Source organism: Astatotilapia calliptera, chromosome 23 (genome assembly GCF_900246225.1).
Source record: "Astatotilapia calliptera chromosome 23, fAstCal1.2, whole genome shotgun sequence".
Taxonomy (NCBI): Eukaryota; Metazoa; Chordata; class Actinopteri; order Cichliformes; family Cichlidae; genus Astatotilapia; species Astatotilapia calliptera.
This window is the reverse complement of record NC_039323.1, coordinates 8,912,165-9,034,060: the sequence shown is the minus strand read 5'-3', so window position 1 is coordinate 9,034,060 and position 121,896 is coordinate 8,912,165. Positions and strand designations below refer to the sequence as shown.

At 40.2% G+C, this 121,896-nt stretch overlaps 6 protein-coding genes across 9 annotated transcripts; 2 read left to right on the top strand and 4 right to left on the bottom strand.

Moving 5' to 3' along the window:
- Positions 1-605: 605 nt before the first annotated feature.
- On the top strand, positions 606-9,664 carry cltrn (collectrin, amino acid transport regulator). 2 transcript variants are annotated; one of them, XM_026159969.1, is made up of 7 exons: positions 606-955; positions 1,106-1,160; positions 1,606-1,664; positions 6,168-6,253; positions 6,377-6,490; positions 8,843-9,037; positions 9,125-9,664. In XM_026159969.1, exons 1-7 carry the CDS (start codon positions 899-901, stop codon positions 9,252-9,254), a joined length of 696 nt encoding a protein of 231 aa, XP_026015754.1. In that variant the 5' UTR covers positions 606-898; the 3' UTR covers positions 9,255-9,664. The 2 variants fall into 2 exon arrangements, with proteins under 2 accessions (XP_026015754.1, XP_026015755.1); XM_026159970.1 differs by having other exon boundaries at positions 899-1,160.
- A 3,499-nt stretch (positions 9,665-13,163) lies between these two features.
- On the bottom strand, positions 13,164-37,913 carry LOC113016070 (uncharacterized). Of its 2 annotated transcripts, none has more exons than XM_026158581.1 (14): positions 37,776-37,913; positions 33,267-34,136; positions 27,877-28,171; positions 26,559-26,678; positions 26,030-26,197; positions 23,546-23,727; positions 22,626-22,882; positions 22,388-22,524; positions 22,091-22,212; positions 17,100-17,217; positions 16,636-16,953; positions 16,285-16,477; positions 15,511-15,907; positions 13,164-14,746 (listed from the first exon to the last, which is right to left on the bottom strand). In XM_026158581.1, exons 2-14 carry the CDS (start codon positions 33,933-33,935, stop codon positions 13,877-13,879), a joined length of 3,846 nt encoding a protein of 1,281 aa, XP_026014366.1. In that variant the 5' UTR covers positions 33,936-34,136; positions 37,776-37,913; the 3' UTR covers positions 13,164-13,876. The 2 variants fall into 2 exon arrangements, with proteins under 2 accessions (XP_026014366.1, XP_026014368.1); XM_026158583.1 differs by having other exon boundaries at positions 16,645-16,953.
- Positions 37,914-44,229: 6,316 nt separating this feature from the next.
- Positions 44,230-46,690, bottom strand: psmb11b (proteasome 20S subunit beta 11b). The gene has a single exon (XM_026158585.1). It carries the CDS (start codon positions 46,132-46,134, stop codon positions 44,962-44,964), a length of 1,173 nt encoding a protein of 390 aa, XP_026014370.1. The 5' UTR covers positions 46,135-46,690; the 3' UTR covers positions 44,230-44,961.
- Positions 46,691-46,741: 51 nt separating this feature from the next.
- Positions 46,742-60,797, top strand: LOC113016071 (protein sel-1 homolog 3). Its single transcript, XM_026158584.1, has 24 exons — positions 46,742-46,935; positions 47,129-47,654; positions 47,774-47,900; positions 48,389-48,510; positions 48,702-48,817; positions 49,085-49,134; positions 49,254-49,377; positions 51,507-51,645; positions 51,809-51,955; positions 52,053-52,258; positions 52,356-52,535; positions 55,430-55,552; positions 55,712-55,852; positions 55,970-56,032; positions 56,112-56,288; positions 56,378-56,505; positions 56,869-56,952; positions 57,064-57,145; positions 57,330-57,405; positions 57,493-57,614; positions 57,797-57,918; positions 59,754-59,868; positions 60,062-60,125; positions 60,326-60,797. The coding sequence occupies exons 1-24, from the start codon at positions 46,879-46,881 to the stop codon at positions 60,541-60,543; spliced, it is 3,309 nt and encodes a 1,102-aa protein (XP_026014369.1). The 5' UTR covers positions 46,742-46,878; the 3' UTR covers positions 60,544-60,797.
- A 15,004-nt stretch (positions 60,798-75,801) lies between these two features.
- On the bottom strand, positions 75,802-80,871 carry LOC113016243 (sodium-dependent phosphate transport protein 2B-like). Its single transcript, XM_026158926.1, has 13 exons — positions 80,777-80,871; positions 80,324-80,375; positions 80,097-80,231; positions 79,875-80,003; positions 79,615-79,758; positions 79,276-79,387; positions 78,991-79,186; positions 78,812-78,907; positions 78,491-78,602; positions 77,860-78,027; positions 77,491-77,607; positions 77,284-77,408; positions 75,802-76,677 (listed from the first exon to the last, which is right to left on the bottom strand). The coding sequence occupies exons 2-13, from the start codon at positions 80,367-80,369 to the stop codon at positions 76,129-76,131; spliced, it is 1,929 nt and encodes a 642-aa protein (XP_026014711.1). The 5' UTR covers positions 80,370-80,375; positions 80,777-80,871; the 3' UTR covers positions 75,802-76,128.
- A 7,216-nt stretch (positions 80,872-88,087) lies between these two features.
- On the bottom strand, positions 88,088-92,603 carry LOC113016179 (chymotrypsin-like elastase family member 3B). 2 transcript variants are annotated; one of them, XM_026158793.1, is made up of 9 exons: positions 92,574-92,603; positions 91,350-91,576; positions 91,154-91,242; positions 90,974-91,071; positions 90,693-90,821; positions 90,400-90,536; positions 89,169-89,311; positions 88,903-89,055; positions 88,088-88,754 (listed from the first exon to the last, which is right to left on the bottom strand). In XM_026158793.1, the coding sequence occupies exons 2-9, from the start codon at positions 91,390-91,392 to the stop codon at positions 88,737-88,739; spliced, it is 810 nt and encodes a 269-aa protein (XP_026014578.1). In that variant the 5' UTR covers positions 91,393-91,576; positions 92,574-92,603; the 3' UTR covers positions 88,088-88,736. The 2 variants fall into 2 exon arrangements, with proteins under 2 accessions (XP_026014578.1, XP_026014577.1); XM_026158792.1 differs by lacking the exon at positions 92,574-92,603 and having other exon boundaries at positions 91,350-91,631.
- Positions 92,604-121,896: the final 29,293 nt, after the last annotated feature.

The following is a 121,896-nucleotide window of genomic DNA, read 5'->3' as shown; positions in this document are numbered from 1 at the left end:
GGAACTGGAAAAAATGATAAGAGATCCACTTCTATTAATTAGATGCTATATTCTGTTAGGATGCCTGGGTCGTTGACCCAGGGGTTTTGAGTTTATTATATTATTTATACTTTCTAGTCTTTGGTTTCTTTGAGTTCTGTCTTATAGTTTATGTCTCTGTCTTCTCTAGCTGCTCTGTCTCCCCTGTCAGCTGTATCCCCTTGTCTAGTTCGCGTCTCTGTGTGTCCTTAGTGGCTCTATCCCCGTGTCCAGTCAGTGTTTGTGTCTGCCCTGGTCCCACGTCTCTGTTCCCTCTGTTGCAGTGCGTGCGAGTCTGTGTCTTTGTTCAGTCTGTGTTATGTGTTTCCTGTTTTACTTTGAAAGTCCATGTCTGATGTTAATGTGTCTGGTTTTGCTTCCCCTTGTCTCGTTAGGCGTGATTTGCCCCAGCTGTGTTTCCCTCCTGTTACCCATTCCCTGATTGCTCCCTCTGTGTATTTAAGCCCTGTGTTTCTCTGTGTCCGTGTCGCGATCTACCGGTTACTTTGCTGTGTGGTTTGTCAATCCGCTGGTGTTAGTTTATTTTTGAGTTTTTCCAGTTATGTTATGTTTGCGTTCAGCATTAAAGCTGTTTTGGTTTAAGTTCTGTCTCCGGAGTCTGCACCTTGGGTCCTATCCCTGTCCGCACACAGCCGACACCTAACATATTCTTTCCCAGGCTGTTTCTGTTTCTAGGGGTCACTACTTATTATACCATTTTAAGTGGCTGTAACTTGTAAGTTCACACACTGTGCTATACTAGGTAAATAGAAACAGACTGGGCCGTTCTGTTCTCCTCTGGGAGGTCTGCCTCTATCACATTAGACCTATCTGGCTCCTTTGGAAAGCATGAACAAACAGCGCCCACTTGACTGTTTCCATGCAGTGCAGCGCAGTGACAGCCATTGTTTTTTACAGAGAGGACAGATTAGTTCAGGTGTGTCTTGGCTTAACCATTAAACCCAGGCTTTATCCAGTTAAATCCTCTGCCGACCTCTTTAGATCGGTGAATGCTGGGACCTTTGCCTGAGCTTTTACAGCATTGTGCTATTCTGCTTTTTGTTTTCTGGGAAAAATGTTGGAAAAGATCTTGCTCCTGCTCAGTTTGTCACTTTCTGTGGCAGAAGGGCTCTGTAAACCAGGTAAGGCTCTTAAAATGTAACCTTTGGTCAAATATTGTGTGTTCACATTTTTTAAAAAAATACATAAATTCATTAATATGAGTAAACACAGGCTTTGTGTACAGGAGTTTTATCCCTTCTTAGCCCAGAAGTGAGTGTGGAATGCAGCTTCTAATCTATTTACTGGAACAAAGTCAGATTAGACACATAACTTAGCATTTACCTCACAACAAGGGTTTCATTCATTCCATCGTGATTGTAGACTTGAACAATGATCCTAAAATTGCTAATCTACAACCAAACTATGAGGAAATAGCTGAGAGAGACTAAATTTGACGCTGCTGCTCTTGGGATTCAGTCTATCAGCACAGGAAAGATAAACTGCAGCAGCTACACTTCTCATCTAAAGCCTAGCACAGCAATTCATGGCACGCAGAGGACATTTCAGTCTGTTTTATCTTTATAGGTGTTGGAGAAGCCTACAAAGTTCGATTCAGCATCAAAACCGCACTGGGAGATCAAGCTGTATGTATATATTTAAATATTCCTCCACATCCTCAGATCGCTCTTCTTGCCATAAACAGCTCTGACTTCATAATATTAAAAACAGGAATGCAATCCCGTTCCCTAAAAAATTTGAATGTTTTGTGAATTATAAATAAAGAAAGTAATGATTTCCAACCTATATTTACAAAGAAAATGTGGTGGAACTGAGAAATGTGATCATTCATGTCCAGCATTACAATCAGTTGAAGTTCCAGGTGCAACAATAGACCAGAAAAGTTGTGTAATGCTAAAAAAAAACAAAAAAACAAGCAATACACCCCCAAACACCTGCTTTGGACACATCTTAGTAATTAGATAAACAGGATTACGTTTAAAAAAAAAAACCATGCTAGGCAGGGTAAGTCTTTCGACACAGGGAGAATTTCAATACTCTGGCACAGATTTGTGGAACAAAGAGGAAACAGAGAGAATTTTAATCTTCTACAGTACACTGATCATAGATAATATCATTAATGTTTCAGAGAATCCAGCAAAATCTCTGTACGCAAGAGAAAAGGGCTGCAAATCACTGCTGAATGGCTGTCATGCCCTCAGAGAACACTTTAATATAAATCAGACATGAATCTAAGATAAGATAAGATAAGATAAGATAACCTTTATTAGTCCCACACGTGGGAAATTTGTTTTGTCACAGCAGGAAGTGGACAGTGCAAAAGTTATGACGCAAAAATTAGAATACAATAAGAATAAATACAGTACACAGCTGTACAGAATAGAATAAAATAATATACTATATACAGTAGAATAAAATAGAATAAAAATATACAATAAGATAAAAATAGAATACGAATGCTATATACAACTGAGTAAAAATACAACGATGCCAGAAAAGATTATTGCACTTAGTATTATTGCATATGTATGGATGTGTGTGTTTGTTCAGTTAAAGTCTTTGTTGTGGAGTCTGACAGCAGTGGGGAGGAAAGACCTGCGAAATCTCTCCGTCCCACACCGTGGGTGCCGCAGTCTCCCACTGAAGGAGCTGCTCAGTGCTGTCACAGTCTGCTGCATGGGGTGGGAGACGTTGTCCAACAGGGATGACAGCTTAGCCGCCATTCTCCTGTCACTCACCACCTCCACTGGGTCCAGAGGGCATCCTAGAACAGAGCTGGCCCTTCGGATCACCCTGTTCAGTCTCTTCCTGTCCCCAGCAGAGATGCTGCCGCCCCAGCAGACCACACCATAAAAGATAGCAGAAGCCACCACAGAGTCATAGAAGGTCTTCAGGAGTGGGCCCTCCACTCCAAACGACCTGAGTCTCCGCAGCAGGTACAGCCTGCTCTGCCCTTTCCTGTAGAGGGCGTCTGAGTTATGAGTCCAGTCCAGTCTGTTGTTCAGCTGAACACCAAGGTACCTGTAGCTGTCCACAGCCTCAATGTCCATACCCTGGATGTTCAGTGGTTGCAGTGGAGAATGCTTGTGCCTGCGGAAGTCTACCACCAGCTCCTTGGTTTTACTGGCGTTGATCTGGAGGTAGTTCAGCTGGCACCAGTCCACAAAGTCTTGAGTCAGTCCTCTGTACTCCTTGTCGTCCCCATCAGTGATGAGGCCGACTATTGCAGAGTCATCAGAGAACTTCTGCAGGAAGCACTGGGTGGAATTGTGGGAGAAGTCTGCAGTGTAGATGGTGAAGAGGAACGGAGCCAGAACCGTTCCCTGTGGGGCCCCCGTACTGCAGGCGACCCTGTCCGACACACAGCCCTGAGTCCTCACATACTGTGGTCGGTCGGTGAGGTAGTCCAAAATCCAGGTAGTGAGGTGATGGTCCACTCCAGAGTTCTCCAGCTTGTCCTTCAGAACCGAGGGAAGAATAGTGTTGAAGGCACTGGAGAAATCAAAGAACATGATTCTCACAGTGCTTCCAGCGGTCTCCAGGTGAGCGAGGGAACGATGTAGGAGGTGAATGACGGCATCATCCGCGCCAATGCCAGGCTGGTAGGCAAACTGAAGTGGGTCCAGTGATGAGCTTGTTAGGCGCCGAAGCTGAGCCAGGACCAACCGCTCCAGGGTCTTCATCAGGTGGGATGTCAGAGCCACCGGCCTGTAGCTGTTGAGGTCCTTGGGGCGTGAAGTCTTTGGCACTGGTACAACACAGGAGGTTTTCCAGAGCTGTGGGACTCTTCCCAACCTCAGGCTCAGGTTGAAGAGGTGCTCCATCACCCCACACAGTTGGTCCGCGCAGGACCTGACGACCCTCGAGCTGATGCCATCTGGGCCCGCTGCCTTCTTGCCATTAATCCTCCTCAGTTCCCTCCTAACCTGGGTGGTTGAGAGAGACAGGCTGGAGCCTTGTGTTGAGTGTGTATTGGATGCTGTTGTTGGGGGTGGGGAGGAGTGAGCAGGGTGAATAGAGGAGGTGTGAAGTGTCTGAGGTGTCAGAGGTGGAACAGCAGCAGTGGGGGTGGTCTCATGGTTGAATCAAATCTGTTGAAGAAATGATTCAGTTCATTTGCCCACCTCACATCCCTCCCAGGCAGAGAGTTCTGCTGTTTGTGGCCTGAGATGGTTCTGAGGCCTCTCCAGACTTCACCAACGTTGTTTTGCTGAAGCTGGTTCTCCATCTTCTGCCTGTAGCTGTCCTTCCCATTCCTTATCAGTCCCCTCAACTCTCTCTGCACCCTTTTCAACTCCTCTTTGTCTTTGGATTTGAAGGCCCTCCTCTTCTGCTTGAGGACAGTTTTAATTTCTGGGGTAATCCAAGGTTTGTTGTTGGAGAAACACCGTACAGTCCTGGTAGGTACGGTGTTATCCACACAGAAATTAATATAGTCAGTAATGCATGTAGTAAGGCTGTCGATGTCCTCTCCATGGTCGTCACAGATCACCTCCCACACAGTCGACTCAAAACAGTCCTTAAGAGCCTCCTCGCTCTCCTCTGACCATCTGGAGTGAACATCACCACATGGGCTCAGGAATACTTTTGAAAGTTCAAAGTGTACCATGCAAATAAAAAATACATGCAGAAACAAGATCCAGAGATGCTGCTGTCTCCGTTTATGCAGCTCATTCAAAAGAGATTGAGACAAAGAGGAAAAACCTCCTGAACAGCTTTCCTCTTTAAGATCTGTGATGGCCCTGAGTGCTTTTGTGAAGATACCATGGGCAACTTGCAAATCTTTAAAGGCACCGTTGAAACTCAATGATGCACTCACTAGCCACTTTACTAGGACCTGTTTCTATCTGCCTTAATCCTTTATCTCAACAAAGCGGCGAAAACATTTCTTCAGAGTTTTATGCAGCGACTGCAAATTTTGTACGCACATCCATTATGTGAATCTCCCTTTGCACATTCCAAAGGTGTCTGTTGGGCATTTAAATCAACTGTGTTGGATCAAGGACACATCTAAAACCTGCAGGACACCGGCCCTCAAGGCCTGGAGTTGGACACCCCTGATTTAGACCAAATTCTGACCTTATTAATCCTCATCTTTCTAATCTTCTATTGTCCAGTTTCCTGCTCTTAGCTGACAGGAGTGCTTCCCGGTGTGGTCTTCTGCTTTCTGCTTCAAGATTTGGTGTGCTATGCGTCGAGAGATCATCTTCTGTGTGGTTGTAACTAGCAGTTATGAGTTGCTTTTGCCTTCTTGTTAACTCAAAGCAGTCTGGTCATTGTTCTCTGACCCTTTGCATCAACAAGGCATTTTCACATAGAGAACTGCTGCTTACTGGATATTTTCTCTCTGTTTTCTGGACTGTTTTTTTTGTTACAGATGGTTGTGTGCGAACATCTAAGCAAATCAGAAATTCCTGAAATACCGTACTCAGAACCCGGACGTGTGGCATTAAAAGCCACTGACATGCATGCTTGCGTGTGGTTGGACAATTAGATATGTATGCTGATGAGCAGTTAAACAGATGTACCTAATAAGGTGGTCACGATTGCATACGTAGATTTTAAAATTGAAAGTCTTGCTTATTTCAGCAAGAACACATCGCACATTCGTTGGGTACTGCAGCAGATAAAATCGAGAATCGAGAGATTAAACGTCTGTTCAGACCTGTTAGGCATTATAACCGTTCTGCACATTATGAGGGAACAAATATGACAGAGGAGGCCTCAAATATCTGCAGGGACACAGCAGCAGTAAGTGTTGGGAAATTTCCAAATACTTACAGAGGGAGTAGAAATGCTACTTTTCCAATTTAAATGCAACTTGCTGATGGTATGAAGTTTAAGAGACACACACACACACACACACACACACACACACACACACACACACACACACACACACACACACACACACACCAATATTAACTAATTTCCAAATCATTAACTTCTGCTTTTATTAATATTTTACACGCCATCATTTTAGAGTCATGGTTACAATCAAGTGCTTAATATTATCCAGAATTCTCTTAAAGTGCATGTGACTGCTTAATATGAGGCCAAGGTCCATGTGGCGAACAGTTAACCTTTGCTGAAAAACAGTCCCTAATCTGATGTTGCTGATTTTGCAGTATCCCTGGAACAAAAATGAAATGTTCCTTTTCCGGGCCGCTCTGGCTTTTGCCATGAGGGATTTCACTAACGGAGAAGAATTTGGGTAAGACTGTTTTTGTGTCATCTGTTCTTAAACAGTTGTAAAAACATAATAGAACATCTCTTAACACGATAGGTGACTCACATTTTATAACTTCGCTTTCATTGTCTTGTAAAACTTCACCAGGGTTTCAGACATCCATCCGTGTAACGAGACTCAGAGAGTGTCCTTCTGGTTTGTGGTGACGAGGCCGAAAACCATGGATCTTGTTGATAAAGGAACTGTGGAGATGGCTATAAAGTAATCACATGCTACAGTTTTAGTTATTGGTACTATTATTGTTATATTTTCTTCTTAGCTGGATGTAAATAATGGATGTTAAAGTATTTTTCTTAAACATTTATTACCCATTTTATCATTTCCTAGAAAATTCTAAAATGACTAATAACTAATGGGTTTTCCAAATAAATATGAATGGGGGCGTAATTATGTTCCCAATGAATGTTTGGCTCACATATGGTGCGAAAGTGCAGCTTTCTAGATTATGTAGCGCAGGAACAGGTGTGTCGTGACATTTTTTATATTTTGCTTTAACACGTGTGCCTGTGTCATGGCTTTTGGTTACTCTCTCACACAAGATTTGCCACTGCCAGAGGTTTGTTTTCTTTTGAACAAGGCTTCAAAGCTCCAACCTAAACCATAAACCACAAACCTGATCACTAACCTTAACACTTCAAACACTTTGCTTTCAAACACCATCTATTTTATGTATGCATGCATGAGCAGGTTTACCCTGGGTTATGCAGTGTGGCCATAGAAACTAAGTCGATCCCTTTTATTTTTATGAAGTAACAGGTTATTTTTGTACTTAAGTGAACATAATTTCCCTCATGTGGGTAATGAGCATTCTCATTTAAACATTTCCATCCGTCCATCACACTTTTCTGGTCACCAGTCCATTACAGGGGAAACAGAGAGAGACGGCTGTTCATGCACAACCAGCCTCAACCAGCCATTAACATCCACTATTTTAATGGATCACAATAACTGATACAGAAAGCAGTAGAATTTATTTAAAAAGCGAACAAATATTTTTAGTAACCCCCCCAAAAAGCGCCAAACAAATCCTCTGTTTCTACTGTAAATGCATGTGTTATGTAGAGCAGCATAACTTAAGGCAGGTGCTCTTCACCATTTTTGTGTTTTTAACATTTACGGTTAGCATTTATGAAGCTCAAATTTTGTATGGGACTTTGCACTGAACCACTACTCCTTTGTACTGGGACGAGTCACTTCATAAATGTTTGGTCAACTAGCGTGTTTATTTCCAGCTGGCATCTTATCTTTGGAGGTTTTCCAGGCTCATATCTAGGAGGAGACTCACAGGCAGACTTTGGAATCACAGATTTCCCAAGATTCTGGCACAAATTCACCAGCTTGTAGAATTTATGTGGGAAGTCAGGGTATTTTGAAGCTTTTTTTTCCTGTACAGGAACGATAAGGTCAGCTAATTAAAAAAAAAAGTTTTAAAATTGTAGTTTGAATTCAAACTACAGCCAATGTTTTTATACAGTTTAATACCTGTAAGAATGCATTGATTACTATTTCTGATCCTCGGCAGCCTTGGCCCACTTCAGTAGCTTCTGTGTCCAGCTTGTACAGCAGGTCCTGCAGAGGAACTGGCCAACTGCAAACTAACTTAATGGGTTCGCAGTGTGTATACCACTCACTGTTGAGGCACTGCTGTGTTAACTTGGCATACTTTCACCACCTCCTCTTGTCTGCCTCCTTAATGCATTCGTTTCAGGGGATGCTAAGTTCTAAGACGACAAACTGGTTTCAAAGCTTCCAAAAAACAGTTCCAGCCCCAGGTCAACCTAAAAGTTAAAAACAGTTTTATCACTCATGATAAAAAATGCTTTTGTGTGTGACTCATCAGTTTTAAGAAGTACTTAGAGATCCCCTGGAGGATGTACTGTACTGAGAAATGACCCTGACCGGAGGAAAGAGTTTAAAATCGGCTACATTTAAGCATTACTGAAACACTATTGCATGAACACGTGGAGCAAAAGTGTGACTTTAACGTCCGCATACTTGTGTTTTTGACACAAAGTTGCAAATCTTTAAGTATTTGGCCAATGAAACACTTTGTGATTTTTGTCTCTGCCACCACTTCAGTGGATTTTATCTGGATATGATAAAAATGCAGCTTTAATTAAAGCTGCATTAACCTCAATTGCAGCCACTTTTATGTATTTTCAGAGAAATTGGACAACTGACTGTCAAGTAGTTGAGAAATAACTTGCATTTTGTGGCCTTAATGCTCAACATGACGTCCAAATAAATCCATCAGGGAGAGATTCATTAAAAAGAATGAATGCACAGACCAGCTCAGCAACACTAAAAGACCCTAAAGACCACAGAAGATAACTGATGAAGTGCATGATAACAGAATTGTTTCTAAAGTTAAGAAAATGTTTGGACAACCAGAACGATGGGAAGAGAAAAGTATTTCTAGATCTACTGGATTTAATCAACTTAGGTGGTGTAAAGAGGCAAAACTGTAAAAACTGTGTTGCTGTCCAGAGTCAGTGCAGTTTTGCCTTTTCCAGAATAATCCCCTTAAATGAAATCTTTTCTTTTGTCCAATAGAAAATCGAGAAATCGAATCAACGGTGCTTTTCTGCTAACAGATAAAACTCTGGAGTTCGATGGCATCTATCCCACTCTGGCAGCACCGGTCTCCCCTGACACCCCTCCGTGGCTCATTGTCTTCGGGGTGGTCATGGGTGCAGTTAGCGTCGGCATCATCGCCCTGCTTGTGTATCCTCTGGTCCAAAGAAAACTGTGAGCAGATGACTGTGGATGTATTTAATTTAGCTTTTTGAAAATATGATAACTGAGCTTCATTTGATCTGCTCATTCTTTTTGTAGGAAGAAAAACATGGATGCAGATGACGAGGACAGCGACGAAGAGACAGGGGTGAAAACGGCTGAAAACGGTGCAAATGACGGTATTTATAACTCGACGTTCTCGGACGATGAGCGATTCACGCAGATGTAAAGTGCTCTTATAAAAAAACTGCCGTGCCACAGTGTGAAAAATTATGTGATTTTCTTTAAAGTTTCTAATGTAATTCATTTCAGTTTTGACATGTTAATTTGCTGGGCCTTTCAATACAATAATCACAGGCTGCCTTAAACAAATCCAGTGTTTCACACTATTTAACTGCCGTTTTACAAATAAATGTGTTTTTTCCCCTCAACCAAAGTGTTGAAGGATGATTTATCAAAGATCTCTGTATGACGGGTTGTGTTAAGATATTTTGCCAAAGTGGGGTCTATATACTAACCATTTACAACCAGTCAAATGGTCCCATTTATGAAGAAGGCTCATTCCTACCTTTGTAAGTCTAGGAGGCCTGGCTTTATGATTACCTTTGAAGGAATTCAATAAAATCCTCTGTTAAACCACTCATGGTTCCTTATCTGCACTCTGTGTTGGTACAAAGTTTCAAGCTTATGTGTGAACAGGTGTTTAAACTGCAATGTTTGACTTGCTGTATTCTGCCTCCCTGCAGGGCATTTCCCTCAAATGATTTAACACCGGTGACCTTTCACAGGTAGTAAACTGTTACCAGTAATTCTGGTAAAGAGTCTGGTAATATTACTGGTATTTCCGAGTACCGTAACATAAAAGACATTATTAAAGACGATGTGACACTCTATAGATTTTTCTTCAGAGTTCTGTAAAGATGTTGAATATCCCACCCCTCTCACCAAAGAGCCAATCAACAGCTAAACCTAGAAACATACGAGCCAATCACGATGCAGCATTGACTCAGTAGCGCTTGACAGCTCTGTGCTGGCAGGTAAATCCACTTGTTAATGAAATTGTAGCTTGTATGCAGCTGCATTCGTTCGGTGCTCTCATGGGATCAGCAGAGATGATGAATTTGTTGGCACTTACTGGATTAAGACTAATAAAGTCTTAATGCTGATGGTGGAAAAAAGAGCTTTATAGCTTATCTGGTGCAAATTCACCAAACATTTGAACATTTTTAAAAATCACATTTGATATTTGGTTTCATAAATGCAGTTTTGATGCCACAGTGGTAACATTTATGGATGTCTATCTTTAGAGAGGGGCAATAACACCACTAAATAGGCACTTCTAAGTTAACATGTGGTAAAAAGTAAATGACCTGGTTCTTATATAGAGCTGTTCTACTCTGCTTGAGCACTCAAAGCACTTTGTTCAACTTGCCTCATTCATCCATTCACAAAAACACTTTTTTTCATGCCCAAGTGGTTTCTATCTAATATTCACACTCAAATGAACTCTTTGAGAGCAACTTGGTGTTCAGTAACTTGCCCAAGGAGACTTAGTGACTAACTCAGAAATAATTCCAGTTGATGGTATTCTAATTTACAGAATAATTACAGCTTATTAAACATTCATATGGCTCTAAGGGTTGTGGTAACTTTTCCAAATCTGTTTTTGACTTTGAATAAAATTATACAGATAAATAATCTGACTAAACGGAAGATATTTCTATTTATATGTATGCAGGCTGACTTTCTAGAAACTTAAGTTAACTTTCCAGACACACTGGACCCATTTGTTAATCAATAATGTGACCAAAGGGATGTTTGCAGATTTTTTTTTAGGAGGACCCATAGCAGCAATGCTGTGGCCATTGTTCTGGAGGAAACATGCTATATGCTATATGTAAAAGGGCAAACTGTTTTTTAAAAAAAAGCAAATACAGAACTTTATATGCAGCCATGACAGTGATGAAAATTTCTGATTCCTCATTTTATTGACCTGGCCTTTTCACTTTCTCTGTTTGGTATTCTTACTCTTAAAATCCATGTCAAGCTATGCACTAAGGTTATAGGTGCCATCCTTAAAACACAAAAGGTTTTCTCTTTGTTTTTGACCCTTAGCATCCCTCATATATTGAGTTCCAGATGGTTCCACTGGGGTAAAGGATTACTCTTCCTAAAAATAAAAAAAAAGCTTTTTGTAAAAATTGTTTTTTTCCCCATGATTCAAGGGAACAGTTTTTAGGGTGTTTACAAGCATTAAGGTTTTTCTGTGCTAAAAGGTCACCGCGTGAGCCATTATGAGAACAGTTTGAGTGGTTTGAGTTTGATGGGTGCTGTATTTATTCAAACTGGTTTGCACAGATGAGCAGCTATATCATACTTAACACAGAGGACGGAGGCTCAGGCAACACGGCCATCGTAAGAGACCACATCTCGAGAAATGTTCTTGAGATATCCCTCCCAAGACAATACTTAAAACCAGACTTGGAAAATGGACATAACCCCGAGGGACCTGAATGAAATAATCAGAAGATGCCCGGCAACCTCAAAACATTAAATAAACAAACAAACCAGAAAACTAGCCACATTTCACTGGTTTCTCCAGTATCAGCTAAGAGCTGGCTTTTTAGTCCCCCCCAAAAAAATCATAGAAGAAATAATCACATCGACCTAAATTTACAGTTTTCAACCAGAATTTAACGCAACTACAAGGAAAGTGGCGCCATCTCGCGGTGCCATTTAGCAATTGCAGCATACAAGGTATTTATGAATTTTCAATGAAGCATAAGTTACCGACACATACTTTTATCCGGGCCTAGTTGCTATGGTAAAATTAACCTTTATGACCGGAAGTATGACATAGTTACCTTTCTTTTTTTAATAAGCTTTTCTATTTTATTAGAAAATATAATCTAAGTGTGGGAGGATAAAAAAATTAAACAGCTTTAAGTCTCTTTCGTTTCTGATCCCCTTGCTGAATAATTTTCACACTGCCCGATTTGTATCTAGTTGAAGTGTGTTTTGAATTTTATGAATTTTTAGCTCTAAAAAACAAGAGAACTGTCATTTTCTTCTTCTTAATTATCAGTAACTATTTCCAGCTTTTCCTTTGTAATTTTCCAGCTGCAGTCCTTATGTTTTAACTTCAGGTGGCACCATTGTACTGTCAGATATTATTTCCTGGCCCAACGCTGGGGTCTTATTCTTCACAGCACTTTTCTCAGCATCCCTTAAAGTGTGCATAAATGTACCTTTAAAGCATTTGAATTTCAAACATATTTTAATTTACTGTTATTTTATTTTTGTCTGACTACTTTTGAAGTGATAGCACAGCTCGACTTTCTCATTCTAACTTGTGTCTATATTTAGTTGATTATTAGATTCAGTGCGTTCTTGTGATCTGGGAGGAAACGTGTCATTGCTACAGCAATATCTGGCAGTACCATGCCAGACGATGCGCAGCATCCTGATAATATGCTGTGTGGTGATGGCGATTTATCATCTGGCCCGTTCCTTTTATTCTGCATTTCATTGTCTTGCCTCTTTTTTTTTCCTTGTCAGAAAGCCAAAGGTTTTCTGTCAAATTTAATTCGAGAAGCAATCCAATCTTATTAAAACTGAGGCTGATTAAGACCTAAATTCCCACTACAGAGGAAGCCAGGACAGGGGAAAAACTGAAGAAAGTAAAAATTGCTTTACGATGTTATAGAAAATAATGTTATTTTAATAACTCATTCTGATACCCCCTGAATAATAAATTAGGTTTGAAATAGCTATAGAAATGAGTCATTGTCAGAATGACAAACTGCCTGAATAACATTACCAAATCTCAAAGTAAATGATTATTTTTCTGTTGCCTGTGTTCTGGGCTCATCACAAGAACAATGGCTGTGTGTACTGTGTCGCATAATGGCTTTTGCCTAATTTTGTCTCTTTAAAAGGTGGGAGATAAATAAGCCTCTGGAGATAATTCTAGACGGCCAAACACAATGGTGAATTATAAATAATCTTGCGTGGGAGAAATTACGGGGAATTGTATAGTGTAAGCTCGTGTCTGCAACAGTTTAACTGAAAATCAGTCCTTTGCATTTCCCGTGAGGCGATTCCAGTAAATATCCAGCAATAATCACTGAAGTCGAGGTTGATGTTTATCTACATATGAACATTTTTTACTGTACTTTCACAACAACACACAAGTCTGACAGTGACAGTCTAATTATTTCTAATTGTGAGCAAATTGCATAGTGAGCAGGTTTTACTATAATGGTGACTACTTGCAGGAGTCTCTCTGCAGAGCTACATGATACAACTCGACTCATTGGAGAGGCTCTGTAAACATGCGGCAGTGTGTGTCACGGCATGTTTAAAATTCTCGTGTTTTAAAATTCTCCAATTCCAACCAAATGCTTATAAATTTCAGGGATTATCTAGAGCGTGTGCCCCTATTAAACGATCAATATTAAATGTCACAATTCTAGTCAATATTTGATGAGGCCTATTTTCTAACAATGCAGCTTTCAGGGCTTAGAATCAATATTTTACATAAAAGTAAATTTTTCATAATGTTAGCTTTGAAAGCCCAAGTGCATTATTAATATCAGTTACAAGAGAAGTGTGAAAAGTGACAGGTTCCATATGCATTTGCTAAAATTCAGTGGAGGTGAAAACTATATGCTGTGCACTGATTGCGCCACAAATCTTCACTGTACTGTCAGCCTCCTGGATCCCTCCTGGCAGGGGGCAAACAACAAGACGATCTCTGTCAGAGGCTGTGTATTTTGCCACCCCTGCTGTGTTTAAAATCCATCACTGCCAACATAGTTCTCTTCTCTGAAACTTTTCTTTTATTGGAGTCTAGAAATCCCATCTCTGTAGTTTAGCTCCTTTGTCCTCACTTTGTTTATGAGTCTCACTGAGAGTGGTCTCTGCTGTCTTGCCTCGCTCTGGCGCTGGCGTTTCTCCTTCTCCTTCCTTTTCCCTCTTCCTCTCTCGGATAATCTCCACCAGCCTCTGAAACTTCTGGTTTAGCTCCTCTATCCCTCCCACCACACTCCCCTCATCCTTTTCTCCATCGCTCTCCAGCGAACTCAGCGACTCGGCCCTTGAATCACGGCCCTCAAACTCGTAAGTCTGCAGTGAGTCATATGGTGGCTGTGACAGGTCAAAGGTGACCTGGTCCAGACGAATATTCAAGAGCTCCTCCATCCTGAGAGGCTGCGGGTTGGTCGTTTCTGTTCTCGCCGGCTCCGCCCCACTTGCCCAGCCTCTGCTGTTGCCAAACATCCCCTCAGGTAAGGGCAAAGACTGTGGGGTCAAATCCTTTCCCTGGAGTCCACACATGTTCAGTAGCTGCACTCCCGCTGGGTGCAGCCCACTGCTGTTAGTCCCATTCATACACGTCCCTCGGCTGTTTGGGTTCAGCGAGCCCACAATGCTGTATGTGTCTCCTTTCAGGTACACAGGAGTGTTTACAGAGCTCATTTGACTGCTGTTTGAATAATTTTGCTCGGAAATGGAGGGAATAGAAGAATCAGTATCAATGTCATCTACGGTGCAGCTCGTGGCTCCAGTGCTGATTTGAGTCTGGGATGACCCCGGTCGCCCCTCTTGTTGGTTTGATGAGAAGCTGGTGTGACTTTGGCATGAAGACTCATTTGGGTCACAGTAGGTCGAATTTGCAACAATGCTGGTGATCGGTGTCGACTCTGGTTCTGTTGATTTTGTCTGGAAAAACAAGGAGATGATTTAAAAAGACACGAAGAGAGAAACGTATGGAATCAAAGGAGTGACTTTTTCAACTTTCTTCCAGTAAACACCACTAAATATTTAATTCTGGACTTGAAACACCCCTGAATTGATTGTTCTGACATCAGTTCATCTATGTGCAGTATGTGGTTTTGAGACGTTTGATCTGAGCAGTATCTTGAAAGACTGGTTGCGTGACTCTAAAAACTTTAAAAATGTTAGTTTCCAAAGGTTTTACTTATTTTTATTTTGAACAGGCTGTGCAGTCTCAGACTCGCACGCCAAAAATAAGGTCTTTCTGATATAATCATAAAGGGACACTTAAACATCACATAATCATTCACTGATTCACAGTTTAAAATAATTCTTAAATGTATCCACTAGTCTTTTACTGGGCCCTCAGATTACCCACTCTTTTAAACTCTTTAGCCAGTTTTCTTCTGATTGGCTACCCTTTGCAAACAGAATATCAACATATTAGGGCATTCTCTTTCTCTGCTATCATACAAAGTCAAGAACAGATAAAATTGTCTAAAACTGAGCATTAGATCAGTTTAAAGCATCAGCCTTATAATGTTTATATTTAATATGAGCGTCACACAGCAGAATGGGTCCCCTACAAGTGTATAATTTCACAGTTAGCTATTAACTTTCATTTAAGTTGGTAATCCCTTATTTGAATCCATATAACTGTTACAACCATTGTTAAATTTCATGTTTTTTTTTCAGCACTCTTGTCTGACCTTAGCTGGGTCCTGATTCTCCTTTGTGCCAGCTGCGATTGCTTCACTGCCTTCATTTCGCTCTGTAATTTTGCTTTTCACCATGCCTTCTGCTTCGAAACTACTGGTGCTCATCTCAGGAGAGTGCAGCACAGGCTCAAAGGTGTTCTGGTTCTGGATGATGAGGGAATTGCTGAAATGACCTCTGGTGAGCCCGTGGGTCAGCTGAGTTAGCTGCAGACCTGCCTCCAGTGGCCCGGCTGGATAATCTCTGAGAACAGGCAGCGTGTGGAGGCCGTAGCAGAAGCGCCCGTAGAGCGGAGCGGAGCCCGGACGTTGTTGAGAGTCCAGGCCTGGGCATGGGTGACGACTCCAGCTGTACGTCCTGGCCCTTGGCAGATTTTGCTGGGTGTACCATCTGCACCAAGAGATAAATGTCAGAGAAGCACACAGTCAAAGACACACACACACACACACACACACACACACACACACACACACACACACACACACACACACACACACACACACACACACACACTCGTTTTCATATCTTAGTAAGGACATCTAATTGAAGAAATGCTTTCCTTAGCCGCTTACCCTGACCCTAACCATCAAAAATGAACGCCTAACCCTAAAACTAAACATAACCAAACTGTAGCTTAAGACATCCTCACAAAGATGTCTAAACATGTACACCCCCCCCCCCCCCCCCCCCCCACACACACACACACACACACACACACTTCCTACAAGCCAGGATAAACTTTTATTTTATTTCTGGGATCAGCTCACATGGTTCGGTTGTTGTGCATGTGCTGTATTCTGTGCATGCTCTGCAGCGCTGTAATGTCAAAAGCTGCAGTATCTGCTTCCCCTCCCCCCTCATCGTCATACGATATGATGTTCTCCCTGACATCATCCTCCTCGAAGGTTGAGTGGGAGTCTCGTTTCTGATGGCGCAATGACAGCGAGAGTGCACACACCACTAACGGGCAAAAAAAAAAAAAAAAAAAAAAAGAGACACATGACCATATACTCTTTGGACATTACAGAAGCAACCTGACACAACTGCTCAACGTCTTTAAAAAAAGTGACAAACAACACACAATGTTTAAAGTAGTTCAGAGACTTCAGAGAACTGACCAACCGTACCCAGAAGAGTTGTGACACAGGCCAGCATGGCCAGTAATGTCACCAAACTGAATATAAGAGACGGAGAGGCGGACGGCACGGGAAGACAAACCATGTGTCTCTCCCATCTCCTGTCCCTCTGTCTGCCCCTGTCCTCAGTCTGCATGCCCCCCCGCAAACAGGGACAAATAGTCACGGTGACTGTGCCAGTGTTGGTTAGACCCGAGGCCCCGTCGCGCAGCACGACTGGCACGTAAAGGGTGAGTAAAGATGAGGAGAAGCCAGGCAGGGGCTCTAAGGCTGTCTGCAGCACCAGGCTGGCTGTCACACCTGATAAAGTGGCAGAAAAAAATTAAAAAAAACAAAACACACACACATCATACACGGTCACTGCACAACAAACATGCACCACTTTTGGCTGGTGTCAGTTTTCTGGGTTTTGCATGGAAAATAAAAATAGGGCCAATGTTTTCAACCTCCGCTTTCTCTGATGGAGAGGTTGAGGGCAGAGCTGGACTCTGGAGGGATGCTGAAGTGAACCAAAGCGTCCTGTCCTCCTTGATCTCTGTCGATGGCTCGTAAAACCTGAACCACCTGAAGAAATCACAGATGAAAATTCATTGTTTTAATAATACAAAGGAGGTTAGAATTCTCTAAGAAGAAACAAAATAAATCAAAGGATGATTAAAGGTTGAAAAAGCATTTCTGTCTTTCACAAAAACATCTAAATTTGTTCAAATGAAACAATCAAATAAAAATTTCTTATTCAAACGTGTACTTCTAGTTTTATAAGTTTTCTTGTTTTCATTATTGCAGCAAAAACCATTCAATTTAGATTCTGAAATTACCTCCACAGATGTTTTTATTGTTTATAGTGTTTGTCTGACACAGGGGGTTTACAGGAATTAACGATGCGTATGATCCAACATTACTGTTTTTAATTTTAGTGCTGTTCGTTAATGTTCACTGTATAGTGCTGTATTGAATTATCATATTAAATCTCTCTATTATTTTTACATCCCTGATTTTATTTGCAGGCAGTGCTACAGGAGTTAGCAGCGTCAAACTGTAACCCGAAGGCTCTGGATCAAACGTGCTCCTGTGTGTGTTTTCTCTACACACATGTCAGGATAACTGGTGACTGTGGAACTCATGGAACATGAGTCTGACTCTAGTCCAGCCTCTACAACCTCCGGATGCACATTTTCCCCCTGTTTGCACTTTTACATAGAAACTTTCTCACACTTAAATGGTAGCGGGGAATAAAGCTCTCCATCTGAATTGCCATTTCATATCTGCACTCTGTGCATGTTCTGAAAAGTTCTTCATGCTTTATCTTTCAGTTGCAATGAACTGTGTAAAATTTACACATTTTACACATTTTACACAGAAAAGAAAAGAAAAATCTGAATGCAATGATTTGCAAACCTCACAAACTCCCAGTTTATTCACAAAAAACGTAAAAACGTATAAAATGTTTAAAAAAACAACAAATGGTAAATGGCCTGCATTTGTATAGCGCTTTTCTAGTCCATAGGACCCCAAAGCGCTTTACACTACATTCAGTCATCCACCCATTCACACACACATTCACACACTGGCGATAGCAAGCTACATTGTAGCCACAGCTGCCCTGGGGCGCACTGACAGAGGCGAGCCTGCCGGACACTGGCGCCACCGGGCCCTCTGACCACCACCAGTAGGCAAACACGGGGTTAGTATCTTGCCCAAGGATATTTGGCATGCAGCCAGGATGCAGCCTGGGATCGAACCACCGACCTTCTGATTAGTGGCTGACCTGCTCTGCCACCTGAGCTACAGCCAACAAGAACGCAAAAACAAAAAGAAAGCATTTTAAGAAGAAAAAAGACAATTTTGAATTTTACAGCAGCATAAAATGTTTACCACTGTGTAGCATCCCCTCTTCTAGCAACAGTCTGTAAACGTCTGGGAAATGAGGAGACGAGCTGCTGGACTTTGCTGATAGAGGATTTTAGCTGCTCAACAGTCCTGGGTTTTCTTTTGTTTCATGATGCAAAAAATATTTTCAGTTGGCAAAAGATCTGGACTGCAGGCAGCCCAGTTCAACACCCAGATTCTTCCACTACAAAGCCATGCTGCTCTGCATGCAATATATGATTTAGCATTTTCTTTCTGGCATCTTTTTCTGGTCTTTTTTTGAGGCCTTCCCTGAAAAAGACGTCATCTGAATTTGAGCAGATGTTGCTCTAAAACCATCATCAGCATCAATGGTGTCTTTCCAGATGTGCAAGCTGCACTTGCATACCATCAGAGACTCAGGCCTTTGAAATGAGCATTGGTAACAGGCAGGTTGGTCTCTTTCCTTTTTAGTTACAACGTAATTTTTATTTAGAAAAAAATAGAAATTTGTTAATTTGTTTGGAGAACTTTAGCTAAATCAGTGAAACAGAATAGACACATATGTATATTAAAGAGTGATGGCCGTGATCTGATTGTGGTATAAATTGCTGAAGGTACACATTACAGTTTCCTGGTTCTATGAAGGAGTATTTGGTGCCTCACTGTGTTACCCTCTGATGTACTGGCTACTTGTCCAGGGCACGCTCAACATCTTGCCCAAAGTCAGCAGAGATAGGCTTCAACTGCCCTGCAACCCCAATTGGATTAGAAAATGAATGGATGGATGAGTGATTTTATTTAGCCTATTGTTTTAAATGTGCGCTTCATCCATGAAAAGCACTTTATAAGATTGTTTTGTAACTGCCCAATAAATCAGGTTTATTATTTGTCTTATTATAAAAGCAACCAGCCAGGCAAACACGAGGGAGGCCTTTAATTATGAAGCAGTCACGGGAAACAAAAACTGACCGCTCATTTATTTCTTATAACAGCGAATCAGTTTAAAAAATGTTCAGAATTAAATTAGATCAGAGCTGCAATTGTTACTGACTGACCTTTGTTTATTAAAACACACTGCTGCACTAGCTGTCAAATCAACCAACCAAGAATTACAGCTTTAAAGTCGCACTAATGCTTTGCTTTTTCAAGTTTCCTAATTCCGTGCAACAGAATTAGCATGAAGGTCCACTTTGAAGGAATACCAGTCATCCATATTAAAATTAGGAATCGGTTATTATAATATTTGGAAATGCACTCAGCTACTCGAACGTTTGAGGGTGAGTTTCATCTGAGCTTGTCTTTTTTAATCACAGTGATTTTACTCGTACATAATATTTAATTAGCTTCCTGTTAAATTTCACATTTACTTTACAAAAGCTCCTCTTCCAAACAACCTCCTGGATAATCAGGCCCCATCATAGCTTAAATACTTAATAGTACCATATTATCCTAATAAAGCGCTTTACTCTCAGACTGGAAGCTTAATTGTTGCTTTTTGAATTTCTAAAATTAGAATGGGATGCAGAGCAATCAGCTACCAGAAATGTTCCCGTGGAACCAGCTCCCAGTTTGGAGTCAGACACTCTCTATACTTTTAAGATTTAAACACTCCTTTTTGATATAGCTTATCTCTTAGCTATGCTGCTACAGGTTCAGGCTGCTGGGGGATTTCCCATGATGCACTGACCACTCCTACACTTCCCTCTTTTCAATCCTGATTTGTAACTTCTTTTTCTCTTCAGATAGTTTTTGTTTTGTCTTGTCTGTTGTTTATGCTCTCTCTATGTTATCCTTGTCTCCCATCTTCTTCCCCCTAACTTCGGGATGCCTTTGGTTTTCTCACTAGTTCTTTCTCTGACACTGTTAGGAATCTGGGTGTCTTATTTGACAGCTCATTTACATTTGATAAACAAGTGTCTGCTGTTGTCAGATCCAGTTTTTACCAGCTTCGCCTTATTTCTAAGGCCAGGCACTATATCCCGTATAAAGACCTTGAAAAGCTCATCCACGCCTTTGTAACGTCAAGGCTAGATTACTGTAATTCACTTTATTGTGGTCTCCACTCTTCCCTTTTACATAGATTACAGACAGTTCAGAATGCTGCAGCACGCATTCTAACTAAAACCAAGAAGTTTGCCCACATTACTCCTGTCCTTGCTGATCTGCACTGGTTGCCTGTCAAATATCGTATTCAATTAAAAATTTTGTTGTTTACTTTTAAAATTACCAATAACACTGCACCAAGCTATCTTAAGGAACTTTTAAACCCATATGCTCCTGCTAGGGCTTTAAGGTCATCCTCACAGTTACTGCTGGTTCAGCCCAGATCTCGACTGAAATCTAGAGGTGATCGATCGTTTGCTCTAGTTGCACCGGAGCTGTGGAACAATCTCCCGATTGGCATCCGGGCGTCTGATTCTATTCATTCTTTTAAATCACAGCTAAAAACATATCTTTTTAAACTTGCCTTTTCTACCAGTTAAATGCTGGCTTGCTTGCAGTGACCTATTGACCTATTGTATTAAATTCTCTGCTATCTTTCCATTATTGGTGTCTTTTATCATGGTGGTACAGTCTTACCTTGCTATAACCTATGTGCTGCAGTTTACTCTTATTGGTGGCTTTTATCTGTGAACATAATTCGTTACCTTTATGTATTTGATGTTAATGTGTGAACTGTTTTATTTTTTATTGTTTTATGTAAAGCACTTTGGTATGCCCAAGGCTTTTAAATGTGCTCTATAAATAAAGATTGTTGTTGTTGTTGTTGTTAACACCCCCAGCTGGTCTCAGCACACCACAGCCCCTTTACTGACCCTGGTTCTGCTGGAGATCCCTGTTAAAAGAATGTTCTTCCTTTCCGTGTCACCGACTGCTGCTCATAGACCATCCCCGTGATATTGTAAGGTACTTTACCTTTCTACATAGAGAACCTTGAAGACTGTTGTGAATGTGTGCTATCTAAACACTGATAAGATATGTTGTAAATGACGATCATAATTAGTGGAATAATTCATCATACTAATAATAATGTCATTGCAATCGCAAAGTTCCACTGTCAGCAACCATCAAAGGCATATTTTGTTGCCTAATGCAAGCCTATCATGTTTAAAGGCTAATTGATTATGCTAGCATTTCTTAGAACAAAATCCCCTGAGGAGTCCAGAGACAGGCTGGTTCTCCACACACTGGACTAGCCAAAATCTACTTCTTTCCAGCTGTGCAACCATGATCAGCACATGATGGTTGCTGAAAAATGGGCCTCTGCACGCCTACAGAGATGCGCCGTGAAAAATCCTAAAGGATTTATGATGAATTATTTCATTAATCCTGAATTTAATTTACAATATCTCTAATCACTTTTTGTTCTATTGGATTTAAAAAGACAAATGTGCTTTGCTTTCTAAGGGATCCCAAACATCTGAGAGGTAAAAGGTGATCTGGTCTCTACTTCTGTAAGTGGGACAGAAAGTTGCTCAGGCTTTGAAAAACAATCACTTGCGGGAGTTTGAGACAGAATGAACAAAAACAAGAGCACAGTCTGAAGTTAAATGAAATAACAGGCAAAAACAAAACAAGAACGGACCTGACCGGGGGCACTGGAGTCACATACTGACGTTGTGTACTGCCTGTCCAACTCCGGCGCATTGTCATTCTGGTCTAGTGTCTCTATGGCAACCACAACCCTTGACACAAGATTTGGGTTGTCTAAAAAAAAAAGAAAAAAACAAGAGACTGACACTAATGTTAAAAAATTTGCACAGACTTTCTATCATTTTTACTACACACTTTGTATTCCCTACTGCAGGCAGCGCTTTCAGTGAAAGATTACTTTGGTGAGCTCTGCTGCTCTGAGCGCCCGAGGGCAGAAGGTCTGACATACCCCTCTGTGTGGCGATGACAGTGATATTATGCCACTGCTCCTGCTCACGGTCCAGCTCCATCACAGTGTTGATAAAGCCAGTGTCAGAGGCGATGCGGAACAGAGCCTCGGGGTCTGACTGGGGATCGATGGAGTACCTGAGATAAAGTAATAGGCACCATCAAGAATAGGAAGGGCAAAGAGAGCCCTGAGTGAGCGAGCAGGTGACTAAATGAGAGAGTGTCGGTGTGATAATTACCTAATGTTGGTGCTTTGTCCTGTATCTGGGTCCACGGCGTAGACCCGACCGACAGAGCAGACAGGGGGGCAGTTCTCAGAAACATCCAGATGGTACAGAGCCTGGGAGAATCGCGGTGGCTCATCAGCATTAAGGACCATGACCCGGACTGTTGCCTGGTCCTTAAAGGGACCTTTTCTTATGTATCGGGGATCCACTATAGGGTTTGTAACTTCCACTGAGAAAGTATACGAATTACGTGTTTCATAATCCAGGATCTGTTGAACAAAGAATAAAGCAGTTACTCTTTATTCAAGAGCTCTCATATATGGTTAAAATATGGATCTGCTGTTTATTACTGCCCACATGCAAAACCTCATTATTCATTTATCTCTGAGTGTAATATACGACTTCCATTTTAGACTTTCATTTTTTATCTGGCTTTCATACATTTCTTGGAAATTAATCATCATCCTCTTGTCTTACTACATTCTTTGCAACCTCTTAATCTAAGATTCCAAAGTGCAATAATTATGTTTGAATGTCCAACGCTTTTAAAACGCTTAAAAGTAAAAAGACAACTTCACACTGGCTGCTTTTAACACTTCAAGTGAGCTACAGTTGATTACTCGTTCACTGTTACTCATTAATTGCTCATAGCAGAGCCCGGGGAGTCTGAACCTATCAGCAACAGTGGGAGTTTGAGTGGGGTGCTGAAGTGTTTATCTGCTTATAACAAATTAATTTGCAAATACCTGACCAAAGCACATTTTTTAATCACCGCAAATGTTGCAAATTGGAGATGTTTTTCTCATTATGTGGCTATTTAAGCATAAACACCTACATACGGCTTCAAATAGTAAGCTATTATGAAAATTGGTATAGGCAATAAAGTAAAGCTGCTTTGCACACCTCTGCTGCAGCTGCGTCCAGCCACTCACCTTGTTCAGCACAATGACAGCCTCTTTATTTCTTCCAGTTACGTTGAATATTTCAGCCTCCTCAGTGTCCAGGATGGTAAACTCCAGCTGTGCATTTTCTCCCAAATCAGGATCAGTGGCAGTGAGACGGCCCACCTCCACACCTGGAGCCGCCAGCTCTGATACAGAGAAGGACCACGCACCTGCAGGGAGGAAAACAGAGAGTTTAACAGTTTCAGTGCTGCAACTGAATGCTGATGACGATGGCTCAATTTGATATCAAAGCATGCACTTCTACACACATTTCACGACCAGATTTAAAGGTGCGCTGACATTATTTTCAGAAAGTATAAGTACCGGCTGCTGTAATCAATGAACGGATCCAGATTGCCTACTTATGCAATTCCAGAGTAAGAACTGGGCCACGACAGTCATAGTTCTCAGTGGAAAAATGAATTTCAAGACTCAACTAAAGCTCGTATCACATCCAATAAGGTGAATATCTTCAAAGCGACTGGAAATTTAGTGTGGAATTTTCTCTTTGAGGCAATCTACATTTTCACCTTGCTGAGCCGAGCTGTAGAAAAGGTGACACAGGAGAAACTTTACACCAAAGTGCCTGTACTTCTACTCAAACAAAAATATGAAACTATCCTGAGTTCCCTTCTTTAGTACAGGCTAGTCCAGGCTAATTTAAAAATAGAATTAAAAAACAATGAAAAACACACAATCAGTACGAGGAGCTTTGTTCCACAGCTTTTGGGGCTAAACAAGTGAATGCATCATCCCCTTTTAACAGTAACAGTTAATGAGTCTCTGATCTTAAAGGTTCAGGGGGTTCTGGGTGACATAAGGTATTAGGAGTATTATGTAGCATGTAGTAATTTCAAAGTAATCAGTAAAATCTGAAATCAGAATCTGTAGTGAATCAGAACCAGAGTAATTTTGGACCTCAAGTGTTTGTGCTGTGTTTTGTACAAACTGTAGATTGATGTGTTCCCCATTTTAAAAACCATTCAAGTATCGGAAATATGTCAACGCAGCTAGCACGGTCTTTTGCTATCAACGCTGATACGGACGTTCAAATTAGGCTCGGCAATTTAGACATTTTCTCTTTTCTGACCGATTTTTAAAAATGGTTCGAATGACTTCATTAGGCAAAAACTTTAAACATTTGATGACTCAAACTACTCGAATGCAAAGTTTATTTCCTATCTAAAGAATATCTTAGATCTTTGAACTGATGCACAATTAAGAACCATCCCAGAGCCATCAGTAACATTTTACTGACTGACATTTTTAAACTACAACACAATTGATACTGAAAGCAGTTTAACAGCCCCGGTGCTACACTTGTCTAATAAATCCCATCAGTAATGAAGACAGTAAAAAGACTCTAAAGCCTCAAATTCACTGAGAGTTATTTCCCACTTTGCTATGAATGAGCTGTATTTATTAAAAAGAGAATTACAGAGTTAATTTGTTTTTCTGTTATGTTTAGTTAGGATTAGAGCGCGTCTCTTTAGCAGGCATGAAAGCAGGCACAGCGATCTGAGGCAGGTCTCTTTTACTTGGTGACTTGCACATATCTCGTAATGCTGCGTGGCACATTTAGGGAAATGCTTTCGTTTTAATCAAAGCAGATCTACCTTGCTGATTGTTAATCATTCAATTCCTCCGCATAATGACGAAGATTTAAATATTCCACTCTTGCATTCAAAAACTAAATGAGCCATTTGCGTAAACTGTGGCATTATTGTCAAACTGAAAATAACGACTTGCAGTAAGGGGGGAAAAGATGTAGTCAGATATCAGTAAATAAATAACAGGCTGCTGACATTTGGAAATATTAAATAGCTTCTATAAAACATTGTATTGCAGAACAATTTATCAACGTGAGGAGAAGGGGCTTTAAACATTAAGATGAATAGCGGTAAGCATAGACAGTCTGCGAGATGAAGAAGACGAAAAAGCCAGCAAAGATGAAGTAGTATACGGGGAAAATGCAGTATGTGTCTCAAAGTGTTAGACACATTCTGCAGTGATTTTACTGTCTATTGAAGCAGAAAGCACTGAACTTTAAGATGAAATATTAATATCATGGAACAGGGAAAAGCTTGGATAAGAAAAGTGGACATGATCTTTCACTCTTCTACGTCAAGCCAGAATCCATTTAAACCTCAGGGACCAAATGGGAGTGTTTATATCAACGTTAATAGTAGTCTTGGCAAAGGTTATGTGATTACAATTGATGCTAAAAACAATGATTAGGAAGAGTGCACAAAACAGAGAGGAGTGGACTGACAAGCTATTTAGCTCGTTTAGGACTTTAGGTCTTATCTTGAATCTGTCAAAGTGACTTGGACCCAGAGGAGGCTAAAATATCAAACTGCTGTCACAAATGCCACGACAAGATGTTTCATCCTTAGATATCTCACACACACACTTACATCCTAGAGCGACAGATATTGAAAGTAGCCAACAGTTAAATGTTGATCTGCTTACTCCTTCTAAAGTGAGGGGGATTGTCGTTGACATCGCTCAGCCTCACTGTGACGGTCGTAGTTCCCGATAATCCACCAAGATGGCCCCCCATGTCTTTGGCCTGGAGGACGACCAGATACTCATCCTGAGTCTCTCTGTCCATGTCAGGTACCGCCGTCCGCAAAATGCCTGGTGGAGAGAGGAGAGCAGGACATGCAGCAACAAAATCAAAACAGCAACAGATTTCACAGTGACACCGCGCCTCTTTGAATTACCATCAGCGCGAGTCAGATGCACATATTTTAGAATTAGGAAGCTGCACGCATGTAACTTCAGGCCACTTCTGTTTTTGAATAGATCACAGAAGATGCAGGAACACGCAAATGTTCTTATCCATACTGGACATAAGGTGGAAAGGGATACGGCGCACAATATATACAGTGAGAGCAGTGCCAGGATTAGCTATGTGTATTGTAAACATCAGCAGAAGAGTCAGGTTATGAAACAGCTTTTAAAAAGGTTGAGCCGCACTTTGGAAGATATCACAGACCTGTCTGAGGGTCCACAGAGAAAAAGTCCTGGCCGTGAGTAATGGCATACACCAGCCGAGCGCTGTTTCCATATGTTGGATCATCAGCATCTCTGGCTGTGACCTGGATTATTGACGTGCCTGTAGAAGAGGGGAAGCATGATACAGATGACAGGTCAATGGACTCTTGCATATTAAGAACGTTAAAACAGGTGGCTGCTTAATGAGCCATGTAGCAGGAATACTTCACCCAAAAACTGAGCAAATATAACAAATATAATCCAACTCTCTGCTGTCTCACAACACACACAAACACACAAACACACACACGCACGCACGCACGCACGCACGCACGCACGCACGCACACACACACACACACACACACACACACACACACACACACACACACACACAAAGTTCCAAAATACATATGCTGTTTGAATAAATACAGATACATTCCCAGTTACAATATTGCTCAATTTCTCTTCTTGAAATGGTGCCAGTAGAAGTGCATTCAGCCACATCCACATTTTGGCAAAAACACGATTGTTTGCAGAGTACTCAGAGAATGAATAGACAGCTGGCGAGGTGATCGAGAAGCAGAAATATTTTTCAAGTATTCATTCTTTCTAGCCTTGATAGCAGGAAGCATAATCTGTATATAAAAGATGGACTGACAAGTCAAATATCCAAATATCTACTTTGAGCATTTTTAAAAAGTTCAAATTTTATAACAGTTTGTGAATGTGGATAATTCATAAAGGTATGAGTAATGGGCAGTGTGTTTCCAACAACAGGATAGCATTAGCTTTTCAACTAAAGGTGCAAAAAAGAATCCTATAACATAGCAACTGTTGATATTTTGGCCAGCTAAGCTGTGCTAAGCAAGCTTATTGTTTTATATGACTTTGTAGCTAACTAGACATTGGATGCTAACTTAATTCCTCTAAAATTGTAAAATTCGATTGTAATGTTAGCCAGCTACAGGCAATTTTCCTTTTAAGCCATTGGCTGGGCTAGCTTTGGTGTTGTGTGATATATTTTTTGGTCAGATCCATATAACTCATTATGTTATTACATTGACTGATATAATTTCCCACAGTTGACTAACAGGTAACAGATAACTTCCGCAAAAGTCTTTCACAGATGCAAAAATTACAATTGCGTTTCTCGACACCTGTTAGTGATGTCTGAGATTTTCCCCTGGCTACAGAGTGAAAAAGACTGTGTCTGTTTTGTTTTTCAGAACAAAGCCTTTGTTGGGTAAAACACTGCTAACATTTGATCACCTCTCAGGAGATTTTGTGTGGTTGCACTGCAATGTTGTTTGCTGCATACCTATGTTGGCCATCTCCGGCACCATGGCAACATAAGGTTCATTGGGGAAGACAGGTGGGTTGTCGTTGATGTCCTGAACTCTGATGATGAACTCAGAGGACGGCTCCAGGGCTCGGCCGGTCTCACGGTCTGTAGCAGTCGCGACGAGACGATACTCATCTTTCTCCTCTCGGTCCAGAGACTTGGTGACATGTATGTTGCCCGTCTTGCTGTCGATCACAAACACAGAGCCCACTCCCTCTCCCTCCAACATGTATTTAGTGCTTCCGTCTCCTTTGTCCATATCCGTGTGCAGCTGGAAAAACAAATACGTACAGACTAAATGGCTGTAACACCTTCATGCAACATTACCTACAGATGCTGATGCAGGTATCACTCTTTAACACTTGCATTTGTTTAGCAGATACCACAAACCTGACTATGTGAAATGAGTGATTTATGCTAAGGCAGGATGGGCTCACTGAATCTAAAATGAATGGCACCAGGTGTGGAAGATACATATGGGACGGGGATGAGTACTGATGCATACAGCTAATTAACTCAATGGACCAAGCATGCCATCGGGGGTTTGTTGAGGGCAAATCCACATCAGTGTGGACAGTGGCGCTGCAAATGTCATATATGTATGCTCACAGATGCATTCTGCTAACTCAAGCACTATCCATCTGTAAATCTTTCTGTCTCTTCTATCCATCTGTCTCTTTCCTCCCCTTCTTGTAAATCCATCTGCCTGACTTGCCTTTACCTTATAAACCACTTCGTTTTCCAGTCCTTGTTTTTCTCCATTTTCATCAACTTACCTCGCTTACTCAGAATGCCCATCTGCTCGCAATTCTCCTTCTTTCTCGCTCTCTCCCTCTGTCTGGCTGTTTTGCTCCGTGGTGCAGAATAGTGGTTTGGTATTTAATGGCAGCGAGGATATTAGTGTGAGCTTGATAGGTAAAAGGCCAAACACACAAAAATAGAAAGCTAAAGAGATTACTCAGCCTTCATCACACTGAGCTTTCTGACCGAGAACCTTCACATTTCTCTATCCTCAAGGCCCATCTGCACATGTTCATAATCCACAAGGCTTATTCACAATCTTTGCAGTGGACCTTAGATACTCATGAGAGCCTTGACTTTCAATTGAAGCTGCAACATTGTCTGTTTACAAATGTGCAGAGCAATTGCACACGATTGTTGCCAGGCTTATTCATTTTGTGGCACAAAAAATTGTATGTGCAACACAAAAATAGACAAGTTTAATTGCCTACATAATGATTAACATAGAGTCATTTGTGTGGTTAAGACAGCTGCCCACCTTAAAGTGAGAACATGTGATGGAAAATATTGCACATAAATGCATTTAAAGTGCAGATTTGCACACTATTGTCTGCCCCACAGCACAGCATTCAAGCAGAGATCAAGGAAAAATATAAGATTAGTGTATATTGTGTGTGTATATGTGATGTGCATGTGTTGGAAGGATGAAGTTGGGATTATACATACTCACGATAGCATACCCTACAAATTGCTAGATAAGGGATTCAGGTTTTTTTTTATTCATCTCTTACCCACCCCCTTCTCCCTCCTTTCTTCTTTAAAGCTAGCTTTGATTTTGATCCCACACTTCACCACGAGAGACATCTTTGTCAGAGTCTGTGCCCACCTCGCTCCCCTGCCCCCCCTTGCTTCCCACTTTCTATCCAGACCTCCTCTCCTCACTGTCTAATTGCTGGCTCAGTCCTGCTGCGCTTCAGTCAGCATGGAAAAACACTCTCACTGTGGGGAAGAAATTTATCCACCCCGTACAAGCAAAGCAAGAAAAAGAGGGAACTGTCTCTTCCAATCCCTTTGTCACTTTCTCTCTCACTCTGTAATCTCAATTTTCCCCTCCTCTCACTCATGCAGTACATACACCTCTGGGTTTATATCTGCTTCACACTGCTTTCCTTGCAAGAGAAATTCTTTCTTCTTTCGCACGGGTGGTGGCACCTGTGATTTGAACTGTTGATAGCTCACCTCAAACCTTGCACCGACAGTGGCTTTGACATGATCATCTCTCTATTTCTGGCAAACAAAATGAGCTACCTCTGAGAGAAAACACTGTGCTTCCGATATCCTCGCAATGGAAGCATGCTTTATTACATGAATATCAACATCAAGACTTTACTTGCAGAGAAATAAACAGTCCCGCGTGTCTATTGATTGCTTTAACACCCCTCCCTGACTGTACCAATAACAACCACAGTGGAAGATTAAACATTTATGAGGTGTATACCGCACTGGTAAGAATCCAATCTAGACTGTCACTATAAAGTATACTGCGAGCTACAAAGTGGTTGGCAGAATTCCCTGTTAGCGTTACAGTTGATATAATCCAACTCTGAGTATGCCGTAGCTGCCAGCAGCTGCATTAGCGTGGAGCTTCTAACTGTGAAGTGCTACAAGTAAACCCCTGGGATTGAATGGTTCAGGTGTGCAGTGGATTAAATCATCTCAGACACTCTTCATGTTGCGACACAGACAGCAGTTGAGGCTTGCTGGTGTGCTGATGGTAAAAACTCAAGTATGTGACTTGACAAGTGGGGATGGTGACGCATAAAGAGTGCGATCTGATCTGTGCCTCACTCTCAAGCATGCAATGGAACATTTTTAACATTGCAAATATGTTTTTTGTTTGTTTTGCAAGCACATGAATTGTAAATTGAGAGAAATTTTTGTAATGCTAAGAAGATAAATATACTTCATTGGGTGAACTTTGTTAGTAATTGGTTGCACCCCCTTTTACCTTTTGAACTGCGTGAATTCTATTTGGTATAGATTCAACAAGGTGCTGGAAACATTTTTCAGACACTTTTGGACCCTATTGACACGATAGCATTGGATGTCATTTGCAGCTGACTTGTCGACTGCACATCCACGATGGGAATTTTGTCACATCCCATCCTACATCTCGATTGGATTGAGATCTGATGACTGTGGAGGCCGTTTAAGTTTAAGATTATATGAGCTTGTGATGCCGTGTCTTATCCTGCTAGAAGTAACTGGGTACACGGTCAGGATATGACATCAAGGATATGACATAAAGGTCATGAATGGACATGGTCAGCAACAATACTCAGGTGGAAAACGGCTTTTAAACAATGTTCAGTTGGTACTAAGAGGCACAAAGTCTGCCAAGAAAATAGCCCCCACACCATTACACCACCACTATCAGCCCGAAGTGTGATACAAGGCAAGATGGAAATTGGGACGCAACGTTTTTCCAATCTTCTTCTTGACAACTTTGGTGAGTCGGTGTGAATTTCCTATTATTCTATATAGCAGTGGCACCTGGTGTAGTCTTTTGCTGCTGTAGCCCATCTGCTTTAAGGTTCAATGTGTGGCACATTTAAAGATGCTCTTCTGCATACATTGGTTGCAATGAGCGCTTATTTGAATTACACTTGCCCTCCTATTAGCTCAAAGCAGTCCAGCCTGTCTTCTCTGACCTACAGTCTCAACAAGACATTTGACCACGTCTACGTGTCTGAATGTACTGAATTGCTATCATATCAACCTAATAAAGTGGCAGAGGACTGTAGATTGTTCACTTTTGTTTTCTTTTTTTGGGGGGGAGGGGCTGGGTGTATTTTCTTAATATACATGGTACCAATATCGAGACATTGTTTTCCTTGTAATATCTTTGTGAATAACATGAGGCAAAATTTGCCATTTTTATAATTAATGTTTTATATGACAGATTTTCCTGCAACTGAATCGCTAGTACTTCAGTATTCATTGGTGACATGCATCCATTAAGAATTGCCAAATGTCAACATAGGCATACACGTAATTAGTTGATGGTACTGGTTATAAACTTAATTTTATACATTTCTGTCTGTACTTCATTAAGCTTGCAAGATATGTCTTTTTGAAAGCTCACTAATTTAAATTCTGAGAAATAAATGCCCAGACAATTGATGCATGTACCAACAAAGGGAGCTTTAGCCAATAGTAGTCTAACAGGCCCAACTTCTGATAAAGTGAATCTCTGAACTGGACCTCGCCACTGTTTATGGTGTTTTTAATGGATTTATATAATCAATAACATGACCTGCTGTGTGAAGTCACTCAAGAAATTTCCGAGGATACTGTAATACATTTTTGGTCCGTTACTTAGCACTAATTAAAAGATATGTGTGGGTGTGCATTGAGTCCATACATTTTATAGATGCAGCTTTGTGTAAGCTGATAACTTAGCACGCCATCTTCTCATCCAAATAACTTCTGGCTCAAAAACTCCAACATTGGCCAGCCTTACTCCTGTGATCAAAATGTGTCCAAAACCATATACGCAGTTTAACATTATCTTTTATTATTTTTAGTTTCCTGTTTTGACTAATAAGTCAGTTAGCAGTGCAATAATTCATAGGTTTTTTATATATACCAAAATCGCTGGCCAAATTTCCTGACAATCTGCTCAGGTGGAGAATTATCCGTTCGCTAAGCTCAACCAAATGTTAGTGGTTGTTTCATTTAGAAAAACAAAACATGTAATAAGAGAGGATGAAATGATAAATGATGAATAAAAGACAGACTAGAAAGAAAAAGAAGAAAATAGGTGGAGGACTGATAGCCAGCCATTGGACAAAAGCCATAAGTGGGAAAGTGATAACACACAGCAAGCATGACAGGCCATCAATTTTATGTTTAATATATTTGGCCAGTCCAAATTAATAGCTTTCAACATTGTTTTCTTTTAAACCCTTTTCTTTTATTAATAGTGGCTAGTTAAACATGTTTTTATGTCGATCTTGTTATTTCTGTACACACACACACACACACACACACACATACACACACACACACACACACATATATATATATATATATATATATATATATATATATATATATATATATATATATATATATATATAGTCTCGGGCATTTCTACTTTGTAGAGCGTAAATAATTACAGGTAGGAAAATTTTAATGAATCCCTGCTTTGTGTGTAGTATGTTTGTGTGCAGGTTTTAAGCACCGATTTGTGTGTATGAACAGTGAATGAGACTCAAACAGGAGCTTGGGGACACACAGAGCAGAGGATGAGAGAGGTAATAAATGAAGCAGAGTGGAAAGGTTGTCATTGGGAAATTATTTGGACAAAGAAAAACATGTAAATAAATGAATGCACTGCGAACAGAAAAGATTTATGTAAATACATGTATTGAGCACAGGAGAGATTTCTGTTTGCTCCAATTAAACCCTTTGCGTGGCAATAACTTATCTATAAAAATGATTGCGCTTGCAAAAATATTTGTTGGTTCTCAAAAATAAGGCGCAATTTACATTTATGTTGTAATACAGTGAGATTCAGGTGATTCGCATGTGCATGCTGACTGGTTGTGCCGACAGCTTACCCGTCCAATGAGCACAGGCTCAGGCCCTCTGTACTCCTCAATCACAAAGAACTGGTTCCAGAGCCAGCTCCTACGGCGGCGAGAGTGAGGCAGCAGGTAAGGCTCTGACTGACTATGTTCAGACTCTGTGACCCATTTAGAGAGGCCCCGTAGCCTCTCAGGCTGAACGTCACCGACACCTGTCTCCAAATAGAGTTGAGGCTGGAGAGCGTACTCCTCCTCTGAGCTTGGCACTAGACTGTGATCATTAATTACACCTTCAACCTCTCCATTAGTCAAATTGTTCCTTTTCTCACGGTTCACACTGAGTTCAGAGCTATGTTTAGGTATAAGAGGTTTGGCAGAAGAATCTGGAGGTTTAAGTCTCATGTCGATTTGCTTTCCTGCATTGCTCTTAAAGTCAGAATCATTAGGTTTGCCGTCATTTAGTTGAAAAACCACATTTGGCAGAGTTCTTGCATCACTCTCTGAAGCCTGTACATGGCTTTCCAATTCTTTGATTCCAATAAAAATTTTGTCCAGGGACTTTGGATGATGTAAAACTTGTTGCTTTTTGTCTGATATTACTTGAGAATCCGGATCCTCCTCTGAAAGGCCGACAGCCTCTGAGATGCCGTGTCTTTCCCATTTGCAGAATAAAAGAAAAAGAAGCACAACATGTGCTGCCATTGCTGAGGTTCACCGATCACTTTGTCTTGTGAAGTGGCTGACAAAGGGCTGATCAGCTGCCGGTTTTTATGATGGTTTATTTCCAGCATGCCTTCGTCCTGCCCCTGCTTCGGTTCTTCCGCCCCTCTCCCTGGTGTTTGTCTTCATTTCGGCTTCTTTACTCAAATATTCCCATGCAGTGCACATGCTGCAGAGGATCACCTGAGAGAAGACATAATTAGTGCGATCTTGACTATATTCATTATTATGAGAAACAAGTGCTTTAAGATACAGAAGTGAAAAGACACAAAAAAGTCTGCCATCACACTCATTATATGAAGACGACATTTATTTCAGGACATATTTAAAGATAAATGTTTGTTCTGCCGTTTGCTCAACAGCTTTGTTTGCTAATCTGAGCCTTCTGCCAGCTGCTGTGCAAATAACTGTGAGTTTTGAACAGAAACTATGATAATTACGTCTCATAAGAAGTTACCTGAAAAGGACAATTCGCTTTGTACCTGATACTGTTGATGATATTCCTCTCATTGGCGTTTTGTGTGATTCTGGTTATTGATCTCATTCTCAGAAAGGTAAGTGCGGTCCTAAAAAATTTCAATTAATTCAGAGCCTGAAGGTACGGCGATGAGGTGGAGCTCAGGTACTTTACTGCTCCTTGTCACACACAATTGCCTGGACAGCAGGTGATTGATGCCATCCCTAAAGATGGGCTACCCATGCTTCAGTGCCCAGTTCTGAAACAAGTTCCCCTTAAGAGATTAATTAGGCTCATAAATAATTTAATCAATGACTTGTCCTCATTTCCCTAAAGTTTAATGATCTGCTTTTTGTCAGTATTTGAGTCAGATCTCTGGCCATTGATCTTTGAAACTTGATGCAGTGCAAAGTGTCAGCAACTTAACAAGATCCAAAACTATACGACAGTGCATCCATGTCCCACATGGATCCATCGCTCTGGCTCACTTTTTCCCTGCAATGAACGTTCTGACAGCTGCTTTCACCTTTATGCATGCATGGAGGCGTGCATTATCATCTTTGCACAGCAAAATACATGAGTCATGGGTACACAGGGAGGTAGTCTTCAAACATATGTAAATAAAGTTTCCATGCCTTTCTCTTCTGAACAGATTTGGAAGCTAAAATTCTTAAAAATAATGTAGAGATTTCCCTGCATTTCATGCAAATTATCAATAATTTGGCTAGAGGACATAAAATACAGTGCACACTGGGAAGACTAAATCCCCTGGCCTCATCTGACTTAATAAATGTACAGAGCACCAAGTACTTTGATAAATTTTGAGGGAACGTGGCACAAAGTTGGCCTATAGAAATGCAGTAGGCTTTGATGGTTTCTATAATACGAACCAGAACATTTCTTAACCCCAACATTTTCTGATACGATATGCTGCATGGGCACATTAAAATTAAGCCAATGTTCTTTCTTCTCTGCAGATAGTGACCCACTTAAAGAAGTACACTTGAGAACAGAGACAATTTGAGCTTTGATCACAGGAAATATTAAGTAATTTCTGCCCTTTTTACGTCATTATTTTCCCCTCAAATGGCAATCCACCCTTAATTATTTTTGCTGCATTTTGCGCACCAAATTTATCAAGTCATCCATATGTAATGCTTCATGTTCATCATCGGCATCTGTTTGCCGGTTTCCCAAATCTATGGAAATACAAAAAGTGGCTCTTCCAAAACACTTTTGTCTTCCTCAGCTATTGTGCATTAGCATAGATTGAGCTTACGGCTTACATTTCTCTCTGCCAGCTTTGGTCCAAAACCCATGTTGCCAGCAGTACATGTCATTCACCGTTGTTTGAAGTCTTTAGAGTAAGGGTGTGTGTGTGTGTGTAAGATATGTGTGAAATGTAAGGCAAGGGATAGAGGATGAAAGCGTGAGGACGATTTGCTGTTGCTGGCTCAGAATGGAATGATGAGTGGTGACATAGCTCTAAATTGCAAATCGCTGTTTCAGTCTCACTTCACTCTGCATCGAGATGCTTCACTGCAACAAGGCTATTCCGTTTTTATTAAAAATAGCCTGTGCATGTTAGGCCTCTTACATAGGAAAAAAATGGGAGATGGGGGCATAAAGGAGGCAGAGCAGGGGAAGTGGTAGTGGAAGTACACTGGGGAGGGGGGTGAGGGGAGATGGGTGGCTTAAACATCCAGGATGTGGACAGATTCTGCTCCATTTGAACATCTCTGGCTTACCCTCCTTTTGCCATTCGTCTTAATGCCCACAGACCTCTCATCCATTCTCGCTGGCTCAGTGCACACAGGGAAATCTCTTAAGTCTATCCAAGTCAGACTGGTGAAGAGAGGCCCACTGTACTCAGCACATCAGTCACTTCATTATTGTCAAGGTTTGACACACCAGACAGCTTAAGTGAGCAAATGCCCTGTGATAAGTCAGTGTTTAGCCATGTTTTATTTGTCATGTGAAGAGGCAGTGTAATATTACCAGAGAATTTTAAATATGATAGTCAACTCCCACACTCCGTTTTATAGGGGGCGCTCTTGAGAGAGTCGAGAACTAATGGAGCCCTGTGGAGCAGTAGAAAATGTAAATCATTTTCTTGGAACAATTTTTACCATATTTTTGACAGAAGGGGTGCAGCTCCATTTTAACTTTGTTTTTGTAATCACTTTTAACTCAAGTAAAACACTTTTCTGTAAGTGTTACGCACTGCAATATGAATAATTTACAGAGAATTTCATTTAGACCAGCACAACCAGCTGCTTCTTTCATGGTTTACTCTAACCACTCGTCTATAATATAGTTATCATCTGTCAATGGCTGCCGTTAAGGCAGCGTGGCCTGTAGTAACTCCTTAACAGAAAAATCAGCAAGTATTGGGAAATTCTAGCTTTTTATCGGAAAAATCACCTTCATTATAAGAAAAACGCAAGGACATAAGCACTGTTCTGTATTTCACCTCAGAAAATTATTGATACCGTGTTAGAAAAGGCTAAAACAATAAATGGACTAGCCACGTAATTCCACTCATTTCTATTCATTGAGCACCATCTCATGAGCGCCCCCTACTGACTTGCTGCCAATTTTCGTACAGTGGGATAGATGGGAAGTGGAATGTTTCTCCCTGATCGGCTCTGATATTACATTCGCCACAACACGTGACACAGCTGCTTGGTCACGGATACACACAAACCAGTTTACATGCACGCGCACACTCACATCTGGACCGCTCACTAGCATATCTAGTAGAGATATACTAAACAGCCCGGAGCGTGACCTTGTCTTGCTGGAAGAAGCCAGAAAAATGACCTACTTGATGCATGTTAATGTGATTTACACACTTGGGCTAACTATTATAATGAATGCAACGTCCCCCAAATTCCGCTTTCGGCAACTTAACCAAGGTCCAGCAACCTCATTCATTTTTGCAAGCAAGCGTCCCCGCGCCAAAGTGCACGCGGCAGGTGAGTACGAACGGCGCGCGCACACACATAGACAAAAATTACCTACCTAGCCGGGAAATTAAGAGGGAAAGCACGGCGTCATCCGTACCATCTGTCAAAGCTTGGCGCTCAGTTCAGTCACCCAAAATAATTGTCTGCTTTTCCAGACCCTTCTCTCAGCCCACCATTATTTCACCTAAACAGCTCGCAGATATCTACTACAAACAGCTTTAAACTGACAGAGAAACAGTTGGAAACCGCCTCGACCCGGTTAAAAGCCTCCAAAAAACGCCGAGAATTTGCACGATAAAGTGGAGAGCTGAGCTGAGGCGAAGGCTGGAAACTTGTCTGTGTCAACTATTGAATTCTGAAGATTTAGAAAAAAAGTCAATTATGAGAGAAGCTTACCGTGTGTTTGCGGTTTTGCTCCGGTGGTCTTCTGGTTTAACGGGGCTGAAATGATCCAACGTGGGAAAGGATGCCGAGGTTCATCTGAGCTCAACGTGAGGTCTGTCCACTTAGCCCAGTCTCTCTCTCGCTCTCGCTCTCTACGTCTAACCCTCCCTCCCTTCCTCCGTCCCTCGCTCTCTGTATACCTCTCTCTATTTTCCCTCTCTCCATTACTTTGTAACTATCACACAACGACCATAGTCACTCTAAAAGCCTACTATTTTTGAAATAGCGGCCACTGAGTGCCACAAAGACAAACTGTTAGTCTCATAGTGGTGTACTTGGACAAAATATGTGGGTATAGATTTCGCTTGAGCATTGGCGACATCGTGTAAAGGAGCATGGGGTCCTCCCCTAGGAATTTCTTAATTTGCTTCATTCTGTTTTTTTCTGCATCATTTCTGCGTATTTATTAGTACAGTGGAAAACACGCACAAAAACAAAACATGTTTCAGGTAAACATATAGTGAAAGATCATGCAGTCGGGCTCTTAGGCATTTTGTGTTGAATTCAAATCATTCCCCGTTTTTCTCATTTAATATTATCCCTGCTGAGTCAACACAAATGTGCAGATGATTAAGTCTTCTGTCCTTCTTGCCGTTTGCAGGGAGAGTCAGAGTGCAGCAGACTGACAGTTCTGTGTGATATCAAGCTGCTTTCGTGCCTTTTTTCTTTTTGTTGGTGGAACCTGCTCAAATGTGCGTGTGACAGCACGTGTCCGTGATGAATTACTTAAATTTATGAATTCCTATTCAGTAGCTCAGATATGTTTCAGCTGGATTTCTGCTTGAGTTCATTCACTTTTTTAGGTATACCTCTTCAGTTTTGTCTTAATGCAAACATGGCAGTGCATTTGGCCATGTTGAGGTTCAAAACAAGCAGAAGAAAAGTAATTTAAATGACTTTGAAAGTGGCATGGTTGTCGGTGCCAGACTAACTCATCTAAAACTGCCGATCTGCTGGGATTTTCCCACCCAAACATCTCTAGGGTTTACAGAGAAGGGTCCAGAAAGGAGAAATTATCCAGCGAGCTGCAAGTCCCTTGGTGAAAATGCTTTATTGATGCCAAAGGGCAGAGAAGAATGGCCAGACTGCTTCGAGCTGATAAGAAGGAAACAGTAAACTTAAATAACCACTCAGGATTAGAATTTGGCGTAAACAGCATGAAAGCATGGATCCATCCTGCCTCATATCAGCGATTTTGGCTGCTGCTGGGGGTGTAATGGGGGATATTTTCTTGGCTCACTTAGTAGTGAGCGTCTTTTAAATGCCACAGCCTACCTGAGTATTGTTGTTGACCATATCCATCCCTGTTATGACCTCGGTGTACCCACTCTGTAATACCTCCTTCAAACAAGATAACGCATCTTGTCACAACGCTTAAATCATCTCAAACTGTTTTTTTGATCAGCACAATAAGTTCACTGTACATAAATAGCCTTTACAGTCGCCAGATCTCAATGCAATAAATCACCTTTAGGATTAGAGTCAATGGGAGATAAGCATCATGGATGTGCAGGTGAGAAATCTGCTGCATATACATCTCACCTATGTAACGTAGTCTATCTCAAAACCAGATGGACAGGCAGTATTATTTTGCAAAAAGGTGAAAAAAAAGGAGCTTACAACTTACTTTTTTGAGAAAAATGTACTAACATTGATTCTCCTCTTTTTCTTTCTGGCACCTTCATTGTTATCGACCTGTCTATGTGTGCATAGAGCCAGAAGAGAGAAGACATCGTACCGCTGCTGACTGAGATAAAAAAGCTGTGTATAATCATATTTCTAATCATGTCCCAGGTGTTAAAAAAAAAATTGAAGTAAAAAGGTTTGCACCAGTTGATGGCAGTGGTGCCTCACTGAGAACTGTCACAGCAATTTTTAAAACAATTAATTGTTATGCGTCTTTCTTTTTTTTTTTATTGGTAGAAACAAATGCATCTCCTGTAAATATCACCACTGTCCATCTGCGTCCCTAGCTGAAATAATCGACATCTATGACAAAATATCTTCAAAAACATAGCAGGTGTTGTTTAATTGCCTTCAGTAGTTCCTGGTTAGGTGTTGTGGCTTCTTTGAAAGCCGTGTGGTGTTTGTTTAATCTGACTAAATGTTGCTAGTCTGCATAATCAACTTCAGTGAGTTTGCATTTCTCCCAGTTGCTTCACCTAGAAGCAGGACCAGAAAATTGTCACTTAGAGATGCATTAAAAGAGGAATTTTTGCCAGCTGCGTTCTCTCATTTGCTAAAAACATTTGTGCGACTGTAATTACCACCCTCGCCACACTTCATAGCATATTTTATTTCAGTTTGAGATGTGTTTTCCATATACAACATCAGTCTGAAATTTTAAGCTGATTTTTGTGGTGACTGTTTTTTGTTTTTTTGGGTGAGTAACTTCCAACTAGAAATGTGCAAATTTTCAAGGACAAACAAAACCACTGCAAAACAGGAATGCTAAATTGTTAATCTTACAGTTGTGTGTTTTCTGTGCTTCATTTATCCCTCAATTGTTTTGGATATTTTTAATTTAAAAGAATTTATTTTTCACACTGCAGCAGAAACATGCATTTCAGTACCTGAATGAGGTAAAAAGTAATCATCTACAGGGTGCAGCCTTCATTTGCACAACCATGTTTTTGATCATGTCTTAGCCTGAATTCTGTCTGATGACTAAGAAACAAGAGAGCCTTTAAACAAGTGGTGATGAGACAAGTGTTCCGTGATATGACTAGAAAGAAAGCTTGCAACCCCGAGGTCACTCCTCAGATCCCTTCTACCAGGCTCTATGGAGGTTCATTAATGTCAAAACTACTTCGGCAGCACAAAACAAAGCCAGGCAGTAATCAATCTAGTGCTGAGGATGTGAGAGCTCACAGCGAAAGATTTCTAAGCATAAAACATGTTCTTGAATTAGCCTATGAGGGGGGAGCTGTCAGCGAATTTTTGCCAATCTTCTGGTTGTTAGGGTCATATATTTTCAAAGTTAAAAAAACAAAACAGATGTACTGATGTAAGGCTGGGTCTGTGACACTGTGCTTTTTGCTCAACTCTAGTGGAGCTTGTTCCGCTCTCAGCTGCAGTTTGCATGAAAGTAAAAAACTACCAAAATTGAACAAAAAGCTTTGAAGAGGCCAAGCAAAGAGAAACTCAGTTCTCCTTGTAGACTCAAACTTTGATTTACTATTCTGTCCTTGTTTCCTCCTCAAAGCACAAAGCTCTGTACTCGCTTCCTATTAAATTCAGTCAAGTTCAAAAGTCTTGTGCTCAGAGCCTTGGACGGTCAGCACATACCTCTCTATATAAAAAACCTCTGTTGCTTAGTAATACCAGCAGGAAACTGTTAGTGACAACTGGCCTAAAATGGTAACATTTTGTCTGCATAGTTGCAAAGTGATTTTAAAACAGATAACTAGACTAGATAGTGACATTCTTTCCAACCAGCCAATCAGTTGTCCAGTCATACCTTTTCTTATAAATTGAGTTACGTTCACACTGCAGGTCTTAATGCTCAATTCCGATTTTTTGATCAAATCCGATTTTTTTGTCTGCTTGTTCACACTACAAATAAAATGCGACAGCAAACGCGCTCTAGTGTGAACGCTCAAAGCGGCCCGCATGCGCAAAAGAAGACGTCACACACAACGTGCTCTGTTTAGACCCAGAGCAAACAGTATTGTTTGACTGATGGCCTTAATATAAAGACTTTACGTTTCCTAATTTTTGCTTTAAGTTATTTTGTTATTTACATAACAATTTAGATAACCTAATAATGATCCTTATTGCTGTTTTAGAGGAGCGGTGCTTCAAAGGATAGTTGCAGATTTCTGTCAGAATCTGCAGATTATACAGTACAAATAAAATGTTCACGTTTCTCCAACGTTGTCTTCCAAACAGTTTCACTGACATCTACACGGAATGGCCAGGAAGCGATCGCGATGTCTTCTCGGGTGCTTCTCCGGCGCTGATAATTTGCGTCTGTCTTGTGTCAGTGATGTAGAAGACGGATTTAATGCGACATGACCGTTCAAACAGCAGTCGCTTTCTAAAACATCGGATATGTATCGGATTCAGTACCACATACGAAAGTGACCCAGATCGGATTTGAAAATATTGGATTTGTGCTGTTCACACTGTCAAACCATGATCGGATATGGGTCGCATAGGGTAAAAAAAAAACGGATTTAATGCGCTTTCGTCTGCAGTGTGAACATAGCCTTAGAGTCAGTGATTTGAATTTCAGTTTTGATTTTGGCTTCTAATGATTACAAAAACAAGATAACTGAATAAAAACTTTCAGTTATTTGGATGAATTTTGGCTATGAACCTGTTGTTTTGTGTTATGAATCAGCCGCCTTTACAGTGCTCGTCCCTAAAAAGCTCAACCATGCTCACAGTTTAGTTTAACTCAAGGCAAGATGACAGAAGGAGGTTTGTGGTTGAAAATATTTATCTAGAAGAAGCAGGTTGCTGTAAGTGATCCTGTAGAGGGATCATTAGTGATTGCCTGCAGCTGCCTTTGACTCCTTATCACCTGGGATCACTGAGGGTTTATCCTTGTTCTGCTTTCAGCATGAGAAGAGGAGGAGGAGGTGTTGGTTGGTCATCGGCTTCAGCTCTCCAGCATTTTCGCCCCCAGGCTTCACTGCAGGTTTCCTGAGGTGCATGAGTCCACTGAGGCATGAGCTTCTTTTACCACAGACTGCACTTGCAGATGTCTAATGGACCCGATCGTGTGGACTGGCAGACATCTCTTTTTTCATTAATTTATTAGCTTTTCATTTGAATAATGGAAATCTCATGTAAAAAGACACTTTTTTAAAAACGCCACTAAATGCATATTGCGTGCTTAAGTTAATGAATGTTTGATGTAATATCCAGATTGTGATTTTTGCTATAATCATTGAGCCCTAAAATACAAATTAACAAATCTTTTATATTTTTAATGCATTTGTTGTCTAGTGCTTGGTCTAATTATCTTTATGTCTATCAAAAGACATAGAAAGTCAACATTGCTGAAGGAACTTGAGGCAGAAAGCCAGGTTAATTATCTGTACACCTTTCATTATGTAGCTGTTTTCAATCATAATGTGACATGAATGGCTTGAATAGACATGCAAACAATAGTCATTGAATGTCAGAATGTTTGCTGGGAGAGGTTCTCCGATTAGGGTTTGATGGTTGTTTTCTCGCTCCAGTCTCAACAAGAAAGGAGACTGTCATAGTCCTTCAGTCCTCGTGGTACTCCTGCCAGTTTTCCTCGCTCTCCACCATGACTCTCTCTCTCCTCTGTCTGTCTGTTTGTGGGTGTGGGTGTGTGTGTGTGCGTGCGTGCACGCCCTTGCAGGGGCAGGATCCTCTTGGTCCCCGCCCTCCGGCACACCTGTGGTAATTAACTCACCTGCTCCTCATCTGGTGTTTGAGTCGCGGCAGATGCTTACCTTCATTACGTAAGTCTGCTCACCTGTTTCCATGTGTGCACCTCTCACCATCTCTCTTCTGTCCAGCAGTCTTCCCTGTTTTCCTCGAGGAGGATTTGTGTGTGTGAGTCGGAGAGAGAAGTCTGTTTCATTATCGAATCTAAAGACTGAGTGGAACCTATCGGACCATCGACTTGGATACTGTACATAGAGACTGTGGATGTTTCCCTTTTTTGAAAGGCACTGCAAATAGCTTTTTCACATCACTGTTAATAAACTCTCCGAACTGCCTTCTGAATCTGCATTTGAGTCCTGCCTGCTCTCGGACTATGACAGGAGACTGTGCTTTTGAGGCTATATCTCTTAAACGTTAGATCTGCAGGCACCTTTAGAAAGCAACTGAAAGCAATTTGCTTAGATTTAGGTTCGGCCTTGTTTCGCCTTGTGTTTTTATCTGCCTGTGTGCATTTAATGTCTGGCTGCCTCATATTTTGCTTTTTAACCGTTTCTTATTGTGAAGCGCTCTGTGACATATGCTCTTTAAAGGTGCTATAAAAATAACGCCGACTCACTTTCCCAAGAGTCGGTCCCTGCAAGACTTCAAATCTAGACCACCAAATGCTTTCTTTCTCCTTTTTTGTTTGTTTGTTTTCACTCGCTCAATAATTCTGCCATTAATGAACTTCCAAAGATGGGAATTATGCATGAGGTCGGGGAGAATGGGAGGCTTTCCCCTCTTACTCACACAGCTGCAGTCAATCATACAGTAGTACTAGTGCGCATCCCCACTGATGCTGCAGTCACGCATCCCAGGCTGTAATTTATTTTATGCCGTTAATAACACATAAGACATGCTCGCTGCACACATATGCATATGTTAGTCATTAAAAAAATGCATTCATATACGATATATTGCAATACTTAATATATGGAAACAGGACATCATACACTTCATTACAACATTTTGACATGTAGTATAATCAGTGTGCCACAACACTGATGTTACACTGCAAACTGTCCCCCATCATGGACTTCACTAAAGTTAGAGAACATAGCTGAACACTGAGGATGAAGATGGACAGCTCTGTACCTTTTACCCTAATATACTTGGCAATATAGAGTCATTGTCAGTTGAGTAATTACAGTTATGCTTTATTTATGACCACAGCGCTCAAACAAAATGAGCAGGCAGCAAAATTCCTTTTATTCATTAATTTATTGAAGTGTCAGAGGAACTTCAGAAGTCTTCTGACAGCAGGCACAAATCAGTTTACAGCCCCTTTACCGTTTATTGCTGCGGCTAAACGTGTTCCCTTACACACAGTAATACATTATGACCTTCAGCCTCCAGCCATTTAGATTTTTAGACTATTCATTTTCTGTTACTCTGTGTTTATGCGATTTACCCGCATGCTGGAGTAGGTAGTAATTATCTCACATTCTTGAAATGATTCATAATGCTTTAACATCTAAATCAAAATGCCAGCAAGCAGGGTGCTCTTAGAATACATTTTTATCATCAGCACAAACAAAACATCAGCTGTTTATTAGAGGGAACGATATGCATGCCCAAATCATTTGAGAAATAGCCTGGAGGATGCAACTGCCTGTCCTGTTCATTAATTTAGTAACTGCTGCAAAGATGCCATAATATCACGTCTCTCCAAAATACTCCCCAATGTTTGCCTTTCGCTTCCCAAGCCATTTTTGTTTGTTTCATGTCTTTAGTCAGAAAAAGCCACATCCCGCCTCTCTGTTTTCTCATGCTTTCGCCTTTCCTTTTCTCGGTAATATTCCTCTTTCAAATCCTCCCGGTTTCTGCGTGTCCAGCCTTTTGACGTGATGTGATACATGTCCACACAGTTTCCAGAATATGCATCCCTATACGTAGCTCTGTACACAGCTTCTCTAGCTATTGACTTGGCCTCATCTACTGTCAGCCCCCAGTGAACACCTTGGTCCAAAATTGAGTAGGCATAAGGGGATCCTGAGCCCACAGAGAAAAGCATTCCCCGTAGGCGAGTACCATCACTGCATACATAAAAAAGCCTTGGTCCAGATAAATTCATTTTCTTTCTGATGGAGCACTGCTGAGAGAAAGAAAAGCGTTCATCCTTTGCCAGAGAAACCTTTGCATTGGTGCTATCTACAAAGTTTTTCTGCTCAGTCATTTGATTCTTTGTTGTTTCTCCTCGACTACCAGGACCAGTCTCTGTGCCTCCATGGTAATCACATCCATCGTCCACCTCTCCTCCATCCCACCCACACAACGTGGCAGCCACACACAGCTCAGTTCCTTTGAAAGGGTGAAGCATGTGCGAAAGCAATTTGGCAGCTCCACTCGTGGACAACCGTCGACCGTGGCGAAGTTGGTAAAGCCGCAGCTCGCGAGCCAAAATACGTTTCCAAAGCGCACAGTCGGCTGAAGTGCCTGAGGTCAGGCCCACCAAGTGACTGTGAATGGGCAGGATCTTCTGCGAGGCTGGGCACGCGACGAGGCCTGAGCAACTGGAACGAGTGTCTGCTGCAGCCATCACGCCACCCTGGAACATGAACGCCAAGGTGGTGGTGCCATGAGCCATGGGAAAGGGCAGAGGCACAGACTGTGAAGAGGCAAACGGAAGGCATGTTGGCAAGGAGGAGGATGTTAAGAAGGGGTCTTCAGATGAGACGGCGCTGCAGTTCTGGACTGTGCTGATTTGCCCAAACTGTATCGGACTTTCATCTAAGTACTCTGCCACTGGAATATAAAAGTGAAACAAACTTTTGTTATTGCTAAAGGGCAAACCACTCACATAGTTGGAAGCAATCTTTTTTCCATGTGGCACTGCAGGATACTCTGTAGTTAGACGGTCCTCAAAGACAGACTGAAAATTGCATATGTCCTGTAAAGCCATTAAAAGTGATGACCTATGATTTTGTACACCAAAAAAAGAAAAAAGCTACAAAAGCATATTTTTACAGCATTTTCTGCTTGCTTGAAAAAATCAACTCTTCAATAACATCCAATAAAATTGCCTTCAAAAGCTATTCTCTTGTACACATAGGTATGCCATCAAGAACATATGTGTGTGAAAACAGCAGCCACCTTTTATATAGACCATGTTCGTGTATGTGTGGCTACCTAAAGCAACCCATCAGCAACATTAGCACATGTCATGCCCTTGACTTTGAAACATAAACAGTCAGTGGCCCATGGGTAATTAATTTTGGCTGCCATATCAGGTTGTTTTTCAGATCATATTTCTTCAAAGTCTTGCGTAAGCGCGTTGGCCACAGAGGACGCAGGGTGATGACAAAGTCTTGGCTCACGTACATCAGATTAAGTCAGCTCTGATGCTTCACTCTTATGGAAAGGTCCCAAATACAATCACTAATAAAGTGAATCAAACAACACTTTTATTACACATCAAGAGTAAATATAGCCGAGCCCTCGTGGGCGCTAGCCCTTTAAAAGCATGCTAATCACTGAACTTGAAACACCAGAATTTCAGGTAATGCTGCATTGCAATGGTACACCCATTGCACGGCTGTTTGGAAATGTTTTCTGGAAGTGTCAAACAGTGAGAGCCAATGTTACTTACCACTCTGAATGTCAAATTTGCTTGTGGTTTTTATTCAGTTTTAAACAACAACAAAAGATGAATGTGTTTCATGTCATCATTTTTGGACAGATTTTCACTGCTTCTGCTCTAATGGTAAGCAATTTTATTCACTCACTTATTCTGCTCACAGGAGACTGCTCTCGTTTTTCGATATACACTACTACAAGCAGTTAGTAACTAACTGGTGATAAATTTTTCAAATTTGGTTGAGAGAATGAAACTTCATGCAAGTCTGTTTTCCCTTTATGTTCATTTAAGTGTATTTCTTTTCCTTCTCTTCACCCAGGGACAGTGTGCTTCACAAGTCATTTCAGCCCACAGCAGTGAGACCCCGCCTGACAATTTTATAGGGTTTGACGCCGTCCCTGACAAAGTGGTAGATGGCTCGGTGGTCCGCGTGCGGTATCAGTGCTCTGGGCAATGTCAGCTTGCAGTTGAGGTGGTGGTGTCCACATTGCAGAAGACAGATTTAGTGGTCTTCAGGAGAAAATGGAAAAGCAGCAGACTCCGTGACTACAGGATCCACCAGGTGCTGCTTAGACTGCCTCCGTCCATTTCATATCAACGCGACTTTTTCAACAGGAACATTTTGGACACACAGAATGTGACAGTCCGTGGTTGGCTGGGCAGCTTTAAAAATGGCAGTGAACTCAGCACATACCACAGCTCCATGTTGAGGATTTATAAAGCGCTGCAGATAATTCCACCCTCTGAGCGGCCAAGTAAACCTCCCACTGGTTGCCCGTCATGGTCGGCTCAACTAATGTGGCAGATGACCAGCCACAGAATCCATCAGTGTCCACATGAATCAGGTTTGACCCTTAATCACATTGTCATTTCCTCTGCATGTCTCATCTTTATCTCCAAAGCTTTTAAAGAACACATGCAAGTGTTTGCAAATGGAGCCTTTCGCTGTTCTGTTTGATCCCAGACATAATCGATATGCTAAAGTTCCCTCTGGCAAGTACTGGTGAGCGCTTTGGAGTGATCCGCAGGTTCCAGCCTTTTATTGACAGAGCTCTAGAGAGAACCCGGCGTCACGCTGTGACACAGCCCAGGTTGGACTTCTAATTTACCTCATTTTAGCTGGAACTTATTTAGTATGAAGTTCAGCCACACAGCATGAAAAATCTCCAGCTGAGTTTCCAAATGTTGAATCAAAGGATTAAGTAAAACAGAGTGTTTGATATTATATGTTTCAAAGGTACTCTCCGGCCCATTTTCCTCAAATATAAAGTACATAATAGCTCTGCTTTGTGTTTATATCAGCAGAATGACAGGTCACAAGTCACTGATCATTTCCTTTTCAGTGCAGGCATCAGTTAGAACACACTCTACTTTTAGTTTTACTTCAGTGTCTTTTTAAATGACTTTACAAGCTTCACCAAGCCGCTTCACCAGAGCATATAAGCTTTTTACTTACGGTCAATGAAAGACAGCGAGGTCAGGCATTTTTAACAGACAGCGCCGCGTTTTAAATTCAACCTCATGCTTGAGTGGATGAAGAAATGATTTGTCAAATCATGTTTCATTGCTTGGCTTCCAGCGTCACCTTATCTGTGTGGATATACCTACTGAAATGGTGTCAGAAGAAGCTCTGTGGGATCATCCATCATGTCAATAGAAAAAATTTATATGACACAGTTCTGATGCAGCTTACGAACACAGGTGGGTCATGCCAGCTCATGTGTACCCCTGATAGGGGATTACAAAGAGGTGTCACAACATGATTGTGAGTGAAGATTTGTGGTTTTTGCGCAGATGTGATTTATTAATATTGCTAGCACAAAAAATATGTATTAATAAGGAGCTTTGGATCTCCTGTGGTGAAATTCACGACTGTCATATGTGCCGTACAGGGAACATCATAATTCAGGCACGAAAGATAACTGGAGAAGATGAAGCATTTCAAGTCCAAGCAATGTTGCCTCTCTTGAAATGGATTAGATTAGACTATTACATACAGGACTCAGAGGTAAAACGCCAAAGAATGACTCTGGTGGTGGGGTGAGGAATAAAAATCAAAATAATGCTCTGGCAACATCTTATAGTCATTCTTTTTCTGCTGGGTTTTCTTTGGACTTCTAGCTTTTGTTTCCCTTTGGAACAGCTGTAAGATCTTGAAAGATGGTTTATTTCCAGCTGGGAAACTCCAGGCGATTGCAGTGTGTACTGCAATTTGGAGTTGTTTAAAGCTGAGCAGGTTTTTCAGGACTCATGTATTGTTATGTTTGACTTTTAGGTGCTGCTGGAAACCACATGGGATGGTCAAACTCAGAAACATTTATACAAGTACGATTATGATTTTTGGTATAAAATAAGCAAAACACACTGTTGCCAAGTTTCTGGAAAATAAATATTGTTTGCTCAGTGATTGTGATTGCTGGTTTGAGTGGTATTAAATGTCATAGATTTCAGGACAGCATTCATTACGATGACACAGATGGATACTTTGTGATTGGAGGAGGCAGTTACTTACAAGGCATCCGTGGGTATTTTGGGCCTATCAGATACTACCGTTTTGGAACCAAACAGGTAAGTGTAAAGAGGTAAAATGTATTCATTTGCTTTGCTTTCTAGCACAGCCTCACTCTAAAACAGTGTATTATGATCTCAAGGTCATAAAGTATTAATGTTTCATGCCAAATTATGTCAGCAAACAGCCTGACCACGTGTAAGAGTACACAGGTAATGAAATGAGGCAGTGATAAAATCATATGCATTAGTGGACATTGTAGGTTTTTCCTTATTATCTGCCATATATATGCAGTTTTGGTAAGAATTTTACACACACCCATCATGCAGGTCATGATAATTTTTTAAAATTATTTTTTGAACTGTTCTTTTCTGGATTGGATTGATTGTACTGCAGTCATCTTTTAAAAAGTTTCAAAAATTGGGTACACAAGTTTGGATGCATTTTGGAGTTTTTCTAATCCACACAGGATCAAAATTATACATACCAGTTGAAATATATGCATACACCCCGACTAATATTTGATTAATTATTTGCTAAATGTCCTTTAATCGTTCATTTATTCATCCCTGGATAAGTCAAAGCAAATGGATGGGTGTATGGTTCTTCAGAAATTTGCACCTCCACTGGACTTTTGGTAGCCATCAAGAAACTTCATTCTAATTCAAATGGGCAGAATTCCGGCTGGATATTTGCCTGCTCCTCTTGGCAGAGTTGGGAGAGTTCTTACAAATTGGTTGGTTTTACTGGCACAGATCAGGCTTGTAGGTGTAGCCCACAAATTTTCTATCAGGTTGAGGTCGGGGCTTTGGGAAAACCATTGCAGAAGCATATCCATTCCAAAACCAGTTCTGATGTGTGTTCGGGATCATTATTGGAATATCCAATTTTATACAAGTTTCAACTGTCTAGCTGTTTGAGCTAAACGTAATTTTTTTTGAGGTAGTTCTCCTTCTTCGTTATTCCATCCACTTTTTGCAGTGTATCAGTAACCAGCAGCATGATGCTAAATAAGTTCTGAGCTTTGGTAATCCAGCAAGTGCTGCCAAATAAATCATTTTATGCATGTAAGGATAAACTACTAGTTTTAGTAAATATTCTAAACAAGAATAAGAGATAGAACCTCCTGAACCACCTTTTAAAAGATCTAAATGAGTGTTTTGTATATGTGTGATTTTTTTACAACCATTACAGATATATTGTTCAATCATTCCAGCCTTGAAAAACAACAGTATTCATCACTAAAAGCCCCACATTACCATGACATTCATGCCCATGATGAGTGTAAACGTCTGACCACCATACTATTAGCAATGATGGAACTTTTAAACAATGATGGTTTTTGTGAAAATAATCCCTACAAGCCAAAGGTCAAGTCTTCAGGGAGGCCAAATCCCTCTGAACATTCATTTTCAGACAGTTTTTTCCTGCTTGTGAATCTTTATGATGTCATTGTCATCTGATATCTGTAATAGGGTCATCTCAAGCACAGTTCTCACTGTGAGCACAGAAACCCCACACACTTGCTGGTCAAGCCTCCAATCATATGAATCTAGACTAAAATGTGTATAAAGGGAGAGGAACTATAACGGCTTGTATTAGATAGTGGGTAAACCAAGAGGATGCACCAAGGGCCAGTAAAATATTGCTACGATTTTAGGCTGTGAATCAAGGAAAGATAAGAATAAAGAAACAAAACTGGAAAAGAGCACAGTAGTTACATTTTAAAGACAATTGTATCCTAAATATCTTAAACCCAAACCAAAATAGAACTAAACACGAGGGACATTGTTTGCTTAATCTTTTGCCCACTGATACAACATCACTTTATCACTATTTCAATTATAAATCAGTACAGATCAGATATTCTTAGATTACAGAGATGAAGATGCTGCAATAGCTTGAAGAGATGACACATTATTGCAACAACTGAGAAAAAAAACGTTAGCTTTTGATTGCGACTTTTTCCATTCTTGTACAAGTGGTGACGCATACATTTTTTCAAGGTGATGACATTTACCATTCAGGAGAAGACTGCAGTGAGTCTGGCACACCTCATATGACGGTATAAATACTCATGAGGCTGCGGTGATGTCATGATGACCATTAACTAGGCTTAATACTTCCTATTTCCTCTGTTTTATGCCTGTTAATGCTAATTTCAAATACAGATTTATTCATATCACAGATCAAAAACCAACTTCCCTCCATGCCAACATTAAATGAATTGCAGAGGATTCACCAAGAGTGTCAGGAAATAAGAGCATTTACAAAAGCTTTTATGCAAGAAGTGAATGAGAATTACCTCCTGTCGCCAGTAAGTAGAGGTAAAAAAAATTTTTTTATATTTCCTATAAAAGCCATGTTGCACCATTCTGGGTGGAGCGACCTTTAAGAGACCTAATATCAAGTGTGTCAATACACTGAAAGTGCACCCATTGAGTATGGAAAGAACGCTGTGAACAGGTTCCTTTTTTTGTTTCATTTCAGATGTCTGTACCCCCGACTTCTTAAGGCTGTTGGGTCAGTTTGCATCAAAAGAGAAAACATGCACACAAACACGGACGTTTGAAACACAGATAAAGTACAGCACTCTCTTTCAGCTCTTGCTAAGAAAGGAGGTGGAAATCAGAACAGGTAGATATTTTTTTTATCTGGTTATAACCTCAATCACCATAAAATATCTGATTTATAGAGGATACATTATTTAATAAACACCTATCTGTTTCTGAAGGGTCTTTAAACTTGAAGGATCTCGGGAGCGTTTTGTTTGAGGAGACAGTCGGAACAATGTTCTCTGTGGATAAAGCACAAATGAAAATCACATCCCAATCAATGGCTGCGTTACAAGAATCCTCCTGCTTAGGAAATCACAGAGCATCTCTCTTATTGGCCACCATCCATCTCTCCGGCCTGGGACATTCAGTCAATTATGAGCAGGTACAGTCAGTGCCTTCGTTGTATCTTAATTACTATTTTATCGCACGTAAAGCAATTTGCATGTAACAGGTAATACTAACCCCCTTGCATTTTTCAGGGTCACGTCTATAGTTTGATTGGTGCCTTAGGTGATGACCGTTTTGCCCTGATGCATGCAGGGTACAAACACTTGATGGGAATTGATGGGTTTCCTAAAGACTTGGAAATGGCTTATAGCTACTATTCCAACATTGGAACGCAGACCTGTATCGACAGTTCCAGGATATATGAAAACAAGGTATGTTTAGATCATTAAGATCACTTCTGAATTTGTGTTTTTATTTGAATAACTAATAATAGCCTTGATAATAGAGGAGTTCGTGTAAGTTGAGAGTGGCGTTAGTTCATGCAGGGCATGAAGTCAAGCTGAGCCAACAGTTCAAACAGATTAGCTGATAGCAGCTGATTTTAATGCCAGCACACGTCAGAGAATCACTCAGCTGATAATCATCTGAACATTAGATAGCCAGATCTCTTGTAGGCTGTACTATAAATATTTTATTCCAGTAAATGATTAATCAAGCCTGGGATAATTAAAGTATATTTCAGTTTTATGCTGCTCTAGCTTGTCTGTTGCTGATACTGATCTGTAAGCCACTTTGCAACCCTCCGCCTCATCCCTGCTCCTCCTTAACATAGTGTTACTTAATCCGTATCAAGTGGTTATCTCTGTTGTCTGCTGCTTATCTGCTTACCTTTGCCTCTTCATTATACAACAGTATTACCGAAACAAAAATATAATTACATCTTTCATTTCAATTGTATTTATTTAACAGCAGCCTTAAGGTGCTTTCTGTTGTAAGGTAAAGACCCTACAAAGGAAACACCAACAATCATATGACCCTCTATGAGCAAGCGCTTTGGTGACAGTGGGAAGGAAAAACTCCCTTTTAACATTAAGAAACTAGGAGCGGCCATCTGCCACGACCAGTTGGGTTGAGGGGAGGGAGGTTGGGGTGAGGGGCTTATATATGGGGTGAGGGAATTTGTTACATGGGCTCATATAAGATATGCTATAACATACAGTTTGTTAAAGTATATTCAAAAAGCTAGATCTGCGTATTTATTTCCTTTAAAGTTTTTTTTAAAGAATAAGATGAAAAGATTGATACCTCTCTCATATCCGTGTATTGAATATGCAACTACAGCGAGCTTAGCTTAAAAACACACAAAGCGCAGTATGAAAAGAGCCATTCAGACACAAATGTATTCATACAAACATGCACGCATGCTGTGGAAATGACATTCTGCCTTCAGAATATGATAATAATGTGTCTGTTAGTCCAGCCATTTGTGAATGATTTAGCTGTGTTGATGAATGGAGGAACTGCACTTGAAAGATGAGGAGCGCACTATGAGAAAAGGCTACATCCGACTGATTTCCTGTTGATTCTTCGAGTATTTAAATAAGCATGCTTCTAATGAACAGAGGTACATGAAAACAGCAGAGAGACCTTACTGTCTATTCCAGCTTCAACAAGGCAGTGCACCTAGAAAACAACTGTAGCAAGCCTAGTAGTGATCATTTTTCCGTGGCATATTGACCGAGCTTTTTAAGAGCTGACAACAACCCCCTGAATCCAATCTTGATAAAAGCAACGAAAACCTATTTTCTATTTTCTCTTTCTTTTCGTGTTGTTTTGTCTCTTCTCGGTGGTGTGGGCTCAGCTTAAAGACAAAACAATGATGTCATGCACTTCTGTGCACCAATCAGGATTCAGCACTATTTAAATCTCAGTGTTGTGACTGTGCTGGGTTGTTAGCTTATGTTGCCTGTCAGTCAGGCTTGGGCAGACTTTGATTTGTTAACTTGAAAACAAAAAAAGGAAAAAGCTAGTTGCTAGTTTCTTTTGTTTTTAACCTTTGACTGTATCTTGAGATTATTTAAAGTGGCTATAAAAAAAAGTGTTGCACAATCTGGGTTCTCTGTCTCGGCTCTCATTGTTCAAGCTGCAGCATTCTACTGAAAAAGCTCTAAAAGGCCATTAAACTCGAACTCACAAACACAGCGTCTTTAATTTTAATTCAAATTACAATTTTATCTTCCAGTGATTATGAAAATAAGATGATCAAGATGACAAGATTACACTTTTTTTTTCCAATTATACTGTGGCTTTTTCTTTCAACGCCACAACTTTTGTTTACTTTTGTAGCTCCCTAAATCCCCAATTCACTCTTTATTTATATATTATTAACTTTACAATTACAGTTCAGTCAATAGACTGGTATAAAAGCCATTTCTAGTCTATTATTTTTCCACATAATCATGATTTGCCCGTTTTTAAGGTATACCTGTTAAACTGCTCAGTAACATAAATCAGCCAATTCTGTAATCAGTCAGTCAGAATCAACAACTGAATGCATTTAAGAATTTAGACATGGTTGAGACAGCCTACTGAATGAGAACAATCTGCTGTAAAATAGGGAAAAGTGCTGATTTAAGTGATGTTGAACGTGACATGGTTGCTAGTAGCAGATGGCTTGGTCTGAGTATTTCAGAAATTGCTGATCAACTGGGATTTTACCGCACAACCATGTCTAGGGTTTACATGCTCCAAAAAGGGGTAAATGTTTCATATCTGGGTGTTAATACCTCGTTAATATCAGAGAACAGGGAAGACTGGCTAGAATGCTTCGAGCAGATTGGAAGGGAAAAGTAAGACACGTGCAAGGTATGCAGAAGACCTTCTCTGAACGCACAACACTGGTTGCCAGTCCTGTCAGCTAAGAACAGCAAACTGAGGCAACAGTTCACAAAGGCTCATCAAAAATGGACAATTTGAGGTTGGAAGCAATTTCTGTTGCCACATTTAGATGTTAGGATGAGAATTTGGTGTAAACATGAAAGCATGAACCTTATCCATCCTGCCTTGTATTGGTGTGTGATGATTTCTTGGCACACTTTGAGCCCCTTAGTACCAATTAAGTATCATTCAACCAGAACAACTTACCTGAGTATTGTTGCTGTCCATTTCCATCCATTTATTACCACAGTGTACCCGTCTTCTGATGGCTGGTAAATTAACCGCTGTAACTGTAGTAGTCAAATATAGTGACGGTAGCGTTTTTACTCATAGTGCTAGTATCACCAGTTGTTTACTATCATAACACATCTGTTTGTCTTTTCTAAAGCAACACTCAACTGAACATATCTATTTAAACAATGAAGAAGATTTAAACAGACTGACACATGAGACAAAAGATGATTTCCAGTATCTGAAATTCCAAGCAGAGAGAGGAGACATCGAATCTCAGGTATGTGAGCTACACGAAATCTTTTGACTTCTGACAAGATGAACTGTTGAAATATGTGCATGTGACCCGTTCAAATTCAGTCATACTTTAATTTCTCCTTCGTGGTCAATAGCACAGTCAGTGTTCAGAATAGGCTAATAAAAACTCCATTAACTTTAGAAACGCATGGGAACAATGCTGTACTGGGGACAAAATGGAGTCTCAAAGGACATAGTGAGTGCGGCGAAATGGATTGAGAGAAGTGCTATGCAAATGAAGGATCCCTCTGCGATGTACGACTACTCCATCCTCCTGATGAAGGTAGTGTAAGATAGTAAAAATGGCTATTTTACAATTGAATTGAACGATGTGTGCATGTGTGTGCGACGTCTGTGTTTTGACAGTTATCGATTCACTGATTGATGTTGATTCGTTCAGGGCCAGGGAGTGAAAAGAAACTACACCCGAGCTTTTCGGCTGCTGAGAAAAGCAGCAGCAATGGTGAGAGTGTACAAGTCAGTTGGTGTGTTTACAGTGTGTGAATTCGCTATGAATACCGGCGTCTGTTTCCTTGCTTTAGGGCTCAATTAACGCCTTGAATGGTTTAGGCTGGTATCATGGGACTGTACTGAAGGACCACAAAAATGCAGCGAAATACTTTGAACAAGCTGCTTTAAACGGGAGCGATGATGGGATGTTCAACCTGGGGATTTATCATCTCAGTGGGATGGACCCAGATAGACCCTGGAGAAATGAGGTTTGATTTCCACAACTTCAGAAATGGATTTTTATCCAGGTATGATCAACGAGCCAAACTGTGTTTTTTTTTTTTTTAATGATCTGCAGAGTGCTGCTTTTGAGCAGTTTCTCAACGCGTCTCGGTTTGGTCATGTCACTGCATCAGTGGAAGCTGCTCGGTACCTTTCGATGGGAAGCCTGGAAGGGGTGTCTCAGGATATGAAGAGAGCTGTAATGTAAGGGGCTTTCATTAGCTTGTTGAAGAAAGCTTTGTTATGGGCTGTTGCACTGTAGCCTGCAGCTTAGTGGCATCTAATTTCAATGACAGTGGCTAATTCAAGGTCAGAACCCAGTATTTGCATATCTAAAAATAAGAGCCACTGTCACCGCATTATTGTCTGGCGCAGAGAGATTCTGCTTACCAATGTTCCTCTGGTATCTTATGAATTTAAAGAGGCTCCTCCTACAGCTGTTGATGCTTGTGTTTAGAATGACCTCAACAATTTGGAACTATTTTTAGATCACATTAAAATATTCTCTGTTTAGGTGGAGTTAATTATATCCCATAATACATCAGGTGTCCTTTAACCTCTATGCAGTCTGCTGAAAAAGGTCTGTGAGCGAAATGGACACCTTGGATTTATGATCAGAGAGGCTCTTCAGGCCTACCTCCAGGGCTCTTGGTAGGGAAACATTAATTTCAATTACTTTTCAAATGCCCTCATTTAATCATTGTCGCTGCTCTTTATTATTGTCTTTGCTTCGTCACATTTGTTTCATTGTGTTTCCAACAGGCAGGAAGCCTTTGTGAAGTACCTTTTGGCAGCTCAAACTGGTCTGGTTTTGGCCCAAAGCAATGTTGCACACCTGTGCGAGGTGAGTGCATGCTCTTTCACCGGTTTAACCCATTATGACTACCCTAAAACAAAACACAGCCTGGGCTTTTCGTCATTATCCTGCAATCACGTGTGGAATTCTGATTGAAGCTGATGAACAAATTGCACATAATTCCTCTATTAAAATCATCATTGTCACTGTGCACTCGTTCTCCGAAATGCAGGAGCTGAATCTCGGTTATGAATGTCAGTGGAGATATCATAACTACTCTATATTAAACTATGACCCGCATCCTTTCGGTGAGTTTTTCTCATTTCATTTTGCTTTAAATCCATTTTCCCTGTCAATCTGGTCACTGAACAGAAAGTATTTATCTTCTTTTATAGCTCTACTGAAAATGGGAGACTACTACTACTACCATTCCCCCGGCACACAAGAGGACTCATTATCCTTGGCTGAGCAGGCCATATCAATGTATAGCAGAGCAGCACTAGCAGGCAGCCCTCAGGTGACAGATTTACTTCAGCTATAATCTCATCACCCTGTGATAAACTTAATTAAACTTCCACAGGCTCTGGCCCTCTGCAATAAAAGCAACAAACAGCATTGTATTGTGTTATTATTTAGATACTTTCTCGGTGAATAAGCCATCATTGCTGTTATGATTTTGTTTTTCATATTGGCTCACAGGGAATGTACAACTTGGTTGTTTTGGCACAAGAAGGCCACAGTCTTCCCCGGAGCATCCTCAGATTCGTTAATGTTTCGCATCACGATGATCTGGATATGGTGATGGAGAAGATCCTAAAAAGGTGCTTTTTAAAATTTAATCAGCTTTCACAACCACAGTGAATAATGATGGTCATTAATGGGATCTCTAGTACGTTGGTAAAACTTTGAAATACTGCCATTTGAACAATACTACAAAGGTTTAATATTCCTAATGTAAATTCTCAGGAAGCTTTGTAGTGGTACATTTTTTAAATTACTTTCTTGCCATGTGTGAGATAAAATGATAGTTACCACTCCTGTCTGTCTGCACTGCTAAATCCACCTTTCTTGTGGAGTTGTGCCGGCTTTGCTCATCTGTCTTTAGTTTGAGCTGAAGTTTTTGACAAAGGCAGTTAGCTAACAACAGTGGTTCCCACTTATCAGCCACAGCGTCAGAACCATCCATCCATCCATTTTCTTTTACTCATCCTGTTCAGGGTTGCAGGGGGGGCTGGAGACTGTCTCAGCTGTCAAAGGGCAACTTGCAGGGTACACCCTGGACAGGTCATCAGTCTGTCACAAGGCTAATAGAGAGAGACAACCCTTCACACTCACATTTACACTGACGGCCAATTAGAATCACCGATTAACCTAACATGCATGCCTTTGGACTGAAGTACCTGGAGAGAACTCACGCAAACACAGGAAGAAGATGCAAATGTCAAAATGCTAAATACTGCCTGCATCTCTCCATGATGCATAAGGTGTCATTTGGCTTTGGTGCCTTCACACATTAACAGACAGATAATCCTATTTTAGCAGTTTACAAAGTCCATTAAAAAAGGTTCGAGAGATGGCAGCGTCATTAGTCGCGGGCTTATCAGCCTGGGGGTTATGCCCATTTGCACTTACACACTTGCTGTTTCATTCAGTTTCCATTGCCTTTTACTTTCACATGCTTTTCAGGTTTAGGAAAAGATTGTAGTTAGGGTTAATATATACTTTAGACCCTTTTGGTTGATGACATGCTTTTGACATGTCTAGCAAGTGACACTCTGCAGCCAAAGGACATTGTGTAACTGAGACATGCCAGCTATTTTGCTATTTTTAAGTGTTCGAGGAGTGATAACCGACTGGTGCATCGCTCTGGTACAACTAAAACAGCTCTGATCTTTCAGAGGAACATGAGACCCCCGGGTTATCCTGCGGTGTCTTGCACCTGGGGGCTCAGGGGATGGGAGCTTGTTCCAGCACATCCAACAGATCCTCACTTGAATCGGAAACTGAGGAGTCTGGATCAAAGCAGTGAGGCAGGGCACACTGACAGGGAGGTCAGGGTCATCAGTACATAAAAAGAGGGATACACACTCCAGCTCCGAGACATTTTCCGGCAGAATTTATTATCTCAGTTCAACTCTTATTTAATACATGAGGTTTATTATGTAACCTCTTTTTCCATTCAAGACAAAATACACAGTGTATGCTTTAGGATATAGACACATTGTGATGGACAAGTTGCTATGAGCGTGCAATGTCCTTGGTGTCTCACTCAGATCCACCCCCTGTTTGTCATGTCTGCTTACAAAATAACAACATAGTGACAGCTAAAATGCTCATGGTGAGACTTCAAAAGAGAAGACCACAGCCCAGTAGGTGATGTTACAGTGATGCTGCAGTCTATCTTTTAATGAGAACTCTACGTCTGCAAAATGTTTAAACGAGTGGAATATTTCAAGCGAACTGCCATCCGCATTAATGCCAGGACACAAATTTTCCAATAACATGATTTTATATGATAACAGTTTTATTCATCTGTCAGTGGTTTGAATCTGCTCGTTCAATGTGGGCTTCTACTGCTATTTCTAAATAGGTATGAGGGCGTGTTATATTATATTTTTTATCTCATGTAACACAGTTTTCATGTTTATCTCCTAAGATGTGTAGACATGGAGGCTGAAGAGGCAGTGACGCCCTGTTCTTTAGCTCTGCTTGGACTCCAGATGGGAAAAGCCTTGAGGAGAATGACTCAGAATGGTGCACAGCTCCTCTTGGTAAGCATAAGGCGATATACTCATGCTGTGTGTAGTAAGGGGAAACATACCACACGCTGCACTCACAAACTACAGAATATTAACATCCTTCAGTTTTTGAAAAATGCAAAAATGTTAATTTTATCTTCATCATGAGTATGGCGTTTTGTTTTGTGAATGGAAATGTGAACTGCTTCTTTGTAATCCTTTGTAGGCATATGCATCTCTTCTTTCTGTCCTTATCTTTGCTGTTGTGGTGCCTTTGCAGAGCAGTCTTGGTAAGTATTTGTGTGGTTCACTACTGCGCTTAATTGCCAGTGGTTGCCACAAGATGGTGCAGTTTCATTATACATTGCTTTACACTACCCATTTTTATGATTTGCAAATTTGCAAATAATCTATATACTGTCAGTGTCATGTTTGCTGCTGGAAGTGTCTTTACAACCATTCATCCTCCCTCTTTTGTAAATTAACACAGGGAACAGAAATCCTACAAATGCACTAAGGGCAAGGAATGGCGGCGTCGTGAACAGGGAGCAAGATGGCACCATGGGAAGAACCTACAGAGGGGCATGGAATCTAAGGCTTACCATGAATGGGGAGCAGTGGTTGCGACAGATCAGCGATTTGGCCGTGACTGCGTCTGGCGTGTGCCTGTGTGCTTTCTGGACCACACTCCTCTATCATCTTTTATGACATAAGATACCAAGAAGAGTGATCCCATAGCCACAGCAAAAGCCTCAGACGCTACATATTGTAAGAGCACACATTTAGCAGATGAGTTACAGAACTATTCGTGTGACACATTTGTGTTTTGGAGGCTTGTGACAGGAAGGGAGAAGGAAAAGAAGGTCAGGTTGTGAGCAAGCTGCTTTGGTTGAGTTAATAATTTTTCTCCTGTAATCATTTTTTTTGTTTTATTTGTGGAAAATAAAATGCTTACCATACAATCTGAATCTAGAGATGTTTTTATTATTTATAATAAAAAACATAAATGTGACAGTTATATATATATATATATATATATATATATATATATATATATATATATATATATATATATATATATATATATATATATATATATATATATATATATATATATATATATATATATAAACACCCAGCACGCCCCTGCGGGCGGTTTATCCTTCAAGCTCGGGTCCTCTACCAGAGGCCTGGGAGCTTGAGGGTCCTGCGCAGTATCTTAGCTGTTCCCAGGACTGCGCTCTTCTGGACAGAGATCTCCGATGTTGTTCCTGGGATCTGCTGGAGCCACTCGCCTAGCATGGGAGTCCGATTACCACGGGGACCACCGTTACCTTCACCCTCCACATCCTCTCGAGCTCTTCTCTGAGCCCTTGGTATTTCTCCAGCTTCTCGTGTTCCTTCTTCCTGATATTGCTGTCATTCGGAACCGCTACATCGATCACTACGGCCGTCTTCTTCTGTTTGTCTACCACCACTATGTCTGGTTGGTTAGCCACCACCATTTTGTCTGTCTGTATCTGGAAGTCCCACAGGATCTTAGCTCGGTCATTCTCCACCACCCTTGGGGGCATCTCCCATTTTGACCTCGGGACTTCCAGGTTATACTCGGCACAGATGTTCCTGTACACTATGCCGGCCACTTGGTTATGGCGTTCCATGTATGCCTTGCCTGCTAGCATCTTGCACCCTGCTGTTATGTGCTGGATTGTCTCTGGGGCATCTTTACACAGCCTGCACCTGGGGTCTTGCCTGGTGTGATAGACCCCAGCCTCTATGGATCTTGTACTTGGAGCTTGTTCTTGTGCTGCCATGATTAGTGCCTCTGTGCTGTCTTTCAGTCCAGCTTTGTCCAGCCACTGGTAGGATTTCTGGATATCAGCCACCTCCTCTATCTGCCGGTGGTACATACCGTGCAGGGGCCTGTCCTTCCATGATGGTTCCTCGTTTCCCTCCTCTTTCTTGGGTTTCTGCTGCCTGAGGTATTCACTGAGCACTCGGTCAGTTGGGGCCATCTTCCCAATGTATTCTTGGATGTTCGTTGTCTCATCCTGGACTGTGGTGCTGACACTCACCAGTCCCCGGCCCCCTTCCTTCCGCTTAGCGTACAGCCTCAGGGTGCTGGACTTGGGGTGAAACCCTCCATGCATGGTAAGGAGCTTTCTTGTCTTTATGTCAGTGGCTTCTATCTCCTCCTTTGGCCAGCCTATTACCCCAGCAGGGTACCTGATCACGGGCAGGGCGTACGTGTTGATGGCCCGGATCTTGTTCTTACCATTCAGCTGACTCCTCAGGACTTGCCTGACCCTCTGCAGGTACTTGGTGGTTGCAGCCTTTCTAGCGGCCTCTTCATGGTTCCCATTTGCCTGCGGGATCCCCAAGTACTTGTAACTGTCCTCTATGTCTGCAATGTTGCCTTCTGGTAGTTCAATCCCCTCAGTTCTGACTACCTTCCCTCTCTTTGATACCATCCGACTACACTTCTCCAGTCCGAACGACATTCCAATGTCATTGCTGTATAGCCTGGTAGTGTGGATCAGTGAATCGATGTCTCGTTCACTCTTGGCATACAGCTTGATGTCATCCATGTACAGGAGGTGGCTGACAACTGCTCCGTTCCGTATATGTGTGTGTGTGTGTGTGTGTGTGTGTGTGTGTGTGTGTGTATATTTAAAAGCAATAATCAATCACTGATGGATGAGACGTTACACCAGAAGCTGTGTTTTAATAAGTCAACTATTAAGGCTTGTCCCTGGTCCTATCAGCGGCATGTTGATGATAAATGTCTCTCAGGAGACAAGACATGCAGCATGAGTCTGCAGGGCACTTAACTATTGTTCCCAGTATACAACCGGAGCAGTGGAATTTCAGTTGATATTGACTGAGTCTCTGTTAAGCTGCTGCTTTTGGTCGATATCTCAGTTTTCGCCATCACTAAGGAGAGTTTGGCTGGAAAGGAAGTTAGTATAACAATTGGTTACACTTCAAACACAACTTTAGAGCATGTGTTGGAGTGTTTAAAAAAAAAAATTAATGCGCCTCTGTGGTATTGTTGTTTCTGCATTCATAAAGATAACAGGCAATTTCCTTTGAGGGATTGTGTTTCTATGGCTGCCAATGAACATGAGGAAGAGGCAGTGTCACTCAGTTCATAACAGTTATTTACAGCTCTGAGTGACTTGTGATGATGTGCAGTTTATAGCTGGTATTCACTGAGCTGTCATTAGTTAAATAAGGAGTTTCACAGTGTAAACAGCTCCATGTGGCACTCCGTCAGTGTAGAGTGACGTCTGTGTATAATTTGGGGATGGACTAATGATCTCCCTCTTCCTTCAGCTATCTCTGTCCACGATGTTGTCTATCTCTGGCTTTAAACACTGCCTACACGTACTGCAGTAATCTCTAGGCTAGTGTTTTCTGCAGTTTATGTGGTAGAAATTTTTTGTGAAGGTCATCATAGGACGTAAGTCAAAACAAAACAACTTTTTTTTAACATGCTGTTAAGCAAAATAAGGTATCAATTCATTTCTACCAGTTGTCAGTTACCAGAATATAAAAATATGAATAAGGCCACAGTTAAACTTATTGTTTCTGTCAAAGCTTAGTCCATTTATTTTGTAACCATTTATCCCACTAGTGCCGCAACATCAGAAGTGGATACCTCCAACCAAAGCTGAAGATTCCTTCTTTTTGTATGAACACACGGATCCAGATTATTGTTAAAGATATTTCCCTGAGAACATCAAACCGAGGCCTCTCACTCTATCTTACCTCAACTGAATATGCAAAGATATGATATAAAATGCAGTATATATGTTGCTCTGTAAAACAGCGGTAATCAAGCTGAACCAAGGTCAAACACCTCTGGCAGGATTTTCACGTAAATCGGTTCATAACTTTGTGAGAAGTCTGAAACAAACTGAACAAATCACAGAACCTCACTGGTTGTGATAAATAGTGAAAGCAACTGCTCCATAGTGCCATGCAACAGTATAGTTTTTCTGTTTATGTCTTTTGTATTTCTGTTACAGTTTGCACTTATTTGGATATTGAATGAACAAATTTCCCACGTGTAGGACTAAAGGTTATCTTATCTTAATATACAATAATACAAAAAACATCCAGTCCGTGGGTGTGCTCGGCAGAGAAGTTCCAGGTTTGCAGTGGGAACTTATAAGCGCTAACTAAATTACTGTTTATGTTCTGTCATCCTGAGTTATTTGCTCAGGTTTCGTTTACCTTCATGTTAAAATAGCAAAGCTGTGACACCATGAGTAAAATGGGTTTCTGGGTTCATGACTATCCACTTTTTTAACACAGAAGTGTGTTAGTTACACTCGACTCACTGCCAAAAGAATATGTAAATGTAAATATCATGTTGTCTTGGTGATACTTATATATGGTAAGTAAAGTTGGACTTTTCATTAAAGCATTTGTGATGCCAAATCATTCATCCGTCAACAGTTCACAATAATTCCTACTGTGAGCCTCCTTGACTCCTTAATGAGTTTTAATTTTCATAAGTTTGTGCTACGCAGCTAGCCAATGACAACAAAACTTCTCACTTATATCTGGACTTCAAACATTGCAATAACTTGTGAACTGTGATGGATCATGAGCTGCTACGTCACTGACGTCAAAATAGGTGCATTACTCGTGTCTGCCTTAGGGAGTGGGATTACAGTGCTACACCACCTTTGTACAATTAAAAAACGACTGAGAAACATCGGGTTTTGTTAATACAAGAGTGCTTGTTCACTTATTTCCTCAGATCAGTTAATTTCATAAGAGAGAGAGCCATTAAAATATATTCAGATGAACTGAGAATACTTAAGTTGATTTAATAGGCACTCTCCTATAATCGTCACACATGACTTCACTACTTGTGGGTTCACCTAGACAGAGATAGTCTATACTCGAATTACATGCCCCGCTGGACATGCTCAGGTCCCAGGTCGCACTCTATAACCCATAACTCAGACTTCTTGTAAACTGGCAGGCAGCGGTGTTTTCTCAGCTCCCAGCACCAAACTGAATGAGAGAAGAAGTTAATTAGCAAATGAACAACAGGTGTTCTAATTACATCACCTGGTATTATTTCCTGATTCACTCTTGCCCACCTCTTTACCTGGTGCTTAAGTTTGCCAACCTAAGAACTGCATTGTTTTGTTAACTTATCTAGATTTAAGGTGTGCCTGGTCAAAATTTTACAGCCTGCCGTTGCTGTCTACGATATTTCAATAAAAGCAGGTTTAAGAGCCCAAGTAAATATTTCAGGAATGTTTTAAAGCCACATTTGTTAGTCAGTGTAGTTACTGTAATGAATCTTTGCTGCACTTTCACCTATTACTGTTACTCATTGACCTCATCCTTATCACTTCATGGCCTAAATAAATGGATTTACTGACCATACAAACATTTCATTAGTATCTTTACTGGACTCACAGCATAATTTTGGCTCAGCATCCAGTAAATTACGTGCAGCTGTTTTCACTTCATTAGTTTTAGATTTTTGTACGTCTGCGTGGTTTCATTTAAGATACAGTATATGAAGTAAATCTGGTATGATTCAACTGCAGTTTACATTTGATTAGGATTGTTGGAATTTTTTGGATTGGTTAATAGGCCGATTGCTGGTTTATGTGACCTTGAATTGTCACATTGTGTACTGCATATGTGACTAAAACACTTTACCAGCATTGACCTGACCTTCTTTTCCTTCTCCCTTCCTGTCACAAGCCTCCAAAACACAAATGTGTCACACGAATAGTTCTGTAACTCATCTGCTAAATGCAGCTTTCACTCTGCATTTCATTCCTGCATTTCCACCCGAATTGAACTCTCACTGAACTTCTTCATTATTTGGTTATTATGAAGGAATCTAAACTTTCACACTGCATTCTTGTTCCGATAGAAACTAATATTTGGATTGCGGAGTCAATATTTTAAAGTTCAAATTTACTCTGGTGTTTTGAATGGTTTTGTAGGGCATTCCACCACCTCTTCCTTTTCTCAAATATTTACAGGTCAATCTCTCTTAAGAACAGTTCTGCGAAGAAACTCAACTCTACTAAAGCTTCTCTAGAAGATCTACAAGAGACGTTTTGTCCAGCATTTAACAGAATTTTGACCCCTCATAGTAGCTACACTTCCTGCAATGTGATCTCTGCTTTTGAAGACAGTGACTGGCACTAAATATCTCATAAAACACTCATTCAAAATTTCTTTTTAAATAAATCTTTATTTAATAAGAAAGTGAAACTCCTTAGATTACTCCAATTTTTTTTTTGCAAGAGTTTCATGAGCCCAGAGAGGCAGCATTAACATTGCATGTTTTCTTCGTCAGGGTCGGGGAGTGACTCATCTCTTTCAGAAATGCAAGTCTAATGTTGGGAGTGCATCATATGTACAACCCAGCTAACATCACGTGTTTGCTCAACAATAATCCGCAAACTGAGCTACTCACGGCCTTAAATGGGACACATATTGAAAGCAAATGCCCCGGCTTCCTGACCACGTTTTAATTAGCTTAAAAAAACCTCCAGAGATACAAGAGTAAGATAAAGGAATTGCATGCTTATGATATACTCCCTGGCTCAGTTGTAATATGCCTAAAAATAGCATATATTTCCATGCAATCTTAGATGGACTTTGGCAGTGTTTGTGGCTAGCAACATGGTAAACAATAATCCGCTGAGGTGATAAAAGGGAATGAAAAAGAATTAAAAACCACCTGCAGAACATTTTAACTCCAGAGTTATCCCACAAAGTAAGGCTTTTTGTTTAGTTTTTTTGTTTTTGTGTGTGTCTGATTTCAGGATTTCAGCCGACATCCCAGCTGGTGCAGACTTAGTTTGACCAAAGGTGTGTGTGAGTGTATTTTGTGAGTGTATTTTTGGCTATTGATCACTAGTGATTTATAGACAACCATGCTTTATCGATTGCTTAGCTACTTTCACCATCACAAGATTAATTTTAAGCCATTTTTACCCCCAAAATCTGCATGGAGCAACCAGACTGCATGCCATACCAGTCTCAATACTACTAATAGGTGTAAGTTAAATATTTTACCATGGCCAATGTAATATTAACCATTTATAGGTCACAAAATAACACTGGTATTCATATTCTACAAAAACATCTTTGATAACATTTTATTTTGCGGAATATTGCATATTTCTTTTTTCTTTTTTCAGTACAATTGCTGGCTGTCACAACTCGTATACAGAAGGAGAAAACAACCGATGCAGTTTTGGTCGCTGTTAGCGGGAAGCCAGTTGCACAGAGACATGCCATCTTCAGAAGTTTTCTGATGACTCTGCGGTGGTTGGATGCATCAGCAGGGATGATGAGACAGAGTACCGGGCTGTGGTCGACTCCTTTGTCACGTGGTGTGAGCAGAATCATCTGCAGCTCAACGTGGCAAAGACCAAGGAACTGATCGTGGACTTCAGGAAGACCAGGAAACACTTGACCCCTGTTTCAATTCAGGGGGTCAGTGTTGACATTGTGGAGGACTATAAATACCTTGGAGTACACATTGACAATAAACTGGACTGGGCTAAAAACACCACAGCACTTTACAGGAAGGGCCAGAGTCGTCTCTATTTTTTGAGGCGACTGAGGTCCTTCAACATCTGCCAGAAAATGCTGAGGATTTTCTATGAGTCTGTTGTGGCCAGTGCGATCCTCTATGCTGTTGCATGCTGGGGGAGCAGGCTGAGGGTCGCAGATGCCAACAGACTTAATAAACTGATCCGTAAGGCCAGTAATGTTGTGGGGATGGAGCTGGACTCCCTCAAGGTGGTGTCGGAGAGCCGGATGCTGTCCAAGATAAAGACAATGTTGGATAACACCTCCCACCCACTCCATGACATGTTGGTCAGTCACAGGAGCTCGTTCAGTGAGAGACTGAGATTACCGAAAAGCACCACTGAACGACACAGGAAATCATTCCTGCCTGTGGCCATCTCCCTGTACAACGCATCCACTTAACACACTGTTTGCTGCTACAGCTACACATGTTTCTTTTCCAGCTATTTATTTATGAGTGACTTATGTATGCATGTATGTATATATATGTATATATTGTACTATTCTTAGTTAGCATATTGTCTGTCTTGTCTTAATGTTGGTTTAAAATGGAGCACTGTAACAAAAAATAATTTCCCCCAGGGATCAATAAAGTATTCTGATTCTGATTCTGATTCTGATTAATGAGTATAGATCACTGGCTGAAATGTAAAAGCTGAAAAATGGAACACAAATGTTTGAGGGAGGCCTACTTTATTAAGCAATGAAAAAGACTTGCCTGGAAAAGAGTTTGATCCCTGCTTGTCTGAATCTGAGAATGACAAAGATCCTCAGTGAAGCTTATCTTTTGTGTAAAATTGAAAGCGTAACATGTCACAAAGATTCCATTTGCAACAATAATGTCGCTTTAGTCTCACTGCATGGTGGCAAAAAAAGAATACAAACAGTTGGCTCATTATGGTGGCAGTAATCAGAATTTTAATTCACATAAAAAAACAACTTTAATAATCCTGCAGGGAAATTGCATCATGGGTAATTTTCATTACAGCTGTAGCCACAGGTTACAGTGATCTGTCTAAATCAGTGTAACCTTCCCTCTTGCAATGCAGACCCAGAATTTTCCATTTGGGCCTTAGCCTCGGCTGACTAGAGGGCAAGCCCTCAGCACTCCTTGGCTGCTGGACGCACAAATGATTTTTAATGTGCGCAAATGTAACAATTGAGTGAAACCACAAAGGTACAATGTGAAAGAAGTCACCAATGTTAACAGGGTTTCTGCTGTCAGGGCTTTCGGGTTGTTTTTAAAAAGAAATTTCACACAACATTTTAAAAATGACACTGCTCTGACTAATTCAAGGTCATGGAAGCTGTTTGCCTAAAAATGTCATCAGTTAGTAAAAAGTACTGAATGTTTTTGGCACACAAAGTCCAGATCCACCATTTATCATCCTCATCAGAGTGAATCTCAGAATCTGAGTTTTTATGGGCATGCACAAGGAGAAAACATGTCGCCGCCCATGTCAGTGAAAGTAAGCTACATTTTGTCACAGTTACTCAGACAGTGGACAGTGATTTTGCTCACATTGAATAGAAGTTGTAAAGCCTTTACTGCCAGTGCGTGCAGAGTTACTAAGTATGAGTATGCTCAGGGAAGGCAGCTAGGCAGGGAAAGGTCAGACTTAGTGGGAGGCTGTTTGTTGGAACAAGTATGTAGCAGTCTGGTGCCTACTGGCAACTTTGTGCTAAGTGTTGTTTTCTGAATCAGTGTTCATAGAAAATAAGTGTGTGTGTGTGTGTTTTAAATGAAATGATACATTTATAACAAACATATCTTTTAAAAAACCCAAACAAAACAGAACTATATCAGTAAAAGTGCACCTTTTGTATCAGGTCAAAAGAGCTTTTTTTCTGGCTTCCCATGTTTAATTTCTCACCCTGTCATGTGTAAGTATATGCCAGGCTCCTAATGAGGTGATTAGGTGTTATTAGTGCAGCAGAGCACACCTTTTACCCTGTTTAGCCCAGAGGAGGAACAACCTTTAAACAGAACAGAGTTATTTAGTTTTACCATTAGATCATTTTATTGGATTTAAGAATTTTACTTTCTTGTCTGTTTAATGTGCTCCTTTCAATTTAGATTTGATTTTTGAAAAATGTTTAGCTTTAAATGAAGTTTTTATTTTTTGTTTTTAAAACAATTATAATATAGGGGTGTTTCTTGATATATATATTTTGTTTCTAACTTCAATCTACATTTAATTTTGTTTTGTTAATTATAATACCCTTACTGAACTTATCATTGTAATAGGTTGTTATTGTTTGATGATTTTTGTTTGATTGGCTTAATTGAATGTTAATAGCTTTTCTAAAATATTCATTTACATATAGCTATAATTGTATCTGCTATTACTTTGGAAAGAGAGCAACAGATAATATAATATAATGATGATGTTATATAAAGAGTTTAGATAGTGAGTTGATAGAGCAGCCAGGCCTGCAAAAATTAGCCATTGTGGGTACAGACAAGCAAATATACTGGGAATTTAATTGTTTTTAAATAATACAATTTTCAAAGCCTTCTGTTTTTACCACAAGTGAATTAAGTGATTTTAATCAGTTTGATAAACATAAGCTAAACTGCACTGAACTGAAGGATTGTTCATCCTCACACAATCTCCTGAATATGAAAATAATGTTTATTGGAGATCTGAAATGTCAAATCTATCTGTCTGTGTGTCTGTCTGTGCATCTATATATATATCGATCTCCATCTCTTCAAACTTTCATATAAATTGGCTTTATACAGCTTTATATTGGCATTTTGACATTCACCAGCAGAAAAAAAGGGTAAACTAACTCAGTGACCAAGCATGAATAACACCAATTTATCTTGTGTCAGTTCAGCATCATTTTAAAATATCATTTTGTGTTGCAGTTTCAGACAACAACCATGTGCCCATGCAGACTTTACAAAAGCTGCAAAAAAAAAACCCTCGACACTGAAAAATTGATCATATCCAGCCACGGCCGCTGTGTGCTCAGTTGTTACTTAGCTGCTGTGGACCTTTACCCGTCAGCACACCGTAATTACATACTAGCCTGCGTATGCTGTAAAACCATCAGGACTGCAGTTAATAAGTAGATTAACCGGCCTTTCAACAGACTGGTGATGATGTGACTGCTAATGCTGTTAGTAAAAAGATGCACAGTTCACACTGTCAGAGACTTTCACCTGTGCATTCGCACAAAAAACAAAGGGGAAATGCTTCACACATGTATGCAAATGCTGACCGTAAGATGCGTGATTTGAAAACATCGATTTGGACTCGGACAAATGCACAGCACACAGCACTTACACTACGTTCTGTTCAGTAAAACAGGAAACATTAGTTAAGGACTGTAGATTGTTTTCTCTTATGAACAAAAAACACTGCAGTACTTCTGATTGCTGTCTATTTTTAAGTTCTTCTTTGGATGACGGTGGTGAGCTTTTTCCTCTCAGCTGAAGTTGTGGTAATTGTAGCATTTCAATATGCCATTTTAAATTAGGCTAGAGTACGTGCTTTATTGTTACTACGTATGCACTGACTACAGCTGTTAATTAGTGGCAGAGTGTATCCCAGAGTGTGCAGTAGTAATTTACTAAAAAAAAAAAACCCTGTCAAGTATAGTCATAGTTTTATAAAAGAGAGAAAGAGCAGCCTGTAATTGCAAATGTGCACAACGACACAGAGTTTTTAGAAATGTGAAGATGAGACTATAAGGCAGGTTGATGTAAAAAACAAACAAACAAAGAAAGAAAAAACTGTCAAAGTCATTTCCTGCTTCATTTTGTAATTTTTCTCATTCTACTGCATTCTATTTATGTCATTTTCTGCAACGCTTATCCTCAGTTATGTTTAATAATAAAGTTTTACTCTTGCATTTTCTTCTTTAGATTTTTACTTGTGTTGCTGCTGAGTGGTCCCTGTGTCAGTGTTTATGTTGTTCTAACTTTACTATGCACTGATCACTAGTGGTGAGAAAGCTAACATAGCGTGGAAGGCTCTAATAGCTTCTTCACAGCTTAAGGGTTAGCACTTTTGAGGTATTTTTACTTGTTTATTCGCCTTAATTTTTTACTCAACTGCTCACTGTGGTCAAGTGAGATGTCTTCTTTCACTCAGTTTATGTTTTGAGTAACACTGGAGTTCATCTTGTCTCATCTGTGTGTTGTCAGCTCTATTCAGTGAGAGCAATGAAAGGAGAAAATGCCATGACAACAAATAGCAGCAGCATGCAGCAATGACTCAAACAGAGCTGACGTGAGAGTAGTGGAAATACATTTGCTGCATAGAAAAACAAATAACAAATTCAGTAAAATTGCATTTTTATGTACTTATTTCATTGTTTATTTTAATTTATTTTTTTGCAAAGTCACCCTTAATGTTGCCACAGAAGAATGATTCCCAGTATCGTCTTCTGAGTGAGCTTATTAACTTAACACAGGAATAGGATCAATACTTGGCAGAGGTTAACACTCAAAACCAAGACATGTGGATCTGAGTCGTAGCAGATAAGGCAGAACTAAAAGTAAACTAAAAGTAAATTTCTAGTATTACATTCATATTGTGGTTGCAAATGAAAATTGATCCATGTCTGCTACTCACCAAAATAGGATGTCTCATCATTGGTCACTCATTGTCCAGTTTTGTTGTCAAGTTAAATATCATTTGTTTAGGAATTATTATTAAAAAAAAAAAAAAAAAAGGAATTATTATTATTATTATTATTATTATTATTATTTTTTTTTTTTTTTGGAAGTGACATCAGAAACAGCAGCATGTGACATCACGTGATGGCGGAGCTTCAGTTCATCCTTTGTCATCCTTTTTTTTTTTTTTAGGACAGGGGGAAAGAATGAAAGAAAGAGGGGGAGAGAAAGAAAGAAAACCAAAGGGGAGAAGAGACGGTGAGAAGGGGGGGAAGAGAGAAAAAAAAAACAAACAACAACAAAAAAAAAAACTACTGGGTCACCTGTATGGAGAGAAAGAAAAACAAAAAAAAACAGGGGAGACAGCAAACAACAAAGAGCAACATAATAATAGAAAAAAAAAAAAAAGCACCATCACAATAAACTAGCTAGTCATAGATATCAATAGTTACTAAATAATAAACGATATTGTGCAGCACGCAAGATAGACAGCGCACAGTGTGCTTTGAGGCAGCAGCCAAGAAAGCTGTAGTCCGCATCTGTGAATACCCATGTGTACACCTGTGTGCATACCTGTGTGGATCAGCATTCTTGCATTCCAAAGGTTTCTCCATGTAATGATCTGCTAGAGAGTGTGGGGAGCCACAGCCCTGTCCTCTATGGTATCAAGCAGGTATGGAGGAGATCAAAACTCCAGACATCCAGAGGCCCCCAGAACACAAGAGACCAAGGAAGACCCACAGAGGCGCAGCAGCGCCCCCCGGCCCCACAGAGCCCGGGACAGTCCACCCAACCCCACCACAGAGAAAACTGCACCCACCCCACCATCCACTCGTCTTCCAGACTACATGAGACAATAGACGCCCAGGCTGAGATCTTCCTCCACCTCTCCTGTATCTCCCCCTCCTGCAGAGAGTTCCTGAGGGGAAGAAAGCTCCTGCAAGGTGTAACAATCTCCCCCACCGGTTGAAGAGCCCCACAGGCGACTCGACACACCGGCGGCACCCTGCGCCAGGGATGGGCTCCCATGCACCCACCCGCCCACAACCCCGGCAACACACAAACCAGGACCCAAGGCCCCGAGGCCCAGCCAGGGCCCCGGCCCAGAGATGGAGCGCCCCCAGACCCTCACACCCATCCCGGACCCACCCAGGGGCAGACAGGCTACCAGGTCAGTAACCCACGTCCATCATCACAGACCCTCCCCTAGCCCCGCTGCACGCAGCCACGAGGAAATGGTCAGAAAAGAGCCCCCAACCGGACATGACCGCTACCCCGGGTTGAGCCCCCCAAGGAAGATGCCTCCGGGGAACCCCCCGACGCCCTAAGCCTGTCCCTACCCCCACACCAATCACAACATTGAAGGCGGGACCAAACTATGACCCCCCACCCCCACTAGGTGATGGAGCCGATCAAAGGAGCCCAGAGCAATTGATCTGATGTGGTGGCCGAGGCTGTATCAAAACTAATGTAATCTAATAGATAATTTCTATATTGGTTAGAATTAAGATTGTTTTTATTTTTCCAGTTCATGAGGACAGTTTGTTTGTTTAGGAATTAAAAACCCAAGTGATGTCAAGTTATTAGAAATATACTTTTTCTACGAGTCAATTTATATAGAAAGTCTGGGTAGTCCTAGAAACACATTTTATTGTCCTCAGCCAATCCCTTGAGTTGCCAAGTGCTAAATGAGTTTATAGCATAATGATGACCTTGAATGTTAATAAGTCACTTTACTGCTTGTTAGGAATGGAGTCCTAGAGAGATATCTCTCAAACTACTGAATATTTACCTTTGTTAACTTTCCAGGTCATAAAAGTGTTATTTTCTTAACTCAGTCTTCAGAGCGGTTTTTAAGATTGTTCAAATTCATCATGACCAAATCATAAACATACTTCTTTGTAAGTTTAATGAACATTTGAATATGTTCAGTGCATGCTAATCAAAGATAATGCCTTCTGAATGATGTCATATTGGAGAAAGTCATGTGGTGCTGAAGCGGCTGGAATATGTTACCCATGCAGACCCTTTGTAAACATTCCTGAGCCGCACTGAGATTGCTGACTGTGTTTGTGTGTGAACGTTTGTGAAGCAACTTGATTTGGATCCTAATAATAATAACTACTGTAAAACTGAATATATCTCACAGCTCATAAACCTTTATAATCTCAGTGGCTTTTGTAAGTACCATCTGTTCCACATAACATTTCAGTATTCATATTTACACTCTCATGCAGTGCTATTTATTTTATCATTGTTTTTAAGGGTCAGTTTAAAGTGCTCTCCAGCTTTTATTTTTGAACTGGGCAGCTATACCTAAAACATGTGTAACAGCAATAAACGGGGCAATAATCCAGAGAACTAAAGATTAAAATGTGCTACACTTTACCTGATCTCCAGAATCTAATACTGATAACAGAAAAGCTGCCAGCAACAAAACTTGGCTCACACACACGTTGTATCTGACTGCGCTCATTCTTCGGCTCCTGGTATGTCTGTTTCTCAAAGAGCAGTGAGGCACTTGTTGACACAAATAGATGAAATATCTGGACTTAATTATATGTTTATGTCACCAGCGCGCTCACTAAATCATCCTAATGTTTAACTGTAATGTGACAAAAACACCAGACGCTCATTAAAGCTGACAAATGGATGACGTGTACCAAGCTAAATGTCAGAAATTATAAATGCTCACAACTATTGAAAGTTTTAAAAGTTGAAAATACAGAGGCTGATATATCTGACATGATATCTCATGTGTACTAGTAATGATTTAGTAATATATAAAACCATAAAATGCAGGATTAAAGTCTCCTTTTGATCTGAATGCTCTGTACTTTAAGTCTTCTGGTACTCCTGGATGTCATAAATAGAGGACAGGCAATAATCAGGTGTGGGCGGTTGTGAGGGAGGAGCAGGTACTTTGATTGGGTTCATAAGATCAGTGGACTACAGCACAGGCAGAGCCACTATTGGCTGTCCTAGGCCTTAATTAATCCAATCTTCATCTAAATCTTAGATAAACTGATACTTTATTAACGCTACTTTAGAACTCATGACTCCAGCTTACAGGACATTTTCTTCAGAGACAGTCAACACTTTTTTTTCTTGACATTTGAAACAAATCAAATCAAGCTGTACTGTGACTGTACAGAAGCTAAACTTTGCTTGTTTTGAGAGAAGTTCCTCTTTCACACACTTGTTGTTCTAAGGATCATCAGATATGAAACCCAGCTACAGGACGACTTTTTTTTTGCAACCTTACAATGAATCCTGTGATCTCTCATAAAACATGACTGTCCTGCAAATAGATAAAAATGTCCCATCCCTAGTTAGGGATGGGACATTTTTATCTATTTATAGTCTATAAATAACTTGGAATTCTGGGTATGTTATCAACATGAGTGATGAAACTAAATCAAAAGTGACAATTATGCACTTGAAAATGTGTTTTCTTATATTTAGTACCCTTGAATGTACATGTTGCACAAGAGTGAGCTGAATATCAGATGAGTTGATACATATATCAGTGACTATAAGACTGTGTGATGTCAGTGAGATAACAAGATGAACATAATGACAACAGTGCCGTTTAAAAATAGCAATTTTTTATTTACAAATATTTCAGAGTCTTAAATACTGAGGGATAACATAAAATTTGCTAATAACGATACATTTGAAATGCTACAATAAACATCTGTATTTGAAATGTTGAAAAAAAAAAAAACTTAAGGCTCTTTCAACGTGTCTTATGAAATAAAAAAAAATAACTCATAACATTCACAACCATCCATAATTAACATATTACCAGCAGTAAATCTTATGATGTTTTACTAAAAAACATCATAAAACTAAACATCACATGGCCAACAACAGTCAGTTCATAATATGTGCAACACTTCTGTTCATATTCTCCACCAGTGTTCACTACAATGCTCAGTGTATCGCCCATTAAAAGGGAATCAATAATATATCACAACCTGAGAAGTGATGAACAATTACAAGTGTATCATAAATACATTATTGCATTTAGTTTTGCATATAGATACAAATTAAACTTAAATACACTAAAATTGTGTTCCTTTAGTGGCCTCCTTTGTGTCCTCATCTTTAGACATGGCTGGGTTATCGTACATCTCCAGACTTGGCTTCCTGCTCGTCTCAATCGCTTCCTCCTCCTCATTTTTCTTGCAGCACTTGCAGCATTTGCAGCAGCAGCAGCAGTGTTTGCAACAAAAGCTTGAAGCTGAGGTAATGATGCTATCCCACGGGGCCATCGAATGCAGGGGCCGGGGTAAAAAGTCCCAGGTACGGAGGAACTTGGGCAAGAAGCGTCGGCAGCGAGATTGCATCACATTGATAACGATCACAAAGATAATTAAAGCAACGAAAGGCACACCGACGCCGACCAGTACTTTCCAGCCAGCCATTGACAGACCAAAGACAGTCAGGGGGAAAACCAAGAAGACCAAAATCAGGTAGATGACAGCAAACCAGCGATATTTGGCAGTTTTGTTCCCTAGCCCTCTTGCCAACCTGATGGGCAACCGCATGAAAGGGATCGGGTACCACAGTGCAATGCCAAAGATGTTGAAGAAGAAATGGCAAAGTGCAATCTAGAAAAAAGCATAGAAAGATTGGATTTAAACAAGACAACCACTGTGTGATTTCAAATAAAAAATAAAGGATGGATATAATAAATGGATTTTCCTTTAAAAAGATTTCGTTTTGTTTTTGATAAATATATGCTTAAAGGGATTAAAGTTATTGTAATGCATCACTTGGAAAGCTGGAATATTTGTGCAAATGCATCAAAATAATTTTGTCTCGCTGAAAACCAAAAATGTTGTCGTGTAAGTGGTGCTGACAGAGTAGTGCCAAACACTGCATTTTCTATAACGGTGGATAATTCCCCCTTCATAGTAAGCACTAGGCTATTTCTGTATTTTATCACATCTCACACATTTAACTTGTTTAAGGCTTAAAGCCTGTCTAATAACACAGACTGCTGTGAAGGTCTGACAGTTTCTTTAGACCTGGTGAGTGATTCTTGGTGAATTGGGCAAACTGGGTTTGCTAGCTAAACTCCACAAACCACTGAGTGACATCTTTGTGGCAACATCCTTTTATAAACAGTCTATAGTCTGAACCAACTGACCAATGAGCATCACCTAGCAGAGTTGTAAGCAGGCATATGAGAACAGTTTTTAATTGTTTCTTACCTGCAGAGAGTTTTCTAGTGTTTCTCCAGGGCTAGCCATAGCAGCAAGTATAGATGTTGTTGTTGTACCAATATTTGACCCCAGCGTCAGAGGATATGCTCGCTCAAGGCTAATAACACCGATACCTGACAAAAAAGATAAACAAAATATAAGATCTGGTGACAATTAAAAAAGACAAACAAAAAAACTGGCGTCATAATGGCTTACCAACAAGAGGAGTTATAGCTGAGGTGAAGACAGAGCTACTCTGAACCAGGAAGGTCATCCCGGCTCCCACCAAAATTGCAACATAGCCCATGAGAAAGGTGAAGGGGAAGGGTAGGTCTGCCATCAAAAAGAAACACATGATGTGAACATTATATCTACATGACCAGAGAAAACAAGCATTTCATTCTTAATAGTAAATGTGTCTGAGCTTTTTCCATCACACAACAGGACCGCTCGACCTGAACGTGAGCCAGAAGCAACAGGAAGGCTGTGCCTGTGTCGCTCATCAAGCATCACCACAGAAGCAGATGTGCTGACTATCAAACAGGCTGAACATCACATGCAAAAGGCTCGTTGCTGGTTTTGTACCTGTGTTGAGCACCTTCTTGATCAGCACAGCCACCTGGCCCTTCAACATGGAGTTGAGCAGCTTGACGATGAGGATGAGACAGGTGCAGAGGACGAACAAAGACCCAGCCAGCAGAATGAGGCCCACGGCCAACTCTGACAAGGTCGTATTGGCAAAGATGTGATTACCTGCAAAGGATGGTGAAAGAGACAGACATTTAGAGTAAACTCTGGTAAACCGAGCTCTTGTAAATACTAAGAATTGAGAAACAAGCTACATAAGTTTATGATTTTATGTAAATGTAAACAAAAACCTTTCTAAACAAAAACCTCTTCAAGCATCAAACCATTTCATTTAATTGGAAACAGCATGCTTTGAAGAAGTGATCCATTTTATGGTCATGTGACACTTCAGCCAAACAACATGAATGGACCTATTGAGGAGGTAGACGGGTTAAGGGAGAGTATTTGCTGAGTCACTGTAACGTCTCAAAGGTGGTCATTGTCTCAGCTTCGGAGAATCTGGTCTAAAGAGGTTGATGTGGCCGAATGGCTCTCTCATATTTCACCGAGCTTTAGCAGATCAGGTAATCCTAATTGCTTTGTAAATTTTCTTTTTCCCACTTCAGAAATGGCATGGATGTATGCTCACATCTCTTTATGTAATTGGTAAAAGTCTCATTCATCTGGGTCCAAGTCTGGTTTCCTTCCTCCCAGCAGATGTCACCTGGTGGGCAGGTGTTCACTGTCACATTCCAGAAAGTCTGAAAGAGAAAGCAGAAAGTATAAGAACAAAAGCAAGCCTCGACGCAGTGGCTACTGTAGCTGTACGGCGTAATCTTATTCAACCTCTTTATGAGCTAACACAAGGCAACATTAGTCATCAAGAGAAAACCTGATCTAACCACAGCTTTATGTGTGTTTTTACAGCTGTAAATACTAGTTTTGTAAATAGGTCTTGTTGATTTCTTACCGTGTTGGTCTCTGTTTTGCACCATTTTTTTATCAGACTCTTGTTCATGCCAACCTTGTCATCAGTGGCAATTGCAGAGATAACAGATTTGTCGAGCTAAGAGAAGAAACAGTTTTTTTTAATTTTTAAAAATGGCAATCATACTTGATACTGATAACATGGCCCGGTCTTATAGTTACCTGGATGATGGATTTTGTCAGAGGGTCTGTGATGACCTTGAGCAGTTCGGGGGCGTCTTCTCCGGACTCGAGATGAAAAGAATCGATGATGAGTTTGGTGACTTTGTACAGAACGCCTGTGGCAGCTTCCAGCGGCAGAAGAATCAGGACAGAAAGCCAGTTGAAGAAGTCGTGGACTGTAGCACCAGCAAATGCCCTGAAAAACAAGAACACTCGGTCTAACATCTGCTAGAAACGGTTTGTAGAGTTAGTGTAATATCTCTATGTTTGCATGCTGTCGTTTACCTGCGGAACTCATTCCGATCTCCTGCCTGCATCATAGCCACAATAGTGTTGGTGACAGATGTTCCGATGTTGGCTCCCATAATGATTGGCACTGCCATTTTAACTTCCAGTACTGAAAAAGATAATCGACATTTCATTCACGTGTAATAAACTAACACTGCAGTCACTGTTAGTATTTTAAGATATATATATCACACATTAAACATTTAGATTGTTTCTCAGAATAAGCATTTTTGAAACTGTCACCTTGAGGTTCTATTGTGAGTTTACGACACATTTGTTTGAGTATACCGGACTGTAAAATGTGTGCACATGCCTCTTCCATGTATTTCTACTTACGTCCAGAGGCGACCATGCTGACCACGATAGAGGAGGAAGTGCTGGAGCTCTGCACCAACACTGTGACTAAAACCCCGATCACCAGCCCAGCCACAGGGTTAGTTAGCACCTCACTGTTTTTGAAGATGTCACCAGCGGCTCGGCCTGTACACACACGCACACACTGAGGTAAAAATACAGCTCTCCATGCACATTACATAACCTGGAAGTGGTTTGTTTTTGTTTGCTTATTTATTTGTTTGTTTGTTTGTTTGTTTTACCTCCCACTAGCTGGAAAGCAGAGCTGAGAACATCAAGTGAGCAAATAAACATGTAGAGAAGTCCAAGCAGCAGAACCAGCTTCAGAATACCGGTTAACACTCTTAAAATCTTCCCCTTTGTGTCTAGATCTGTTAGCAAAAAAGACACAAAGCACTGAATCAGTCTGGCATTGTGAAGAGATCCACGCTGTATAGAGCAGTCGCAAAAGCGTGCTGCCTTACCTGACCACTTGACCCCAGTGTCTTTCAGCTCTGGGAGATCCCAGGGATCCTCCGCAGCCTCCTCATTCTCCTTCACCAGGACCAGAGTGGAGTAAGCCGGTGGGAGACGCTCTTCTTTAGACAGAGACTTCTCATCTAAGAGAGGGATTGCGGGGGGAAATTGTGAGAAACTAAAGTTGCAATAACAGTTTGAGGAGGTCAAAAATATCCACAAGAAAAGGACATACCGATAGAGGAGGAGTTATCTCCCTCTACTTCTGGTCTAGGAGCCATGACTATCTGAGAAACAGAAAGAAGGCAAGAGTTTCAATAGTTTTAGTGTTAGTCTGTATTATTCACCTTTTCAAAAATAAAATGGCTATCCCCCAAAAGCAATCTATCACACTTTTTACTCTGTCCACTAAGCAGCTGTGCAATAGTCAGCGTAATCCAAGATGAAATTCTAGCTTTACCACATCTGTATCTGCTCAGCAGTTGATCATAATTAAGACAACAAAGAAACACAATAGTGGTAGCACTGTTACACCCGTGAAAGACAATCAGCAATAACATCTGTCCAAATAGCGGATATATTTAACGCAAGCCACTGAATCCTCCAGCTATTTCTCGCAAATATCCTCAAGATTTCAGGTGGCCTCGGTCCTGCCGAGAAAGATAACGATGGCAGCCGGTGTACGCACCTGCAGCGGAGCGCCTTTGTGTCCAGATCTGTGAGAGGGGAGCAGGAGGCTTCACCTGAGTTACCTGTTGCTCACTCCGAGGCTGAGTGCTGCTTTTATAGCGCCGCGCAGAGCGCACACCCGCACACCCGCTGCTGACAGTTCAAAGATCACGCACACATGTGCAGCAGGCATGCTGCATCTGCAGGCGGGGGCAGATTAACCCAGTTAGACATAACTTGAATTTCTGAGGGACTAAAAACTAAGACTGACACATTTCACGGTTTTCAACGGGGGAAAGATGGATTTTTTTTGGTGTTAATTTGTCTATTTTTGACTCGTCTTTCTAAAGAAAGTTTTTTTTTATGACCTTATGTTTTTGACAATGTCTACTATTAACCGTCTACTGAACTTATAGCAAAACAAACACGCAAACAAACAAACAAAATGTTTCCACCTGTCTTCAGTCTGTGGGCTGGGGTACAGGTGTAACGAACTCAAACATGCTCCCCCTGGTGGCATGAAATGGCAATTCTTCTCATATGGCAATAAAACCAAGTTAAGTTTCAAATAAATCCACCTGGAATTTTGTCTTTTTGATAATTTATTTTAACATTAGGTGGTTTCATCATTCTTCAGATAAACCAATTATTTATCTGAAAATTAATCATCGTGTTGATCCCCTGGTCTTTCCACGATGTCATGCACTGTGTCGTTAAATATTTCACTAAAGGATTACGGGTTGTAACACACTGATCTTATTTCAGTTTAAACCAACAGCGACTGATCGCAACTGTACTTGTAACATAAACAGAACTTAAAACAAGTAATATTAAATATAACTGTAATTGCATGCATTATCTCCACAATCTTCAAAGAAGCCCAAGCATTTGTCTGCACACACTCATACGCTCATGCCACCCACTCAGCCACGCACAGGTTTACAGCTTCTTAGATAACACACACACACACACACACACACACAGTCTTTTACCTGCCTGTCTTTATTGGTCACTACATTAGTCTGAGATTATAGTGAGAGATACGCAGAGATAGGATTTTAACGATGCACTGCATTATAATAACTGGTGTGAATATAAGCAAATGATTAACCAACAATCATGTTACAGTTACTCCCACCATGCAATAAAATAATAACTACCTAGCTTGTAAAAAAACAGGGTTCACTGAGTTGATTGTAATTATTGCCCATCTTGTTATTGTTGGTTTAGATTTTAACGTGGAAAATCCAGGAGCAGTTGCTGATTTTCTGGTAGATTTTGGACAGGCTTCTTTGGCTTAGGTGATTGTGTTTTCTTTTGAGACTGAACTTTACTCCATGAAAATGGATTTCAAAGGTTCCCTTAAGAGTTCCTTATTCGTAAAACCTAGTTTGGTTACTGGCTATTTTTCCATCTAGATTTGGATCCCTTTAGATGTTTGGCAGCACCTGTTTAACAGTGTGTCTAGCTCGTCTTCTGCACTTTTAAAAAGTTTTAAATGTACTGTGGAAAAAAAATGTGTTGGTTGACATCACGTACAATAAACCCATTCATTTGTTAGTTAAATTTAATTAGATTACATCAGCTCAGTTTTTTCTCTTTTAATTAAATTCAAGCCTTTTATTTAAGTAGTAGTAGAGTAGTAGTAAGTAGAGCCAAATTTGTTTGAATTTATCCTACACAGGTTAAAAATGTATGTAGAACAAAATGAAATCTTGTTGAACGACTCTTGTTTAATGAACCAATATAAGGTTTGATGGTTTTATCATTGCATGTTTCAAAAGAAATACATGAACCCCATACTTTACAACAAATACAAAAGTAATATTTCGTGAAATAAAACACACACACACACACACACACACACACACACACACACACACACACATATATATATATATATATATATATACACACACACACACACACATATGGAGAGAGAGAGAGAGAGTAATCAGTAATTTCTAGCAGGACTGTTTGTAACATTCTCAAAAGCATTTCCAAGCACATATAGGGTGCTTTAAAAAAAACATAACTGCAATTTTTATGATAACCAAAAGAATGCACCTATCAAAATTACAAACACAATTACAAAAATTTATAATAATCAAAAAACTATTTTTTCTATTTTCTTGTGTTTTCATTTGCTTCCTTTAATAGTTTAAAAACACCTGACCCTGTATCTTGTAGCTCCAAAAAACAGCCCATAGCCTACAATCAATCACTATACTGTACTACTTGATTACTGCACAACCAATAAGATGATTGCAGCTGCAGGCAGTATTGGGTACACAGTGTTCAGCCAAACAAGTGCACTGACAAATTAAGACTATTAATAGTGAAATACCCACAAAAGAAACGCTTACTTCCATGCAAACCTGCAAAGAAAATATGATGTGACACTGGAGGCTGAGATACAAATCACAAATACTACTAATATCACACTGCATGATATGAAACTCTTAGCAAATAAAGAAAACGCAAATGAGCAAACAAAATTTTGAAATAAATCAAAGCTGCTCTGAGAGCTGAAAATAGTCAAGCAAGCATGCAAAACGTGTTAACAAAGCAACATTCTGTCTTTAATCTACATTACTGAGTTTGTGTAGCTTCTCATTATTTGACATCTTAGTGATCTTACAGGGTGTTTTGGTTTATTTTACTCTATAATCCTTTTTAAATTGATTTTAATATACTTATACTTGTATTTTGGTTCTGTTTTATTACATCTGACTCTTTCACATTATCAGCTTCTCATCGGTCCTCTGTAAAGCCCTTTGAACCACACTAAACTGCAAAAAAGTGGTAAACAAATAAAGTCTGACTGATTGAAGAGTTACAGTGTGCCTTATGAAGCCATTGCGTGGTATACAGTAACAGGTTTAATGAAATAATAATGAAAATAAAGAAAAAAGATCAGATAAATAATAAACAAAAAATAATTTTTTAATTTCACAGACAATTTAATGCAATAAAATATGCAGAAGAAACAGCTCCATGTTTAAAAGTGAACAAAGTTTGTGTATAATATCGTATAGCCATTAAACTAACATGTGAAAGTAGTTAGCTACTTTATTTTTCTATACCAGTCATCAGATGCACCTTGAACCTGAACAACTCATCCATTCTCTTATTAATCTGTCGTAGGTCCAACAGTGCAACTGGACAGGTCACAAGTTTATCACAGAGCCAACATAGTGAGACAGCCACTCATCCACACCCAAAGTCCAGTTAACATACATGTCTTTGGGAGGAAGTTCTGAGTATCTGGACAGAACCCAAAGAGGACACAGAGAAAACACACAAACACCACACAGAAAAGCCTCCAGCCAGCCGGTGGATGTGCCGTCACGAGACCACTGCACCACTGAACCTGAACAAATGAACCTTAAATCTTATTTTGAACTTATCACATGACAAATATTTTCTTTGTGTTGTTATTGCCGGCTGTATAGGTAGTAAATCACCAACACATTTTCATTATTCCATCAAATATTCCTTTGCTACATTTCAAATGGAGTAATTCGTATCTGCTTTAATTATTTTCTAGATAAAAGACATAAAAACTGGTGGGGCACTTTATCCTGAGGTGACTATTGATTAAATATCTGTTTATCTCTCTGATGATTGTGCATGGTTCTCTGCGCCTGGAGGCTTAGCTTCTGTGCAGTTATGAGCAGTAATATTATTTGATTGGCTCTAACTGTGTTTCTGCTCAGACCACAGTGTACACTCTAATTAGTACTATCCATGTGATGCGCGAGACTGAGGATCCAAAGCATGTTGTCATATATGAAGTTGCCTCATGAAGTAGCCATATATTTCCAGTGTGCCTGGTTATTTATTGACTAACCCATTGGGTTTGATGCGGTACGTTCTCCCCTTGTGACTATAACAGACCCACATATGATAGAAAAATCAGCTGAGACTCTCCTTTAAACTTTGGACTTCTGCTTTGATCGTTCCTCCACCCACATACTAATATAATACTTTGTGGTCATGTCTGCAAATATGTGTATATATGGGGGAAAATTTATATATATATATATATATATATATATATATATATATATATATATATATATATATATATATATATGTTTTTTACCTTTTAAAAAAATTTATCTCAAAATATTATCCCTTTACAAGTTGGTATATAATATTTTCTTACACCTTGTATAACACATCTTAAATACTTTTCTTTATGAGAATGGTCATGGTATCAAAGTCAATGATTGCCCGAAGAGCTGTTGAGTTGATTCCGTCTATCTGCCATGCTGGCACAGTCCACAGGGGGTCAAATAGCTTGCCCTCTCGTTATGGCCAAGGAGGGCCGCCCTCAAGTACTAACCGTGAGTAAATTGCAATCTATAAAACAATAAAACACTGTTGTTAGAATTTGTCCTGACTGGTTGAATCTCTGAGGGTGGTAAACCTGAGCAACTGTCAAGGTTATAACCAAAGCAACAGTGTGATGGATGGTTGGTGTCTATCTAAAGGTTTCTTACTACTCCAGAGGGACTCTTTAAAAGTTCAAACACTAAAGTTGTATTTAAATTGGCTTATTGGAAGACTGATCATCATAATAACATCATTCACACTGACCTTTTGCAGCATGGAAAGCCTCTGTTTGCTTGAGATAGAGAGCAACATTTGGTGTCTGGAGCTGCTGAAATAAAGGAAAACCCCCTCACATCTTACATAAAACTGCAGTTAATCCTTAATAGAAAGAAAGTAGCCTAAAGCCACTGTGTTTGCACTGACTTGAGTGAGACCCTGCTGCCTCCACATGGCCATAGTGTGGACTGAGACTGATGGATACAAGGCATCTTAAAATGGACCTATCAGAGGCTGTGTGCAAATTTCCATTGTGTCTGATGGAGCAGCCTCTGTAGAAACATTAATTACTCTCTGATGTATGTTACTTGGTATAGTGTATGTGGTGTTGGGCATTGGTTGGTTGCAGCCGCTACTTAGTTAGCAACACTTGTTGGCCTGTTAGCTTACAGTATGATGCTTTTATATTATGAATTACCTTTTAGATTTAAAATGACTGAGTCAGTTTCTATGATGAGATGTATTATTGAGCTTCATATTGATATATAAAAAAAAAACCCTGTGCAAACCTTTATTAAGTCTCCTTAAAATTGAGTTTTGTTTGCTAAACATGAAAAATTGAAGAAAGAGCTTTAATTGCTTTTGTTTTGTATGCAGTGTCTATCTCACAGGACTTAGTTGTCTCACATTTCATTAATTTCTCACATGCAATATAAATAAATGAATATGAATCAAGCTGACATTATGCTATGTGACATCCATGAGAAAGGGGCCGCTTTCATAATATGAACCATAAAAACTTTATACGCAACACAAACATTTACTGTTGGAGAAAATTTAGAGTGATACATTGTGTTGTATTTGCACTTTAGCCACCTTTTTAAAACTACACACACTTTTAGCTGAATAACATGCAGCGATGAAATATTTTCACATTGTGTCTACAGGTCTCCCCCCTCAGGAGTCAATGCACAATCTGTCCTAATCCTCTTTTCTTCTTTTCTGTCCCCAGGATGGAGCTTCTATGAAATGAAGTTCACACGTGTACCAGTAGATGGGGACATATAAATGCCAAAAGGTTGGCCTTGGTGTCATGGTTAAAAGCAAACCTGGAAGCCTTAATGTTTGGTCTCACACAGTTAACACAGTGTTTGTTTAAGGCTGAGCTCACTGTATGAATTTGAAGTGAGGGTTAATAAGTGTTTACTTGTTTTCTGCTCTGTGTGCACTCGATCAACAACAGTCCTGCCGGTAGAAACACAAGTATGCGCTCTATAGAAGTGCACTTGTTTTGTGAAGAAGCTTATTTTTAGAGACACGTTTTATTCGTGTAACTTAAATACACACTATAAAAAATACAATCGGGAAATTAATTAAAACGTTTAATTTAATTAAAAGTTTATCATCTGCAGCATAACAGCTGAACTACACACGTTAGATGTACTTTTAAGTGTATTTAATATTAGTATTTAATATTTAGATGTGAATGCAGATGCTGAAACAGCTGAAGGTTGTTTTCGAGCTGTGAAGATAAACACTCTGTGGCATCTACTTCAGGTTTATCACAATTCATAAATGTCTGCGACAAGTTAAGAGTCACAAGAATCACAGAGGCTACATTACAAGATAATAGCTCCATAGAAGCCAGAAGAGGCTTTATGGAAACATGAGATCAAAGTGAGAAGGACAAGAAGTATCCTTTTCATGTGTTCTGTCAAACCTGGAGGAGGTGCTGTGAGGCCTGGGCAAAACTGGCTTAGTCTTAGCTGGATAATATTAAGAAATTTAGATAAAAAAGTTCTGTAACTGTTTTAACAGTTGGTTGTGTTTTGTAATTATGTTTTAATTATTCTTTTAACTATGTTGTCTTGCTGTTTTGTGATTTTGTTTTCCCCCAGTGTTTCCTAATTGTTTCACTGATTGTTGTGCTTAAATGTGCTCCATATAAATGAACTTGTGTATCTAGTTACCTGTGTGTTGCCCATATGCTTCCTTGCCTATTACTTTTAAGTTTTTGCCTTTTTTTTACTGCCTAAGTTTAAAAGATGTTTTTTCTCATGGTTGGTGTTACTCAGTGTGGTTTCGTGTCCCACTTTGTTGCCTCCACCCTTTCTCGTTTCTCTGTCCCGTCTTAATTGTTTCCACCCGTGTCTCATTTCCTCTGTGTATATCTACTGGCCGTGTCTTTATAGATGTTTTTTTTATTCTCATGTGTGTTACTATGCTACCTGTCTTTGCCTTCCTGCATTAGCTTTTTTTTTTTTTTTTTTTTTAAATAATTAAGGATCAGTCTCTTTTCAATTAAGTCTTTTTTTTTTTATCTGGGGCTGGCTCAATTTCTGGTTGAATCATTAGAAATCGCTTCACTCTCATTACTGGACCTTCATCCCACAACAAGGGTATGGCTCCAGTTGCACTGTGTGTGGGACCAAAGATTTTATCATTATCAAATAAGTTGGAAAACCTTATAAATAAGCCAGTTGCCAGATTTCAATCACACAGGGTACTTTAAATGCTGAAGACGATACTCTGAAGGCTTTACTTCTATAATATATATATTTTTTTATTTGTCAGTCTTGAAGCCATCAGCTCACCCAGATATTAAAAACATGCCCTTATCTTTAAAATGTCTTTTTGCATACATGATAAAATACAAATGTGCACACAAATTCTTAAAGCCAGTGTCTACATTGTCTCAAAGTTGCATTTAGATGTCAAAGATGCCTAAACAAGTAGAAACACTAAATTTCACTCAAGCTATTATTGTTGTTGTGCTAAAAATAAGAAAGTCTGGTCTTATTAACTGGATGAATGTTTGTCAAAAGTGTCCCAAAACGCTCCTGTTATCTGATGCAGCAGACCACCAGCGCTGTGCATCAAGGTAACCGATTGCTGTTATTTATCTGATGTTAAGGCCTGCTTTCCAGCTCAGCTCCCATCAGCCAGTATATTCACTGGTGCCGTAACTTGGATGACCTTGGTAGTGATTGATAGGAAATGCTGATTCATAAGTCCTCCACACACACTGATGGGAATCCATTCCTCTTTCTTCTTATCACACAGCAGGAGAGGTGAAGTATTAAGTGTTGCTGCAGAGACAGGAATTCATTTTGCACCTTTCCTGTAAATTTTTTAAGACATGGAAACTGCAGTTCTTGTCATGAAGGCTTACTGTGGTTGTTTACAGTCGGTGATTTTGACAAGAATGCAGGAATGAAGAAAACAGCAATTTAAAGTATTTCATTTTTAAGAAAATTTTATTATGGAATGTTTTTTTTTATGTTTTGGATTTTTTTTTGGAGCTGTTACAAAATTCTGATTGTAATGTGTAACCTGTAAATGAGATCACCCCGTGTAGGGAGAAATATTGACTTGGGATCTCATTATTTTTTGGAGTTGATCAGCTGGTATCCAGCAGATCCTCAGTACTTCAGCATGACCTAAAGAAACAAGATGATTTATTGACAGATGAAATACTTTATTTATCAGTGGCACTGGCTGAAATGCATTTGTTTCTCAACAGACAGACTCATGCACAGAAGAGGAAACTCTATAGATTGAACAGAATGGAAAGCGGCGTTAATTTACCTCGCTGAGCCACTCGGTGAAGGCAGAGGTACGGGTGAAGACTGTGGGCTTCTTCACTTCGTTGCAAACACGGGAGGAAACAAAGCTGGTTACACCCTGGACATACCACCTACCATCCTGACCCACACAGTTAAGAGGACCGCCAGAGTCTCCCTGAGAGACAAAGAGGCAGAGGAAGGATTGGTGCATGAAGTAGCTGACCTTGTTCACTGCAGGTAATTCAGTTCTGACAGGTACAAGCTGCTTTCTTTTGATGCTTCACACACATTGCATCCTGATACGATGTCTCCTCCTGCACAGATCATGGTGCTCTTGACGTTGATCCCCCACCAGTCGCTGCGGCTGCACACACTGTGCTCCACCACAGGCAGCAAGGCCTGCTGCAGTTTATCAGGCATGGGACCATGAGCTGACACACAGAGAGGATAGAGCTGCTCAGCAACGCGTAAATACAACACACTGTATACTGCATGCATCAGGCGGAATCAGACAAGTTGTTTGAGCCAGTGCTCATTACTGTTACTAGTACTACATGCAGTTAATTAGCTTTATTATTTATACTTGCACCAAAAGCAGTTACTCATTACCTTATTAGGCAGGTCCATCAAATGTGTTATGAAACCTTTTCTAAACTAAAGTTACGTCTGCATGCAGGGCCATCCTTGGGCAATATTAGCAAGCTAGACATCATAAACACGTGGCTGCATGAGCCAAATGTGTTTTCTTGGTTTAACTGCATCCACTGCACATGTGCACTGCTGTTTTCTCCTACACTGTGTACAAAAGTTTGACATCACCCACTGGTTTGTGAATGCCTGATTCTGAGCTCTCAAGCTTTTTGCTGCCATCATCTTAGCTTTTTGAAATCAGACTTAAACTAGTAATTAAAACTCTAAACTCATGGGGATGGATCAGGTGAGAGGTTGCCTTCTCACTGACTTCTGTTGAGGTTTCTTACATGACATTGTGCACATTGCTCAGCAGTGGTCTGGCATCGATGTCATGAAAAATGTATATTCACCAACCATTTGGGAAACGGTTGCTCAAGGTTGCAAACTATTTATCTTAGGGATGGATACATTGATTGAAAAGAGTGTTCTGTACTAAAATCCTCCATGTGATTGTTTTCTTTACTGGCAGACTGCTGTAATCACCCACAGTGATTAAGGAAGAGGCTGTCTGCAAACACTTGCTAATTACTGTTGGCATTCCAGAGCCTACTGCCATCTATTGTATATAGTCTATGATTTGTAACTTCACTGAACACATTCTTCCCTGAAAACCTTTGCTAGCTAGCATGTCCCATTCCTTGCTAAACCATAATGTATGACCACTTGAAAGAGAGACTTCAGTTACATGGTTTTTACAAAAGGTATTACTACCCAAAATTAGCAGAAAATGCAGACTGCATATGCTAAAATTGAACCTTTTCACACAGATGGAACAAGACAATGACCTGCAGTTATTAACATGACATAAAAGAGACAGAGACAGTACTGTAAAGGTTTCCCCAGCCAGTGATGTAACACGGGGCTCCATGGGCGAGGATCTCTCCAGCCTGTGGAAGACAAGCAATGCCCACGCTGTCATTCATAATGGGGCTCTTATCCAGTTTCAGCAGGGCAAGATCATTCCTGGAAGAGAACCATCATAGATTTTTACTGATCGAGGAGGTGAAAGGAGGCATCTCTTAAACCAGCTAAAATGCTTCTTCGAGATTGTTTTATAGTCTTGTGTGAGAGCAGTTGCTTTTTGAAATGCATTTTCTTCAGCTTTCAGAATGTACTTACCCATCAGAGACATGGTTGATGTCCCAGTTAGGATGGACAACAATGCGCAGAATATCTATGATCTGTTCAGTTCCCTCCTGCTGGCTCATGTCATGTTCTCCCAATAACACACGGTACACATCTCCTGGCCTGTAAGACAGTTTTGACCATTTAGGATTTATCAGTTTTCTTCTCCTTATACTTTTGAATGCCAGAGTTCTTTTGGTGTGCTTTTTACACAGTCCCCGACTTCTGTCTTTATGCTCTAAACTCTCATCCCTTGATCAAGCTTAGCTAGTCACCAGATGCAGTGTCCAGCGGTCAGTACCCAGCGAGGTCCAACCAGAGTCCCTCCACAGGTGTGATGGTAACGACTACCGTGCTTCACCTGCAGGGAAATCTGAGAAAAAGAAGCTGACAATTTAGTAATTCTAAACAAAACAATAGTTGAAGTACATTAAACATTAACAAACTGTAATTACCTGCCAAGGCCAGCTATGCGGATGGGCATCCTCTCCATTTACAACCCTACCAGTGTTGGGCTGGACAGCAGGTGTACCACAACTAAAAACTACAATTATATTCGATTATATAACTAAAATGTAATTTGTATCTGAATTTTGTCTTTTGTAAGAATTGAACTACTTTTCCCTTTTCTAACCAGACCAAACTACTTACCATATGCTGCTTGTAGCAGCATAAGGACCAGTGTCTGCAGCATGCTGTCGTTGTGAGAGGTAGTTCAGTTCGGGGAAGTTCTTTTATACCTGCTCAGTGTTTCTATCAACCCAAATGCAGATTACACTGAACTTGTGAAACTCTTTTATCAGTCTCACTGTTGATTGTAGCTGAGAAAAACCTTCCTGTTCCACAGATGCATTAGTTGGTCTTTGCTGACTTGCCTGCTGATGGGGACAAATGGGTGGTTTACTGTGAAAATAGTGCAACAGACTTTGAATTTGCTGGAACTCAAAACGCTTTTAGGCATTTTGAGATAATAATAATGATATTAAAGTGTAAAAAAATGAGTTCTATATTAAAAATAATGAAGTAATAATATGAAACATGTATCTAAAAAATATCATTTTAGGACCATAAGTATTCATTATGCAGATTGAGCGAACATTTTGAGTTAGTTTATGTAAAGCAAAGTCTTCACTATACTTTTTGACTGTTTAGTCAAATATAATGTATTATGATCCATCAAACCTACAGCCCACCCGACTGCCATCAGTCACTCATTTCCTCCTAGTATGACGACTAAACATATACAGTAATTCCAGCATAGCGCCGCAAAACCTGAAAAGCGGTTGACCCCAAAAGAAAAAAAATGCTACCGGCTATTGCAGTTAATAATACAACGGCTTCTTGACATTTTTGTGTTTCTTTTTATCGCTGTGTAACTGATTTTAATTGAAAGCCTGCGTGCGCTAGTACCGCTTGCCACGAGTTCCCAGAATCCTTTGCGGTTCTACCCGTGAATGACGTCACATTTTCAATCTCTATATAATATGCATGTTAAATTTTATATTTGGGGTGAAATATCAAGTCTTTTCAAGTAAACCGGTTCAAGTCCAATTCAAGTCCCAAGTCATTGGTGTAAAAGTCCAAGTCAAGTCACAAGTCTTAGAACATTTTTTCAAGTCAAGTCTAAAGTCATAAAATTAATGACTCGAGTCTGACTCGAGTCCAAGTCATGTGACTCGAGTCCACACCTCTGCTTTCCACTCCCCTTTTTCTCCCTCCTCGCGCTCACAGACACATAACGTGTATGGCAGTCCATTCTCCCTGCAACACAGACTACACTACCCATGATGCTACATTCTTTAGAGCTATGCTTGTAGCATTCTGCCTGTTAGCTTAGCACAACAACAACAACAACAACGAAAAGGCCTCTCTCACCCAGGAAACACACAGTCGCAGAGAGAGAGAGAGAGAGAGAGAGAGCGTCGCCCTGTAACCATGGCAACCGTAACGCTGCCGCCTGGAACAACAGAACGTAGCTGTCAAACAAAACCCAAACAGTCCTGACCCGCGACAATATGAAACAGGAAAGTACCGCAGTGTAATCCATTTATTTCAACAAAGTAACTGTATTCTGAATACCACCTTTTTAACCGGTAACTGTAACGGAATACAGTTACTCATATTTTGTATTTTAAATACGTAACGGCGGTACATGTATTCCGTTACTCCCCAACGCTGCCCATTTATTAATGTTGTTTATTATAAAAGGCCTACTCAGCTTTGCAAATAACTGCATTGAAAAATTCAGCTAAACAGGAAAAAAAACCAAAACCCTTCTGCTCAGACAATCTGTTCCCAGAGTAAATTTGTGGGCTCTGTGAAAACGAGAATGGATGTAGCTGCGAAAGCAGCTCAGGGTGAGTGAAGAAGAAAAGCAGGCAGAAACTGAGACAAGGGTTTTAGTGTCGTCAGCTGTCCCGGAGCTTAGTGTACTGCGAGAAGTACATTTTCTTCCAGCAACCACAGAATTGGATAGCTTTGGGTTACCTTCAAGAGAAACAGTCCTGTAACAACTTTCTCTCCTTTAATAACATGTAATACATTCACGAAGGGGCCCACGCTGCTGAATCTGGACCCAATTCTTCACGCCTCACTCAGACAGTATCCTTTTCTCCTGAGGGAAACTAATATCACTCTCTGGAGAAGACTCCTCGCATCCATAAATTTCCCCCTTTTAGAGAGCAAATCAAATCGATATTGCCCCAAACAGCTAAATGGTTTCACTTATTTTCTTGCTCTGTTAAGATCATTCCTTATAGATACGGTATAACGATTTATGAATCAGGCATGTGCTGTATGTTTGCATAACACAGCAGTGACATAGGGAGCTGTGAATAATTCTGATTATGGACTGAGAAACTCACAGCTCTCACTGAATTTACCACTTATGCTGTTTACTGGAGGTGACTCAGGAGGGAGTTAGCATGTAATATGGATGAATGCGAGGGAACAATAAATTCTATGAAACTAAACTGTGAAAAGGAATCACTGACACTTTTAAATCATTTTTATGTTGGTGATGTACTGTTATTTAAGATGCAGCAAGACTTTCAATCACAAAGCAACAATGAGTCGTTTTATTAATAAACTTTGACTTTTAATATTTACAGATGTTTTTTGTTACAAGCACAGGTCAACATGCCAACATACCTTTGCAGTCTCTTTTTTATCACTGTGAAAAAGGAGATCTGAATATTATATTAAAATTACATTAAACACGCCGGCAAAATAATCGATCATAACTTCAAAGTAACACTGCTGGGAGAAAAAAATCAGCTGAAAAACGTGTTCACATCTTCATTTTAACAAGCGCCAACATACCACACAATCCTTTACATTTTCCTTTTCACCATTGTTATATAAAGGAGATCAATGTAGAATAAAAAAATACTTAAAATTAAAAATATATCAGCAGAAGCACTCAGCATGATTTTAAAATTTCAAAGCTAGAAACATCAACTGATAAAAATCTTTAAATCTTAATTTTAAGGTGAGTATTGTAGTGGGCAGTGAAGTCTAACAGAAACCATCATTAAAAACAAACTGGAAAAACAAACTCCCATTTTACATGTCAAACAGCATTCTGTCCCATAAAATCCATCCTATGAATTAACATCATCTTACTGTAAGGGTGCATTAAATATGCATTATTTAGATATATTATAGAATATAATAGCCCTTTATTGTCATTCTACATGTACGATGAAATTATGAGTGCTCCACGCCAGCTGTGCAGGAGTAAAAAATATGAAATATAAATCGTAAAGACATCGGGAATAAATAGCAAACAGAACAAGAACAATACAAAACAAGAGTAGTGCATCTAACATGCACTGAAAGCCTACAAAAAGATGCAATATGACATGGCAATGGAACATTTTTCTGTAGAATGAGTATTTTCACTTTTGATGCTTAAAATCTGATTTGCTAACAACACACAGCAATGAGGTGTTCTTCTTGGCTTGGCTTTGTGTAAATGAGCGGGTCACATCATACCACTGGCCATAGCTTTGCTAATAACTTTGTCAGGCAGTCACAGCAATGCTATATTAGTTATAACTATCCCCAAACATGCAAAATAAATAACTTTCAAACCAGCTGCTGTCAGATTCCAAAGAAAATCTGGATAAATGGAAACAGTTTTATAGAACATTTGCAGGCATCTGGTCATGAACTTGTAAAAGAAATCATACCCTGGCCCTGGATGCTGGGGCATCAATATCTGCAATGAACTCCAGTTTCTGAAACATTTGTGATAGACCAACAATGACATCCATGGAGCCACACTGAAAAAACAAGTCCAGTCATTTCCAACATTAACAAAAAAAATATCGTGGTATCGTGTTACATAACATTTTATAGCATAATATATTTAGATTATAATAAAATCGATGGAAAAATATAGTTTGGTGTAAAATTATATGAGCTGTTTCGAAGTTGCCTACAGCTATAACCTTTTTATTGTTTTTTCTTCCTAAATGTAGAAAAAAAAATTCCATCGAGGCATTGTTCTGCTGAACTATGTAAATCGATATTTCCGAAGAGAAATACAGCCACAGAAGCAGGTCTGCTCTTTATTCAGTGGTAGCTCAAGACAGAGATAAATTATCTGAGAGCAGCCAGCACAGTTTAAGGCCAAGTATATATCTCCCAAGGTTTTTAGATATATCAAAAATGTGAGTGGAGCAGCCTGGAGACTGAGAAAATGCTGCCAATTAGAGCTCTGAAGCATAAATCACACTTTACTGCTCTGTCACATCAAGTGGCCAATATTCAGTTTCCAGCCACTGACAGTCATTAATAGAAGGCATAAAATAGGTTGAATGAATGCACAGTATACAATATCATCTTTCACCAGAAGAGAGGAAAAATGTGATGCATGAACATTTTTTTTCAAAGCCATTCAGTAGATCTTCCAATGAATACATTTTCCAAAAGAGCAGAATAGGCAGTATTCATTTTTACTTATCAATATTTTTTATTTTTTATTTTTTGTTTAAATAAAAGAAAAAGTACTAATTGGTACATTTTAGAGGTGCTGAAGGGCATTTTCTTATCTTTGGATGGAACCAGAGGCTTGTGCTGGGAAGCAAGTTTAACATCGCCAAGTTATCTTTTCCTTATCTGGCCGATAAGGCGGATGAAGAGGTCACACGAAACTTAAAAAGTCAAACAAGGGCATGAGATGGCATTAACAGCATATAACCAGCCACAACCACGGACAGGTCTACTGTCAGCAGACTGAGATATTTTATGAAGACGATCAATCTGTAACACTAGGAAAAATACAATGGCACTTCAGTCAGATGAGCAGAGCATTCAGTGTGTGTTTGTGTGTGTGAAATTTAATCCCGGAAAAGCATTATATAAATAACTCATTTGAAGACAGAAAGGAAAACTGGCATGTTAATATGCTTATTAGCATCGCATCTTTAAGATGTGGGAAGATCCAACATGTAATTACAGTCATGCATTTTGTTAAATTAACAGGCAAAAATGTGCTAAACAGTCTTCCAGCAGCTTGCAATGTTAAACGATCTGAGAGCAATTAAAGGAGAAATATAAAAAGGACATAGGCTTAAGTGCTCCGTTTTAGGATTGTAATAGTATAATGAGTTTATAGGCCAATATATTGCTGTAGAATCGTCTGCAGTCAACACAAAAAAGATTAAGGAATGTAAGAAAAGTGCTCACAGGAAGCTACATCTCATGTTGATAAACATAAAGGGAAAGACAAAGATGGAAACCCTGTCCCCTCACAATAAAGTCTGAGGGATCTTCCAGGATTGTGTTCCTAATGTCCAGAAAACTGACTGGTCACTTGTTGATCTCTTATCAAGACTTTTGAACTGCTGAACTTTAGTGTCTTTTTGGCTTGTCACGTATGAGCGGGTCAATTTTCTTACCACTATGTCAGTGATGTATTACTGCAGGACCTTAGAGATGACAGAGAGAGAAATAAAATACTTGCGAGAGATGAGATCATCTCTAGGAAAAATTGACTAAACTCTGATATTGCTATTATTGCTATTGCTAGTTATTTTTTCTATTGATTCTATTAATCGCTCAACAACGATAGCTTGCCAAGATTGCAAGGCACTGTTGAGCTTGCGTTTTCACCCATTGATAGGCTGTCCTTCACCATGACTGACAAGTGCTTGGGAGCACAAGAAAGAAAAGAAAATAGACTGTTGGATACACAGTCTTTCTCTTCTCACGTTCCCATCTCGAGGGGCAAAGTTCTATTACCAAATGGGACAGGCTCTGCTTGTATGTGTTATGTAGACGGTGGTTAAATAATGTCACAGCTTTTCATCTCAGTTTGTTTTGATTTAAACTGATTTATAAACTCATGATCGTATCCATTCAACCTCTGAACAAGCTACAGCAAGTAACCCGTTAGCTTGTGCAAAAATACTGACAACAGAGGACATCAATGACGGAGTAGACAGTTCCGACAGATCCATGATTCACAGGTTATTGCCTATAAAACAACAAACGTGACACTTAATTGACCATTATTTGAATTAAGACCTATTTATATGATCATTGTTTGTAAGTTGAATCAAATTCTGACCAATCCTGTTGGAGTAGTGACTCTTGTTAACTGTGAACAAACATAGGAATGGCGATCGTGGCTCAAGAGTTGGGCATTTGTCTTGTAATTGGAAGGTTGCCGGTTCGAGCCCCGGCTCTGACAGTCTTGGTCGTTGTGTCCTTGGGCAAGACACTTCACCCATTGCCTACTGGTGGTGGTCAGAGGGCCCAGTGGCGCCAGTGTCCAGCAGCCTCGCCTCTGTCAGTGCGCCCCAGGGTGGCTGTGGCTACAATGTAGCTTGCCATCACCAGTGTGTGAATGGGTGCATGATTGTGCATAGTGGAAAGTGCTTTGGGGTCCTTAGGACCAAGTAAAGCGCTATACAAATACAGACCATTTAATGTTGTGTGTGTGTGGAGTTTATTCGTCCTTTGGTTGTTTATGTAACTAAAAAACAAAACAAAGAAATAGTTTGTTTAGTAACATTACTGGAATACCTAAAATGAGGCAATAATCTTCTATTCTATTTTTTTTTAAAAAGTATTCCTCATAAAGGATATGGTTTATAGTCCATAGATTTGCATTTGAATTCAAAGATTTCAATTTTTAAATAATAAAATCTGTGTTTCCTCTGACTGCCCACGAGCTGTTTGGGTACCATCCCACTTCTCCTGCTTTTTCAGGTTCCTGAAGATTGAGAAGCAGAATGAAATTTGCCTGAAGGCTGAAGTCAGAGATGATTGTGTCTGCTTGTAGCTCAGCATAAATGTTAGCCTTCGGGTTGCCGTTTCGACATGTAACCCTGTTCTTTAGCTGCTGAGCCTCTCTGCTCTGTTCCTGCTGCTGTTCCTTCTCTCAGTCAGGATGGATGGGATGGGCTTTATCTAATTATTGCAGCAGATGTTGGTTCTGAGTACTTTTTAAAACATTTACTCAGCCATGAAGAGTTGAGCGAGAGTCATTTTTTTTAAGCAATGCCTTATTTCACACTTTGCTGCACAGTCTTTCTCTGCAGGAGCTTTTTTGACTGGAGATTATGTGCTGTGTTTCATGGGACTTTACCGAACGAGGGGTTTCTGATTTCAGTTTCATTTCTTATACTTTACAAAAAGAATCTGAAGAATGTTAAATCACACTGCTGTTACCTCTCTGCTATATATTTTAGATGTCGCTTTACATTTGCTCCAATTTGGCCACAGTGCTCAGGTTGAGGTCATCTCTGGATCACCCCAGGATGTTAACAAAGCAAAGTCAGGGAAATACAATCAAAGCCAAATTTGTTTTACCCTCAAATGTCTTGTTCTGATTTTGAGGTCACTGTCAAGAGGAAGAACAACTACAAAGCAAAGCCTTTGTTGCCTGTCATGGACCCTCAAGCCGACACAACAAAGAAAAGGAGAGTTATTCACAACAAGGCAATTAGACTCCTTTCTAATAATTGGTAATGAAAGATGAAGGAAACTTAAACCAAATAAACAAAGACCTCCCCCTTTTGGGGCAGGCAAGAGAATCTTCGTCATGTCTGACAGTCCAACCTTAACATCTCGGACCCCCGCTGGCCAGGTCAGCAACAGTTACGTTTTGCTTATAATCAGCTCCATTTGAGAACGTCAAGGCACCTTTCATTTGGATTCATTGCTGCCCCATTTTACTTCCTCTCGCTCCCTCCTTCCCTTTAGTTCTGTCTAACTAAAACCTCACTGGTCAAATTAAAAACAGTTTAGCCCCCTGCACTGGTTTCCATCACAAGCACGTAAACACAAAGTGCTTTGGTCGTGTCAGACAGAGGCACCGTGATTATCTCTGCTCCTTTAACCGACTGATCAAATGCGGGTTCACCCACTGGTTCTGCAGTGATATAAGCATTTGAGTGAAAAGGAGACGCCTGCTGTTTTTGTGGAGCGCAGTTCTACCACACTGACGGAGCACGCCCGCACATCTGGCTGTGAGCGACTTTGACTCTGACGATGAAACACAATCTTGCACAACAGCGACCAAAACTGTAGCACTGGAGTAACACTTTTTGGCACTAACCTTTCAGAGGTGCCACCTGGTTATTGTGAAATTGAATTGAAGTGAACAGATCTGTAATTCAGGGCCCACGACATCAAAAGGAAAACAACATAATAAGGTTTAATCGTCAACTTTCTGATGGCTAATGACCCCAAAATTAACTGTCGGGTTTGATTAGAGAGCTCGGTGCTTAACACTAACCTACCCGAGCTGAAATGAAATATGCTACTGAATATTACTTTCAAAGGGAGATTTGAGTGAAACTCTAAGATGCCAGCAGGGGGATCATGACAGAGCAACACCAGACAGGGAAAGCTCCTTTTTAGTCTCGTCTCCGAGAAGCTTAAGTTTCTTGGCTGTGACTGACGGACAATAACAAAGAAGCCCTCCCTACATATTAGCCCTCCGTATTCCATAGTCACTGTGTGCTTTTTCATCATGGTGTTTTTGTTATAAGATGTTGAATGCTGGTATTAAACTTCAAATGAAATGGAAAAACCACATGCACTTAAGTTTCAGACACCCTCAGAGTCTCAACATGAACATTTTAATTTTCTTAACATTTCTATCTCTGTGATGATGACGCTCGGTCGTTTTACCACTTTGGTCCAGACTGAAATATCGTAACAACTGTTTGGACAGTCGCTGAAATGCCATTTGTGGTTCCAAGAGGATGAATTCCAATAATCCCCTGATACGTTTGTTTAGCATCACCGTGGGATTTATGGCAAATTGTGATTTTTATTTAAGATTTTCTGCTTGATGCTTTATAATTATGACTAACACACTGATTTGAAACCTGTTCTAAATTGCGGGGAAAGTCAATGATGTCAATCACATCCAAAACAAAACCTTTGAACATTTCATTTGTACACTTAGTAATGGAAGAAAACATGAAGTTCTTTCCTTTGTCTGGCACCCTCAATATCAGCTAGACCCTATTTTTATGATAACTGTGAAACCAAAATATTTCTTAAGACAAAGATTTATTATTTGAGAAGTATGACCTTTTCGTCAAGAGTTAGAAAAGAGCTCTTAACGTGACTGCTAAATGGACTAGTATTTCTTTGGTACCTTAACTCTTACTGAGCACCCTAAGCACTTTTTAAAATCACATTAATACTTCTCTTTATTCTATGCACTTTAGGCACTTTATCCACTGCACATATCCAAGTGAGGCTTCAGTATTTTGCCCAAGGAAACCTCCACATGTTCACTAGAGGAGCACAGGATTGTATTTTTGGTCTGGCCTGTAGTGGTATTTATACATCTAGATTATTTTGGTTAGAGCTGACCCAATTTGGAGACGTGGGCTACAGAGATATCAGCCTTCTTTTAAAAACAACAATAATGGAATAATGAAACCCAGTTACCTTGTGCTTGCTTAAGCAAGAAAACTCGACATTAGTGTCTCTTCCACGAGTCATTACCTGGCTACACACACAATAACCAAATCCACAAAGGTTTTTCATGTAGGAACTATTGTCTCCTTTGTTAAACTGCACCTAACTGAGATGAAAGGCTCATGCTAGTGACAGCGTGACAGGATGTAAACATTAATGGCTACAGAAAACAGACAGGCGTTGGCAGACGTCGATAGCACGCAGAAATAGTTTCTACATGACAAGGTTTTTCTTTTTTCATTTTGTTTTTATTTTCCTGTTTTGTTTTTAGTAAACTAGGTCATGATTTCTGGAAGAGACTTGTGCTCCAGCTTGCTCAGTAGGTATTATTAGGTTCCTTCTATAATAGTATAATGTTAAACATCTTACAATGTAAAAAGCCCTGAAGTGATTGTTGCTGTAATATAATAACAGTATCTTAAATACATTTTTTTGGAAAAGAGCAGAACAAGTACTACCTGCACCATCTTCAGTCTCAGACAACAGATGTGAACAGGGCTATCTGGTTATGAGAGACTAACTTTCAAGTTAAAATACTAATAATACATATAATTAGCACATTTAAGTAACACAGAATGTTTTGCTGAATTCCCCTTAGGAACTTGCCAACCTTCCCATTTCTCGACTCTGCTGTGGGTTTGTTTGCAGAATTTAGCTCAAAGCTCTGCGATGCATTAGTAACAATCTCTAACAGCCGCTAATGATGCAGCATATTCTTTGCCTTTTTCTCTTCAAAGCTGGATATGTACAAAGACTTTTTCTGTTGTTATGTGTTGTTTTCTGGAGTTACATTTTCAAGAAAATGCAATAACTGCAACTTTGCAGGCATCTGCGGCTTTGTGAGTTTGTACCTGTAGGGTAATGCTGATGAAAACGTTGGTTGAAGTTGAGGCTAAATGTGTTTCTTTTCCCCAGAAGTGTACAAAAAGTGTGTGTTGAATGGCTGTATGCATAAACACAGACTAGGTAGTTTAATCAAATTAGAAGCTTAGGATTTTTTTTTACTTCTCTGAATGTGTCGGGTTCATAATGGGGCCATTGACCAGCTTTAGCGCACCTCACACATCCACTGACACCTGCAACACCTCTGTAAATTGGCAGGCAGCAGTGGTTTAATATACTGAACTGTGAAGAGTTCATAAATCTCTTGCAACGTGGCTAACGGTGCAGTTTTGAGACCGCTGAGGAGAGAAGGCCACTCCAGCTGCACACTCACAAAAATAATATATTTATTGTGGGCCCTGTATTTCAAAACAAATATGGTAATACAATGAAGAATACAAAATGATGAAAAAGAGGCAGATTTGCAGAATGATTCCAAGAAATAGTTAAGTGACAGAGGTGCAAATGAAAACTGCTCAAAAATAAAACACCAAAAAAACTGACATGATATACATGAGCAATTTAGAAAGCGTCAAGCTCTCAAATATACAGTTATCCAGTATATATTTTCTAGTGCATTAAAATCAAAGCGCTATGGTAACCACAAAGTGAAAGGGCGTGTAACTCTAGATGACCTTGCAGTCACATGGCCAGCGGCATCGATGTGTTAATGAAAATGACGCATAGTCAGCTCAACCTGAAACCCAAGGCTTAAACAAACACATACAAATCACAGCCCTAATGTGTCCAACACCACCTCCACAGTGCCTGGCCTCAAAGACGACGTGGCAAGAAGGGCCCCCCCCCTTCCCTGTCCGTGCAGGTAAACACACCTGTATATTTATAATTTTATGCATACATTATATAAATATTGTTGAAAAGTCGTTGACGTAAAGTTAGTGCTTTCTGGCTGCCGGTGCCTCCTGAAGTTTAGGTCCAAACACAAAGAGCTCTCTGTGTAATATGTATGCATTCACACATATGCACCCAGACCCCAGCAACACACAATATATTAGGATCTTGCAGACATATTCACAATATATACAAGACTTTTGATTTCTCCTGTAAATATTTAAATATGTCCTAAATCATCTCATGTTTCCCAGGTGGATTTATTTTTATTATTTTAAAAGTATAGTGGAGGTCAGGACTGTGGTGTTGAGCATACCATTTTTCCAAACGTAAGTGGAGTGTGTACGTGTGTGTGTGTGTGTGTGTGTGTGTGTGTGTGTGTGTGTTATGACCCATGTGCTAGTGATTTTACCACTCCTCTGTGTATGCTGAGATGACAGCGGCTGAGGTCTAGGTGGCTGGGTGCCGGCACCACCACTATCAACAGGGACCTGGAGCAGTTGATGATTGGCTGGTTAGTCATGCAAAGGTCCAACCATGAACTAGTGTCATTCCTTCCTAAGCTTCAGAAAAGGTTATGCAGAGGACAGCTATGCAACAGCAGCATGAATCAATATATGTCTTAAAGGAAATGTTTGTCCAGTTTGGGGAAAAGGATTTTATTTTTTGTCAGTAGGTTAGACAAAAATATTGATGCCGATCTCACTTTTTTCTGTTCAGTGTGGTTATCAGAGATGGGCAGTAACGCGTTACTTGTAGCACATTACAAGTAATGTGCAACAGCTGTGTGCAACAATGGATAATATAACGAGTGCGGGAGAGAGTATGAGCGTGCAGCATTTAAAGCGTGGAAGTACTGACCTTACTTTGAGTTTGATTCCGTAAAAAGTGACAAAAACATTAGCGACCGCTGTTCACTGCGTGAGAAGAAAACTTTTTACAGCGAAAAAAAACCTCTAAACTTCCGCGCATGCACCGAGTATGTTGCCATGGGAATGTCACATGTCACACATGCCACAGAGAAACTCCCGGATTCTTCCACTGGCATGGCAGCTGCGACACACCTGCACCAGGGCAAACTTCCGCCTGCCCCACTCCTGCTATACAGGTGAAAATAGAGCAACAGGACCACTGAGTCTTTGATTTTATTTATTTTCTGCTGTATTTTACCTGCATCTTACTTGCAGTGAGTGTAAACACAAAAAACTATTTTATTTTATGTGCTGGAATGTGCAGAAAATAGGTTTAAATGTTCAACAAATTTCTTCCAGTCAGAATGTTGCATATAATTAAATGTTTTGCTTGATACTTAGAGTTTAAAGATAACAACTAATAAAACAACTTTTAAAAAGAGACTTTTTCATTTGATTACATTTTATATGATGGATTAGGCAGAAAAAGAATTGGGCTGAAAGATCTATCGCTTTATTACCTATTCAGGTTGTAAATCATATTTTTAAAAAGTAACTAAGTAACCAGTAATCAGTAAAGTAATGGGATTACTTTGGGGGGGAAAGTAATCAGTACTTAGTTACTGATTACTTTTTTCAAGTAACTTGACCAACACTGGTGGCTATACAGTGAAGAGTGGTTAGCTTAGCATAAAAGCTTAGCATAAAAGTGGGAAAAGGTCAAAACAAACAAACAAACAAAAACAACCTTTGTCACACAATAATAATACGGATCTACGTTTAAGAATATGAGCAATGTGTTTGCTGAGGTCTAATTTTGCATGTACTGGTCCAAGAAGACACATCAAGATCGTATTATTATGCAGTGTGACTGTGGGTTGAGAAGTTTTGGAAAAGTCTGAGGGTCTTTCAAACTTGCAGTAGATACAAACAAGCTACATGCCAGAGGTGAGGGAAAATGTAGAACGTGGCAATCTTGACACAGCTTTATGATTTTACTTTTAACAATTGAGATAAAGACAATGCTATCAATACTACTCTGATAGTTTCTCTTGGCTTTGTAGGTGTAGTTGGAGCTATCTGCATTAAAATAACTTCACTTTGGCATGCACAAGTGCAAAATCTGTTTTGTATGCATGCACTTCTGTGTGCTGTGCAGCGAGGTGAGCTGAGCGAAGGAAGACATTGCTATTGGCACAAACTGGAATTAAACAAATAAGAGATTTGTGTTATCTTTGGGCAGAGAGAGGCCGGCTGTTTGCCCTCATATTTACTGATAATATGGTGAATATGTATTAAATTATTGCCTCAAAGACAAATGACTTTAGCACTGGCTTAAAATTCAGCGCACGATTATGTTCTGAATCCAGGGTAAATCAGCTGTTTGTTTACATCTTAGGCCTTCATCTAATTTATATCATCGTAGCAGCCTCATTCATTGACAGTTCTCTCTCTCCCCCCTCGTTCTTTTAATAAACGGCTAATAAGAGCAGGTGCGGACTCTTTCTTGGATCTCTGGAGTCCGGGATGTTGCTGTCTGTCTAAAGGCGTCCGTGACGTTTGTGTGGTTCAGCCAGACCAAATTCATATAATACCTTTTGTGGCCCATTTGTCTCCCCATGAATCCCTTCATGCAAATTCTTCTGGGCTTATGTAAGTCTTTGGGTGTGATGAAAGCAGACTGGGAATGTCTTCAAATCCCAATGGATGTGCTCGGAGTCATCTGATTAGGGAATGACATGCTGTTGGTTTGAGGAATGTTATGACAGGATCCACATCCTCTTTAGCGCATAGCAGATGTTTCAAATTAAAGTGTGAGCTGTATTAATCTTTTCTATAAGCAGAGAGGGAAAAGGTGTGAACAGCAACTTCCACTGAAACACTGGATTTATTATGATAGCTCTAGCTATTCATTTCCTAATAGCTGTTTTTATTCACAGCATTTGCCACCCACAGACGTGCACCTGTTTTACAGTAAGTGACACTACACGCTGTTCACATACATGTGCACATGAACATACAGTGTTTGTGTGGCCTATACTGACTTGAAGGCCTTGGATGAGCTCTCTGAGTTGATCCAGAGGGGGGCACTGTCTAAAAAGGCATGAGAATTTACAACATTGCCATCTGGCACCAAGAGCTGTTACCCTTTTTAAAGATGAAGCAGAATATTCCACTAAGGTCTTGTACATTAGTAGTGTCCGTATAACAATTGTTCCTATAATGCTGCTAATTTATTACATGGCAATTATCTCTAACATGTGAGGGCAGCTTAGTTATTCAGCTACACAGCAAGCATAGGCCTTAATTTGTGAATCCGTAGGGGAAACTTGAGCTGTGATTCAAATAGTCCTTTTTTATTAGACCTGAGAAATTACATTTTTTGTTTAGTTTTTCATTTTAAAGGCATTGGCAACAAGAGAATGTCCAGAGAAACCTGACCTCATCAGAGCAAGCAGCTCCTGTGTTCATGTGGCTCACACTTGCTGCTTTATTCTTGGTTTTTGGCTAATCCTGCTTCCCACTCACACAAGTGTTCTGAGATCATACTTGGACAACGGAGTAACAATCCTCCCGAGCAGCATGTTGAGAATTTAATTGGGAGTTTTTGCTGTCACGTCAGCTGGATTTCCTCAGTTTCTGCTGCGTTTTTAGGGCTATAATTTCTTGTTTAGTGCTGATTGTGGTTCCAACACTTGAAACCCAAGAAGGTCATCCTTCTTTAATGCAGTCATGAGTGCAGGTGGCTGTGACATAGCAAATCAGTGTCCAGTAGATGGTAGTAGTAGGTAACTACAAATGAGGTTTTTGACTGCTGATTGCATTTGGAATTGTTTTTATTTGTTAGTCAAAGTAGTTGAACACTTGAATTACTGATTCATTATTACACATTACAGTTTTTTACAGACGCTAGGACACATTTCTCAATACTTAGGTCACTTTTGCAAAACACTTCACACAATCCTCCTAAATGACCTTCAGCTTGGCAAAGCAGTTCATTTCACATTCAAAATGCACTACAACTACCAAAACACTGTATTCAGGTCTCAAATAAACTCATTCTTCCAGAACACTAGCAAAGGTTGACAGCCGACAAACACACTTTGTCACCCACAAAACAATGACCTAAAAAACACTAACAACATGTAGCATTACACAGTGTTTTCTTGTGTAAAACAAGGACACATCTCTGTTTATAATTTCAATATATGTTACTGGAATGAATCAGACATCATGCAGAATTTGTTAATATTTGTTTATGTATTTTTATTTTTTTGCACTAAGTAATCCCAAAATACAAGAATTCGTATACACACCATCCACTGATACACATACAATAGTAATGCTAATCTACTCGGTCTTCTCCATTTGGCCACAGGTTCTCATCCACATCACATCTTATGTCATCTTGGGCAACACACCTAGGAAAGAATCTTCTGGCATGCCAGAATTGAAGGAGTTGAAAAATTGAAGGAGTAACACCTGTGTAGATGTTCATCTACAATGAGAATCAGCTGTGGCTGGTTAAACTGCATTGTTAGATCTAAAATATGTTTCAGTAAAATATTGCCGTTGGATTTTGCTGTCTTTTCAAGTTTTGCATTGTGTTATTGTTTTGACCATGAGTTTAACAGTTTTGAAAACAGTATGTAAGCACATGCAAAATGTCCTGTCCGTACAAAGGTTTTTGGCAGTTGTTGTGTCTGAGTGAGAAGATGATTCATGTAATTTGAGAGATGTAGTCATTGAATGCATTTTGTGCCAAAACAATGATAACTGGTCCTCAGTTTAGCCCACATAGACTTCTGTTGTGCTCACTGTGTGAGGAGTTTTGCAAACGTGACCTAAGTATTGAGAAATGTGTCCTAGCGTCTGTAAAAAACTGTAATGATTATATTCACTTGAACCCATTTAAGAGAAAAGCACTTTTGAAAATCTTATTTTAAATCAGCAAAGTCTTTTGCATACATCTTTTAAAACCAGATTTGATTGGTCATTTTTCTTATTACTATTATTATTATTATTTTACATACAGCTTTTGCTTTTTAACTCAAGGTTCATTTAAGTAAAGCCTATTTAAGCACAGCAGGGTTCAGTCTTGCCAGGTTGCAAGGTTTGATTTTAGAAGAACGGCAACTTTGGTTTCAGTTATGTAGTTTGCTTCTAATGAGCATTTTCAATCTCAGCAGTCAGAAAGTTGTAAAGTCTAACTGTTAAAAAAAACCCAAGAAACATCAAAAAAACATCAGGAGGAGCAAATACTGCAAATACTGCAAATACTGCATTGATTGGAACAGCTACAGGAACAAGGAACAAGGAAGCTGATTGCCAATATTTAATTTTGTCTGTTTAAATCTTTCTGTCCACGAGTGTTGCATAATTTTATTAATGTGGTTTTGAATTATACCAATTAACTTGTCACTGCAGACGGCGATTTGTTTTATTTGTACAGGCTGTGACAAACCTGTCAACCCTCTTATTGTGCCAACATCAATAGCGTTACCGGTAAGTATGCGGATGTTAAAAATGAAAATTGTTACTACTGATGAGAACATAAACACACCACTTAGATATGATTAAATAAGGATACGTCTGACAGGCTGTTGGCAGGCATCTTTCTGCTTCTCAGTGCAAGATTAATATTATTTAGTTGAACTCTAGTACTAGGCTTAGTCTCCCTAGTTTTTGCCTTGCCCCCACAAGTGCCCAAGAGTCCTGATGGTCAGCTGTGTTTCAACTTTGTTTCAACTTTGTTTTATGCAGATAGTGAGCAGTGGCTTTGCTATGTCTGGACAGTAAGCTGAAAGGCTTTAAAAAGGCCCTGCCAAGGAACATAAAAGGTGCTCTAATTTTTTCTACCATGAAGCATCATATTTCTGGGTGTTGTTTTTTTGGGGGTTTGTTTTTGTACACTGGGTGGACTTTTAGCATCAAGAATATTTAATGTGAAATATCTGGAAAATCTGTGCTTCACAACTTTGATAATCAACAAAAGAAAACTGGTCTCCTGCTGAGTTCACAAAAGTGTATCACCTGTAAATGTCAAGTTGAACTTTTGCTAAGGAGCAAAATGGTTTTATAAGTTAAAGATTTCCTCTGTGAACAAAAACACACACACAGGAAAGGGGAATTCTTCATACCTGTTAGCACCGTGCCTCTCAAAGCTTTACTCTTTTTCAGGCTCATGTTCTTCCAATTTTCTTTAAGGGCAGCAGATCCAATTGATACTGTTTCTAACTAAGATAAAAGAGCCGGTTGTTTTGATGATGTCATCTGTAACAGTAATGAAACTGTCTCAGCATGGGGGGGGGGGGAGATCTGGCACATGTTTAACATGGTTGAAATTTACTGATATATCTGGGTGCACCGATGTTGGTTTAAGAATTTATTGCACAGATGGCAACCATGAAAGACAGGCTTTAATAGGTAAGATGTTTCAACATACTCCTGCCAGATGATTTTTGAACTCTTTGATGAAGTTTTTTAAATGCCAGTCACAGGATATATAAGGAAACGGTACTGAAAATCATCTTGTTCATAACTAATTTGGTCTTTTACCTACTTTCATTTTAGTCCATTTGAATACTGTTTGGACATTGGCTCTGAATAAGAGAGTGTGTGTGTGTGTGTGTGTGTGTGTGTGTGTGTGTGTGTGTGTGTGTGTGTGTGTGTGTGTGTGTGTGTGTGTGTGTGTGTGTGTGTGCCTAAATTGTCGACAGGATTGTTTCCAGGAGTTCATAATGAAACACAGATCATTTCATCGCGCTGTAAACTAATAAGGAAGGACAAACAACAGCTCACGAACATAATCAAACCTGACGACAAGTGACAGGAGAGCATTAGCTGTATTTCACAAAATTAACTTTTAACTCTGTGCCAGGGCTAAAAGTCACATTTGGATGGGCCCTGAGTAGTCTATGGAAGCGATTATGTGGCTGGCCTGTAGCCCTGTGAAGACCCTAAGAGAAACAACAGGTCAGAGGTCGCGCACACCATTAGCAGCCTCATTACGGGGGTTCACATTTAAATGGTGCAGACGGAACAGAACCAGAGCAAAAACTAGACCCGTCAAAGCAAGTCAGAAACACTCTGCAGTGATATTTGTATGTATGCAAGGGTGTTTCTTTAAGAGCATTAGTCACACGCCATCGTTTCCCCTCACTTCATTAAAGATCTATCTCTACCGAGAGCAAGCTTTATGTGGCAGCTGAACACACCCCAGTCTGAAATTCATCATAATCCAGTTGATCTCTGAGATGTTTGCCAAGCTTTAGTGAGCTCGATTTCACTGATAACCCAGTTTGTGGAGGCTTAGATGTGCGATAGAAAGTGTCAGAAAGTAATCTTGGCAAAGAACGGTATGCAACTCTTGGTTTAAAGTTTTAAGGGTAGAGTTACTCCTATCAGCAGGATGTGATCATTTGATCCTTCTGATCTTCTGATAAATTTGACCAAAATGAGAAATGTGTTTCTGGTGTCCTTTTCTGGTGGCATTGGGGGTACTGGGGGTGGGGTACGGTGTGAGGCTTTTTACCCACCTCACTTGCTCCTTGGGTATTGTCACACTTAGGAGCATGCACAAATCGTGCACATAGGCACGCAAACTCATGCACACAAAGCCTGTAGAATGGTTTGGGACTCTAATAGGCCTTCCTTTGGGGGGCACTTTTAATTGTTTGGTCATCGTCTCCATGCTCAGTGTGTCACAGTCAATAAAGCCACATTAGAGGAGACAAGAGGTGAGGGGTGAGGGGGCCGACACAGGGGGGTTAGGACCTCAGCGTGGAGAGAATATAAAGTGACTAAACCCTCCCTGAGTGGCATTCTCCTGTTATCAGGGCTCTGCGGAGGACGGGCTGTCACTGTGGCCCATTGTGAGGCCAATGACTCATTCTTGCTTGACGAACAACTTTAAAAAAGTCCCAGGGATTTCAAAAAGTGGGAACAAATGTCTTGGATCTGCTTCAGCGGATGTGTATGTGTGCATTTGCATGCATGCACTCGAATTTGAAATTTAAATCTGCTAAAGTGTGACCAAAGTTTGGTCAAACATCACATAATTTTTGATCAGATATCAATTTTCTCTTGCAAGCCGTGTCATTTTGGTAACCTTTGCTAGCGCATAAAAAAACCGAAATAACAGAGCCTTTCAGGCAGAAAATAAACCAAGCAGCGGTTTAATTTAGCTCATATGTTGCTGCAAAGGGCTTTTACACGCATGGCCGGAGCGCTTTATTTGATGTAACCTGCTTTAAAGCCGCTGTCAGTGATAGCCATAACATGTCACCAGAACCTGGGAAGTGTGCGATGGTGACTGCGATAACCTTGGCGCGTTCGCTGAGCCTCAGAGATCCCAGGTCTTAACTGTCACTCTCTGCATCTGCAGACCACCAACCTAGTCCCGCTGACCTCCCTGTGACCTGCTCCACCTAACTGTCATGAACCCTGCTCACCACTCACCCACCTATCTGAGTCAGGCCTGTCCATTGTTCTACTGCACATGTCATGCTTTTAGTTTTATGTCCATTCATATTTTTGTAATTGTTAATTTCTTAACATCTGATTGAATTTTGTGTGGTGACTGAGACCAGGTGTATATGTGTAGCTGATCACTCGCATATGAAGTCAAATGACTTGCAGATTATCATAATTTTACAACTACAAAAAGAAGCATCACATCATCTATTTACCTAACAGGCAATGATGTCACACACTGATGTTCGCTGGAGCTGAAATGAAGGCTACAGACTGGCTTCAGACATGAACATAGGCTTTATTTAATCCCACACTGGGGGAATTCACTTGGTACAGGAGCAGGGAGACAAACTGAATCAGCGATATATTAGAAAAAAACACTAGAAAAAATAAACAAGACAAAGGGTGTACAAAAAAATGACAAAATACTATAAGCTAAAGGAGGTGGCTGGGGAGTAGGAGGTAAGGTTTCTCTCTGCAGACTGCTGTTTCTGTGACCCATAGATGGTTTGGGAAAAAATGTTTTGTTTTTTGTTTTGAATCTAGATTTCATTTGTTTAGCTTGTTTAAGCATATTCCCTCAGCCGGCTGAGAAACTACACCTCATCAACGTATCCTGGGAGGTTTCCAGGAGGCATCCAACTCAGATGCTGGATTACCTTGTCTGGCTCCTTTTAGTGTTGAGGACCAATGGCTTTACTTTTTTGTGAGCTTGCCTTCAATCAAAATTGAGATGTTTATGTAAAAGTAGGGATTTGGGATATTCCAACTACTTTGGAAGCCAGATGGGGCCACCGTTTCCAACAGCTAATACATTTCTGCACATTCTTAGATTATTTAGGTTTTCTTCTGTGAATAACTTACGCACTGAGACTGATGGTTTTAATTCAATTCACTTCACTTCAACTCAATTCAATTCGATTTTATTTATACAGCTCCAAATCACAACAAAAGTTGCCTCAAGTCGCTTTTTATAGCGTAAGGTAGACCCTACAATAATACATTCAGAGAAAAAAACCTCAACAATCATATGACCCCTATGAGCAAGCACTTTGGTGACAGTGGGAAGGAAAAATTCCCTTTTACAGTTTTTTCTGAATGCTTAAACCCTAACTGTGATTCCTGTAGCACAATCTCTAAAACTATTCAGACTTATAGCAAAACCACTCACTGAGTTTGCAAAACTAAAAGCACAAAAACTGCTTTGCACTCAGTTTGCAATTTTGTAACACACACTTTGCAAAACTGTAGGCACAATTCACTGCACAACACTCAATTACCAAATTTCCAACACACTCCTAGCAAAAGTATACACATGTATGGCTATCATTAACACTAATTTGCCAACTGTCTGGCACACTTTCACATGTGAAAACTTTTTTAGATAATTAGTTCACTTTGCAATCAGCCTAAGCACTATAATACAGGTAAGCTGTGTGTGCGGAGTACAATGGAGGGAGCAGAAAGAGTGAGAAGTAGAGGAGGCCGAGGAAGAGGACATGGAGGTGAAGAAGTAGGATGGAGAGGACGACAAGGAGGAGCAAGAGGAAGACGAGGAGGGGGGCGAGGAAGACGAGGAGGGGGGAGAGGAAGGGTAGGAAGAGTAAGAAATAGAATTGCTGATGACATCAGAGCTATAATAGTGGACCATGTAATCAACCGTGGAATGACCCTGAGGGTAGCTGGCCAACGGGTCCAGCCTAACTCGAGCCGCTACACTGTAGCAAGCATCATAAGGACATCTTGAAATGAGAATAGGTTAGTACAGTCACTTCGCACAAAGATTTGTAGCACTGCCGTATGCCAATGAGAAACACACCAATACCATTGATGTAAAAATACTGAAATTGTTACTTTACAGAATTGCTAGATGACCAGATGCTGGGGCAGAGGAAGCATGTTCACTGCAGACCAAGTAACCCATATAGTCATTATGGTGATTGCAAATAATCCTATACTTGGAAATAAACACTTGTGTTTGTTTTGATGTGTTTGAATAAACACCAGTACTTGAAGTTTGGATCCCTCTATGCTTATGGATCTATGACAGAAGTATGAGCTCAAACTGACATAGCCTACCTTGTGCACAGAGAAAGCAAAAGCCAGATGTGTTTTGTATTCATACCATCAGTGTGCAGTTGGCGCATTGTGTGCTTAGTAGATGATGGCTTGTGTGTACTGTTTGATACGGAAACACCATTTTTACGAAGGTGTGAAGAGTTAATCTAGCTGTGTTTGCTTTTGCAAGAGAACTACAATGTTTTGATTATTGGGTGACAGGTTTTCTTATTTGTGTGAAGAGTTTTGCAAAATTAGCCAATAGTTACAAAAAATGTGCTTAAGCAATCAGAAAAAACTGTAACAGGAAGAAACCTCCAGCAGTACCAGGCTCAGGGAGGGGCGGGGCCATCCGCTGTGACCGGTTGGGGTGGGAGAAGGAAGACAGGATGAAAGACAAACGTAGTTTAAAGTAGATTCCACCAAGTTTTGTTGGAAAGACTCCATGACAACAGTTAATCATCACTGATATTAAATATTCATTATGGTTAAGTTCTTAATTGAAAGTTAATCATTTGCTTTATTTGATTATTACCATTAAATATTATCCCAGCATGTGCTTGAAACAGTCTAATCTTCACACTTTACCACATACTTTCCACAGAACAAGACAGATGAAGGTGAGCCATGATGTTTACACAAATACTGTATATTGAATTGCACACATGTTCCATTATCAGTAAAAAGAAGATACTTAGCATATCAGGTTTTGCGTTAACACTACAAAATGTATGTTCTTTTCACGTCATCTCTTTATTCAGGTTCAGGTTTTTTGTGAACCTTTGTACACACAGATTTCATTGTTGTGAGTTTTTATTGTTAGTCAGTGATTAATAATTATTTAAATTGTAGCTTCTTGCCTATTGCCACCAGGAGGCCCTGCCTGAGAACTGAATAAGCTAAACGCAGAGCAGATTATTGAATTTCATTAGTGCTCCTCCCTGGTCTGTGTCTAAGGACAAGTCTCTGTAGGACACATAACTCAGAAGTGGTTCTTGGACAAACTGTTCACTCCATATAAATCCTGCTCATTTTATGAGCCCCTGGTTTTCTAAAGCTGCCCCTTCTGTCTCTCTTTTTCACACACGCACTCAGACAGACAGACACACACACATACATGCACGCACGCACACACATTTTCACTCGAGAATAAAGCTGCATTTACGTGCTTTGTGTCACAAATGTATCTTATGTTTTTAAAAACGAACAAAAGTGACTCATTGCACACACCTGGGTTTTCTTTTAATTACTGTAAGTGTCCATCCATCCATTCGCTTCCGCTTATCCTTTTTCAGGGTTGCGGGGGGCGCTGGAGCCTATCCCAGCTGTCATAGGGCGAGAGGTGGGGTACACCCTGTTCAGGTCGCCAGTCCATCGCAGGGCCTTACTGTAAGTGTACCTCAGTTATTTCATTTGCAAACTCTCATTTGAGTCTTCCAGCAGCGTTCAGCCCTCAACATCTGAAGTGAACTGTTTTGCACCACGGTTGAAAGTTAGAAGCCGTAATCTCAGTTTGGGTCCTTGTCTTGTGTGGCCCTCAGTTTCAAGACTAATTTATGATCCTGTTTAGAGAAACAGTGCCCGGGCTCTTGAAGGCTGAATTTCTGGCCCCAGCGCTGCTACAGTATTTCACGATTATCAGGCTATCCCTGGCGGTATCATAAAACACCTCATATTACCACACTTCCCTGTCTGTCTCTGCCTCAGCCTTTTTTACACCCTCTCTGTGGTGGGTCACAATTTAAGGCAGCTAGGAGGAGGTCATATTTTCTTCCAAAACCCAAAATTGGTGCAAGATTGTTGGATGCACTGGTCATTAAAACAGGGTGTTGGCCATATTCTCTGCTGTCATTGTTTGTGTATTCTGCGACAATAGTTCAGATTGGAGGCATTTTTTTACTGACAGTAATGTTAATGCAGAGAGGAGGAAATCGCAAAGGGACTGCTCACAACAGTCTTTCTCGACGACGTGTTTTACTAGCAGGTCTTTCAGTAAAGCGTATAATACTGGTGTTGATTTTAGCTGGCTGTAGACGAACTGCAGTTAGCCCAGTCAATGGCACCGTTCAAGGCCTCTCCATCATTCTCTGAGAGCAGAGCTGCAACTAGCTCGTAAAGCTGCCCATAAACTGACACTAACAGAGCGGCGCAGCCCAGATACATAAAAGCATTCAAAGCTACACAAAAATGCATTAACTGCATTATATAGACAACAATTTAGCGTGCCAGTGGTTCTTTGCACCTGAATAGGACCGTCATAGTGCACGTGATTAAAGAGGGTTTAAACTGATATATGTTTCGACCTGACTGCATTAAAACTTTATATCAAATTGCCTTCTTAAAGTTTGAACTTAATGACATCGCTTTAAAAGATGACCCATGAATCACCCAAAAGTAGTTTAACTGAGTGAAGTGCCAGAGAAAGAGTGAGTAGAGGGCTGAATTATAACATTAAGTTTAAAACCTCTTTTGTAAAATGAAATATTATAATCTTGCAGAGTGCAGAGAGATTGACCTGTCAAGCCTGCACTGTATTAGCCCAAATAATGGCCCATTCTCAATTAGTTAATCCTGCTATTATCTGAAATAGGAATAACTCTGTGCTAGGTTGGGAATCTGATTTGTGTCTTTGCTTACAGTTTGAATTGTGACAAGCTGAGAAGAGAAAGCAGAAAGACTCTGATCTATTATGCCGATGTCACTTGGGCAAACATTCCCATCGGAACGTCACAGCTAAAAGAGGTCTTTAGGTGCAGATTCCCACCAGAATGGCACACAAACCCATCCAGGAAAGCCAAAGGCAGGTCTAAAGAGAAACGACCTCATTTAACTGGAAAATTGTTAAATTGAGAAATCTATGAAGCCCAAAGATAGCAATCAAATGGAGCAACAAATGAAGGAGACAAAAGGGGTCAAAGGTTTTTGTTTTTTGCTGTGAATGGAAGCACAGTGACCGAGGAACGAAGACAGAGCAGCATTTAAGGGCCCACAAAGCTGTGCATTTAAATAAACACGGTTACGTCGTTCTCCTTTGGGCCTAATGAAGTCCATCAAAGAACATGGTAATGCCTCACTGAATGGACGCAAGGACTCCCAAACCCCTGCCTTTTCACTTCGTGCGAAAGAATGTGACATAATAAACACAACACCCTCGCGCCATGAGAAACGGACATAAACGCAGCTTTAAACATTTTTTGCCCTGGTTACAACTTTAAATCATTACTTGGGTTGGCATGTGGGCCATTTTGCAGCACCCAGATGTCACTATTTGTTGGAAGTTAATAAGTAATGTTGTGCCCTCAAGTAGTAAAACCAATAACGCAGGAATCAATGATTATTGTTGCAGGGCAAGGGCACTTCCAACAGCAGTGGAAAATATGACAGCTGTGTTGTAGCCAATAAAGTTGTATCTTTTTGGCTTCGAGGATATTTACTGTGTACTGTCTGAGTGGCTCTTAATAAGATTTCATTGTATCATAACAGAACATGAAGTATACACTGAATTGAACTATATGAACATCTATTAAATTAGTTTTTTGGCCATATGAGGTCTGTTAGAAAAATGGTATCAGATCACTGACAAATTGTCACCTGAGCATTGGCTTGTCTTTGGAGTCATGTGACTGGCCATCTAGTGGCAAATGTAAGTCCAATATTTACTTTTCTTTAGCTTTGTCTTCCCCTTTACCACAACAGGGAAACAGCTAGCTCTTAATCTGCTAAATGCTCCATTGTACCTGGTAGCTAAGTTTTTCTGCCAGCTGTTTGGTTAGTGTGTGTGTGTGTGTGTGTGTGTGTGTGTGTGTGTGTGTGTGTGTGTGTGTGTGTGTGTGTGTGTGTGTGTGTGTGTTTCTTTGTGTTTTATCTTATGTTATCTTGTGCCACTAAGAAATGAGATTAACGGTTTAGTGAGCTATGTTGAGCTTAAAATCAGAGTTTTCTGTGTCGCAAAAGTGGCTGATTTTTCACCTGGCTAAATCACCATGGTAACTTGTGCTCTCAGCACAACCTGTTTGAGAGCAGAGTTTTGGTTTAAGGTCGGCTCAAAACCCCACATTTTCAGGGATTGTTTTATTGATATCAAATTTTAAAGAGTTGGGAGTTCGCCTTGTAATCGGAAGGTTGCCGGTTCGAGCACCAGCTCCGACAGTCTCGGTCGTTGTGTCCTTGGGCAAGACACTTCACCCGTTGCCTACTGGTGGTGGTCAGAGGGCCCGGTGGCGCCAGTGTCCGGCAGCCTCGCCTCTGTCAGTGCGCCCCAGGGTGGCTGTGGCTACGACGTAGCTAGCCATCACCAGTGTGTGAATGTGTGGACGACTGGTTGTGTAAAGCGCTTTGGGGTCCTAGGGACTAGTAAAGCGCTATACAAATACAGGCCATTTACCATTTACCATTTAAAGTGACAGTGATTTTATAATACAATAATTTCCCCCCCCCCCAACTTGTTTTATTTATATATCCAAAAACTGTATCAGAAAGCACAAACAACTGCCTTTGAGACAGCACTTCGCAAAAGTGGGAACAAAAAACTCCCTTTTAACAGGAAGAAACCTCCGGCAGAACCAGCTCAGGGAGAATGATATTAACCAATGATTAAATGGAGAGTTGTGTGTGGTGTGGTGTGATGTGGAACTTGTTAAGCCATACCTTACAAATTGCGTTGCCTTGTCACAGGAATGTACTTGTATTAATTGGGCGATTCAGAAAATGCAGACATGCTCTGATACCTGATTCTAAAATCCTGATATTCCAGCTACTACATCATAAACAAACACGGGGAATTACTGTTCAGTCAATAAAACTACTTTCAGTTTGACCTGCTGGAAAACTAAAGAGCCATCTCCTTTATCACACTGTGGCACAGTAAGTATGTATGTTTATATGTTTCAGTTTAAAGTTTCATATCTTAAACACGTAGTTGTGACCTCAGAAATAAACAGCAGCACATGGACACACAGATTAAGTAATTAACTTGAATTAAAATGTTTGTTTTATCTGCAGCATAATTCTCATCTTATTTGCAACTGTGTTGGATCACCATAACCTGATAACATCTCTGATTAGAGTAGGTGGCTCAGAGACTGAAGCAGAAAGGTTGGCTTAACAGGGAAAGTTGACAAACACTGTCGTGACCTGTTATCTCTAACGCGGAGGTAATGCAAATAAAGCCTCTGGATTTATGAGTGATGGTACTGAACCAAATAAATGAGCCAAAATACACAAAGACAAACTACAAAGTGGAGTCTTATAATTCTCTGTGGCTTTATCTCAATGAGCCATCACTTATTTTTCTTCCATTGTATAATTATTTGTTGTAGAATAGAATAATTATAATAATTAAAACAGAGCTTTAGCACATGAGGAGCATTAAGTCAAGCTCAGCCACAGACTAGTTGATCTCAACACTAGCCCATATCAGAATATTTCAGCTGTTAACCTTGTGTATCCATATGGTAAATGCATGCTGTGCCTGACTAAATCAATATAACGTCTGTTGTCACTGAGATCTTGTTTCATCTGTACGTGGGAGTCCCATAACAGATTATATTGTCCCTAACTCAATTTTAAAAATGAGCAATTCTGGAGCATTATAATTTTTTTTCAATATGAATACAGACAACAAAAGCAACAAATATATAAAAATATAAAGTATAAATATTCGCATTATGCATGTTAGCAAAAGTTACAGATGAAATAATGCATACTGTACCAGCTAGTTGTACGCACTGAGCTGAATATTGTGGATCTTATGTACAGTGTTATAAACCTTTTAAACATAGTTATTTAAAAATCTTAAGTATACGCGACTTCCTTCCATTAGTGCCGAAAAGTCATTGCACTAAAAATGAAACATCACTCGCACTGAAAAACATTTCTTGATCCTACACTCCAATCTGATCCAAAAATCAGGAACAAGCGAAGCTTTTATGAGCCTGAACAGATGTGGGTTTTTTGTGTGTGTGTATTCATTTATCTGTTTATGTGAGCACATGTGTGCACACACACACACACACAACTGCACACAGAACATTTTGTTTACGATGTAGGCTCAGAGATTGCAGGACAGTCCAGTCAAGAGACAGGTGTTCTCCGCCAGCCTGGTCCCAGCTGAGCTGCTGCATAGATGCAGCTCTTTCCCTCTGCTAAGCGTTCACATTCCAACTACTTTTAATTTTACAAGAGCCCAGGGACCACTAGACCCACTCTGGCCCTAGATCTATGGTGTCTGGGCCTGGATTCTCTCCTTGGACACAAGCCTTACACACATACATTATCGTGTATAAAAACTGCAGACCATGCCCAGCTAAGGCCAAATTGGGTGGCAGCATATTACTTCTAGTCAGAAATCTGTTCATTTAAAAGTTAGTTTCCATCATGCCTTCATTTGGCTGGCCACTTTAAGGTAAAGGGTAAGGTATTTCACAATGCAGTTTGCAAGTTAGCTAAACATTGCATTTGTTTCAGATAGATGAGAAGGCCCTAACTCTTTGTATGTTAAGTGTCTATGTGCAGACTATGCAGCCATAAACAGGGTGTGGCTAAATGATCACTCTGCAAATGAGTATGTAGCATTTTTCTCTCTTCTTGTGCTTTTTTCTTCTTTCTGCAGACACAGTATCTGATGCCGCGATCCCTCTCTTCCTCTGTATAAATGATTAAAATCCTCATTAGCGTTAGGTGATAGGGCTGCAGTGGAAAAGGTCTTGGAGGTGGGCCCAAGTGGGGACAGGGTTGGAAAAGAAGACAAATAGCAGGGAGGAAAAAACAGAGTAGAAGGGAGGGGTGGAAAAAAGAATGGGTGGCAGGAAGCAAGAGGGCGGGGTGACTAGGACATCGAAACAGCAAAGGGAAAGACATGATGGATGAACTAAACAGATTTGAAATCTAACATGGATGGGAAAAGATGAGGACGCTTCAAATGAGAAGACATCTGGGTTTCATTCAGAAATATAGCATTTCCACAGGAGGATTTGACTATTTGTATCACGTCCAGTGCAAGTATTCAAAAGATTTGTTTGCGGATCTGAAGGAAAAAAGGAGGCTTGACCTGTGCATAAGAGTCTTATTACTAAATCATCTGTAATCCTCTTCTGTTAGGCTTTCGTCATGAGTGCAACTACTCCTTGAAAGGCTCAGATTTAAGAGCTGGCACCTTCTGCACAGGTTCATTCATCATTTAGGGAGGTCCAGTTTGGGTGAACCAACTGAGGTTTATTTGCTTGATGTCTAAAATATCCACAGAATTCACTTCTCTAAATATAACCTTGTAAACTTTGCCTTCTGTGGGTATGACTCCTGCATGAGTGCGTGTCACCTCCAGTAAAATCAAATGTTACAGTACTGTACAGCAATAAATACTGTACAACTCCAGCTTATTCATTTAATCAATGATTTACAGAAAAGTACTTTAAGCCAATGACACAGCTGACTTGCAGAAGCTTGGCTTCTGCCATCACCTGTTATCTTTGGCTCTGATAACATATGGTATTTATATACTTTTGGCCAGAAACACCTGAGTCTTAAACAAGGTTCCAAGTCCCAGGAGAGATAAGATTTTAAAAAAAAGAAGTAAATGAAGCCAAAAATGACGTCAAACGTTTAAGATATTAAGACCCAGTAGAATGCTACTGAGAATAATCTACATTAGACTGTGTACCTCATCATTCTCGACACATTGTATTGATAAATTTGTGAAAACTGAGACTCTTTGTCATGGTATGAGGATCGAGACCCAAAATTAAAGGTGCAGAGGTAGAGGGAGGTTTAACTGTGGGGGATCCCTTTAATAAGCTGATATGTAATAATATATATAGTAGGTGATTAGGGGAAATGGAGACACATGGGAACACAGCAGGAGCAAATCATAGATAGCGAGCCAAGGGACGTAACACTCAAAACAATACACACTAAGAGACTATCACAATAAAATAGGAAACACAACTAATACTAAAACAGCCACTAAATCATACAGACTTGACAGGGAGACAGCAGATACATATAGGGACAAACACAAAGACCACACAGCTACAAGGGTCTGACTGGGGGAACAGAGATCATGAAAGATAATAAGCAAATATTGAGAGCCTAACAAAACATACAAGATTTCCAAAACTGATGGGAACAGAAAACCCAAATACTTATAAAGAAGTTACAAACACCAAGCCATGGGCCCACAACCAAGGGATCCTAACACCCTTGGTCCCTATGATCATATACATTGGATCCATTATAATGTAGGAGGGCATTCTGCTCATGGCAAAAGATACTAATATATGTAATAGACACACCAGTCCACCGTGTCTATTTCACGCTTTTCCTCTCCCAATCGTCAAACAGACACACGGGTAGAATTTGCAGTAATCTGCATTAACAGCAGAGGGAGATATTTTATTTCAAGCCAACATGAACATAATCACTGGAAAGTGTTTAAAGCGACATTATTAACACATGTATGTATTATTGTAGGGTCTACCTTACAATATAAAGCACCTTGAGGCGGCTGTTGTTGCGATTTGGTGCTGTATAAATAAAATTTAATTGAATTTACATACACGTAAATACATATGAGCCACCTAGCTTAATCGTTTCTGGAGATTAAGGACCCTGGAATGTACTTCATGCATGTTTTGCTCACTACTCACTTCGTGGCTTGGATATGTTATCTCCCCCCACTGGTAATGCAATTTCTGCATGCAGTAATGCAACTTCTGAATGCGTGTCCATTTTGCTCTTTTGAGACGAAAAGCGTGAAATGGATACAGTGGACCGGCGTGTCTATTGCACATTTTGCCATCGTATCGGGTTGTTCTGCTGGGATAATTTTGGTCAGATGGTCCCTTTTTATGTGCAAGAGCTGTGTAAATCAATACAAAGTGCTGTCCCATTATAAGACACTGATGGGAGTGGTGCCTTCAAGGGTGTCAGTGTCCCCATCCACAGGGGGGTCATTAAGTAGTTTGACGAGTACGAAAATAGTGTCAACATTATGGCCTCCACACTCATCAGGTCTCAATTCATGAACATCTGTGGAAGATTTTGGCCTGACAGATAAAGTCAGTCCAGTT

Coding starts and splice junctions, on each gene's coding strand:
- LOC113016179 (XM_026158793.1), bottom strand. CDS start 91,392: ATGCTGCAGACACTGGTCCTTATGCTGCTACAAGCAGCATATG. Junction 90,537..90,692: donor ATCAACCATGTCTCTGATGG/GTAAGTACATTC, acceptor GTTCTCTTCCAG/GAATGATCTTGCCCTGCTGA. Junction 89,312..90,399: donor TGGCTGGGGAAACCTTTACA/GTACTGTCTCTG, acceptor TCTGTGTGTCAG/CTCATGGTCCCATGCCTGAT.
- LOC113016070 (XM_026158581.1), bottom strand. CDS start 33,935: ATGGCAGCACATGTTGTGCTTCTTTTTCTTTTATTCTGCAAATGGGAA. Junction 26,679..27,876: donor GCCGGAGATGGCCAACATAG/GTATGCAGCAAA, acceptor CCTCTTCTACAG/GCACGTCAATAATCCAGGTC. Junction 26,198..26,558: donor CTCTGTGGACCCTCAGACAG/GTCTGTGATATC, acceptor TCTCTCCACCAG/GCATTTTGCGGACGGCGGTA.
- psmb11b (XM_026158585.1), bottom strand. CDS start 46,134: ATGGCTTTACAGGACATATGCAATTTTCAGTCTGTCTTTGAGGACCGT.
- cltrn (XM_026159969.1), top strand. CDS start 899: ATGCAGTGCAGCGCAGTGACAGCCATTGTTTTTTACAGAGAGGACAGA. Junction 6,254..6,376: donor ACTAACGGAGAAGAATTTGG/GTAAGACTGTTT, acceptor AAACTTCACCAG/GGTTTCAGACATCCATCCGT. Junction 9,038..9,124: donor CCTCTGGTCCAAAGAAAACT/GTGAGCAGATGA, acceptor TTCTTTTTGTAG/GAAGAAAAACATGGATGCAG.
- LOC113016071 (XM_026158584.1), top strand. CDS start 46,879: ATGAATGTGTTTCATGTCATCATTTTTGGACAGATTTTCACTGCTTCT. Junction 51,646..51,808: donor CCTGTCGCCAGTAAGTAGAG/GTAAAAAAAATT, acceptor GTTTCATTTCAG/ATGTCTGTACCCCCGACTTC. Junction 56,289..56,377: donor ATAGACCCTGGAGAAATGAG/GTTTGATTTCCA, acceptor AATGATCTGCAG/AGTGCTGCTTTTGAGCAGTT.
- LOC113016243 (XM_026158926.1), bottom strand. CDS start 80,369: ATGGCTCCTAGACCAGAAGTAGAGGGAGATAACTCCTCCTCTATCG. Junction 80,232..80,323: donor AGATAACTCCTCCTCTATCG/GTATGTCCTTTT, acceptor TCCCTCTCTTAG/ATGAGAAGTCTCTGTCTAAA. Junction 79,759..79,874: donor TGCTTTCCAGCTAGTGGGAG/GTAAAACAAACA, acceptor GTGTGTGTACAG/GCCGAGCCGCTGGTGACATC.